This window comes from Doryrhamphus excisus, chromosome 7 (assembly GCF_030265055.1).
Source record: "Doryrhamphus excisus isolate RoL2022-K1 chromosome 7, RoL_Dexc_1.0, whole genome shotgun sequence".
NCBI lineage: Eukaryota > Metazoa > Chordata > Actinopteri > Syngnathiformes > Syngnathidae > Doryrhamphus > Doryrhamphus excisus.
This window is the reverse complement of record NC_080472.1, coordinates 22,365,727-22,508,702: the sequence shown is the minus strand read 5'-3', so window position 1 is coordinate 22,508,702 and position 142,976 is coordinate 22,365,727. Positions and strand designations below refer to the sequence as shown.

At 42.0% G+C, this 142,976-nt stretch overlaps 7 protein-coding genes across 12 annotated transcripts in view; 4 read left to right on the top strand and 3 right to left on the bottom strand.

Annotated features, from left to right (window-relative positions):
- The window catches only part of gucy2g (guanylate cyclase 2g), a 9,432-nt gene extending 2,168 nt beyond the window's left edge, over positions 1-7,264 (bottom strand). Inside the window, exons 1-17 of the mRNA XM_058078004.1 lie at positions 6,926-7,264; positions 6,511-6,859; positions 6,300-6,424; positions 3,467-3,649; positions 3,254-3,398; positions 3,050-3,185; positions 2,867-2,970; positions 2,624-2,790; positions 2,403-2,543; positions 2,138-2,221; positions 1,948-2,052; positions 1,796-1,867; positions 1,556-1,724; positions 1,317-1,472; positions 1,069-1,243; positions 243-383; positions 1-181 (exon numbers count right to left, since the gene is read on the bottom strand). The exon at positions 1-181 is cut by the window's left edge and continues 12 nt beyond it. Of these exons, the coding sequence (XP_057933987.1) occupies positions 1-181; positions 243-383; positions 1,069-1,243; positions 1,317-1,472; positions 1,556-1,724; positions 1,796-1,867; positions 1,948-2,052; positions 2,138-2,221; positions 2,403-2,543; positions 2,624-2,790; positions 2,867-2,970; positions 3,050-3,185; positions 3,254-3,398; positions 3,467-3,649; positions 6,300-6,424; positions 6,511-6,859; positions 6,926-7,264 (2,772 nt within the window). The remainder of the gene's footprint in view (positions 182-242; positions 384-1,068; positions 1,244-1,316; positions 1,473-1,555; positions 1,725-1,795; positions 1,868-1,947; positions 2,053-2,137; positions 2,222-2,402; positions 2,544-2,623; positions 2,791-2,866; positions 2,971-3,049; positions 3,186-3,253; positions 3,399-3,466; positions 3,650-6,299; positions 6,425-6,510; positions 6,860-6,925) is intronic.
- Positions 7,265-10,274: 3,010 nt separating this feature from the next.
- On the top strand, positions 10,275-20,159 carry acsl5 (acyl-CoA synthetase long chain family member 5). Its single transcript, XM_058078204.1, has 22 exons — positions 10,275-10,397; positions 10,686-10,783; positions 12,642-12,807; positions 12,883-12,994; positions 14,355-14,419; positions 14,495-14,596; positions 14,674-14,773; positions 16,943-17,121; positions 17,197-17,229; positions 17,895-17,946; positions 18,018-18,091; positions 18,173-18,250; positions 18,310-18,444; positions 18,516-18,650; positions 18,709-18,804; positions 18,940-19,012; positions 19,083-19,171; positions 19,238-19,354; positions 19,426-19,569; positions 19,634-19,735; positions 19,816-19,887; positions 19,999-20,159. Exons 3-22 carry the CDS (start codon positions 12,652-12,654, stop codon positions 20,134-20,136), a joined length of 2,052 nt encoding a protein of 683 aa, XP_057934187.1. The 5' UTR covers positions 10,275-10,397; positions 10,686-10,783; positions 12,642-12,651; the 3' UTR covers positions 20,137-20,159.
- A 15,373-nt stretch (positions 20,160-35,532) lies between these two features.
- Positions 35,533-124,172, top strand: LOC131132465 (ankyrin-3-like). Of its 6 annotated transcripts, XM_058078101.1 has the most exons (51): positions 35,533-42,726; positions 56,152-56,253; positions 56,343-56,441; positions 57,446-57,544; positions 57,728-57,826; positions 59,165-59,350; positions 59,587-59,610; positions 61,177-61,275; positions 62,861-62,959; positions 63,047-63,145; positions 63,218-63,415; positions 65,430-65,528; positions 66,718-66,816; positions 67,292-67,390; positions 68,427-68,624; positions 68,691-68,789; positions 68,916-69,014; positions 69,681-69,878; positions 69,942-70,040; positions 70,111-70,209; positions 70,299-70,397; positions 71,547-71,642; positions 72,481-72,553; positions 72,695-72,754; positions 73,518-73,553; positions 77,319-77,442; positions 80,589-80,691; positions 84,654-84,695; positions 84,915-85,021; positions 85,216-85,248; positions 89,807-90,031; positions 90,429-90,527; positions 94,448-94,602; positions 96,153-96,364; positions 96,438-96,645; positions 97,707-98,032; positions 98,103-98,228; positions 100,176-100,298; positions 100,778-100,804; positions 101,227-101,308; positions 102,313-109,356; positions 112,662-112,736; positions 115,853-115,984; positions 116,081-116,224; positions 119,211-119,793; positions 119,861-119,999; positions 120,084-120,215; positions 121,509-121,592; positions 121,668-121,829; positions 122,210-122,284; positions 123,239-124,172. In XM_058078101.1, exons 1-50 carry the CDS (start codon positions 42,607-42,609, stop codon positions 122,258-122,260), a joined length of 13,215 nt encoding a protein of 4,404 aa, XP_057934084.1. In that variant the 5' UTR covers positions 35,533-42,606; the 3' UTR covers positions 122,261-122,284; positions 123,239-124,172. The 6 variants fall into 6 exon arrangements, with proteins under 6 accessions (XP_057934084.1, XP_057934088.1, XP_057934089.1 ...); XM_058078105.1 differs by lacking the exon at positions 59,587-59,610 and having other exon boundaries at positions 35,535-42,726; positions 102,313-108,171; XM_058078106.1 differs by lacking the exons at positions 73,518-73,553; positions 90,429-90,527 and having other exon boundaries at positions 35,537-42,726; positions 102,313-108,171.
- Positions 124,173-127,024: 2,852 nt separating this feature from the next.
- On the bottom strand, positions 127,025-136,968 carry g6pc1a.2 (glucose-6-phosphatase catalytic subunit 1a, tandem duplicate 2). The gene is made up of 8 exons (XM_058078223.1): positions 136,823-136,968; positions 135,311-135,397; positions 130,119-130,173; positions 128,518-128,887; positions 128,342-128,451; positions 128,146-128,263; positions 127,811-127,926; positions 127,025-127,748 (listed from the first exon to the last, which is right to left on the bottom strand). Exons 1-8 carry the CDS (start codon positions 136,859-136,861, stop codon positions 127,246-127,248), a joined length of 1,398 nt encoding a protein of 465 aa, XP_057934206.1. The 5' UTR covers positions 136,862-136,968; the 3' UTR covers positions 127,025-127,245.
- Positions 131,262-134,191, top strand: g6pc1a.1 (glucose-6-phosphatase catalytic subunit 1a, tandem duplicate 1). The gene is made up of 5 exons (XM_058078238.1): positions 131,262-131,668; positions 131,728-131,837; positions 131,924-132,029; positions 132,104-132,219; positions 132,283-134,191. The coding sequence occupies exons 1-5, from the start codon at positions 131,424-131,426 to the stop codon at positions 132,801-132,803; spliced, it is 1,098 nt and encodes a 365-aa protein (XP_057934221.1). The 5' UTR covers positions 131,262-131,423; the 3' UTR covers positions 132,804-134,191.
- Positions 136,969-137,232: 264 nt separating the features above from the next.
- psme3 (proteasome activator subunit 3) lies at positions 137,233-139,759 on the bottom strand. Its single transcript, XM_058078253.1, has 10 exons — positions 139,604-139,759; positions 139,157-139,189; positions 139,002-139,064; positions 138,835-138,939; positions 138,702-138,750; positions 138,518-138,636; positions 138,303-138,439; positions 137,945-137,999; positions 137,793-137,879; positions 137,233-137,723 (listed from the first exon to the last, which is right to left on the bottom strand). Exons 1-10 carry the CDS (start codon positions 139,643-139,645, stop codon positions 137,643-137,645), a joined length of 771 nt encoding a protein of 256 aa, XP_057934236.1. The 5' UTR covers positions 139,646-139,759; the 3' UTR covers positions 137,233-137,642.
- Positions 139,760-139,802: 43 nt separating this feature from the next.
- The window catches only part of nbr1a (NBR1 autophagy cargo receptor a), a 13,303-nt gene continuing 10,129 nt past the window's right edge, over positions 139,803-142,976 (top strand). The window contains exons 1-5 of the mRNA XM_058078175.1: positions 139,803-140,012; positions 140,226-140,288; positions 140,355-140,373; positions 140,478-140,500; positions 140,683-140,865. Of these exons, the coding sequence (XP_057934158.1) occupies positions 139,911-140,012; positions 140,226-140,288; positions 140,355-140,373; positions 140,478-140,500; positions 140,683-140,865 (390 nt within the window). The 5' untranslated portion in view covers positions 139,803-139,910. The remainder of the gene's footprint in view (positions 140,013-140,225; positions 140,289-140,354; positions 140,374-140,477; positions 140,501-140,682; positions 140,866-142,976) is intronic.

The window sequence follows — 142,976 nt, the reverse complement described above, 5'->3', positions numbered from 1 at the left end:
GTACATCCTGATGATGTCGTCAAAGAGGCTGTAGAGGTCGTTGAGGAACATGACCACCTCCATGGCCGAGCTGACCGAGCACATGGAGGTGAAGCCCACGATGTCGGAGAAGAAGATGCTCACCAAGTCGTAGCTGCGAGGCTCCACCGACTTACCGGCCATCAGCTCGTCGGCGATGTTCCTGCAAGGCAGCGACATCACCGTCCCAGGACTAGTGGAGATTGGTTTGGGTGCTCCGTTACCTTGGCAACATGCTGGAGAGAAGCTTGTCTGCTCGGGCCTTCTCGGCTACCAGCTGATTGGTCCTGTCCTCCACCACCTCCTCCAGGTGGTTGGCATATTTCTCCAGCTTGTCCACCATGTTGTCCAGGATGTTTGCATGGCTGCAGGACACAGAAGAACACTTTGCTGAGAAGTTACCCTGCTCACCAAAAATGGGAATGACTCCTGGTAGTCCTGGTAGAACTGGAAGAGATGGTCAAGAACTGTGAAGTCTGGACTTCCTACTGAGACTGCTTCTCCAGTGACCCAGACCCGGATGACCAGAAGAAAATGGACGGATTGATATACTAGATGATTATTTGTAATTCCTAGACTTCTTGATCCAGGAGGTGACCAGGAGACATCCAGATTAGATGCTCAAGCCTCCAGCCAGCCCAACTCCCAACCCCCAACACTTCCCGGATGACCGGAATCTTCATCCTATCCAGGCTTTTGGTGGCTACGCAAAGCTTGAGTGTAGGAACATAGATCCAGAGTATGTTCTGGAGGTCTGGAGGTCGATCTTGTGCTCCAGCCTTCCTCCTCCAGTGAACAAAACACTTGATACTTGAACTTCTCCACCTGGAGAAACACCTCCTCCATCCACACAAACCCCCGCGTCCCCTTTCGCTTCTCAGACTCCAACCTCCTGGTACTCCCCTGTAAGACCAAGATCCGAACCTGGGGGGACCATGACCATGGACACAGACCCCCCCCCTCCCCATGCTAGCCTGGAAACATGGCAGCCTTGAACTGTTAGCATCGCTATCATGTTGTTCAACATATGGAGTAGAAACAATGGCGGACCTGTCTGGACTGGAGTCCTTCAGTTGCCTCAGTATGGATCGAAACGGCGGTCGGTGGTCCGGGTTTTCATTCCAGCAGACCCTCAGCAGGGAATTGATGTTGTCATCACACAGCTCGGACAGTGCGGGTCTGAGGGATTCCCCGTGGAAGGGCCCCCGCAGCCTGGTGATGATCTCTGAGGGGACAGTAACGACAATGGTTGAGGCCCCTCAAAGATGTTTTTGAGACTGAGATGTTTCATCAGCGACCTTTAGGCTGCAGGTGGACGTCGTGGTACGGTCCGTTGCTGGCGTTGTACATGAGCTCCCACAGAATGATGGCAAAGCTGTACACGTCCCCTTTTGGCGTCCCCTTGACCGGGGCGTGGCCTTGTCTCAAAAGCTCAGGCGCCTTCCAGTATAACTCTGAAACAAGTCCTCAAATGAAGAAACGAGCATCCTGTTCTTCATAAAACCAAAACTGGTCTCCACCGACTCCCAACTCTGACCTTCATATTTGGGACTTTCCGGCCGGACCAGCTTGCCCTTGTTGCCATATTTAAACTCCCACAGTCCGAATCCGGAAAGCTTAATCTGCAACCGACTGTCCACCATGCAGGTGCTGGTCTTCAGGTTGCCATGAAACTTGAGGCTGCTCTTGTGAATGAAGTCCATGCCCTGGAGGAAGAACCGGAACGGTTTTAGGTCCTAGCCTTCTGTTAATATTATTTTAAAGTAAATCGACCTACGTTGACGATGTCATAAGCAAAGGAGAGCTTGAACATCCCATCCAGCTCAACATCTGAGGCCTTCAAAACATCCTGACAAAGAAACCTTTGTTGAACCGTTTCGATGATCAGTTAGCGTTAGCGTCCCCCGTTAGCGTCCCAACACGACTGACCTTCAGGCTTCCTTTCCTGCAGTACTGCGTGACCAGACACACGTTTGGAGGCTCCACGCATGCGCCGAAGAACTGCACCAGGTTCTCGTGCTTCATCTCTTTCATCTGACTTGGCGGAGTTGGACGTGGTTAGCAACACGTGAAGACAAATGGAAAACCGGGGATGTTTTTTGAAGAGAAAGATGTTCACCATGTTGAACTCTGCCAGGACCGAGGGGCTTTGAAGGTTGTCACAAACGTGGTTCATCATGTACTTGATGGCCACCTGGTTTCCCTGTGGGTGGTCAGATGTTCTCCAGTTACAGTAACTGTAGTCATTGCAAGGTTTTGGACATTCTACAAGATTTGTTTGGGGACTTTTATGGAGCAGAACAGAGTCTATCCCAGAGTTTTCCCAGGAAGTTGGAACCGTAAAATCGCCCAAAATGGAGATACGTGTTCAAACAGAGTGGTACCTGGTAGAGACCGATGGTGGAGTAGATGTGCTCTTTGCCCATCTTGTCCCTCAGGCCGTAGCTGTTGTTGGACAAGGTGGAGTACGAGCCTCCACTCCCGCTCTGGCTCCTCGTGGTGCTGAGGGACAATCCCTGCAGACCCTGCATGGATGGAGGACACGCCAACCAGATGAACATCAGCAGGGCCAATGCACGGTTGGCCAACAGGCCGGGTTTCATACCGACACCTCTCTGATGATGGTGATGTCGCTGTAGTTGATGAGCCACCAGCGCGAGTCCTCCAGCCTCAGCTGGAGCCGAAGCTTCTGCAGGACCAGGATGCCGATGCCCAACACGAAGAGCACGCCGATGACAGGGAAGGTGACGAGGAGAGACATCAGAACGATGTCTGCGAAGAGGATGCTCATTGGAATTGGAATGAAGACGTGGATTGGATCTTCTGGACTGTATGTTGTGGACTGTACCGTTGCTCAGCCATTCACAGAGCTCGTTGTTGAAACCGCATTCTGGATTATCAGATGGAGGTCTTCCTTTGGGCCAAGTCACAGAACCGTACATGGCCGTCGGTCTGAAATCAGGTCAATCTTGGTTGAACATCTGTGAAGGAATGCTTCTCCCTGAACTTGACCGTGGAGATGGAGACTTACTGGATGCTTTTGCTTGTGCTGTCAAAATGGAGGACGGGCACAAACGCTACGGTGCCTCTTGTGGACTGCAAGTCGTAAATTGAATAGTCCAGATTTCGTTCCCCGTCTTCGTCAAAGTGGATCAGACCAGAAGCTCCTGCAAAAGAACATCGGAATCTCACTGGATGGACACGAACGTTTCCGGTTGAAGGAGCTAGCGCCCACCGTAGAATCGGATGCTGTTCTTGTTTTTTAGTCTCTGCAGAATCTGACGACCGTCACGAGGATCTTTGCCGTCCTTCAAGACCTCCTTCAAGGCCATGGCGTAAAGAAGCACGGCGTCGTGCAGGTAAGCCGAGTAGGTGCTAACCTGAAACGACCCAATCGGGAAGCACGGTGTTCCCGTCTCGTTCCTTGAATGTTCCAAAGTGACAGTACCTCTCTCTCCGACGTCAGGTTGCTCTGGAACGGAGGTCCTTTCAGTCTCTGGAAAACCTGCTCAAAGAAGTCGTAGTACTCGTAACCTTCGTACGACTTCTGGCCAATGATGAAGGTCATCTCGAAGGCTCGAATGGCCGCTTGGTGGGTGTGGCTGTCCAGGGAATATTTCCACATGTTGTCCTGCTCAATGAACAAGCAAATTAGCACAGTTAGCACGCGGACCTCACAGCTAGGAGACCGGGGTTCAATTCCACCCTCGGCCATCTCTGTGTGGAGTTTGCATGTTCTCCCCGTGCATGCGTGGGTTTTCTCCGGGTACTCCGGTTTCCTCCCACATTCCAAAAACATGCTAGGTTAATTAGCCACTCCAAATTGTCCATAGGTATGAATGTGAGTGTGAATGGTTGTTTGTCTATACGTGCCCTGTGATTGGCTGGCTCGCCCGAAGATTGTTTTTTTTGTCTGTATGTGCCCTGGGATTGGCTGGCTCGCCCGAAGATTGCTTGTTTGTCTATATGTGCCCTGGGATTGGCTGGCTCGCCCGAGAATGGTTGTTTGTCTATATGTGCCCTGTGATTGGCTGGCTCGCCCGAAGAATGGTTGTTTGTCTATATGTGCCCTGGGATTGGCTGGCTCGCCCGAAGAATGGTTGTTTGTCTATATGTGCCCTGTGATTGGCTGGCTCGCCCGAAGATTGCTTGTTTGTCTATATGTGCCCTGGGATTGGCTGGCTCGCCTGAAGAATGGTTGTTTGTCTATATGTGCCCTGTGATTGGCTGGCTCGCCTGAAGAATGGTTGTTTGTCTATATGTGCCCTGTGATTGGCTGGCTCGCCCGAAGATTGTTTTTTTTGTCTATATGTGCCCTGTGATTGGCTGGCTCGCCCGAAGATTGGTTATATATTGGAAAAGCAAAGTCAGCGAGGCCTAAGTGAAACTTTTTGCGTGTTTCTGAAAGATTTGGTATTTATTCTAATGGACTGTGAGTACCTCGACTTAGCCGACATGCTAATTGATGCCATAATAGCGAGAGTGAAAGAAAGCGAATGCTTCATGGAAGAGAAGACTGAACACTGCCGATAAGCATTGAAATTGCCCGGCAATTTGAGCTCCCAAAAATACATGAAAATTGTCCGTGAGGAAGACGAAGATGACGTCAGAAGCTCGATCATCCAGGAGAAACTCGGAGCAGATCCTTTGTATTGAAGGAGCCACATGAAATGGCTTGGGAATCTGGTCTTCATGCCTCCCGTTCAGGGCACGCCGACCGGTAGAAGGACCCCAGGACAACTTATGGGGTACAGTGGTTAGCATGCAGACCTCGCAGCTAGGAGACCCGAGTTCAATCCCACCCTCCGCCATCTTTGTGTGGAGTTTGCATGTTCTACCTGCTAGGTTAATTAGCCACTCCAAATTGTCCATAGGTATGAATGTGAGTGTGAATGGTTGTTTGTCTATATGTGCCCTGTGATTGGCTGGCTCGCCAAAGAAGAAAAGAGAAAAAGAGAAGGAAAAAAGGAAAAGAAAAAAAGGATAAAAAAGAAAAAAATATGAAAGAAAAAGAAACACAAAAAAAGAAAAAAGAAAGGGAAAAAAGAACAAAAAAGAGAAAAAAAACAAGCAAAGAAGAGAAAATAGAAAAGAGGAAAAAGAGAAAAGAAAACAAGAAAAGAAGAAAAAAAAGAGAAAAAAGCAAAAGAAAGAAAAAAGAAAAAAGAAAGGGAAAAAAATAAGGAAAGAAGAGAAAGTAGAATAGAGGAAAAAGAGAAAAGAAAACAAGAAAAAAGAGAAGAAAAAAGAAGAGAAAAAAACAAAAGCAAAAGAAAAGAAAAAAGAAAAAGGAGAAAAAATAAGGAAAGAAGAGAAAACAAAAGACGAAAAAGAGAAAAGAAAACAAGAAAAAAGAGAAGAAAAAAGGAAAGAAAAAAAGAAAAAAGAAAGGGAAAAAAGGAGAAAAAAATAAGGAAAGAAGAGAAAGTAGAAAAGAGGAAAAAGAGAAAAGAAAACAAGAAAAAAGAAGAGAAAAAAACAAAAGCAAAAGAAAAGAAAAAGGAGAAAAAAATAAGGAAAGAAGAGAAAATATAAAAGAGGAAAAAGAGAAAAGAAAACAGGAAAAAAGAGAAGAAAAAAGGAAAGAAAAAAAGAATAAAGAAAGGGAAAAAGGAGAAAAAAATAAGGAAAGAAGAGAAAGTAGAAAAGAGGAAAAAAGAGAAGAAAAAAGAAGAGAAAAAACAAAAGCAAAAGAAAAGAAAAAAGGAGGAAAAAATAAGGAAGGAAGAGAAAATATAAAAGACGAAAAAGAGAAAAGAAAACAAGAAAAAAAAGAAGAAAAAAAGGAAAAAAAAAATGAAAATGAATGAATTCAATCCCATCCATTTTTGCTGATTTTCTCGGCATACTGTATATTATTATTATATATATAATATATATATAATATATTAGTATTATATTGTGTTCTTGGGCTACGTATGTGCAGGTAGACCTGGTATATACCAAAGAAAGATCAGATTCTCATCTTTCATCATAAAAAATGTTCTAATCAGCGGTGGAACATAGTTAAGTTTCAGCGAAATATTATTATATTTTTAACACAAAAATGGAGAAATAGATTTACAAATATAACAACATGTACTAATTTTTGCTTGTGTGCATTGGTTCAAATGAACAAACATCATTTCACTTGGCGCTCCCATTTGGTCCTGGGGGGTTCTTACGTCACCAATGGTGGTGAACGTGTGTGTTGGACCTCAGAAGCGTTCTTGTGTTTATGGACCAGTTTTTGCCACATTGGACTCGAGTCCAAAAAAACGTGTGTTGTTGGTTTTACTCACCAGGCCGCCACTGACCTCAAAATGTTGCACCAGGAAGAAGACGTAGTCGCCCGCCATCAGGCCCTGGCGCTCCGCCTCCAGCAGCAGAGTCATGGAGTCGTCTTTGTTGGTCACGACGACAATCACTACACACACACACACACACACACACACACACACACGGCGGCGTCAAAAAGACGAGTGGCGTTCCCCACCGAAAGACGCCACCCACCTCTGGCAACGGTGGCGATGTACTTGACGTTGCGGTACACCAGCTGCCGATCGCTGGTGTCGAACTTGACGGCGGCCGTCAGCTTGAACCTGGACCTCAGCGGCGTCTCCACGGTCTTCCACAGCGCGTCCACTTTGTCCCACGTGTTGGAGTCCAGCCCGCCGCCGATCATGGCCACGTGGGTCCAGCCGAAGTACTCCAAGGTCTTCACCAGCACCTCGGAGCTCCTCTTGAGTGGAGGCACGATGTTGATGTAGGAGTCGTAGACGTCGGTGTTGTCCATTTTGGACGACTGTCCCACGAAGCCGAACATGGGGATGCTCCACGCCGACGCGATGAGGCCCGCCACCTTGGAAGCAACCAATCAGACGTCACATTCGGAGATCATCTGACGGCTGCGTTGAAGGCCGCCTACCTCGGCTTCTTCGGGACACGCCGGCCCAAACACGGCGGAGACGTTCTGCCTCCAGACCTGATGGATGAACCCCTCCAGGGAGACTTTGGGACTGCACCGCGTGTCTGCGTACACGAAGTCCAGGCTGTAGTTGCCCAGCAGGGACGGGTTGGCGTTGATCTTGTCCACGGCGATCTGGATGGCGGAGCCCAGCCGTAGGGCGCTGAAGGGGTAGGACATGTTCCATGGAGTCTGGAAGCCAATCAGAAGCTTCGGGGCGCCCTCGCTGGGGGTCACGGCGAGCGTCAGGTGGAGCAGCAGCACCTTGGCGACGCTGCAGGAAGCTGCGGCCGTCCTCATCGTCTTCGGGCTCTGAGTGGCTTGACGCCACGGGACTTAAAGTAGCCTCCCTCCCACCGGGGATGTTGGACAGGAGCGGAGGGGGCGGAACCAAAAGGCGGACAGTTTAATGACGCAACACTTTGATGACGCAACACTTCTGTGCATTAAAGTGTGCAATACTCAAATAATGAAATATTATTATTATTAGTACACACGGTGAAAAATGACAGGATGTTGATATTTTGCTATTAAATTATAAACATTTTAAGAAAATACTGCAGTATGGTATTATGACAATAAAGTCAAATGACTGAAGTCATAATTTTGCAAAATATATAAAAGTTAAAATATTTGGGCGGCGTTGGGGTTAGAAATAACAGTTATCATTTTACTAACTAAGTCAAAATATTGAGAGAAAAACTAAGTTACAATTTTGGGAAAATTAAAAAAATTAGGCTACAAGATTAAAGTGAAAATATTTGTGGAAATAGTTATAATTATGAGAAGGAAGTTAAAGCAAAAATAAAAAATTCAGGAAAAAAAACAATTTAAAGAGAACAAAGTCTAAATATTAAGTTGCAATTTTATGATACTTTTTAAAATACTGAATCTCAGCTTTGTGAAAAAATATTAAATTTTTTTTTGCTCTTGTTTTTTCTCTATTTTTGTTGTTGTTTTTTGTTATTTTCAAAATATTTCAACTTTCATCTTAAATAATTGAATAATCTTTGTACATTTTGTTTTTGTAATATTATGACTTCGTTCTCATAACAATTTGAATATATTCCCATCATATACATTTTCCCAAAATGACAGCTTCATAATGTTAAAAGTTTATTCTGGTAAATATGTCTTCTTAGAATTAAAAAAAATGTAATATTTAGAATTTTTTCTCATAAAATCTGTTTTTTTTACCTTTCTTCATAGTAATTTTCTTGTCATAACTTTCCATAATATTTTGACTTTTTGTTTTCCTGCAACCTAATTTTCCAAAAATGACAACTTAATTTTGTTTTATTTGTTTCTCTTAATATTCCAACTTTTCCATATGCATTCTTTTTTTAATATTTCAACTGACAATATTTTTCTTCATGATATAAGATGATATATGATTTTTTTTCTCTTGATACTTTGACTTATATTTTGATTATAATTTATTTTAGTTATATTTATAGTTAGTTAATTTTAGTTTTTGCTCTAATATTATGACTTCATTCCCATAATAATTTGAATATATTCCCATCAACTAATTTTCCCAAAATGACAACTTCATAATGTTAAAAGTTTATTCTGGTAAATATGTCTTCTTAGAATTAAAAAAAAAAAAGTAATATTTAGAATTCTTTCTCATAAAATCTGTTTTTTTTCACCTTTCTTCATAGTAATTTTCTTGTCATAACTTTCCATAATATTTTGACTTTTTGTTTTCCTGCAACCTAATTTTCCAAAAATGACAACTTAATTTTGTTTTGTTTGTTTCTCTTAATATTCCAACTTTTCCATATGCATTCTTTTTTAATATTTCAACTGACAATATTTTTCTTCATGATATAAGATGATATATGATTTTTTTTCTCTTGATACTTTGACTTATATTTTGATTATAATTTATTTTAGTTATATTTATAGTTAGTTATATTTTAGTTTTTGCTCTAATATTATGACTTCATTCCCATAATAATTTGAATATATTCCCATCATATATATTTTCCCAAAATGACAGCTTCATAATGTTAAAAGTTTATTCTGGTAAATATGTCTTCTTAGAATTAAAAAAAAAAAAAGTAATATTTAGAATTCTTTCTCATAAAATCTGTTTTTTTTTCACCTTTCTTCATAGTAATTTTCTTGTCATAACTTTCCATAATATTTTGACTTTTTGTTTTCCTGCAACCTAATTTTCCAAAAATGACAACTTAATTTTGTTTTATTTGTTTCTCTTAATATTCCAACTTTTCCATATGCATTCTTTTTTTAATATTTCAACTGACAATATTTTTCTTCATGATATAAGATGATATATGATTTTTTTTCTCTTGATACTTTGACTTATATTTTGATTATAATTTATTTTAGTTATATTTATAGTTAGTTAATTTTAGTTTTTGCTCTAATATTATGACTTCATTCCAATAATAATTTGAATATATTCCCATCAACTAATTTTCCCAAAATGACAACTTCATAATTTTAAACGTTTATTCTGGTAAATATTTCTTGTTAGAATAAAAAATTTGTTTGTAATATTTAAAATATTTTCTCATAAAATCTGTTTTTTTTCCACCTTTCTTCATAGTATTTTTTGTTGTCATAACTTGCCATAATATTTTGACTTTTTGTTTTCTACAACTTAATTTTCCAGAAATTACAACTTAATTTTGTTTTGTTTGTTTCTCTTAATATTCCAACTTTTCCATATGCATTCTTCTTTAATATTTCAACTGACAATATTTTTCTTTATGATATAAGAATAGGATTTTTTTTCTCTTAATACTTTGACATATATTTTGATTTTTTATATTATTTTTTTCCCATTTTTGAAAGCTTTCTAGACCTTCCCGAATCTGCACCTATTCCAGCTGTATTCTCATATGCTGTATGCTAATTCGGCGCTACATTAACCCCAGCTGGGGTGTACCTAATGAAGTGTCCAAATGTTCCTCACCAGACATAATTGACACGTTGCTTTAAACCCAAATTCTATTTTTTTTTTTTTCCTAAAAACCTCATTTAAACAACAAATAGCGCTTCTGCTCTGCTTTATGAAGTTTTTTTTTAAAGCCTGTCATAGATACGAGATATCATACGGACGCATTTGATGCTCCTGATGAGATTTTATCAACAAATTCCAAAGGTTAATTATCTCCGGCGTTGATAAAAGTGCCGTCAAAGGTCATCTTGTAATGCGTACAACAAACACGCTGGTGGAAAAGGACTGATTTCATTAGTTCTTTAAGACGCGGGAGATGATTGAAAACAAAAGAAGCCACACACACACACACACACACACACACACACACACATATACACACAGCTGCGTGCACTTGAGGTGTTAATGAGCACAGGTGTGTCTACCAGGGAAGGTTTTTAGCTGCTTTGCCACCAGGGATTTCTACCCGTTCTGGCCTGAACCATCTCCGCTAATAAGCAGGTAACCTTCTCATCAACGTGGACTTTTGTTTTATTTGGGCATGTCCCGGCTAGTGAAGGCCTTGTTGCATCCCATAATAATAAGCAATTACTTAAAATCAATGAAAATAGGCCAATGTTGATGATGATGATGACTTTTTAAAAATATTAATTTTATAGCTATTTCTGCATCGCTTTCATAAAACAACCTAACTCCTTAATGATTCCTTTCCCATTAATGACCTTTTTATCGACTCATTATCGTGCTGCTTTTTTTTTTTTTTTTTTTTTTTTTTTTTTATCACAACAGGCAAAGTTCAAAGGTCCCGCTTGGGAGTGCTATAACTCGTAGAGCCGAGGAAGACGTTCTGCTGCGTGTTGACGCTCTTGGGGACGGACCAGCCACCGGTAAGCGTTTTCTCTATCAGATCACTAAATACAGTAAACCTCGGATGTATCGGACTCGGATATATCGGAAATTCGCTCACAACGGACGGATAAAAAAGAAGCGATTTTTTTCTGTAATGCATTTCCAATAAAAATTAATTGCATATATCTGATTTTTTTATAACGGATTTTGCCTATTTCGGATAAAATCTCCACTCCCGTTCCAATGCATTTCCATGAAATTTCCCTGGCATATATCGGATGGCCGCATCGTGGCGCTCCGATTCGCCGAATGGTGACAGGCCGCTATACGACGTCGTTTGCAGCGTTGCCTGCGCGTCCAGGTACATTGGAAACATAGTCAAGGAAGTGCCTTTTTATACCGGATAAAATCCCATTTACGCATATACAGGATATAAATCCGATATTTTCCGGTATACGCATATAACGGATTTCGCTTATATCGGACAAAACCAGTGGGAACAATTGAATCCGATATATCCCAGGTTTACTGTATATGCACTAATTTGCTTCAAGAGTGCTTTGTGGTGTCCCGCAGGGGTCCGTGCTTGGTCCGGGGTTGTTATGCAGCATCCTTAGGGAATGGTGTAAACGTGCGTTCATATCCAAATGTAACATTTATACAGTAGGCTTTAATTATTTAACATTAGAGCCTTCTGTAAATGAAATAACACCCCTATAGTCACCTTTATGCTCCGATGGCGCAATATGGTAGCCAGCAATATGACACAATAATATAGTCAGACACGTAAGCGTTGGCGTACTTTTACTTAGCGACACCTAGCGACCAGTGTAGCATCGCAATCACGGCTTTGAATGTCTCTTCTGAATGCCTTATTTGTTTGTCATTTTTCGGCTTAAATGTTTTTTTATTTCATTTGAACATGCATCAGATTCCAATTGAGTGCATCCCATAATCAGTTCCCAGTTCCACATGTCCAAAAGGAGTAGGAAGAAGCAAAGCTTATTAAATCCTACCCCTCCATCCGGTACTTTTACAATCAGTAACTGTTACATTTGTTCACTTCCTGCTTTTTTAATTGAATTTAATTTAATTTAATTTAGTTTAATTTAATTTAGTGTAATTTAGTTTAATTTAATTTAGTGTAATTTTGTTTTTAATTTAATTTAGTGTAATTTTGTTTTTAATTTAATTTAGTGTAATTTAATTTAATTTAGTGTAGTTTTGTTTTTAATTTAATTTAGTGTAATTTAATTTAATTTAGTGTAATTTTGTTTAATTTAATTTAGTGTAATTTTGTTTAATTTTAGTTCAATTTAATTTAGTGTAATTTAATTTAGTGTAATTTAATTTAGTGTAATTTAATTTAATTTAGTGTAATTTAATGTAGTGTAGTTTAATTTAATTTAGTGTAATTTAATTTAGTATAATTTAATTTAGTGTAATTTAATTTAATTTTAGTTTAATTTAGTGTAATTTTGTTTAATTTTAGTTTAATTTAATTTAGTGTAATTTTGTTTAATTTTAGTTTAATTTAATTTAGTGTAATTTAGTTTAATTTTAGTTTAATTTAATTTAGTTTCATTTAGTTAAATTTTCTTATGTAGCAATTTTTTTTACTACTGTATTAAACCACAAAACGGTTATGAATTATGGCTGTAGTTGATCTCACTGAGGTTTTTCCATGACGATGTTCGCTATTCCATGGAAAGGTTAACTCCTTTAAGTCGCTTCATTCCGGGCCTTCCTGCACTTTTAGCATGCGAGCAACTTTAGCGTTTTGTTTCTCACGATTGAAGTCCGACTTATGCAAGACGGACTTTGACCCCAATTCCCGGAGATCACGTCAAGGAACTCCGAGCGGACTCTTTTTAGGAAACGTTTGTCTCTCTGCAGAGCGTGCGCCATGGACTTCCTCTTCCAGCTGCTCTTCTCGCCCCTCCCCTTGCCGGCCATCATCTCGCTGTTCGCCGTGGCGGCCGCCACCCTGTTCTATCTCAACACCAGGCCCACCCCCATACGCCCCCCCGCCGACCTCAACTGCCAGACCACGGGCATCAAGGTGATTGAGTGACGCCTTCAGTCCTGTTTTATTGTGACGTGGTGCTTCATCATCATCATCATCTTCATCTTTTAGGGCGGAGCCAGGAAGGTCGCCTTGCTCAAGGACAACAATAACCTGCTAGCTTACTACTACGATGACGCCAAGACCATGTATGAGGTGTTCCAGAGGGGGATGAGAGTTTCAGGTGACGTTTTTATCACGCTCGCAGAACAAGGAACAGCTTTGAGATAAAAAAAATCAATAAATAATGTTTAAAAAAAATGTTTACATGCATACAACACTTTTTATTGCAGATAAATAACAAATGAGAAAAATCAACTTGGTTAGAATATGTTTTGGTTAGAGCCCGGACCAATGATGCTAACCAAGGTTGCTGGACCTACATTGCATTGCATTGGATGTATCAATGTAAAAAAAAAAAAAAAAAAAAGAATATGAAATAAATTATTCTGTATGTGAAGAAAAAAAATTGCCACAAAAATGTATCAAAAGTTCAAAGCTGTAAAAAAAAAAAAAAAAATCTGCGCTAATTTTACCAGTCAAAATATGAAAGGAAAAAAATAAACATTTGTTAGAAATGTCAGTTTTGTGAATGAATGCAAAATAAAAAGCGAAAATAACAATAGTTAAAAATATGAAACTGCTGTAAATTGTGGATAATTTAGTTGCAAAAAATTACAGTATGTTATTATAAGAATAAAGTCAAATGACTGAAGTCATTATTTTTGCAAAATATATAAAAGTTGACATGGGTTAACAGGGGTTAGAAATAACTGTTGGAAAATATTGGAAGAAAAGCTAAGTTACAATTTCGGGAAAATTAAAAAAAAAAAAAATTATGCTACAAGATTTAAAGTGAAAATATTTGTGGAAATGGTCATAATTATGAGAAGGAAGTTAAAGCAAAAATAGCTGGAAAATTAAAACAAAATTGGGGAAAACTATTTGAAGAGAATAAAATAATAAATTATTAAGTTGCAATTTTATGAAAAGAAAATTGTAGGAAAATGTAATTTAACTAGCTTAGAATTTATATTAAAAAATGCATTAAAAGTACAAAATAATTATTATATTTTTCTTAATTGAGGTGGGAGGGATTGAGTTATAATTATTATTATTATTATTATTATAGAAAAAAATACAAGAAATTGAAATTCAAAACAAGAAATTCAGCTGCCATTTTTGGAAAATATAGTTACATGGAATAAAGTCAAAATATGTGAATAAAATGAGTTGAAATATTTGGATTTTTTTTTTTTTTAAACCTGCAGAAATTGAACAGAACACCAAAATAAGTCATAGTTAAAATATTATAGATTAGTTTTGAAAGGTTATAATTTAAAAAAAAAATGAGGTTGCAGGGGAGGAGTTTTAAAATGGTTTTGGAAAAAGAGCAAAGATAAAAATTGATGCTTTTTTTTCCTCCAAATATGCATATGACAGGCTTAGATGCATTTTTAAAAAATATTTGCATGTCCATTGTGACGCCTGAAAGTAACAAAGTGTCCACATTTCCTGATTTTGGCCCTTGTCCCACTCTTTAGGTAACGGGCCGTGTTTGGGCTCCAGGAAAGCAGGGCGGCCGTACCAGTGGCTCAGGTACAAACAGGTAAAAAAACAAAACAAACATGACATATTTTGATGCACAAATGAGAAAATGGCGACTTTTCTTGTACCCTGGAAGGTGTCCGATAGAGCCGAGCATCTGGGTTCGGGGCTCCTTCAGAGGGGCCTGAAAGCCGAGCCGAATACTTTTGTTGGCATCTTTGCTCAGAACAGACCAGAGGCAAGTCAAACATCAGCGGAATCACCAAGTGGGCACCCTTGAGGCTCATTTTTTTTATTTTTATTTTTTCCTAATAGTGGATTATTGGCGAGCTGGCCTGTTACACCTACTCCATGGTGGCGGTCCCCCTGTACGACACCCTGGGTCCTGAGGCCCTTGTCTTCATTATCGACCAAGGTAATTGGAGCCTCGCTGTGCTAGAATGCTGCTGATTACACAGCCAGTCCAGGAGCTCCACGGTCCCTGTGGGGGGGGGGTCTTGTGTGATAGTGGGTTCCCAAGGCGAACGCACTAAAGAACGGCTATGTTTATTTTTTCACTTGCATGAAGTCGTTTTCCAAATAAATGTTGGTATTTTAACTCTTGAACACAAACCCTCAATAAGGCTACCTACGCTGTTTACATTGGTGGTGAAGGCCATCATAACAGGATGTTGGGTTAAAAGTCCAGGAAGTGGACTGTTTTGGTTTGGACTCGCCATTTTAGGCTAAAATGGGGGTCTTATGATGGCAACCCCATCCAAGGAAATTTGACCAAAGGAGCCCAAATCTGACTCTCAGATACCTGATAGATGGAGGATTAGGGTTAGGCTAACCCAGGGGTGGGCAAACTTTTTGACTCGCGGGCCGCATCGATTTAACAAAACGGGGGGGGGGGGGGGGGCAGACGATATATATTTTACACGTAACAGTCCACCTGGTATTATTGTATCTGTAAAAGTGTCATGTAATCTGCTATTATTTATTTAAATATTTTTGTTTAAATATTTTATATTTAAATATTTTTGTTTAAATATTTTATATTTAAATATTTTTGTTTAATTTTTTTTAATTACATTTCTTTTATTTAAATATTTTATATTTAAATATTTTTATATTTAAACATTTTATATTTAAATATTTTTATATTTAAATTTTTTTTATTTAAATATTTATATTTAAATATTTTTTTATTTAAATATTTTTATTTAATTTTTTTTAATTACATTTCTTTTATTTAAATATTTTATATTTAAATATTTTTATATTTAAACATTTTATATTTAAATATTTTTATATTTAAATTTTTTTTATTTAAATATTTATATTTAAATATTTTTTTATTTAAATATTTTTATTTAATTTTTTTTATTTACATTTCTTTTATTTAAATATTTTATATTTAAATATTTTTATATTTAAACATTTTATATTTAAATATTTTTATATTTAAACATTTTTTTATTTAAATATTTATATTTAAACATTTTTTTATTTAAATATTTATATTTAAATATTTTTTTATTTAATTTTTTTATTTACATTTCTTTTATTTACATATTTTATATTTAAATATTTTTATATTTAAACATTTTATATTTAAATATTTTTATATTTAAACATTTTATATTTAAATATTTTTATATTTAAACATTTTATATTTAAATATTTTTATATTTAAACATTTTATATTTAAATATTTTTATATTTAAATATTTTTTATTTAAATATTTTTATTTAAATATTTTAAAATTTATTATTATTATCATCATTATGCTTGTGTCCCTTTTTTCAGGAGCACTTTGTAAATAACAGACCACATCAAATAACAAAATCGATAAAACCATCAAAAGGTCGGCTCAGGCCACGATGCCATGATGTTCGTATGTTGAGTTTAAATGAAATACTTTTGGAAAGAACGGACGGGCCGTATTCAAACACTTGGCGGGCCGGATGTGGCCCCCGGGCCGTAGTTTGCCCACCCCTGGGCTAACCCTAACCCATTTTAGGCTACGCCATAGGATGTGGGTGGGGCATGTAAACACTTCTCCAAGTCGTAATGGCGGTATCGTGTGACGGATGTCACCCTGAAGCTATCTGGTCACTTCCTGGATTTTTCACCCAGTAGCAACAGGTACGGACTTTACTTGGAACCCTGACTCATGTGAGCTGTTAGCATCTTTAATTGGGTCCAGACCGCTGATGTGCAAAGTCCGTCTTGAAACTATGATGTGGTTTTCCTCATCTTTGAGGTCCTTAACATGCAGAAACTCGCCAAAATTTAAAGTTACATTTTGGTATTCAAGGGGTCGCAAAACCCCCAAAACGTCTCTAGCGCCTGCTTACAATTTGAAGAAATTTGCCCCTGCCAACAGTTTTATGAATTATCACATTTGGAGACGTCATAATGGGACAGGATGCACGCAAAGGTTTCCGCCAGCCATTTTGGGCTCGTAAGTCAATGATCTAGCTAGCCCTCGCGCAAGACTTTGATGAAATTAGCCTGAATTAAAGTCACGGTTCAAGTCTGCTTGCGGCTTTAATTTTAATTTGCTCTGAAATTTGACTCCAAATGTCTTCTGCTCAGCTGACATCTCCACGGTGCTTTGCGACAATCAGAAAAAAGCCGAAATTTTGCTGCAGAACCGCGAGAAAGGCCACACTCCGGTTCTGAAAACGGTCGTGGTCATGGATCCCTTTGACTCGGACCTGGTCCAGCGAGGAGCCAAGTGCGGCGTGGATGTGGTGTCCATGCAGGATGTGGAGGTATCGCGGCTTTTGGTCGTATGTCGTTGGGCAGCAACCGTTGGTATTGAACCTGGTTCTCTTGGTTCTCCACAGGCTGCTGGGAAAAGTGACCTCCAGAAACCAGTGGTAAGCTCTCGGTATACTGGTCCATCCGTTCCTACTCTCACTTTTGGTCATGAGCTTTGGATGGATGGTGACCCGAAAGACAAGATCTTCGGTATAATCGGCCAGAATTGGTTTTCTGGGCTCTACGGTTTTTTAGAGTTGGTGACAAGTACTGTCATCCGAGGAACCGTTGCTCCTCAGCATTGGGAATGCAGATGAGTTGGCTCCAGGTATCTGGTCAGGATGCCCCTCGGACGCCTCCTTGGGGAGGTGTTCAGGGCACGTATGACCGGTAGAGACCAGAACAGTTTGAGAGTGTCCCAACCTGGGAACATCTTGGGGTCGACCAGGAGGATCTGGACCAAGTAACCTTGGAGAGAAGTCTGGGGTTCCATGCTTTGCTGGTCCTGAAATCTGACCTCGGATAAGCCGAAGAATATGAATGGATCTTTTTAATCGGAAAATGTTTTCCCAACTTGATGGATTCTCCGGAACATGAGGATCTGGACAAAGTAACTTTTGGAGAGAAGTCTGGGTTTCCCTGCTTTTGCTGGTCCTGAGATCTGACCTATGGATGGATCTTTTTAAGCGCTAGATGTTTCTTTACGAGTCCCTCGCGGGAAAGTCGCACACTCCTGATCTAAGGTTCTGGAATGATTGTAAGGATGTTCTGTTGTCCACCGCAGCCACCAAAGCCAGAAGACCTCAGCATTGTTTGCTTCACCAGCGGAACTACAGGTGAACTTAGAACTGGAGGAACCGGAGACGTTAGCTAAAACGAGAGTGATTCTAATTTGGCGTTTTCCAAGGGAACCCCAAGGGTGCGATGCTGACCCACGAGAACGTGGTCTCCGATGCGGCTGGCGTCGTCAAAGCCTTTGAGGTCTGCCATTTTGAAATAAAAGTCAATGAAAGTGCGTTTAGCTGCTATGCTAACTCCTGGTCTCCAATGTGTTTGAGCTAGACGTCCATCGTTCCGAACACTGAGGACGTTAGCATCTCCTTCCTGCCGTTGGCGCACATGTTCGAGAGAGTGGTGCAGGTAAGAAGTCGGTTGCGGTTCAACGCCTACGGGAGTATCGGTGTCCTGTTCCTTTGCAGACCGTCATGTATGGCGTTGGCGCTCGAGTGGGCTTCTTCCAGGGGGACATTAGGCTGCTGCCCGACGACATGAAGACCCTGCAGCCGACTATTTTCCCGGTCGTGCCTCGACTTCTCAACCGCGTCTACGACAAAGTTAGTCGGAATGACTCGTCGCCGTTTTAAACGACTCGCCTCCTGCAGTCGCTTTGTTCTCCCGTGTCCAGGTTCAGAGCGGCGCCAAGTCGCCGTTCAAAAAATGGCTCCTCAACTTCGCAGTGGAGAGGAAACTGGCGGAGGTGCGGGACGGAATCGTGAGGAACAACGGCATTTGGGACAAGCTCATCTTCCGCAAAGTGCAGGTACGACATCGGGGAAGAAACCATACAGGAAGTGAATGATGGCCGACTTGTCGATCAGGAGTCTCTCGGTGGACGGGTTCGAGTCATGGTGACGGGGGCGGCGCCCATTTCGCCTTCTGTTCTGGACTTCCTCAGGGCCTCGCTCGGTTGCCAGGTAACGCTGTCACTGATGCGGAATTCCGTGGATGTACTGTGTAACTATTCCGAATCTAAAACGAATCGTTCGAGTTGGGCGGACATTAAACGTGTCGCCATGACAACCACTGCTTCCCGTGTGACTGACTGACAGATCTTCGAGGCCTACGGTCAGACGGAGTGCACGGCCGGCTGCACCTTCACCATGCCTGGAGACGCCACTTCGGGTACAAAGTCGATCCCCACGTTGAACGTTCTTGTGGTCTTCTCATGAACTTGTGAACTGTTCTACGTCAGGACACGTTGGCGTTCCTTTGCCTTGCAACGTGGTCAAGCTGACGGACGTTGAAGAGATGAACTATTTCGCATCCAACGGCGAAGGCGAGGTGCGTTTGTGGACTGTCGGAGCTTCTCAAATCTCTGAATCACCATTGTGGTCGACGCCATTGCAGGTCTGCATCAAAGGAACCAACGTCTTTAAAGGCTACTTGAAGGACCCGGAGAAGACCGCTGAGGCTTTGGATAAAGACGGTTGGCTCCACACTGGAGACATTGGAAAATGGCTGCAGGTAACGTTCCTAATCGGTTTACGTTGCTAACTGAACTTCGCTAAGGCTAATTTTCTGGGCGCTGTGATCAGACGGGAGTTCTGAAGATCATCGACCGCAAGAAGAACATCTTCAAGCTTGCTCAGGGTGAATACATCGCGCCGGAGAAGATTGAGAACATCTACGTGCGTAGCGCACCGGTGGCCCAAGTCTTTGTGCACGGGGACAGTCTACAGGTAAAACCGGAGCGTCCATAGTTACCGCTTCTCCAACGCTGCAACTTCTTCTTGATCTCGCCAGGCCTTCCTGGTTGCGGTTGTGGTCCCCGATCCGGAGGTGTTGCCGGGTTTTGCCAAGAATCTGGGTTTCCAGGGCTCCATTGAAGAACTGTGCAAAAACAAGGTTACTGTTCGATTCCATGCACATCTATCCATACAGCTGCTGGAACAAGAACGCTTTCATGGAAGGTTTTTGTCACGCAGGAGGTCAAGAAAGCTGTTCTGTCTGACATGATCAATCTGGGAAAAGAAGCGGGACTGAAGTCCTTTGAGCAGGTAACACACCTGTAATTAGTTCGTTTGGTAATTACTGCATGTTCAGGTTGCTTTAATGAGTTTCTGTTTAGCAATAACAACCTCCAATAATAATAATGTTCTCCTGCTCAGGTGAAGGACGTGTATCTCCACCCGGAACAGTTCACCATCGAAAATGGCCTCCTGACCCCCACGCTGAAAGCCAAGAGAGCCGACCTCAAGGATTTCTTCAGGGTGCAAATCGACCAGCTTTATGCAAACTCGCAATAAAATGCTAGGAAAGTTGTCTTGACTCCAAAGTCTCATTTTTTTTTTCATTTTTACAAGATATAACTTTTAAATCATACATAAAAACATCTCACTCCTTTATAGGAGTTATTAAAATTTAACTCTTTTAACAGTGCATTGATACTAAGTCACTTGTACATGTACCATTACACCAGTGTGCGTGTTTAATTAAAAATGCCCAACAGTGCCCTCATGTGGTGACATTGGTTCATTACAGCAACTGTTGCGTTTGAGCACCAGTTATTTTATTTCCAGTGCATTTATTTATCGCTGGGAAACGTTACACTTATATTGATGTATTCATTATTTTGTTTCTTTCCCCTTGAGACAGGAAGTACTCCCCTTTTGAGAGAAAGTCGAAATTATGAGATAGAAAATCACAATAATGAGATAAAAAGTCAATAATGAGAAGAAAAGTGAGTACATTGAGGAGTACTTTAAGTGTGGCTTTACAAGTGATGAAATACTTCATTTGCTGGTGACTTGGCATGGAATTGTACTAAGCAAACGCACATTGGAAATAATTTTGAGGCATGGAAATAAATAATTTAATAAAAATAAAATAAATAAATAAATAAATAAAAAATAATAAACAAACAATACAAAAAAAATAAAAATAAGGATGTGGCTGTTCACAATTGTCCAGCTATTTTGCTAAGTGACGAAGACGACTGTGAAACAGACGGCACCTGCAGCACATGCGCAGTTGGTATCTCATAATTTCGACTTTTTATCTCGTAAATTCGATTTATCATCAGGAATTATTTTTTAATACAGAAGGGTCAGTTGCAACGACAATAAAAAGATGAAAAATATGTTTTTATAGTACCCTGCTAAGTTAGACATCAGAATAGTTAAAGTTTGTATGAATGATGACTGTTATTTTAAACGTAACTTTATTCAAACAATTCAAACAAACGACAACGATGAAGCCCGCTGTGTGTGACGTCACACGCTAGTGTTGAAGGCTCCATGTGACCCCGAGTGGGGGTGGTCAACTTTCCCAGTAGAAGTCGCTCCTCCGCCGGCCAGCCTCGGCACACTCCGGGCTGTCTCGCTTCGGTCCTCCCGGTGGTCCTGCCGAGATTCCGGCGTTGTGATACGCGTGGATTTATCTATTTATTTATTGATTTGACTGTCGGGGTTGGACTCACCCGGGATCCAACATGGCTTCTCCCGCCACAGGTGCCCGCCGTCAGCAGGTAAGAAGAGACTCCTCTGAAGCACCACTTATAGCTTGTTAACATGGAAATGGCGATATAAGACTTTAAACACATCCTCGTCAACCAAGCCGTCTTTGAATGGAATCCATGACATGAATTAGTGTTTGTACGATCCTCTCAAGCAGGCAACGGGCAGCAAATCAACGCCATTGATGTTAGACATGACTTATTTTGACTTTCGACACGATTGTTAGATGTTGTTCATGGTCTTTACCTAGCTGTCATTGAACCTAGCATGTCTTTAAGAGCCTATGGAGGGTGATGCTATGCTGCTGTAGCTAATATAGCATGAAATTATTCCATGATGTGCGCTTTTGTTTTAATTAATGTGCAAAATTACATCAGAGTGTATAAATGTGGTATAATTTGACACAAAATACTAATTTAGTTATGCTGCAAAGTGGTTGTAGTTGTGGTTAATCATCACTGTTCTTGCGTAACACTGTGTGTGTGTGTGGTCACATCCAGTCTAATGGAGTCATTGTCCATAGTTTTACATGCAATTATGACCACAGTGTGCCATTAACCTTATTTCTTGGGCAATACTAATTCTGTTGACAGACTATTATTGTCGCTATTAAAGATAAAAGCGCAGGAAAGACCTTTTTGTTTTTGTTTTGTTGCTGCCTTTAAGGTGAAAAGTTTGTTTGCGTGTGTTTTTCCTGACATTGGGTTCTAGAATCAGGCATTGTGTATGTGTCCAGAACCGATCTGTTGATACTTTTCACTTTCTCTTCCTCCTAATTAATGAAGGAGAGCTTGGACTGCAGTGGAGCCTAATGATGCTTTCAATGTTGTGGGAAACCCCATCCTGTTGTCAATGCTTGGGAAAGTTTGGCGTGAATAACATGACAAGTGCACAGGCACCGCAACGGAGGCGGGACCACGCCGCATTTTCTTCCCTTTTGAACTTCCTGTCGGTGGAATGCGTTGGGATACATTTGCATATGGCGTAAAAGTGTCATTGGTACAAAGGCAGAAGCTACGAGGGTGCCGCCCCCGTCGAGAGTCACGCACAACAACACACCAAAGCGCTGCGTTTGTCAGCGTGCCCCCATTAATGGTTGACCACAGCGCTCCAGCTAATAGCCGCCTGTTGTCACGACGGCGTGCAAGCGAGCAAACATCACCTGACGCCACCCGTGTCGCCGCCGAAGAGCAAACAGACCACACGTTGATGACATGTAAGCAGGAAGTAAGTCATTCATCGGCCCTTCATCGCCGCTCTGAAAGGTCACAAAAGCTGTGGCAGCTATTCACAAAGTCTACCCCCACCCCGCCCGTTCACCCCACCCGTTCGCCCCCGCCCCTCATTGTGATGAGAAAAGTCGGGTTGGGCTGACTCAGCGCATCGCTTTGGTGGCGAGTGCCTCTCCGTGCCGGCTATTGTCATGGAACCAGTAAACACCAGTTCAGCGCAGGCCAGCTAGTGTCACCTTGTTGGGACGGGACAACGCGCTCGATTGTGCTCTCGGATGGCGCCATAATAACGGCGTGGATGCCTGACAAAAATGGCCGACCGGTTTAGCGACAAGTGCGAAAAATAGTATCACATAAACCCACATTTGTATTTATGTCTCCGAAGTACTAATGAAAGTACTATTATAATATTTTTGTTCTTGCATCGAAATCCTGTTATGACTTTCTAAATCCATTTTGAACATTATTTAACATTATTATTATTATTATTATTATTCCTTGTTGACAACACATTGCAACTCTAATGCTGCAGGGACTCATGACAGCCGCTTGGTAGCAAGCTAACCCGTTAGCCTCAAATTTACAGTATTTCTTTGAAACTTAAAAAAAATTACCACTTCCACACAACATGGGAGGATAGCCTTTTTCACAGTGTTTTTGTCATGGCTGCTGCCCAGTGACCAGAATACTACACATCATTCATTCGTTCATTTTTTAACCGGTTATACTTATGAGGGTTGCAGGGGTGCTGGAGCCTATCCCAGCTGTCTTTTATGGGGGAGAGGCGGGGTACACTCTGGACTGGTGGCCAGCCAAGCCAATCACAGGGCACATATAGACAAACAACCATTCACACTCACATTCATACCTATGGACAATTTGGAGTGGCTAATTAACCTAGCATGTTTTTGGAATGTGGGAGGAAACCGGAGTACCCGGAGAAAACCCACGCATGCACGGGGAGAACATGCAAACTCCACACAGAGATGGCCGAGGGTGGAATTGAACACAGGTGCATGCTAACCACTCAACCGCCATGCAGCTAGTACTACACATCGTGAATCAATTAATTTCTTGATTGTCCTTGTCTGGGGAGTTTGGGAATGCCGGCGATTGGAAGTCCCGTTGTCTTGAATGAGCTGGATAGTTCGATGTTGGAATGATTTGAATTGTCTGAGAAATGTGGAACTTGGGAATATTTGCAGTTCAACTGGAATTTCCTTCCATCGATCCATCCATGTCCCAGGTCTGGGTCAACAGTCCAGCTCCGAGATACGTACTTCAACTCCTCCATCTGGGGCAAGAACTTGCGCCCAACTAAAAGGGTGCAAGCCATCCTTGGAATTGGAGTTATGTTCCTGAAAATGTGGAATTGCAGAAAAAGCGGAAATTGTTGGTATACACCAGAAGATAGCCTAGATGTCCCGAATGAGCTGAAGATTTGACATCGGAATGTTTTCAATCCATTGGGAAATATGCATGGACGGAATGACTCAAGTTCAAAGGGAATTTGTGTTTTCCTGAATGTGATCATGGAACGGTTGGAATCGATTTGAGAAATGTACTCGGATGTGTTCCTTGTGTCAGTTGGTCTTCAGTGAGAATGTGAAACTGCAGGGAAAACCTGGAATTTATGGAATGTTCTGACTGATAGTCCGGATGTTGTGTCAGTTTTTTTTTCTCCCGGTTTCTTCAAGATTCCATCAATCAACAATCAATCCCGCACAATCGGGTGTTTATGATGTCCATCCCTGAAGTGGTCTCTCTTGTTGACCCGGTGGTCCACGGACAAAGACGGCTTGTGAGTCAAAGTGACTCATGTTTTGGTGTCTGCTTTATGTCACTTGGTGTGTGTGTGTGTGTGTGTGCACGTGTGTGTGTGTGCACGTGGTATTTCTCCTGTCTAAATGAGCCTCTTTTATTCCCCATCAACAAGTGCTCCATGATTCCATGAAAGATTCCCAACAAGGACTCGTTTGCTTTCCATCCAAATCTCCACGACTGAACCCGGAGATTGTCGTCTCCATGGATATCCATCGGCTTGCATGCTGTTGCCTTGGCAACCAAACAAAAACAACATGCGGACCCAATGGTTTAGCTAACATGCTAACTTCTTTCCGTCACTTCTTTGTTGCTAGCATGATGGAGCACCTGCTGCTCGTTGAGAAGAGCAAATAACATTTTGGCCGTTTTTAACTCAATTAGAGCCCTCTAGATATAAAATAACACCCCTATAGTCACCTTTATACACTATATATCACCCAATCTAGTAGACATAAGCGAACACAAGACCTATAAGACATAATATCGACATGTTAGGAATTGGGAGTGGTCCTTGTTGATGTTCTGTACAGTACTTCCTGTCTTTGAATGTGTCTTCTGAATGCCTGATGTTTGTATTTTACTTCATCCAGCTAATTGGGAGGTTTTAGCAATTGGAAGTGAGCCCTGGAAGAAGTTTGGGATTGCTCTGAACGCTCGGTTTCAAAGAGTTTTTTTTTTGGGTAGTTGTGATTTGGAAGATTGCCGGGATTCCTTTTATGGGCGTGTGGCGTAGGTCCGATACACGCTCCGCCCTCTCCTAAGTTCTGCTTCTCTGTTTACGGTGTTTTTAATGTGTCCCCGGAAGTGTTTGTTTGGGTGTAAGGGAAAACAAAATTTCTTTATAATTCCTAACCAGGCAAACATCAGGCAGAAGTGGTTGGAGTTTGATTCCCTACCAGCAAAATAAATATATTTAAATTCATCAACGGCATTTAACACGGGACTGTTTTGCGAACATGGGCCGCTATGCAGCTGGACTAGCTCGCAAACTTGCTGAAGCCCGACGCCTTTCAAGTCATTTAACAAAAGTGCTTGTCTGTGTAGTACTGTAGCGTGTGCATACGGGGAGCGAGGCGCTAATTAGAAGCTCACATAGTTTGGAGTCGCTAATAACCATTTCCCACCACCATCAGTGGATCTACTGAGTTTTTTTAAAAACTAAATATCACATTGGATCTTAGCGATGCAGTAGAAACCCTAACACTAACATGCTAAAGGTACTTCTTGAAGTAATCTCTTTTCTTGAGAAACACAGGACTGTCCACTCTCTACTTATACTTATCTTTTTTAAAAAATTATTATTCTTATTTATTTAACAGAAAAATGGAAAAATCAATTTTTTTGAGGTGATGGTACTACATAAATACTGCAGTATAAATACTGCAGTATTTATGTATCAATTAATTTCTTGATTGTCCTTGTCTGGGGAGTTTGGGAATGCCGGCGATTGGAAGTCCCGTTGTCTTGAATGAGCTGGATAGTTCGATGTTGGAATGATTTGAATTGTCTGAGAAATGTGGAACTTGGGAATATTTGCAGTTCAACTGGAATTTCCTTCCATCGATCCATCCATGTCCCAGGTCTGGGTCAACAGTCCAGCTCCGAGATACGTACTTCAACTCCTCCATCTGGGGCAAGAACTTGCGCCCAACTAAAAGGGTGCAAGCCAACCTTGGAATTGGAGTTATGTTCCTGAAAATGTGGAATTGCAGAAAAAGCGGAAATTGTTGGTATACATCAGAAGATAGCCTAGATGTCCCGAATACTGCAGTATAAATACTGCAGTATTTATGTAGCGAGTTTTGCTTGTAGAAAAACACCAACAAAGCGCAGTCTCAGCATTCTTCTTCACCGCTTGTCATTATTTCCAAAGTCCAGCTCCTCCGACTTGGTCCAGCAAAGGTGTCCATTAGCAGGACCTGCTGGATGGGCCGGTGGTTGCTGGGCGGAGTCCATTAATCCCCACTAATGGAGGGCGATGACCTGCTCGGGCCACAGGAATGATGGAGATGTTGAATGTGCATTAGCGTGATGATGTCACATGTGAACGGGTACGACGGGGACGCTCATTAGCTCAAGTTAGCATCACCGCCGGGCGGCTTGTACGCCAATGCGTGTGACACGTTTGCAGGCGTGCGACACGAGAGGTTGTTCCTCACCCAGCGGGGTGCACGTCCAGCAGAAGTTGGAACGCTGGAAGGTTCTACAGTTTGAGCTCGGTCGTGCCTCCGGGCCGCACACATGCACGCGTTGAGGGATGCTGGCAGAGATGTGGAAGTGGTAAAGAATCACTTTTGTCCTTGGCGATCACAATCAAACCCGTTAAAGAACCCGGACTGTGTTTTGGATAAAGGAGCTTTTATTCTGTGGGACTGGATCAGTATTTGCCCTTTGCTGGTTCTGATAATGGAGTCCTGGTGTTGATGACACCGTCTCAGACAAGCGTGCTCTGTAACGGGCCGAGCGTTATGGACAACTACGTCATTATGCTGTGTCTCCCGTGCATCCATTTATTTGTGGCGGCCCGCCACGGATGCATTTGGACCGCCACAGATACTGTAGATTTTTTTTTTTCCTTTTGTGCAGCCATAGGATGGATGAATGATAAAAAGCTAACATGCTAACTTCTTTCCGTCACTTCTTTGTTGCTAGCATGATGGAGCACCTGCTGCTCGTTGAGAAGAGCAAATAACATTTTGGTCGTTATATATTTCGCCTATATTTAACTCAATTAGAGCCCTCTAGGTATAAAATAACACCCCTATAGTCACCGTTATACACTCATATCACCCAATCTAGTAGACATAAGAGAACATAAGACCTATAAGACATAATATCGACATGTTAGGAATTGGGAGTGGTCCTTGTTGATGTTCTGTACAGTACTTCCTGTCTTTGAATGTGTCTTCTGAATGCCCGATGTTTGTATTTTACTTCATCCAGCTAATTGTGAGGTTTTAGCGATTGGAAGTGAGTGAACGATAAAAAAAAAATTTTTTTTTTGTCAAATTCAGTGAAATTGCATGTTGAGTACTATAAATGTGTACAAGTTGGTAGGTCTGCATTTTGTTGCAATCACTGCAAATGCAATCTGATATCCGATTTTTTTTTTTAGGCTGATATCGGGCCGATAATTGTCTGTGACCGATATTATCGGAAATCCCTAATAATAATGAGATCATAAATATTTAAAATATTTAAAGTTACATTGATCAATAATAATAATAATAATCATATAATAATAATAATAATAATAATAATGGACAATAGGAAGATATTTCCACTTGCATAGGCTCCGCTGTCATCTGGACTTTTCAACCTTTAACCGTTTTTAACCCGTGACTCGGCTTTGGTCACATGACACGTGTTAATCAATGATTAATTTGTCTTATTATATACTATAGACATAAGTAATGGGACGCCTGCGTTGTTGAAAAGTGAATATTTATACACTTAAAGACGGCTGTATATATGTGTGTGTGTGTGTGTGTGTGTGTGTGTGTGTCTCAGAGATACTATTCTGCGTTAGCCACACGCTAGCGCTCGCTTGCTTGCCGCCCAACCAGCGCCCTCAACGGCCCGTTCAAAACCACACACTTAAAGACGGACATAAAGCCGCTCCCTTTCAGCAGGAGGCCTTTTATGGCCCACTGTAAAAAGTATTGTATTACGTGTGCTTGCTTACACACACACACACACACACACACACACACACACACACACACACACACAGAGTGATTGTCTTGGTGTGTTTGCACCAGCTGGATGTGACTGTGATTCAGTGGAGGTAAAACATGGAAAGTGTGCTTTAATGGAGGAGTGAAAAATGAATGAAACTCTGGTTTAGCATGAATATATAATGAAATCAATGCCTGTGTGTGTTTTTGCTGTATTGTTCCACAAATAGATGTCATGTCAACATGTGACCACTAGATGTCAGGCTGGCTTCTTTTGTAAGGAAGTGAGACACCTTGATGTTCAAGAGCACAATTAACAGATGAATATGATATCATTGGGAATTTCATAACCATCCTCCATCGTGTTTGGTGCTTATGTGGTTTTAATGATGTATTTTTATTGTTGTAATTTCTTTATTTCATACTTTTTATTTACATTTTTGCTCACACAAATTTATGTTAAAATGTATGTATTATTATTATTATTATTATATGCAGCAATTTTTAAATGTTCATCATTTTGTGTACAAACTGTCTTATTTTATAAATTATTTATTTTATTTTATGAAACACTACATTTTTGCTTAGTTTCTATCAAGTTATGTAAAAATAATTAATGTATTAATAATTTAAATTAATATATTAAATTTATTATTTGATTTACTTATTAATTTATTATTATTATTATTATCATCAACAATAATAATAAATATTATTATTAATATTATTAATATTATTTTATTATTATTAATTGTTGCTTTCTAACGCTTTATCACGTTCTGTACAAAAGTGCAAGGTATGTTTAAAAATTAAAAAATAATAATTTATTATTTTTTCTTTTTGGAAGCAGAAAAAAAATGGAAGCAGAGCATGCTTGTTGGCTCCACAAAGTAAACAAACAATATGGCTGCCGAAGCTTGTTGCTGCTCCACTCCCACTTGTAGAGTGTGTGTGTGTGTGTGTGTGTGTGTGTGCGCTTGGAGAGAAAGAGCGAGAAGGCGTCCCTCCTGGTTCCGCCCAGTCAGTCCGCCTGGTTGGCTCTGTGTGTGTGTGTATGTGTTCATCTAACACACACACACACACACACACACACTCACATCTCTGCTTGCCTGTACTCGTCCATGTTGGATTAGAAGCCCTGTTTTTTTTTTAATAGATTTTTTTATTTTTATATATTTTTTTATTACCAAATCTTTTTGGATGTAAACAAGGGGCCTCCGGGGACCCTTGCAGCGGTCGCGATGAGCGAGGAGGCTCGGGAAAAGGCGTCGGGGAAGTCCGCCCATCGCAAGAAGAAAGGGAAGAAGGTAAAAAGGCGAGGACTGTTGGCTGAAACGTTATTGTGGTGTCTCGTTCCGCCGTCTTTTCTTGTTTTGTTCAGGCTCGTTTAGACCCACTGTCAACTTCCGAGCTTTTTACCAAAGTGTGGGGCAGGTGTCAAACACCTGCTGCGAGACCCCTCTGCTGGGCCGCTCCTCTATTGACATTCCCGTGTGTTTGTGTGTGTGTGTGTTTGTGTGTGTGTGTGTGCGTGCTGATGAAAATGGGAGTTATAGTTGCGCGTTGGCTGGGGTGTGTTTGCGCTGATGCAGCCTGTTGATGCCAAAAATGACCCCCCCACCCACCCCCACCCCCACCCCCATCTTCGCCTCCATGGAGTCTACCAAGATGGCGTTAATGGATTGAAATTGTTTCTTCATCAATTTCAAATATATATTCGGAAAACACACCTCATTCACCCAAAGTCACTGATAATTAATAAATCTGGTGTAATACCGCTAAAATGTACCACAAAAAAAGCACATTATAAAAAATAAAATTAAATTATAATAAATAATAATGGTTAATTGCTTCCAGACCCAACCCTGATAAGTGAATTTCCGCAGATTTCTTTTTTATAAATGTAATATTTTCATAGTCAGAGCCTAGAAAACTTCTTAAACTGCTCAAGACCTTCTAAATACAGTTTTTAACACTATTAGAGCCCTCTAGATATGAAATAACACCCCTATAGTCACCTTTACAGATAGTAGATATAATATACTTTCTTTTTCTGTACAGCACTTCCTTCTGAATGTCTTATATTTGAGGTTTACTTCATTTAGCCATTTTTAGGCATGGAAATGCTCCATTATGATTTTGAATTAAGATTTTTTTTTTTACTTAGAATTATTATTTTGGTAGTTAGTTAATAGAAAACCTGTTCATGGGCGTCTAAATATTTTTTTTTTTACATTAGAGCCATCTAGACTTGGAATAGCATCCCTATAGTCACCTTTACACTTCTATTACCCAATATGGTTGACATAATAAGAGAAAATAAGACAAAAATGGAGTCACACATGTTGCGGTGTCTGTACAGTACTTCCTGTGGTGGCTTTAGTACTTCCTGTGGTGTATTACTGACACCTAGTGACCAGTGTAGCGTACTACATATCATCTTCTGAATGTCTTGTAGTTGTATTTTAGTTTATTTAGCTGTTTTTATGTTTGAAAATACTTAATTTACACCAAAAATATGAAGATTTGCTGACTTTTTACTCATTATTATTCATTAATGGAATATTTTGGTATTTTGAGCCTAGAAAACTTTACCTTTATGGCCTTCTAAATACGTTTTTTAACGTTATTGGAGCAAAATGTCAGCTGCATCTGAGGCTCAGAGCTAAATTTCCTTCATATGTAAACGCCAGATAAAGAAGGTTAAGAACTGTTTCCGATTCTTGTGGGGGGGGGTCGGGGGAGTAAACATGGCACCATTAGCTACTGATGACGCGCTAACTTCACCAACCTCGGGAACCTCGCTCCATTCACTGTGTGCTGTAGCAATGGAAGCAGTCGTGCACGCAGGAAGTCTTAAGGTACCAACAAAGGTGAAACGGTGAACGGGCCTTCGGTGGCAAAAAGTGCCGTGAGATGATTAGAAGTGACGGCCACGTCGCCATGACGACGAGAGGATGAGACAATCGGGCGTCGCCGTGAGAGCGACGACGGCGAGGGAAGCTTGGGAGAAATCACGAAGGCCGAGGCTGCTGTGCTTCCGTTGATGTAAGGAGAGGGAGAGAAAGAGGTGTGTAAGCGGCTGTAACCGTGGCAACCGCATCCCTCCAGGAAGGAGGATGCTGTGGAAGTTACTCAGCAGTTAGCCATCCACGAGCGTCTACAGCGTAGTCATCTTCATATGAAACACATTATTATGACATGAATGATAACAATGGTGAGCTGCACGGCGGTCGAATGGTTAGCGCTAGGGCCACACAGCTAGGAGACCCAAGTTCGATTCCACCCTCTGCGATCTCTGTGTGGAGTTTGCATGTTTTCTCCGGGTACTCCGGTTTCCTCCCACATTCCAAAAACATGCTAGGTTAATTAGCCACTCCAAATTGTCCATAGGTATGAATGTGAGTGTGAATGGTTGTTTGTCTATATGTGCCCTGTGATTGGCTGGCTCGCCCGAAGAATGGTTGTTTGTGGACCCTGCCTCTTGCCCGAAGACAGCTGGGATAGGCTCCAGCACCCCCGCGACCCTCTTGAGGTTAAGCGGTAGAAAATGAATCAATACATTTTTTAATTGATTTAAATTGACTTTTTTTTAATAAAACAAATTTAATTTTTTTTATGTAATAAAAAAATCAACTGAGTTGTTTAAAGCTGAATTTGTAAAAATATTTATGATTAAAATTATTTTTTTTAACTGAATGGGGGGGGGAAACCTTTTACAAATATTTTTTTAATTATTTTTTGTTCAAAAACAAATTTAAAACTGAATTTACAAAGAACAAATTTAAAACAAAATTTAAATAAACAACACTTTTTAAGCATAATTTTTTAAAACTGAATTAAAATTTGTTTTAAATATTATAATATATTTTTTATGAAGCAGAACCTGAATGTTTGTTAACACGCATTTAGCTCATGAATTTTAATTTTACTTATCAGCTCAAAATTTGAACGCAAAAAGAATTCAGTTAACAAATTCAGAGTTTCCTAAAAGTTTCGGTCGTGAAGAATTAGCTAATTTAAGCTAATTTAAGTCAAAGTGCACCGTGGGCGCCACCGTGAGACGTCTGCTCCAACCACGACGGTGGGCCCCTGCATGCGACATTTTTTTCTGTAATCGGTCCCGTGTGCTCTTATTTACAGTCCATTTCACAGAAATGGACTCCATTGGCTTATTATGTAAGACGGCTGCCCACGTGTGGTCCTTTTCCATCCCACACCATCCCATGTCAACCCTCTCATGAGGCGCCAGCATGGAGTTTAGTCACTGGGATCCGATCATGCCTACATCTGCTAGTGATCCTCATCTCCATCATCTCCATCATCTCCATCAAATCCAACACGTCCGGCTAAGATGGAGGATTCGGCTGCAGGGCCGGCTTGATTCACGAGTTGACAAGAACTTGGCTCGGCTGAAGGTAAACGGATCGATGGCCGCCACGAGCGGACCTGCTGTGGACTCCAAAGCCGAGCCGGAATCCAATTACAGGAAGTGTTGCTATTTAAACAACCGCCGAATAAACAAAATGCCAAGGCGGCATTTTGCATTGATTGATCAATTGATTGTGCAGGGGTGTCCAAAGTGTGGCACAGGGGCGATCACAGGGCACATATAGACAAACAACCATTTTTCGGGCGAGCCAGCCAATCACAGGGCACATATTGACAACCACTCTTCGGGCGAGCCAGCCAATCACAGGGCACATATTGACAACCATTCTTCGGGCGAGCCAGCCAATCACAGGGCACATATTGACAACCATTCTTCAGGCGAGCCAGCCAATCAAAGGGCACATATAGACAAACAACCATTCTTCGGGCGAGCCAGCCAATCACAGGGCACATATAGACAAACAACCATTCTTCGGGCGAGCCAGCCAATCACAGGGCACATATTGACAACCATTCTTCAGGCGAGCCAGCCAATCAAAGGGCACATGTAGACAAACAACCATTTTTCGGGCGAGCCAGCCAATCACAGGGCACATATAGACAAGCAACCATTCTTTGGGCGAGCCAGCCAATCAAAGGGCACATATAGACAAACAACCATTCTTCGGGCGAGCCAGCCAATTACAGGGGACATATAGACAAACAACCATTCTTCGGGCGAGCCAGCCAATCACAGGGCACATATAGACAAACAACCATTCTTTGGGCGAGCCAGCCAATCACAGGGCACATATAGACAAAAAAAACAATCTTCGGGCGAGCCAGCCAATCACAGGGCACATATAGACAACAACCATTCTTCGGGCGAGCCAGCCAATCACAGGGCACATATAGACAACAACCATTCTTTGGGCGAGCCAGCCAATCAAAGGGCACATATAGACAAACAACGATTTTTCGGGCGAGCCTGCCAATCGCAAGGCACATATAGACAAACAACCATTCTTCAGGCGAGCCAGCCAATCAAAGGGCACATATAGACAAACAACCATTTTTCGGGCGAGCCAGCCAATCGCAAAGTTAGCTGTCCCATAAGACGTTTTTCCTGCGTTTGATTTGATCTGTGACATTGGGCCCCCGGGTCAATCCACTCGTGGCGATGTACGTGAACGTGTAAGATGATGACTCGGCATTCCCGCACGTCTTCTCCCGCATCACGGCTTCCTCTCGCCAAGCGAGCAGCTTACGGCCGGTGCTATCCGAGTTCCCGCTAGGCGCGCTCCCCCCGAGCCAACATATTGTGTTTGTGCTGAGCAGGACGCTTGGCCGGCGTCCCTCCACACTTTCACGGGAACAGGATGAAGGCCCGCTTGGCTTTGCAGGACTCGTTCACCTCCTCCTCCTCCTCCTCCTCCTCGTCTCCTTCTTCTGCCGTTCCAAATGCAGATTGCCGTCAGCAGTTTGGAACGGCAGATTCTGCCTTTTGTGAGCGTTAATCAACCGGATGGGTTTGAGTCCTTAAAGCCGCAATGACCATCATCTCGTTACTTGGGATCATCAACTTTCTGAAGGAGGCGTTGGGGAAAGTGTACGCTTAAATGTGTTCGATCCCGCCATCTGTGTCCCTCCATCATTTTCAAAGTAGCCTGTTAGCTAACAAAACGACAACTCCGACTTAAAAAAAATAACATTACAGTAATGCCTTGCTTCTTTGGGATTGTTTTGCTTATGTGGTTGAATACAGCCTATTAGCCAAACATATGCTAATTTAAGCTAATTTGACATAGTTTTTGTCAAATACGTTCAGAAGACTGATTCAAAGATATGTAGTACTCTATACTGGTCTCCGTGTGTCAATAACGTCACATTGATTAGGCAATAGCCACCGCAGGAAGTACCGTACGGAAACAGGAAGTTAACAAGGAACAACAAGGAAGTCTCCCAATGTGAATACATGAGTCTATATTATGTCTCATTTTCTCTTATGAATACTATATTGGGGGCTGCGCGGTGGTCGTGTGGTTAGCGCGGCGACCTCACAGCTAGGAGACCTGGGTTCAATTCCGCTCTCGGCCATCTCCGTGTGGATGCGTGGGTTTTCTCCGGGTACTCCGGTTTCCTCCCACATTCCAAAAACATGCTAAGTTAATTAGCCACTCCAAATTGTCCATAGGTATGAATGTGAGTGTGAATGGTTGTTTGTCTATATGTGCCCTGTGATTCGCTTGGCTGGCCACCAGTCCCAGGGTGGACCCTGCCTCTCGCCCGAAAAACAGCTGGGATAGGCTCCAGCACCCCCCCATGACCCTGGTGAGGATAAGCGGTAGAAATGAATGAACTACTATATTGGGTAATAGGAATGTAAAGGTGACTCTAGGGGTGTTATTTCGTGTCTACAGGGCTCTAATCATGTCATTAAGCTTATTTAGAAGGTCAGAAACAAATTTTTATGATTTCTTTACAAAAATATTGCATTTATTAATAATTGACAGCAAAATTAATGCATATTTCTGTGTATTTTGTTTTGCGATGATATGTACTGTAGTATTCTACACTGGTCAGTACTAGGTGTGAGTACAAGCAGGAACTACTAAGATGTGTAAGTTTATATGATGTATAGTATATTGGCGTTGTTTAGTGTCTAGAGGGCTCTAATGATGTTAAAAAGCATATTTAGAAGTTATTAAACAGGTTTTCTATACGCTAACAGTAAAAATATTCCGTTTAAGGAATCCCGCCCGGAGGAAATCCACTCCGAGTCGGGAAGCAGGGATTAGTGTACAATGTACTGTAGTGTGCTGTACTGTAGTGTAGTGTAGTGTCATGGCGCTCCGAGGGGCAAATGCGTCTGACAGTCATGCGAGTAGGCTAATGGGACCGTGTCGCCATGGCAACGGGAGTGTGCCAAGGGTGATGTCACGGCTTTCGGGGAAACATCCATCTTTTTTTATTTTTTTATTTTTTTTTGTCTGTGCGTGCGCTCCTGTTCTTCTTCTGTTCTTCAGTCTTAATCTCATCGAGCACATCCTGCCCCCCCCCCCCTGCACCCCCCCCCCGCACCAAAAAAAAATAATGTCTGACGATGATGACACCGCTTTTATTTATAAGATCAAATATAATAAATAATGTTGTCAAATATTTCCTCCATCGCTTCCTCCTCATCCTCCTGCCGGCTGCTCCTTCCTTGTTGTGTTGCCATGACAACCTGCCAAGGTGTCATTTGCACGCCTCGACTGAGTCAGGCCGGGACATCATCCTCTGTGTGTGTGTGTGTGTGTGTGTGTGTACTAGAATGATGTGTAATTAACCTTCCTAATGTCAGGGAGGATTATAATTCCATGCGGATTAGCGACGGGCAGGGCGTCGAGTGTTTGTCACGAGTCAAAGAGATGAAAGCGTGCGGTTTACGATCCCGGCGTAATGACAGATCGCCATCGGCACGGAGGAGCCTTCTGCTGACTTGTTAAGACCGACTAAATGTCAGCCAGTCCGGATAAAGAAAGACGTCTTTCCCTCTTCATAGCCACTCCGAGATTGTTTGCTTGATTAGCATGTACGTATATGGAGGCTAGGGATCTTCCCATCAGGGTTTGATGCCGCTGATACCGATATCAATGAGTGAAATCGATCGATATCAATACCAGTATCATCACCGATATGCAGTATAAATGTTTAAATGTACTACCGGCTAATGTATGCGTCACCAAGGTCAACATTTAGCAAAATGCTTGTTTTACCAGAACACAAACAAAATTTGAACACCTTTTGCTTCTCGGTAATTGTGCGAAATATTATTGTTAATAATCAAAAAAAAAATTTTGACCGTTTTTTAATGAAATATTGTCATGAGAGGTGTAATTCACATTTCAACCACTAGCTGGTACTAAAGTATAGCGTACCTCCGTGAGCCACGGGTTTGAAATATATACCATATATGTATTGATGGGCGGCACGGTGGTCGAGTGGTTAGTGCGCAGACCTCACAGCGAGGAGACCAGGGTTTGATTCCACCCTCGGCCATCTCTGTGTGGAGTTTGCTGGCCACCAGTCCAAAGACAGCTGGGATAGGCTCCAGCACCCCCGCGACCCTCGTGAGTAAAAAGTGGTTGAAAATGAATGAATGAATGGTTATGTAAACATGGAACCTACCAAAAGAAAGAAACTACCCTTTTATGTCCATGTAGAACATAGGTAAGTTTCAGGAAAATATCAGTTCCCAACTAAAAAAAAAGTAAAAATTTCAAGCATAACTTTCACTTTGGGCTGCATGGTGCTCGAGTGGTTATCGCGCAGACCTCACAGCTAGGTGACCCGAGCTCAATTCCGCCCATCTCTGTGTGGAGTTTGCATGTTCTCCCCGTGCATGCGTGGGTCTTCTCCGGGTACTCCGGTTTCCTCCCACATTCCAAAAACATGCTAGGTTAATTAGCCACTCCAAATTGTCCATAGGTATGAATGTGAGTGTGAATGGTTGTTTGTCTATATGTGCCCTGTGATTGGCTGGCCACCAGTGGCTGACCCTTGTGAGGAAAAAGTGGTAGAAAATGAATGAATGAATGGTTATGTAAACATGGAACCTACCAAAAGAAAGAAACTACCATTTTATGTCTTTGTAGAACATAGGTAAGTTTCAGGAAAATATCAGTTCCCAACTAAAAAAAAAAAAAAAAAGGAGTAAACATTTTAAACATAACTTTCACTTTGGGCTGCACGGTGGTCGAGTGGTTAGCACACATACCTCACAGCTTGGAGACCTGAGTTCAATTCCACCCATCTCTGTGTGGAGTTTGCATGTTCTCCCCGTGCATGCGTGGGTTTTCTCCGGGTACTCTGGTTTCCTCCCACATTCCAAAAACATGCTAGACTAATTAGCAACTTGTCCGTGGGTATGAATGTGAGTGTGAATGGTTGTTTGTCTATATGTGCCCTGTGATTGGCTGGCCACCAGTCCAGGGTGTACCCCGCCCTCTCGCCCTAAGACAGCTGGGATAGGCTCCAGCACCCCCCTGTAGAAAATGAATGACTGAATAACCGTATTGAATGTTTGCATTTCTTTTGCAATGTAGCAAGCGACGCCGTCTCTGGGCACGCATCGTTTTGTTTATATTTAAATTCCCGACCAAACACCTCAGTCGGGATGAAGGCTATGTTTTTTTTTTTTCCAGTTAAGAACGAAGAAAGTCCCTGTCGCCGGTGTTCATGCGCTCACATTGAAAGCGAAACATTCCCACACACGGGCCGTCGGTTGTGGCGTTCGCCTGAAGAACCCTCGCTTCTGTGCTTTCATTCACAAAGAGCCTGAATGAGATGAAGTCTCACTCTCTCCGTTCTTTCCACAGTAGATGCAATGCGCACAGATTCAATTATATTATGCATCCATTCTGCTGTTTTTAAATAACATAAACAACAATAACAACACTGCAAAAACGCCAGTCACAGATCCTCGATAGAACAGGAGCGCTTTGCTATTCTTTACATTTGTTTTTCTCTTTTCTTCTTTTTTTCTTTTCTCTCATTTTTCTCTCTTTTGGAAAGAACCGTTGTATAAAATAACATTACTTCAGTCATTTTAGACGTTGTTTTCTACACCCTTGTATTAGCAAGTTGGTCAATACAATTTAAATACTGTATATCAGGGCTATCCAACATGCAGCCCCGGGACTATTTGGTGTACGTTGCTGTTTGTTTATTGGTCCGCGGACAGTCTAAAAATATGAATTAACAAGAAAACCAGCAAAAATAGAAAAAAAGCATTTATTTTACAAGAATAAAGTCAAAAAATATTACGAGAAAAATGTTGTAACGTGAGGAAAAATAACATCACTTTAGTTGCATGAAGCTGAAATATTAAAGCAAAAAGAGAAGAGAAGAAAAATTGAAGTCGTCTGAGAAAAAAAGGTCAAATCAAAATACAAAAAGGATGTAATTAAACAAGAATAAACTGTCACAATTTTATGACAATAAACTCATTATATTATAATATTATATATATAGTTTTTAAGCACCCACTGCCAAAATGATCATCAAAGATACTCTTATATGATTGGAGCATTTTGCTGTTTTTGAGCACCGACTGCAAAAACACCAGTCAAAGATCCTCTATGGAAATGTCGCGTTCTGATGTTTTTAGGAACCTACTGCAAGTCGCCACTCCTCCCCACCCTAGCCAGAGATTCTTTATATGACAATAACACTCTGCTGTTTTTAAGCACCAACTGCAAAAACAGTCAAAGATCCTCTATATCAAAGTAGTGATGTGTTATTTTTTAAGAATTTATCTGCAAAGAAACATCCTAGTAATAAACATCCTAGGTCTTCTTCCGGGGGATCTATCTGTTTGTGTGGAGGGCTCCAAAGTGTGAAGACGCGCGATGCGGTTCGATACGGCGAAAGGATACTGTGCCGCCAGTGCTATTTGTGGCTGTGTAAACGGTTGCCTAGGCGACAGCTGGCAGGGTGCCGAGCAGGAGAAGCCCAGACAGATAGACTGACAGAAAAAAAAAAGAAAAAAAAAGAGTAGAGATATATGAAAAACATTGAAATGGGAAATATTTGGAGGGTTCTTAGCTGTGCTTTTAGCCGTGGCGTTGTGGTTTGTGTCGGTCTGAAGGCTCCATTACTTTGAATGTGACTGCCTGCAATCGCACAATGGATAAATCGCATCCGTCCTTATCTGGTTTGGGTCCATTTGCAGTAAAGTGCTTCTAGTGCTTTGCTGTGGGCAATCTAACTATTGTTTTATCTACCCCCCCCCCCCCCCCCCCTCACCCTCCATCACTAATGGCCCGGTACCAACATACACTTTGGGGCAGAAAATGTGTCTGTCGCTAATGTTTGGATATCTGTATTGTTGGCTACAATAACAAGCTTCTGCCATTTTCCTAATTTGGATCACAAATTGTACAGCTTTATCGAGACACGCCTCCTAAATATGCAAATTAGTTCTCCATAGGATGTAAGGAAATAGTAAATAAATAAATGATGACGCCACACACATTCACATCCATAATCGACTGTCAATAATGCAATCGAAGTAGTGGTGAACATGACAGGATAAATCAGGTTTTGTGTGTGTGTATGTGTGTACAATGCTGCCCTCAAGTGTCCACAAAGCGAACCTACACCCCGGGCTCAATACGTGCTTTAAGGCCACGAGAGGGAGCCGGACACCACAGCAAAACTGCTGCTCAGCGTCGATAAAAAAAACACGATTGTTTTTTTTTTTAAACATTTAATTCCGTAACGCAAACAGAGTTGTTGTCGTGATGTTGTTTTCCCTCAACGTCAAAGAAATCCAACACGTAGAGGGTACACTTTGTCCCTCTTCGAGCCTATTCATCTTTGTGTTATTGTCAGTTCATGGGCGGGATTTTCCGTTCCAAGTAGCCAATCACTGCCCTCGGACAGTCCATACGAGCCAATAGGAACCCTTTAGCGGAGGTCACGTGCTGCCTCCATGCTGCTAGGATGTTTATATTAGGAGGGCTGCAGTTATGAGCTCATCGTGTACACACGCACCCACACGCACGCGCAAACATTTAAAAAAAAAAAATCAACAAAACATTGGCTTTCTTTCGAAGAACATCTTGTTATTAAAACCATCTTCTTTCTTGCTGGAGGCAACCAATGAGATTTATGGGAAGCCTGGAGAGCAGCTAATTGCATTGGCATCACAATAGTAGCCCCCAGCTAACCTCCACTTAATCCAGCATATATCAATTAATCATGAATAATGCATGATGACCGCATGAATAAATAATCCCGTTGATTTACAGCAGCTGCAGATTTTGCCACATTTGGCACATTTTCTTCTTAGCAACTGATATCGCTAGCCAACAATACCATGATGGGTCGTAAGGCCAATCAAAATATGACATATCCGACTGTAATATTGTATTAATAATACAAAACAGTAGTCAAACATTGTCATATTACTGTAGCATGTTAGCAACCTCTGTAAAAACAGCAGTTTTTTTACAGTGTTTTGTTGTTTTTGAGGACCAAAAATGCTACTCAAAGATCATCTTTACGGCAGGAGTGAAAAAACCTAGTCAAAGATCCTCTATATAAGAGTAGCGTTATACTTTGTTTTTTAGGACCTAGAGCAAAAATGCTACTCAAAGATCATCTTTATGGCAGGAGTGATCTGCTGTTTTTAGGGATCAACTGCAAATAAAAAACCTAGTCAAAGATCCTCTATATAAAAGTAGCATTATACTTTGTTTTTTTTAGAACCTAGAGCAAAAATGCTACCCAAAGATCATCTATATGGCAGGAGTGATCTGCTGTTTTTAGGGATCAACTGCAAATAAAAAACCTAGTCAAAGATCCTCTATATAAAAGTAGCATTATACTTTGTTTTTTTAGAACCTAGAGCAAAAATGCTACCCAAAGATCATCTACATGGCAGGAGTGATCTGCTGTTTTTAGGGATCAACTGCAAATAAAAAACCTAGTCAAAGATCCTCTATATAAAAGTAGCATTATACTTTGTTTTTTTAGAACCTAGAGCAAAAATGCTACCCAAAGATCATCTATATGGCAGTGAGTGATCTGCTGTTTTTAGGGATCAACTGCAAATAAAAAAACTAGTCAAAGATCCTCTATATAAAAGTAGAGTTATGCTTTGTTTTTTAAGACCTATATAAAATGCTACTGCAAAAAAAACCTAGTCAAAGATCCTCTATATTCAAGTAGTGTTATGTTTTGTTCTTTGGGACCTATATAAAATGCCAATCAAAGATCATCTTTATGGCAGGAGTGGTCTGCTGTTTTTAGGGATCTATGGGGAAAAAATCTAGTCAAAGATCCTCTATATAAAAGTAGAGTTATGCTTTGTTTTTTAAGACCTATATAAAATGCTCCTGCAAAAAAAACCTAGTCAAAGATCCTCTATATTGAAGCAGTGTTATGTTTTGTTCTTTAGGACCTATATAAAATGCCAATCAAAGATCATCTTTATGGCAGGAGTGGTCTGCTGTTTTTAGGGATCTATGGGGAAAAATCTAGTCAAAGATCCTCTATATAAAAGTAGAGTTATGCTTTGTTTTTTAAGACCTATATAAAATGCTACTGCAAAAAAAACCTAGTCAAAGATCCTCTATATTCAAATAGTGTTATGTTTTGTTCTTTAGGACCTATATAAAATGCCAATCAAAGATCATCTTTATGGCAGGTGTGGTCTGCTGTTTTTAGGGATCTATGGGGAAAAAATCTAGTCAAAGATTCTCTATATAAAAGTAACGTTATGCTTTGTTTTTTAGGACCTAGAGCAAAAATGCTACTCAAAGATCATCTTTATAGCACGAGTGGTGTGCTGTTTTTAGGGATCTACTGCAAAAAAATCTAGTCAAAGATCCTCTATATTAAAGTAGATTTCTACTGTTTTGAGGACCGAATGCTGGTCAAAGATCCTCCATGTAAAAGGATTTGAATTTGACCTTGGAGGAAGTGCACGGCATTCTGAAGCACAATTGCTGGGAAATGACTGGGAATTGATCCTCACAGAATTCCGTGAGGAGTCACACGGGACACTTTTTAGAGCGCCGTCCGTCCTCCGTCACCTCCAGACGCTCCTTCTTTATTTAAATGTCTGATGGTTCCATCATAAGCCATGTCCCAGCTGCTCCCTTGCTCCTCCTCCTCCTCCTCGTCCTCCTCCCCCCCGCTCCCTCCCTCAACCTCCTTTCCGCCGCCGTTCCCGTCCTCGATCATACGTCCCATGGAGTCGTGGAGGATGGGTCAGGTGCTCGTTGCGGGGCCGTGCATGGGGACCAGACCAGTCCACCGCTCCTCTTGAGCCCCTCCATGGATCTGTGGATCTCCACTAGGATGGTTTTACGCCTCTTCCCTGCAGCCTTGCTCATGGATGCTATTTGGGAATCATTCTAAAAGCGGGAACACCCACCCCCCCCCCCCCCCCCACCACCACCACCACCACCACCCCTATCTTTGCATCCAGGAAGAGCATTTTGAGCAGGAGCATCAAATTCCATTCCAGCTCCGACCTGCGAGGGGCAGCCTGGGACTAAAGTCCAGCAAGTGTCCGGGTGGGGGCGGGGGTGTTGGTGTTGGGGCAAGGAAGCTTAATTAGCGGGAGACGATCGCTCCCACCTGTGAGGATTTAAACCGGCAGCATGGCGCACGCCGCCTCGCAGCTGAAGAAGAAGGCGGACGAGAACCTGGTGGCCGCCGAGGAGGAGCGGGAGAAGGAGAGGAAGAGGGGCAAGAAGCGGCCTCGTGATGTCAAGAAAAAGGTAGAAGGGGTGGCGGGAGATGAACGGGTGGGGGGGGGGGGGGTGATTGACAGAGACTTAAAAAGACGGACAATGGAGGGGAAAAGAATGGAGGACAGGCTGGTGTGTGTGTGTGTGTGTGTGTTTGTGTGTGTGTGTGTTGTCCAATGGTCAAATGAACACACGCTAACGAGGTGTCCATCTTGACCTCCTCTTCATGGCTTTGTGTCGCTCGTCTATTAATCATAAGATCATAGAGGAACACAAACTTATGTTTCGTGATGGACTTTTGTGTTTGCAGGAGTGTGTGTGTTGTGTATTTGCTTACACACACAAACACACACACACACACACAAGATGCTGACATGCTAGGATGAGTTTCTTAGTGTGTGTGTGTTTGTGTGTGTATGTGAGTCAGTCCCGGCACCACCCTTGACGCCGCACCGCTGTCATCTCTCAGTGATGGACTTTTGATGCTGTAGATGGTGTGCGTGTGCATGTGTGTATGTGTGTATGTGTGTGTGTGCAAAGACTCTATCTGTAAGCAGTCACGCCCTGCGGTTTCTCGTGTGTGTTTGTGTGTGTGTTGTGTGTGTGTGTGTGTGTGCAAACAGGATGTCAATACACCCGGACAAAGTTAAGACTTTCCCTGAAATGTGCAAACATCCCTGATGTGGATGTCTAATAATCAATAATCATTTGTGTCAACGTAAACATTTTAGCTGGTATTGATTGATGACATTTTGTGTGTGTGTGTGTGTGTTCATGTGTGTGTGTTCATGTGTGTGTGTTCATGTGTGTGTGTTCATGTGTGTGTGTTCATGTGTGTGTGTGTCAGCCACCTGTCACCAGCAACGGATAGCAGTGACCTTATTGACTTCAAGGTCAAAATGAGACTTGACTTCCTGCCTGTCGGCGACGGTCACGTGCTGATCCAACGCTATTCTGAAATGTCACCACATTGTAGACCACCACGATGCATCCTACAGGGCATGAAGTCATCCCTGGTTTATTGTCTTGTTATTAATTGGCTGACATGAGGACAAATGATGGCGTAATGTTATGATTATGTTATGTGCCACAAAGTTGCAATATTAAATCATTCAATTCCCGCCATTTTTCAAAAGGCGGACCCCTCCAGTAGCGGACCTTTTAAGGCACACAGAATATTGTATCGTATGGCGTCGTATGTAAACATGGAACCTACCGAAAAAAAGAAACTACCCTTTTATGTCCATGTAGAACATAGGTAAGTTTCAGGAAAATATCAGTTCCCAACTAAAAAAAAAAAAGTAAACATTTCCAGCATAACTTTCACTTTGGGTTGTACAGCGGTCGAGTGGTTAGCACACAGACCTCACTGCTAGGAGATCTGAGTTCAATTCCACTCATCTCTGTGTGGAGTTTGCATGTTCTCCCCGTGCATGCGTGGGTTTTCTCCGGGTACTCCGGTTTCCTCCCACATTCCAAAAACATGCTAGGTTAATTAGCCACTCCAAGTTGTCCATAGGTGTGAATGGTTGTTTGCCTATATGTGCCCTGTGATTGGCTGGCCACCAGTCCAAAGACAACTGGGATAGGCTCCAGCATCCCCGCGACCCTCGTGAGTAAAAAGTGGTTGAAAATGAATGAATGAATGGTTATGTAAACATGGAACCTACCAAAAAAAAGAAACTACCCTTTTATGTCCATGTAGAACATAGGTAAGTTTCAGGAAAATATCAGTTCCCAACTAAAAAAAAAAAGTAAACATTTCAAGCATAACTTTCACTTTGGGCTGCATGGTGGTCGAGTGGTTATTGCGCAGACCTCACAGCTAGGTGACCCGAGTTCAATTCCACCCATCTCTGTGTGGAGTTTGCATGTTCTCCCCGTGCATGCGTGGGTTTTCTCCGGTACTCCGGTTTCCTCCCACATTCCAAAAACATGCTAGGTTAACTGGCCACTCCAAATTGTCCATAGGTATGAATTTGAGTGTGAATGGTTGTTTGTCTACATGTGCCCTGTGATTGGATGGCCACCAGTCCAAAGACAACTGGGATAGGCTCCAGCACCCCCTGCGACCCTTGTGAGGAAAAAGCGGTAGAAAATGAATGAATGAATGGTTATGTAAACATGGAACCTACCAAAAGAAAGAAACTACCATTTTATGTTCTTTGTAGAACATAGGTAAGTTTCAGGAAAATATCAGTTCCCAACTAAAAAAAAAGTAAAAATTTCAAGCATAACTTTCACTTTGGGCTGCATTGTGCTCGAGTGGTTATCGCACAGACCTCACAGCTAGGAGACCCGAGTTCGATTCCGCCCATCTCTGTGTGGAGTTTGCATGTTCTCCCCGTGCATGCGTGGGTTTTCTCCGGGTACTCCGGTTTCCTCCCACATTCCAAAAACATGCTAGGTTAATTAGCCACTCCAAATTGTCCATAGGTATGAATGTGAGTGTGAATGGTTGTTTGTCTACATGTGCCCTGTGATTGGCTGGCCACCAGTGGCTGACCCTTGTGAGGAAAAAGTGGTAGAAAATGAATGAATGAATGGTTATGTAAACATGGAACCTACCAAAAGAAAGAAACTACCATTTTATGTTCTTTGTAGAACATAGGTAAGTTTCAGGAAAATATCAGTTCCCAACTAAAAAAAAAAAAAAAAAAAAAAAGGAGTAAACATTTTAAACATAACTTTCACTTTGGGCTGCACGGTGGTCGAGTGGTTAGCACACATACCTCACAGCTTGGAGACCTGAGTTCAATTCCACCCATCTCTGTGTGGAGTTTGCATGTTCTCCCCGTGCATGCGCTGCTTTTTTCCGGGTACTCCGGTTTCCTCCCACATTCCAAAAACATGCTAGTTTTTATGTCCATAGATATGAATGTGAGTGTGAATGGTTGTGTGACATCCTTTCATTCATCGCTATGTGTACACTAGCTACTGTACAGCAAGTACTGTACTGTGTAGTACTACAGTATCGTCTCCCGTGTGTACGAGCGCTAGCAGCGAGGCGTAGCGAGCGTATCGCCTATCCTGACATCACATAAAGTAAATCTATAACGTAGTCTGCCGGCCCGGGGACACTTCTTGGCACCATGATGGAAAAATGATCCTCTCTTGACGCCTCAATTACCGTTTTTTTTTTTTTCCCGTCTATCCTTCTCTCTCTCTCTCCCTCTGTCTCTCGACCAGCTGCATGGGAGGGTCGCGGGGTTACCTTTTTTTTTTTTTAATGTAACCAACCTTCGTAAAGACAGAAAAGCAAGCTGATGTGAGCAACACTGGCGAGGAGGCAGTGTATGAATTATGAATTATGGAAGCACTCCATTGGAGAGCATGAGGGAGCGAGGAAAGGGAAGGACGGAAGGCCGGGTGGGGGCGCCGGCTAGCGGATGTGGAAATGACACCGGCGTGCACCGCGTTGATTGGCGATTGACGCCAATGTGTTCTCGCCCACCCCTGCTGTGAGATTATAAGAATGGGTTAGAAATTAATTTCGGGGTCTCAGGGACAGTTTACAATTTATTTCACTGTCCTTCCTGGTGCCTTTTTGCTATTTTTGTTATTGAATTTTTGCACTTTTTTGGCTAATTTTGCCCATCATCCAAAGTTATAATGAGAAAATGACTTAGTATGAGCTAGCTAACAATGTACATCATTGTGACGTACCTACGAAGCCCTCTAAAAATAACTCTAACAATGTATTATGGTTTGATATGTATTGAAAGCTAGGTATCCTGACGCGAGCGGTTAGCAAGGCATCGTGTTACTCCGCCAGATTAAAACATTTTTTTTTTTTTGTAGTTAGCTGCTACAATAATAATATCGCTGTAGATTGGTTAATATCAGTCAGTTATTTAAATGGAGAAAAAATTTTTTTGAGGGCTTTAGCGTCAAAATTTATTGTTCCCATGATGTTCATTGTTAGCTAGCTGATACTAACTTGTTTTCTCGCTCGAGAATGCACAGAAAAGTGAAAAAAAATATGTGTTAATGTTTCCCGTAAGGATGGGGAATGGCGCAGTTCCCCTTGTCGTGAAATTGAGAGCTAGGTATCCTGACGCGAGCGGTTAGCAAGGCATCGTGTTACTCCGCTAGAAAAAATTTTTTTTTTAGTTTTTCATGTTAGCTGCTACAATAATAATATCGCTGTAGCTTGGTTAATATCAGTCAGTTATTTAAATGGAGAAAATTTTTTGCGAGGGCTTTAGCGTCAAAATAGATTGTTCCCATGATGTTCATTGTTAGCTAGCTGATGCTAACTTGTTTTCTCGCTTGAGAATGCACAGAAAAGTGAAAAAAAAAATGTGTTCATGTTTCCCATAAGGATGGGGAATGGCGCAGTTCCCCTTGTCGCAAAATTGAGAGCTAGGTATCCTGACGCGAGCGGTTAGCAAGGCATCGTGTTACTCCGCCAGATTAAATTTTTTTTTTTTAGTTTTTCATGTTAGCTGCTACAATAATAATATCGCTATAGATTGGTTAATATCAGTCAGTTATTTAAATGGAGAATTTTTTTTTGAGGGCTTTAGCGTCAAAATAGATTGTTCCCATGATGTTCATTGTTAGCTAGCTGATGCTAACTTGTTTTCTCGCTCGAGAATGCACAGAAAAGTGAAAAAAAAATATGTGTTAATGTTTCCCATAAGGATGGGGAATGGCACAGTTCCCCTTGTCGCAAAATTGAGAGCTAGGTATCCTGACGCGAGCGGTTAGCAAGGCATCGTGTTACTCCGCTAGAAAATTTTTTTTTTTAGTTTTTCATGTTAGCTGCTACAATAATAATATCGCTGTAGATTGGTTAATATCAGTCAGTTATTTAAATGGAGAATTTTTTTTTTGTGAGGGCTTTAGCGTCAAAATTTATTGTTCCCATGATGTTCATTGTTAGCTAGCTGATACTAACTTGTTTTCTTGCTCGAGAATGCACAGAAAAGTGAACAAAAATATGTGTTAATGTTTCCCATAAGGATGGGGAATGGCACAGTTCCTCTTGTCGTGAAATTGAGAGCTAGGTATCCTGACGCGAGCGGTTAGCAAGGCATCGTGTTACTCCGCCAAATAAATTTTTTTTTTTTAGTTTTTCATGTTAGCTGCTACAATAATAATATCGCTGTAGATTGGTTAATATCAGTCAGTTATTTAAATGGAGAAAATTTTTTGCGAGGGCTTTAGCGTCAAAATAGATTGTTCCCATGATGTTCATTGTTAGCTAGCTGATGCTAACTTGTTTTCTGGCTTGAGAATGCACAGAAAAGTGAAAAAAAAATATGTGTTAATGTTTCCCATAAGGATGGGGAATGGCGCACTTCACCTTGTCGCGAAATTGAGAGCTAGGTATCCTGACGCGAACGGTTAGCAAGGCATCGTGTTACTCCGCCAGATAATTTTTTTTTTTAGTTTTTTTTGTAGTTAGCTGCTACAATAATAATATCGCTGTAGATTGGTTAATATCAGTCGGTTATATAAATGGAACAATTTTTTTGTGAGGGCTTTAGCATCAAAATAGATTGTTCCCATGATGTTCATTGTTAGCTAGCTGATACTAACTTGTTTTCTCGCTCGAGAATGCACAGGAAAGTGAAAAAAAAATATGTGTTAATGTTTCCCGTAAGGATGGGGAATGGCGCACTTCCCCTTTAATGCTCACAAGCTATCTCAGACGGTTTGGTTTTTATGCGTCCTCGTGTTTTTTCTGCGTTCACCCTGCAGAAAAATATCTGGAATGGAATTAAACCTCCCCTCTCAAAAAGCAGTGGGAGGTTTCACTCTGTCAAAAAAAAGATGAGGACGCTGCTGGTTTCATCCTCCCATCCTCCTCCTCCTCCTCCGCCTCCTCCTGCTGCAGATGAAGAAGTGGGCCAGTCCTTTCTTGTCTCCACACGTGCACATTCAGCAGGTTCGCCGCACGCCTCCTCCTCCTCCTCTTCCTCTTCATCCTCCTTGTGGAGTCCAACCATGACAGCGCCATCCATATTTTGCGAGTCACCACATATCATCATTATCATGATCATATTACCTGTGGTGTTTATACAGGCTTTATTGTGGCCGCAGTTTGACACTGGAACAGATTATTTCTATTATTCCCAATGGGATAACACTCTGTTTGCTTTTTAAGATGAAACCTGAATCTCGCTGGTAATGTGGGCGTGTTTGATATCAGATTTGCACAGACGGACCCAAATGTGCTAATATTTACTGTCGAGCGTCAGCGGGGGTGGGGGGGGGCACGGGGACGGGTGTTGATCTTGCAGGCCAGACAGTAAGTGCATGTGTGCATGTAACACGCTGATGCTGTAATGTCAGCGTGAAGCGGACATTTTGAAGGTGAACACGCGGCGGGTGGGGTCCTGCGTGGGTCACACTAGTGTGTGTCTGTGTGTGTGTGTGTGTGTGTGTATTAGACACCCTTTAACAAGTTAGCTATTGAAACTTACTGCCAAACTTAACTGATGAGTGAAAGCATAGGCGACATCACAACAATGTCATATTTGGCGTGGCGGCGGCCATGACACTAGCCTGGCACGGCGCCGCAGTTGTGCAGCACACACACACTCATGTTGTGTAGCACACACACTCCTGTTGTGTGCTTTTTGTCTTCATTTATTCATGACCGGCAGCGAGTGCTCGATCTGCCCCCGTCAGGGGAGATTAACCACTCCGGCGCCGCAGCTGCCGATGCTTACCGTCTTTATTCTTCATGCAGGGAGGGGGGTGGGGGGGTGGGGGTGTCTAAGCGAGGGCCAGGGCGGGGCTGTAAACACGCCGGATGCGCCACAGCAATGTGGAAGAGTTGTTCCGGAGAGGATGCTGAGAGTTTAGCCGCTTTTTTTATTATCCTCCTCCATCTGTATCTCAAGAGCCGGGACTGCGGTAGCCGGGCGGCCAATCAGATCGCAGCATGCTACAACCAGTCAGGAGCGGGACAACACACACGCACGCACGCACGCGCACACGCTAGCATCTCCGTTTTTGCCCACCCCTGTTGATGCCATAACATAAACAAAGCAATAACACAAGCGTTGTATTATTATGGTTATGGTTTCAGATTACAATTGAACGCATCACTTCTAGTAAGTTTTCATCACATAATTCTGACTTTATTGTCATTCTATTTTGACTTTATTGTCATAATATTATGACTTTATTCCCAAAGTAATTTGAATGAATGTGGGTGGGAATGTTTTTTTTATGTCTATATGTGATTGGCTGGCTCGCCCGAAGACAGCTGGGATAGGCTCTGGCATACTCCTGTGACCCTAGCATAGAAAAAAGATGGATGGATGTCATAACAGTATTTATTTTTTTATTTTCAGCAACCTAATTTTCCAAAAATTACAACTTCAATTGTTGTTTGTTTCTTTTAATATTAGAAATAACTAATACAAATAAAATAACTAATAATAATAAATCAGTCCTTTTTTGTGGTAAAACATTCCACTGTTCTCAAATATCTTCATTTTTATTTTTCTACACAAAATAAGATCAAGAATAAAGAAAATCAATCAATCAGTAATAAATAAATATAATAATAATAATAATAATAATAATAAAAACTTAAGAAACCACATAACTAATAGTAATAAATCAGTCCTTTTTTGTGGTAAAACATTGCACTGTTCTCAAATATCTTCATTTTTATTTTTCTACACAAAATAAGATCAAGAATAAAGAAAATCAATCAATCAGTAATAAATAAATATAATAATAATAATAAAAACTTAAGAAAGCACATATAGTTGGTGGGTAGACAAATGATTTTTTCCATATTAAAATGAACAAAGCATTATTAGAGCCCTGTAGACATGACAAAACACGACTATAGTCACATTTATACTCTTTTTATTTACAACATATTGCGCAACTGCAGGGTCTTGAGACACATGCTAACTCACAAACTAGGGAGCTAGCGACCTAAACGGTAGCCGCCAAGTTATTTTCCTTTAAACTTAAATAGCCATAAACTACCACTTCCACACGGATGGGGAGGATAACTATTAACAGTTATTTAACCTTTAACATGAAGATTCTTTCTGGGTACATGATACCATACAGCAGGGGTGGGCAAACTTTTTGACTCGCGGGCCGCATTGATATAACAAAATTTCCAGGGGGGGCAGACTATATATTTTACACGTAACAGTCCACCTGGTATTATTGTATCTGTAAAATTGTCATGCAATCTGCTATTATTATTTATTATTTTATATTTATATTTAAATATTTTAAAAATAATAAAATATTATAATAATTAAAATAAAATTAAAATAATAATTATTATATTATTATTATGTAAAATATGCAAATATAACAATATTATTATATATAATTAATATAATAATTAGCATTAATATAGTAAATATAATAATCATAATAGTTATAATAATAATATAATAATTATTATTTTAATTTTTATTATTATTATGTGCTTGTGTCTCTTTTTTCAGGAGCACTTTGTAAACAACAGACCATGTCAAACAACGAAATTGATACAACCATCAAAAGGTTGGCTCAGGCCATGATGCCAGCTTGTATGTTGAGTTTAAATTAAATACTTTTGAAAGATTGGGCGGGCCGTATTCAAACACTTGGCGGGCCGGATGTGGCCCCCGGGCCGTAGTTTGCCCACCCCTGCCATACAGCATCCATATCAAACTTTACATTAAACTTTCATATCAAGGCGGGGGGCCTCAAACTAGTGGGCCGCGTGTTTGAGACCCCTGCTGTATGTGATTAAACATACGTAACATAACGTAACGTTTTTTTGTCAAGCGCTGAGATTTTGCACTTTCTTCTGTGGTCCTGGAATGCACCATCGTGGCTTAAGACGACTTTAATTAGCAGCAGCTTAAAGTGAATATATGATGGAAGGTCGTTATTCGGTCAGTATGGATTCAGACTTCTTTCTACCCTGAGCTGATTTTTAAGATGTGTAGCAAAGCCTGGTTTTGGTGGGTGTATACGGGTGCATAGGCTCATTTAGCTAGCAGGCGGTATCATGTCCACGAGGAAGTCTTTCCTTCATGGAACGTTTGAGCGCCTCTTCTTTCAAAAATGGAGCAAACAAGGGTGGGGGGGGGGGGGGGGGGGGTGATAGATTTTTGATAGATGAGATAAAATTACTGTTCACACCTGCTAACACCTTCAAGTGTGGCGATTGGATGCTAAGCCGCCCCCTAAAAAGTGTTTTGTCTCTTTAAAATACCCGAAGGAACCTTGTAAAGCCCGCTAATCTCCTTGCCCTCAAAGCCTCGTCTGCTGCTGCCTTTGTGTTTGAGTCCGTCTGCGCTAATTTTGGAAGCAGAGTAAGGTGAGCCAAGCCCCGGACGGGAGCTTCTGGTGAACAACATGGCAGCTTTGCGTGCCTTCACTTGGCCTTTTGCGTAGCCGACAGTAATGTGGGCTTTTGTAGGGAGGATGGGGGGGGCAGTGTGTGGATACGGTGAGTCATAATGGACGTACTGTCGCTTTAAGAATACACTTTTGGAGTTTGGGATTTGGGTTAGGTTAAGGGGGTTAGGGAATGTGTTTTAGGTGGTTTGGGGTTTAAGGGTAGGGATTTCAATTATGGGTTTGGTTTAGGGATTTTGGTAATGGGGGGGTGGGTTGGGGGTTTGGGGTCAGGTTAGGGTTTGGGCTTCAGGTTTCGGGCATCGCTTTGACTCTGTTTACCTGAACTGAGTCTTGTGCCAGTTGAGAGTCAAACTCGATAGAAATGTTGCTTTACTACAAAACAATGGTGTCCATAATGGTGACAGTTGCTTGGTTGGTTAAGGTTTGATTCCCACAGCAGCGTAATTGGATATCGGAAATTGCACATACCACCTGCAGAAATTTCCAATCCATGATCCACGTTTGCGCTTTAAGGTTGTCAGCAAACATACTAGCTAGAGTACCAGCAAAGTATCCAAAAGTCTGTTACCGAACATGGCTAGAAGAATATCAAAACATAGATAAAAGAATATTAGCAAACCTAGCCAAAAGACTATCAGCCAACATAGCAGGAAGAACGTCAGCAAACCTGGCAAGGAGAATATTAAAACATAGCTAAAAGAGTATCAGCGAACATACCTGTAGCTACAAGAATATCAGCAAACATAGACAACAGAGAATCAGTGAACGTAGCCAAAAGAATATCAGTAAATGTAGCCAAAATATCAGCAAACGTAGCCAGAAGAATATCAACAAACGTAGCTAAAAAAAGTAGAATATTAAAAAGAATATTAAAACCTAGCTAAAAGAGTATCAGCGAACATACCTGTAGCTACAAGAATATCAGCAAACATAGCCAAAAGAGAATCAGTGAACACGTTCAAAAGAATATCAGAAAATGTAGCAAAAAAATATCTGCAAACGTAGCTAAAAGTATCAGCGAACATACCTGTAGCTACAAGAATATCAGCAAACAAAGACAAAAGAGAATCAGTGAACGTTGCCGGAAGAATATCATCAAATGTAGCCAAAAGAATATCAGCAAACATAGCCAAAAAATATCTGTAAATGTAGCAAAAAAAATCAGCAAATGTAGCCAGAAGAATATCCGCAAACATAGCTAAAAAAGTATCAGCGAACATACCTGTAGCTACAAGAATAATAGTGAACGAAGCTAATAGAATATCAGCAAACATAAACAAGAGAATCAGTGAACGTAGCCAGAAGAATATCAGCAAATGTAGCCAAAAAATATCAGTAAATGTAGCAAAAAAATCAGCAAATGTAGCCAGAAGAATATCCGCAAATGTAGCTAAAAAAGTATCAGCGAACATACCTGTAGCTACAAGAATAATAGCGAACGAAGCTAAAAGAATATCAGCAAACATAGACAAGAGAATCAGTGAACGTATCCAAAAGAGTATCAGCAAATGTAGCCAATAGAATATCGGCAAACATACACAAAAGAATATTAGCAAACATAAACAAAAGAATATTAGCAAACATACACAAAAGAATATTAGCAAACATAAACAAAAGAATATTAGCAAACATAAACAAAAGAATATTAGCAAACATAAACAAAAGAATATTAGCAAACATAAACAAAAGAATATTAGCAAACATAAACAAAAGAATATTAGCAAACATAAACAAAAGAATATCAGCAAACATAAACAAAAGAATATCAGCAAACATAAACAAAAGAATATCAGCAAACATAAACAAAAGAATATCAGCAAACATAAACAAAAGAATATCAGCAAACATAAACAAAAGAATATTAGCAAACATACACAAAAGAATATTAGCAAACATACACAAAAGAATATTAGCAAACATAAACAAAAGAATATTAGCAAACATACACAAAAGAATATTAGCAAACATAAACAAAAGAATATTAGCAAACATACACAAAAGAATATTAGCAAACATACACAAAAGAATATTAGCAAACATACACAAAAGAATATTAGCAAACATAAACAAAAGAATATTAGCAAACATAAACAAAAGAATATCAGCAAACATAAACAAAAGAATATCAGCAAACATAAACAAAAGAATATTAGCAAACATAAACAAAAGAATATCAGTGAGCTTAGACAAAATAATATTAGCAAACAATATCCAAACTAACCTGGCCTAAATCAATCGTCATGGAGAAAGAATCCTATCAATAGAGGAGAATGACATCACACTTCTGTTCAGGATCAAATGTGCTTATAACACACACTCACACACAAATACACACACATATATACACACACACACACACACACACACACACACATTGTCCCGTGCTGCAAGTTAAGAGATTATTAGCGAACCTCTTCTGTCTGACCCCTCACTTCCTCCCTCCCCCATGCTCTGGACTTTCTCACTGCATGCCAGGTATTTTTAGCTTGGACATAAAGCCCCCCCCACAAGCCCCCCCCGCCCTACCTCCCGTACCCCCTCCCTCCCCCCTGCCATCCTCAGTGAGGACTCCAGCGCGGCGGTGCTCGGGTTTCACACTCCTTGCTGCAGGCTGAGGCTCAACATGGCCGTGGAGGAAGCGGCCGACTGTCCCGTGGTAAGTCTTCTTGACACCCCCCACCCCCGCTCCCCCCAACCCTCACCACCACCAGCACCTCCATCCGAGACAGGACGAGGTTTTTAGGGCCTGCGGGGACTTAGTCGTACTGACTGTAGTGTGGATGCTGCAGGATGAATTGGGGTGACATTTTGGGTTCTGGGGGTGGGGGGTGGGGGGGGGGGGGTGGCAGCGTTCTGCAGTGGCGGCTGGTGCGTCCTCACTGCAGCCTTGATTGCACCTGCATACATTTCTGATGATGATGATGGTGATGATGATGAGTGTTCTTGGAGATGTGAACAGCTGACCTTGGATGCTAGCACTCGTCATAAGTAGCATCAGACTTATGAACCAGTTAGCCTGCACATGCATATGCTTATTATTTGCTTATGGTGTTGTTTTACGTTCTTGGCGTGTGCTTAGCATGACCGGCGTTTAAGGTTACACGTTAAGGTCCACCCCCGCCTCGACCATATGTGCTGTAGGCCATGTTTGTGGACGTTGACTGTCGGTTTACAGTAGGACAAAGGTCGCTGGCATCGTGTAACGTATACGTGCAGGGGTGGCGTTCTTTGCATGTCTCTGGCAGGTAAATAGTTTGCCATTTTGTGTGTATTTGTCTGCCACGACACGAATCCCTTGTTCGAATCCCTTCGCGGGGGTGCTGGAGCCTATCCCACCAGTCTTTGGGCGAGAGGCGGGGTACACCCTGGACTAGTCGCCAGCCAATCACAAGGCACATATAGACAAACAACCATTCTTCGGGCGAGCCACCCAATCACAGGGCACATATAGACAAACAACCATCCTTCAGGCAAGCCAGCCAATCACAGGGCACATATAGACAAACAACCATTCTTCGGGCGAGCCAGCCAACCACAGGGCACATATAGACAAACAAACATTCTTCAGGCGAGCCAGCCAATCACATTACGCATGTAGACAAACAACCATTCCTCGGGCGAGCCAGCCAATCACAGGGCACATATAGACAAACAACCATTCCTCGGGCGAGCCAGCCAATCACAGGGCACATATAGACAAACAAACATTCTTCGGGCGAGCCAGCCAATCACAGGGCACATATAGACAAACAACCATTCTTTGGGCGAGCCAGCCAATCACAGGGCACATATAGACAAACAACCAGTTTTTAACATTAGAGCCCTCTAAGCATGACATAACACCCCTATAGTCACCTTTACATTCCCAATACAGTAGACACAATAAGACGGGGGTGGACAGGAAGTGACGTCAGGGGTTCAGAGTTGAGTTTTAGTTATATCAACCCATGTTAAGGATTATTGCACTTGTTATTCAAACCTGCAATAAAAGCCTGTTGTTTTGGCGATCAAGTCAAAGAGTCTATTTATGTGATGCAACTTAAAAAAAAACAAAAAAAGACACACAAATATAAATATCATTATTTCCATCTTCTTTATCTTCAGACTGACGTCAACGCCTGCTACCTACGAGCAGCTCGCGCCGGCAACTTGGAGAAGGCGCTGGACTACCTGAAGAATGGTGTGGACATCAACATTTGCAATCAGGTAACGCTCACGTTCATCACCTTCACCACTGAGACCGCTCCCCCCCCGACCGTGACGACAAATAAAACGATGTGAACGTGTCGCAACAGAACGGCCTGAACGCGCTGCACCTGGCCTCCAAGGAGGGTCACGTGGAGGTGGTGGCCGAGCTCCTCCAGCAGGGCGCCAACGTGGATGCCGCCACCAAGGTGCGTCATTCTTGGTTTTGTGTGTAAATGAAAACAGAAGTCACCGGTCAAAGATCCTGTGTGTGACAGGAGCGCTGCTTAAGTCAAAATTCCTCTGCAGCAATGGCCACTTTGTCTATATTGTACCAGTCAAAAGTTTGGGGACATGTTCTCATTGATTTGGATGCAAACTTGTCTCAATACTTTTGACTGGTACTGTATATTTCCCAATGTTGCACCTTGTTTTATTATTAATTTGTTTTTCAGTCAAAAGTTTGGGGTCATGTTCTCATTCATTTGAATGCAAACTTGTCTTAATACTTTTGACTGGTACTGTATTTAGCTTTATGTTGCACCTTGTTTTTTATCAATTTGTTTTCCAGTCAAAAGTTTGGGGTCATGTTCTCATTCACTTGAATGCAAACTTGTCTCAATACTTTTGACTGGTACTGTATTTCCCTATGTTGCACCTTGTTTTTTAATCAAAGTTTGGAGACACTTTGCCATTCATTTGAATGCAAATGTGTCCCATTACTTATGACTGGCCCCTTTTTTGACCTTTGTTGGCTTGGACCAAAATACATTTCATGTTTGTGTTATGGATGCCGAAAACAATTAGTTGGATATATTTTAATAAATGTCACTAATAATGAATGTATTTTATTTTTGGAACATGCTGAGGGCTAAAAAGTTGTGAGATGTCATTCATTTGACTGCAAAAGTGTCCCGATAATTTTGACTGGTACTTTATATGAACCTATGTTGGATTCTTTTTTTTAAAAAGTTGTGATTGTCAAAAGTTTGGGGACACTTTGTAATTCAATTCAATGCATTACCGTCTCAATACTTTTGACTGACTAAAGCATTTATCGTACTATAGGTGACAAAACCAATTAGTCTAATATCTAATCATATCCATCAATCAACTGAAGGCTAACAAAAACCAACTGGCCCCAGGGCCGCTCTTAGGACACCTCTGCTCTACATTAAAATATTAACATTTTAGTTTCATTTTTCCAAAGCAGAAAGGCAACACCGCCCTGCACATCGCGTCTCTGGCCGGCCAGACGGAAGTGGTGAAGGAGCTGGTCAGTCACGGAGCCAACATCAATGCTCAGTCGCAGGTAAAGGACGCAACAACAGATACACACTTTATCTTCTCTTATCAGGTGTAAGCTATGCACACAGGTGGCAATACGTGCTTGACACAGCATTGTGGACTGTGTGTGTGTGTGAGACAGGGATGATAGGTGGCGGCAGGGTTTCACTGATGAAATCGAACCTTTTTTTTCCCTGTTTGTCTCCAGAATGGCTTCACGCCGTTGTACATGGCGGCGCAGGAGAATCACCTGGACGTGGTGCAGTTCCTGTTGGACCACGGCGCCAGTCAGAGCATCGCCACCGAGGTGAACGCCAGCAGATATGCTCCCAATTCTTTCCTCGGGCGTTGTTATTAAAGTTGCTGGTTAGCAGCTGCCTTGAGCTTAGCACATGGGGTTCCAAAGTGCAACCCGGGGGCCATTTATGGACCACAGTTGTTTTTTTGTTTTTTTTTTTTTATTGGCTTGTGGCACACTCTGAAACTATAATGCAACAAAAACAAATAATAAAAACAACAATAGCAAAAAAAATCAGCAGTTAATTTACAAAAATATGAAAATATGATATATTTTAAAAATATTTGTTTAGAATAATGTTGTAATATTATGAGGGAAAATACCATAATTTTATAACTATGTTTTTGTAAAGTTGCAAAATTAAAGATAGTTAAATTTGAAAAAAAAAAAAATAATTGGTTGTGGAAAACATTGTAATGTTATGGGAATAAATAATAGTAAATAATAATATATAATAAATAATAATAAATTAATAAATAAATAATTACAAGGAAAAAATGTCAAAAAAAAACAGAAAATGGACAGAAATGAAAAAAAAAGTTTATGAGAATAAAGTCAAAATATTAAGACAAATAAGTTGTATTTTAACCATGGGGAAAAAAGTAGTATACGAGTATACAAGAATGAACTCGTAATATTACAAGGAAAAATAATGCCATTTTATGAGTATAGAGTTGAAATATTAAAGAAAATTTTACATTTTTTAAAAGAAACAAACAGAGCAAAACATTATTGCAATAAAGTCAAAATATTACAAGAATAAATCTTAGAAGAAGAAAGTTGAAACAGTTGGTTAAAAAAAAACTGAACACAGAAATTTAACCCGAATAAATTCAAAATGTTGAGAAACTTGTGTTCTAGTCATAAGAAAAAATAAACATCTTATTTGTAGTAGCATATAGTCGGAGTATTAATATAAGATGGTATTTTGATGGTAAGTTGTAATATAATGAAAATGAAAATGATGTTGTTGAAAATGTTAATGGGACATATATAAGTACATATATTATGGGGAAAGGTCATCATAATTACTTTATAATAATTATCTGGTGGCGCCGCCCTTTTGGAGAGGAAGTGGTCCATCTAAATAGCATAACAGCATGCTAGCTAGTCACCGGAAAACATTTTCAGCACATCAGCAAAACATACGTGCATTATAGCCATCTAATGGATGTTATTTATTTATGTTATTTATTATGTATTGTCTCAAACTAAGACCGGAACAACATTCAATTAAAAGCGCTAAATGAATGGCAACCCACCATCCACCAGTACCGGTCTGGACTTTGTTTTTTCACAGAGGTCCACCACACAAATATTGACTCGCTTATCCCCCCCCCCCCGCAGGACGGCTTCACCCCCCTGGCGGTGGCGCTGCAGCAAGGCCACGACCAGGTGGTGTCGCTCCTCCTGGAGAACGACACCAAGGGCAAGGTGCGCCTCCCTGCGCTGCACATCGCCGCCAGGAAAGACGACACCAAGGCCGCCGCCCTCCTGCTGCAGAGCGACCACAACGCCGACGTGGAGTCCAAGGTGGGCCGTCGGGCGCACGCTAATTTTATTAGCATCATTTACGTAGGCCGACCGAGCGCACATTGCGAGGGGGGGGCGTGGCGTGGCGAGTGGCGGCATCCGGTTGTGCGTCCGCATTTCATGGAGTGCGTGGCCATCATGCCGCTTAGTGTCGTACTTGTGGTACACTAACCACCCCATTCTCCCCGCCCCCCTCCTCTTTCTTGCCCCGCCCCCCTCTGACTTTTTGTTTCTAGATGATGGTGAATAGAACAACAGAGGTACACGCCTTCTTTTCCTTCCTCTCCTCCTCTTCCTCCTCACCCATGGTCGCCATCGCAAAGCCTTCAGGCTGCTAGCATGAGCGCCAAATGCTAGCATGAAAGCTTTTGCTGCCTCGTGACGTCCGCATCTCATTTCAGCCTTGTTGTTTGTGCGCACACTCACTCTTACCGACTTCTATTGTAGCCACGTTAGCTTAGCTTAGCATAAAGGCTGTCAACGTGGTTTTAGCCACGCCGCGTTCTAACGCTGTGATTGGCAGCTCATTTGTGCCCGACAAAACGAAGCGACACCACTCGACAGACGGGTCTTCCCGGTGGCCTCTGGTTTTTGGTTCTGGACCTCAAAATCCGCAATTAATGGGAATAACTATGGTGTGTTCGAGGATCGCTGAAGAGCAATTGTTCGATCCCCAGCAGCCATGTCCAGTGAACCGCTCGCCTGGGAATAATCAATGACGGGAAGAAGTAGGAATTCCGTAGCTGCCTTTTGGGTGTTAAGTTGCTGTGTGATGAATTTAGTGTTCCTTGTAAAATGACACCGTGAGTCAAACTGATTTGTGAGTTTTCTCATAGTTCATGATTGGCTGGCATGGGTTTTTTTTATGACGTGGACACTGGGCCATTTTGTATTTATTATTATATTATTATTATATTATTTATTTGTATTTAAGGTTAAGGTTAACTCATGGATTTTGCAGTGTGCAACCCGCAACCCGCCTCTCCCCCGCGGGACAAAGAGACTGAACGGGGTTCATTCACTTCCTTTCATTCTGCTATAAAACCAACACGCCCAGGTGAACTCTCTTGTCATCCAGCCTGTTTCAAAGATTCATAAACACGTCTGTATATCAAGACCGGCAAAATGATTGGGTTTGTTTTTATTTCTTGTGCAGTCAATTGATTTATTTATTATTTTATTTATTATTTTATTATTTATTTTATTATTTATTTTATTATTTATTTTATTATTTATTTTATTATTTATTTTATTTATTATTTTATTTATTATTTCATTATTTATTTTTTAATATTTATTTATTATTATTATTATTTGTCAACAAATATTGCAATTTAAGCAATTTTCAAAAATTGCCTAAATGAAAAATAACTGTAATAATGTTTAAAAAAAATTTTTGAAGGCCATGAAGAGGTTTATTTTTCCCTTTAACGACGGAAATATTCCATTTCTAAATAAGGAATCCTACTGGGCGGAGGTCTGGAACCAATGAACCGCGATTAAAAAAAGGTTTTACAGTATTCTAGTAGGTAGTACTTGAGTATTTTCAGATGCACGTAGTCCTGCATGTGGACTTTTGGAAAAGGAGTGTCGTGTTCCTGCATGCTATGGATGAGACGGCGGCTAAAACGCTTCATGTCTTCAAGGCTTTTTGAATGAAACTTTCTTGTCAAGCGCACGTGTCGCTGAGCTTTGTGCCGCTTTGCCCGGTTAGCTAGCTAGCTAGCTTGATTGATGCACGGCGTCCCATCATCACGCTTGGCTTTGCTGACGAGGACCTTCTCGTCTGGTCTGTGTTTCATCATCATCTCGTCTTTGTGCCTCAGAGCGGCTTCACGCCTCTCCACATCGCCGCTCACTACGGGAACATCAACGTAGCGACGCTGCTGCTCAACAGAGGCGCCGCCGTGGATTTCAAGGCACGGGTTAGTGTGTGTGTGCGCATGTGTGCGTGTGTGTGACACGTATGTAACACGCCAGCTGTCCTTGCCATTCTATTTTGTACCTAAAATGTCCTGCATTAGGGCGCAGACCTCCCCCAGGGACAAACAATCCTAATTTAGACCACCGTTATCTTCCACCATGTGGTCTTCCTTGGCCCACCACGCCTATAAAAAGTTGATGGAATACATTTTGCATAACCTCGGGGGTGTCCAAACTTTAACAGCGAGGGCCACATTCTGAAAAATGAAAGCAATCATGGGCCACTTAAATTAAATTTTAATTTATTGAATTTTAATTTTTTTTAATTAATTAATTTTTTAATTAAGCCAATTAAATTTTTCCAAATATTATAACTTATTTTTTCTTTAACATTTGAACTCTCTGAATGACTAAAATGAATATTTTCCAAGTTATTACTCTCCTGAAATTGCAATCTTTTTTGTCTTAATATTTTGACGTTTTTGCTCAACTATTTAAACTTTCTTCTCCTAATATTATGACTTTATTCCTGTAATATTTTTAATTTTTCACCTAAAAAAAAAAATTCCCAATTGTCGTTATTTTTGTTTTTTTAAGTACATTTTTTCATTGTTTCTCATATTATGACTTTTAAGAAAAAGTATTTTTTCTTTAACAATTCAACTTTAAGCTAAACTAAAATGACATTATTTCTCCTAATATTATGAAGTTATTATTTTAATTCAATTGTTTTCTTGTTGTATTACAACTTTTTTCTCTTAATAAACTGTGCAATAAACCTGTGGCTTGATCAACATGTACACAGCTGTGGGAGTAATACTGGAGTAATAAGGAGTAATACAAATATGTAAAAAAAAAAGTACATATTTAGTTTAAATGACTACATTTCATGGTAATGTCAAAAATGCTATTTTAGTTGTATTTATTCAATATGCAATCAGCGCAATGTGTTGGACACTTTGTTAAATAAAAATAATTATAGAAAGTTATTAAAATGTAATAAGATTAATTTTAAAATATTTACAGATGTCAAAAATGAATAAAAATGTATTTTATTTATTTTATTTTGTCTGTTGACATGATGCCTGCTGAGCTCTTAAATGCTCTTCTGCCACCTTGTGGCCATTTTTATGGCTTGGAAATGCTCTCAAGTGAAATTAATTAGCGGAGGGTTTATTAAAAATGGGTTGGGTTTATAAAAAATGTTTTGGTATTGAATGAGTTAGTTTGTAAACAAACAGAGCATTTTTAGAATTTTGGTCAAACATTTTGAAATTTAGTTTGAATTATTATTTAAAATATTTGTAATAATTAAATCTATTAATTTGATTTTTTAAAATATTTTTATTGCTTTCAAATATATATATTTTTTTTGATTTGGCAAAAAGGATGAAAATTTGGTGCGTGTTTAGAAATGAATTAAAAATGTATTTTATTAATTTTATTTCCCGTTTATTTACTGTTATATGAGTTATATTGTTATATATCTTATATTACTGTTATATTACTGACAGGCCCAAAGCTAATGTGGCTAGCAGACGGCGGTGTTTGTTTCCAAAGTGATGTTTTGTTTTCATCCGCGTCCAGAACGACATCACGCCGCTGCACGTGGCCTCCAAGCGTGGGAACGGCAACATGGTGCGGCTTCTGCTGGAGAGAGGAGCCAAGATAGACGCGCGGACTAAGGTACCTGGCAGGTCCACAAGCCACACATGACATCATGACTTTGTCGGCGCGAGCACGCTCGCTAAAGTCCCGCCTTCGATTCCCCAGGACGGTCTGACGCCGCTCCACTGCGGCGCCAGGAGCGGCCACGAGCAGGTGGTGGAGATGTTGCTCAACAGGGGCGCCCCCATCCTCTCCAAGACCAAGGTACGCACCCCCCCCCCCGCCCGCTACGTTTGTCCACACGCTTCCTTAACATCTGCTAACTCCACTCGGCAGAACGGGCTGTCGCCGCTCCACATGGCAACGCAGGGCGACCACCTCAACTGCGTCCAGCTGCTGCTGCATCACGACGCGCCCGTGGACGACGTCACCAACGACTACTTGACGGCGCTGCACGTGGCCGCCCACTGCGGACACTACAAGGTGGCCAAGGTCATCGTGGATAAAAAGGCCAACCCCAACGCCAAGGCCTTGGTGAGCAGGAGCTTCCATGTCACACTGGAGGGGGGCGTTGCAATGCAGGGAGAGAAGACCTTTAAGGCTTATCGGGGGGAGGAAGTGTCAGTAATCGGAGCGCTACACTGCTTAGTTGTCACTTCCATTTCTTAGGAATCCTTTCACATGCTGGGAAGTGCTGTTTTTAATTTCGGATCATTTTACCACCAAAACTTCACTTTCACTTTCACTTTCCTTTTCTTTGACGCAATTCGATGTGAAGAGTTTAGAGGCGCTAATAAACTAAGTTTATTTAAGTTTGTTACAGCGTTTTTTTTAATTTAAAAATTTCACTTTCCTCCGATTTCAGCGTCTCAAATGGGAATATTTTCCATTAAAGCAAACCTGCTATCAATAAAATATTTATTTTATGATATATTGCAGACCAAACCACTAAATGGTCATTTTGATTTGATCAGTCTAGGGCAGGGGTGGGCAAACTTTTTGACTCGCGGGCCGCATTGATTTAACAAAATTGACAGGGGGGGGGGGGGGGGCATACTATATATTCTACACGTAACAGTCTACCTGGAATTATTGTATCTGTAAAAATGTAGTGCAATCAGCTATCTGTACTTGTACCATGGTGTACCAAGGTTGTACCATGATGCCAGGTTGTATGTTAAGTTTCAATGAAATACTTTGGGCCGTATTTAAACACTTGGCGGGCCGCATGTGGCCCCCGGGCCGTAGTTTGCCCACCCCTGGTCTAGGGCCTGTGGCGGTTTTTTTGTTTTTTATTGGCTTGCAGCACTTTAAATTAATTTAAATTAGATTTAATTAATTAATTTTAATTAAAAAAAATTTGAAAAATCTGCAGTAAAAGTCAAAATATTAAGTGGAAAAAAAAAGTATTACTAGAATAAAGTCGTAATGTTATGAGGTAAAATAATGTCATACGACATAATGTCTGAATTTTTTTTTTTTTTTTTTTTTAGAAAAGATGTAATATTAAAGCAAACAAAACAATGACTAAAGTTATTTTTGGAAAATTAGTTTGCGGAAGAAGGCATAATGTTTGGATAATAAAGTCACAATATTATGGGAATAAAGTCCGAATTACAAGAAGAATTTTTAGCTAGAATTTAGTTATTAAGTTTTAGTAATTAATAATTAATAATAATAATTTAGTAATTTAGTTTATTAAGAATAAAGTCAAAATATTCTAACAATAAAAGCATTGAATTGAAATGAACTTTAAAGAATGTCTTATGAACATTAATTTTTAAATATTTACAGATGCCAAAAATAATTTTAAAAAAGTATTTTATTTTGTAATTTATGCGGAGAATTACGTCGCGTGTGTTTATAAAAATGTTTTTGCTATTGAATGAGTTAGTTTGTAAACAAACGCAGAATTTTTAGAATTTTGGTCAAACTTTGGTCAAATTTAGCTTGAATTATTTAAAATATTTGTAATAATTATATATATTATTATTTGAAATTTTTATATTTTTTTATTGCTTTGAAATAAATTTTTTTTATTGGCGAAAAACATGCAAATTCTGTGCATGTTTCGTGATTCTGCCATGTTTATCCTAGTGGCGCCCCCAACTGGTAGCACAAATAGCAGTCCCGTCCCCACTTGAGTTTCTCCAATGTCCCCCAAAGTAGCTCGCTAGATCGACTATGCTACATGCTACAAGCTACAATAAGGGTAATAATGGAGGAGGACAAAGTGTAAGACAACCATGACGGGTGTGTAAGAGGAGACGTCTGGGTGTGGTTCCTCGAGCTTGGGAAAAGGGAAAAAAAAAGAAAAAAGTGGGATGAAGTCATGGAGCTGGATGTCTTTAGCCGAGCAGGAAGGAGAAGACGTTTGTGTTCCTGCGAGGCTAACTTTGCATTGTGAGGGAATTCTTTCCACGCATGCTCGTTCGCTGTGTGGGGGGGGGGGACAAAAGACAGGCTGGATTTTCCGCCCGTCGTTCCAAATGTGTCCCGCCTCAGGCGGCGTTCTTTGGGATCACCAGCTTGGAATTTTGTCTTCTAGAATGGTTTCACGCCGCTGCACATCGCCTGCAAGAAGAACCGGGTCAAGGTGATGGAGCTCCTCCTGAAGCACGGCGCCTCCATCCAGGCCGTCACTGAGGTGCGTTGCCGCCATCTTTGCTCGGGATTTCTAGAAGGTGCACATCACGGGATGGACAAAAGTCTTGGGACACAATGAAGGCTCAGTCTAGCTTTATCTTATGTATGGTATGCGGCATTTCCCATACGTTTACTTCCAATGCTTTTCTTCACTCATAGACACATTATAATGGGACTGTCTGTCAATGTAGCTTGTCGTTACAACTTTGTACAGTAGATGGCATCGTAACGCTCATCAGAACTTCTTATACGCACTGCTTGAAAAACGTCAAAATAAAAAATAATACATAAAATTAATCATATATAACAATTATTATAATAATAAACTAATAAACACAAAAATGTTGTATTTAAAATGTTTTTAATAAATGATAAAATATATCAAATAAATATAAAATATATTTAAAAAATATACAAAAATGCATATAATATAAAATGTAACAAGAAACGACAGAATATATTGCCAAACATTTATTTTACATTTTAACGTGTTTTGATAATATTATATACATATGCAACATGTGGGCCTGTGGATGCCCAAGTTAAAATTTAATGAATAATACATCAAATTAATAATATAATTAATAACAATCCAATGTTATTATTTACAATAAAATCTAAAAAAAAATATTAAAAAAAAAATTGAAATAATGTAAAATCAAGTGACACGAAATTTTGACACATTTATTTCAAATTTCATCATTTATTTTTTTGTTTGAAATTTTTTAGAAAATAAAATACACATAATAAAATTTTATTATTCATAATAAAATGTCAGGCTGCACAGTGGTCGAGTGGTTAGCACGCAGGCCTCACAGCTAGTAGACTCCAGTTCAATTCCACCCTCGGTGTGGAGTTCTCCCCGTGCATGCGTGGGTTTTCTCCGGGTACTCCGGTTTCCTCCCACATTCCAAAAACATGCTAGGTTAATTAGCCACTCCAAATTGTCCATAGGTATGAATGTGAGTGTGAATGGTTGTTTGTCTATATGTGTCCTGTGATTGGCTGGCTGGCCACCAGTCCAGGGTCGACCCCGCCTCTCGCCCGAAGACAGCTGGGATAGGCTCCAGCACCCCCGAGATCACTGTTACATCATCAACTGCTCACATTTGTACAATGAAAAAAATCCAGGTATTAAAAATTCCAAATTTAGGCGTTCCAGTGATGCGATCTCGTTTTTGTCCCGGCAGTCCGGCCTGACTCCCATCCACGTTGCGGCGTTCATGGGACATGAAAACATCGTCCACCAGCTCATCAACCACGGAGCTTCGCCCAACACCAGCAATGTGGTGAGTCCTGGAAATATGGGAATTTATTTACACTGTGTATTTTTCCCAACCACAACGACCACATGTGGAGACTAAGAGACACAAAAAGTACACAACATGACAAAGTCTCCCGTGTGGGATCATATTATTCCCATGTGTAGCATTCCCATGCGAGCGTTCCTGGGCCCAGGAACGCTCGCTGCTCCCTGAACCGGCTGTAAACTCCTCAAAAAAAAAAAGAGGAGGGGAAAAAGTGCTGCACAGTTAACTCATCAACCTCAAGTATTTGGCCGCCCACGCCGTGTCTGTGGCAGGGTTGCCGTGGAAACGAGCATTATGGGACGTGCAAAGCAGGAGCGCTTCATTTCCACACCTCTGTGTCTGGTTGGAAAACTACTTTTGTGGTTGGTCAGTTGTCCTTATTTCCATGCACTAACCTGTGTGTGTGTGTGTGTGTGTGTGTACCTGTGTGTGTGTGTACCTGTGTGTGTCCCAGAGAGGCGAGACTGCTCTCCACATGGCTGCAAGGGCGGGACAATCCAATGTGGTCCGGTATTTGGTCCAGAATGGCGCACGAGTCGACGCCAAGGCCAAGGTAATGTAACGTAAGGTAATGTGTGTGTGTGTGTGTGTGTGTGTGTGTGTGTGTGTGTATGTGTGTGAGACTAAGTGCATGACCACATGCCCGTGACTATTTTTAGAAACATATATTTATCTATCCATTTTGGTCTTTCAGCCAAGCTATTTTAGGTAGTCTGGAAGTAATTACTTATAGTTACCCCCCCCCCCCCCAAAAAAAAAAGTAATTGAATTAGTAGTGAATGACCTCTTCATAAATGTATTTGGGTACCATGGAAAGTAATGATTACATTATTGAACGCCGCACTTTGAACTCGTTGTTGCATGGAGCTATCCTGATGTGACGTTTAGTGAACGAGTCAGGTCTTTTGAACGACTCTTTGAATCCCCTGTATACCTATATCTGCACATTGGTTGTCATTGTTCACTGAAAAAATTCAATTCTTTTATTTAAATTTTAGTATGATATCGATATTACAGCCTTGAATATTGGCCGATACTGATATCAGTATTTTTTATTTTTATTTTTATTTTTATTTTTATTTTTATTTTTATTTTTATTTTTATTTTTATTTTTATTTTTATTTTTATTTTTATTTTTATTTTTATTTTTATTTTTATTTATTTTTTTTATTTTTATTTTTATTTTTTTTATTTATTTTTATTTTTATTTTTATTTTTTTCAATTTTATTTTTATTTTTTTCAATTTTATTTTTATTTTTTTCAATTTTATTTTTATTTTTATTTGAGTTACTCCACTACAAAAGTAACTGTTACCAGTAAAAGTAACTCGAGGGTGGGGCATGATGGCAAGCGTTTGGTGGCCCAGAATCACGGGTCCCCCCCTCACAGGTGGGGCCAAAGGTGTTGGGCGGCGGCTGAAATCCAAAATAATGATTTTTAATGCCGTTACTCCCAACGCCGGTTTTTAGGTGTGTCAAAACGGACACCAGCGTACATTAAAAAAAAAAAAAACGCAAATTCGCGGTACACACCTAATATTCCACACGTGCTCGGTGGTAAGCCACACCCCCTTGTTGACTGCGGACAGGACGACCAGACGCCGCTCCACATCTCCAGCCGTCTGGGCAAGCAAGACATCGTCCAGCAGCTTCTGACCAACGGAGCGTCGCCCGACACGACCACCAGCTCGGGTTACACGCCGCTTCATCTGGCCGCCCGTGAGGGACACCGTGAGGTGGCGGCGGTGCTCCTGGACCACGGGGCCACTTTGGGCATCACCACCAAGGTTAATTCACGACTTAGCAGCATTCATAACATAAATAAATGTTTTATTTGTTTTTTTTTATCACAGAAGGGCTTCACTCCTCTTCATGTGGCGGCAAAGTACGGCAAGATGGAGGTGGCCAACCTTCTCCTGCAGAAGAACGCCGAGCCAGACGCTGCCGGGAAGGTACTCGAACGCTAATTTACTTCCTTGACGTGTGCACTGCGTCACAGCAAGCTTTGTGTGTGTGTGGAAGCCACCTAACCGTGTGTGTGTGTGTGTGTTTGTGTGTTTGTGTGTGTTTGTGTCCAGAGTGGACTAACTCCACTGCATGTGGCCTCGCACTACGATAACCAGAAGGTGGCGCTGCTGTTGCTCAAGCAGGGAGCTTCGCCGTATGCCGCTGCCAAGGTAAGAGCCTCACGGTGTTGGATCATGTTAGCTTCAAAACGATCGCATTTCGCTGCATTCCTTGTAGCATGGCAGCGATTTTGGAATGCTCATTACTGCCACCCAGAGGACCGGAGTGGGAAAACAGACACCCGAGGTTAAACAAAAATAAGTGTCCTGTTGTTTCTGCGCATATGAGTTTTGAAAATGTGTTAGCAAGTATTCAGTTAGCATAGCATAGCGTGTTTGTTTTTTTTCCATCATGTTATTTTTTATTTCATCTTCTTTGCAAGACATTTTGGACATGCTAGATATAGCAATTTAACTATAACTTTGTATAAGAGAGCAAATAATGGATGCACAAACGTTACCAGAGAAAATAGAGTTAAAATATGTATGAGAAGCAATGACATGTTAGCAAGTATCCGGTTAGCATAGCTTAGCATGTTTTTGTTTTTTTTTTTTAACCCCAACTATTTATACGTAAGACCTCAGCAGAGATCATTTGGCTGATAAACCACACATGACAGGAAGTAGGAAGTGGGAGACGATGGCGGACAGGGTCTCAGGTGGTAGAGTGGTAGATGGTTGCCGGTTTGATCCTGAATCCTGAATGGATTTCACCACGTTCGCTCTACATTTCACACGACGGTATTTTGAAGTATCGCGTCTGTTCTTCCGGCCCAGAACGGTTACACGCCGCTCCACATCGCCTCCAAGAAGAACCAGATGGAGATCGCCACCACGCTGCTGGAGTACGGCGCCTCCACCAACAGCGTGACGCGGCAAGGCATCACGCCGCTGCACCTGGCCGCCCAGGAAGGCCACGTGGACGTGGTGACGCTGTTGCTGGCGCGAGACGCTCCGGTCAACACCGGCAATAAGGTTTTTGACCACAAGCATGTTAGCATGTTAGCACAAAGCTAGCATTTTTTTTTCTTCTTCCAGTATGGTTTGACGCCTCTCCATCTGGCCGCCCAGGAGGATAAAGTCAACGTGGCCGAAGTTCTTGTCAACCACGGGGCCACCGTAGACCCCGAGACCAAGGTAAGCTTGGGAAAGATCCTTCTTTTATTTACGTTTTAAATATATTGTCATGGTGCTTGTGTGTCATCAGTTGGGCTACACCCCCCTCCACGTGGCCTGCCACTATGGCAACGTGAAGATGGTCAACTTCCTGCTGAAAAACCAGGCCAAGGTCAACGCCAAGACCAAGGTGCTCATTTTCCAGGCCGGCCGGCCGGCCGCGTGGTGTCCGAGCGTACTCTGGCGGCATCACACTCATTTGTTTTTGTTGATCCGCAGAACGGCTACACGCCTCTTCATCAGGCCGCGCAGCAGGGACACACCCACATCATCAACCTGCTGCTGCATCACGGGGCCTCGCCCAACGAACTCACCACGGTGAGCACGCACGCCGCCGGTGGGCGGTCCTTCATTCTCAGAGGGATCTAATCGTATTTTAAAAGCCACTTTAAGGATCAGGATGTGACCTTAATTGGGAAAACATCCTAATCTCTTTTTTCTGGTCATTTTTGTAATTTTTTCACCTTCTGGTTGCAATTTTTTTCCGGTACCTTTTTATTTGTCTGCTTTTATCTGGCAACTTTTTTTTGTGCTGGTTGCCTAATTATGTCAAACTTTTTGTTGATTTTTTCTGGTAACTATTTATTTGTAAAAAAAATTCTGGTACCTTTTTTTCGTCGCGGAAAATGTTTTTTTGGCCATTTATTTGTGGTAACTATTTATTTGTACATTTTTGTCTGGGACCTTTTTATTTGTACATTTTTTTTCAATACATTTTATCTGTATTTTTTGGAAATATTTTTCTGGTTTTGTTTTTTCTGGTAACTTTTTGGTGTTTTTTTCTGCTAAATTTTTATTGTCCTGGAAAGTTTTTTTTGTTATTGTTTTTCTAGTTAGTATTTATTTGTACATTTTTTCTGGTACCTTTTTTATCGTGGAAAATGTTTTTTTTGGCCATTTATTTGTGGGTACTATTTATTTGTACATTTTTTTTTCTGGTACCTTTTTTATTTGTAAATTTTCTTCACTGCATTCTATCTGTATTTTTTGGAAATATTTTTCTGGATTTGTTTTTTTCTGGTAAAATTTTTGGTCTTTTTTTTACAGATTGTTGTGGAAAATGTTTTTTTTGGCCATTTATTTCTGGTAACTATTTATTTGTAATTTTTTTCTGGTACCTTTTTATTTGTAAATTTTCTTCTATACATTTTATCTGTATTTTTTGGAAATATTTTTCTGGATTTGTACATTTTTTCTGGTACCTTTTTGTGATTTTTGTTTTGTTTCTTTTTTGTCAATTTTTTCTGGTGACATCTTTCAGTCCTTTTTTTCCTGGTAATCACTTTCTGTCTTTTGGGGTTTTTTTTTTTCTAGGAGCTATTTTTTTGAATTTCCACTTGTATCCATATCCCAAACTGATGGCCTCCCTTCCTAAGCACCCATAAAGTTGTTTGGGAATTCCTGAAGCCGTCTGTGGTCATCCTGCTGGAGAAGAAACCCTAACGGTGGACCTTTTTGTCCTTGCAGAACGGGAACAGCGCGCTGTCCATCGCCAGGAGACTGGGCTACATCTCCGTGGTGGACACGCTCAAGGTCGTCACGGAGGAGACGCTGACCACTCAGGTGCGTCATGTTCGGCCGGCTCGGTGACAAATGTTACCAGAGAAAATAGACTCAAAATATGTATGAGAAGCAAACAGACACAAAATATGAACAAGATTTTTAAAAAATAATAATTTTTACCAGGAAAAAAACTGGAAAACTGCCTGCCTGGCAGAAAAAAAGCAGACAAAAAAAATCTTCAAATACCGTTAAATATCGTTTTTCATGATTGGGAAAACCAATATCGATATCAGCCGATATAACCGATATTTCTATGCTGATATCAGCCCAATAATTAGTAGTACCCCTAATTACCGCTAATGGCCCGAGGCATTGGGAGTTTGGCGCTGACGTGCTCTGAGCAAGTTTGTGGCGAAGCTAGGCTAACAGCTATCAGAATTAATGGACACAAAACAATAATAATAATAATAATAATAATAATAATAATAAAATAATAGACACACAAAAGGAAAAAAAAAAAAGTACCAAAAAAAATACCAGAAAAAAACTGACAAAGTTCCCAGAAAAAAGGACAAAAAAATAAGTTACCAGAATTAACAGAAAAAAACAAATAACAGAAAAAAACTGACACACGAGGTACCAGAAAAAAAACATTTAAAAAAAAATTAAGAAAAAAAATTCTCATAATTAACATGAAAAAGTTGCCAGAAAAAAATAACAAAAATATGTTATAATGAACAAAAAAAAACATGTAAAAAATGTTGCCAAAAAAAAACGGACAAATAAAGTTACCCAAAAAACCAAGTTTGTGCCGTGTCATAGCTGATTACCCAATCCCGTGGAAGTAAAATAAATAAGCGCATGTCCGCTAATTAGGAATGTTTGCATTTGTTGTCAGACGGTGACGGAGAAACACAAGATGAACGTTCCGGAGACCATGAACGAGGTGTTGGACATGTCGGACGACGACGGTGAGTTCTGCTCTTTGACCAAATTGAATCGGGTCCGAGTCGTCATCCCTTGGCTTCCACTTCTCTTTCCTGACTCGGCATCCATCATTCCTTTCATTCCGTCATTTCCTCTAACATCTTTCCTCCATCCCCATCACACAGTCTGTAAGGCCAATGTTCCCGAAAAGATCACAGAGGACTATTTGTCTGATGTTGATGAAGGTACTTGTCACCCTTTCATCCTTTTTATTCAGAATATTTGCTCTTTTCTTCTCCATCTTGTCATCATTTCGATGCTTTTTGCTTACAATTATTCTTATCTGTTTATTTGGTGCCCAAAAGCGTCCTGGTTTGTACTCTTTTACCATTTTGTTCACATCACGTATACACTATTTTGAATCGGTGTCAGTGAACGCATCTGCTAGGCGGCTGGCCACAATAAAAGGCCACTCCAATATGTGTAGTTCTGTTACACAGCACGGTGCCACTGGTGTTGAGGGAGCGTTCAATGGGAATGACGACTGCACACGTGCATTTTGGAGTGGCCTTTTATTGTAGCCAATATTTGGGAGAAACTGGTGAAGTGAAAGCCGCGACAAAAGAGTAGGGTGTCCATTTTTGTTGAGTGATACCAGATTTACCGTCATGTGTTTATCCGACTCCGCGGTGCCAAAATGTTGCCAGTCAGCCTTTTCTCTCGGTTTCCATGGCGACAGGAGTGAAGTGTGTGTGTGACCACTTTCTTTTCTGTCCGCGTTGTTTGCACACACACACTTGATCTTTTGTGAGTGTCGCTTCACACAATCGGGCCAAAGCAAACACACCATCAACAGGCGGACATGTTTCCCCCTCCAAATAGCGGCTCAGCCGGGACCCTCCGAAAAAAAAAAACAAAGTCACGTCCCGGTGGAGGGTCTTCCAGCGTTGGCCATGTGAAGTATAATCGGTGTGTTTGTGTTTTGTTTTTGTTTTTTTATCGGAACAGAGATGGATTGTGGGAATGTCTGCATCAGCTACTCCTGTAAGTCGGAAGCAGCGACCTTGGATTGTTTTCCTTGCTACTAACAAAAACGGCTTCTCGTACGTTTCTTCTCCAAGTTTGGCTCACGTAACCGTACACTGAAAAAAATGATACTTTGGATCAACTTTTAAAAAATTACTGTCATTTGTTATACCTAAAGTTATTAGTTTTTCTCAAATGATATTTATGATGTGGGTAACTGGAAATACATTTTTAATCTTAAGACAAAGAAAGAAACTGCATTCAGACAAAGTCAAAAAATTATTCATAACAAAGAGTGTTACAATTTTATCCTTTGTTACAACTTAATTTTTTATTTTGGAAAAAAAAATCATTTTTACTACTACATATAAGTATAGATTTTACTTTGTTATACACTAATTTAATTGCTGTAATTTTGTTATATGCATTTTTTTTAGTTTTCTCAAATAAAATTAAATTTTTTTCATTTCAATTTTTTTTCAATTTTTTTTCTCAAAATTTCTGATTCAGTATAAAATTTAATTTTTTTTTCATTTCAAATTTGTTTTTTTCTCAAATAAAATTTCTGATTCAGTATAAAAAAATATTTTTTTTCATTTTGAATTTCAAATTTTTTTTTTTTCTCAAAATTTCTGATTCAGTATAAAATTTTATTTTTTTTCATTTCAAATTTGTTTTTTTCTCAAATAAAATTTCTGATTCAGTATAAAAAAAATTTTTTTTCATTTTGAATTTCAAATTTCTTTTTTTCTCAAAATTTCTGATTCAGTATAAAATTTTATTTTTTAAATTTTTCATTTCAATATTTTTTTCTCAAATAAAACTTCTGATTCAATATAAAGTATAATTTTCATTATACCTTAATCCATATATTATATTTAGTCCAAAACAAAACTGATACTTAATGTAGGTCAATATTTTTTTTTGCCCTTTTCCAAGTTAAAATTTCACCACAAACAAAAATTATTTTTTGTTAGAAAAAAATATAAAACTATAATTCACTGAACTGATCTACTGCAAATAAAACTAAAAACAGAAAAAATTATTGAAAAAATTGAAAAGATCATTTATTTGTGATGATTCTGAAAATTGCATCACCTTTCAAAATAATAATAATAATAATAATAAATAAAAAAACATGAAAAACGGTGTTCTTAGCAGTACAGCAGGCCAGTGTGTGTTTTACACAATAACATTTACGGAAAAAAGAACTTTAACTGCCATTTAAGTAGAATTGTTTCATTTCATTTTGTCCAGGGGGAGTGTAAAAAAAAATAAAAAAATAAAAGGAAAAAAAAAGAAAAATCATATTTAACCTGGAAACTATTTTATTTCCAATTAGACTCATTTAAAAATTCTCTTTAAAGGAATGATGCAGTGGTTTCACTTTTTTCAGTGTAAGCACACACACACCCACACACACACACATACACACACACACACACACACACCCTCACAGCAACCCACTTCTAATTTGGGACCACCCCCGCCCCCCCTCCTTATGTAAACTGTTAGTGTCAGCCGGCCGGCCGTGTTTTCCAAAGTAGAATGGATTCCCTCGGTCGAAGTGATTGACTTTTAAAGGCGCCAAAGCGTTGCTGTGCTACGCTCGTATTATCATGCAATGGCGTTGCTCGCCGTTTTGCTACTAGCTGACGTTAGCGTCTATTTTATCACGGCTCCATTTCAAATGATCTTTTTTCCTCTTTATAGTCGGGAACGGATATTTTCCTGAAACTTACCTATGTTCTACTGCTGATTACTAAAGACCACAAAAAGGTAGAAACAAACTTTTTTTTTTTGGTGATGAAAGACGGGAGTCTAATGTTTCTTTTAGCGGGTTCCATGTTTATATATCTATGGAGGACCAAAACTGCCAAAATAATAAATAAATAAATAAATATATAAAATATAAAAGCAAAAATAAATACAAAAATAAAAAAACAAGATTCAAAAATTAAAAATAAATACAAAAATAAAAAACAAGATTCAAAAATTAAAAATAAATACAAAAATAAATGTAGAAATAAATACAAAAATAAATATATAAATAGAATTACATATCAATAAATAAATAAAAGCACTCTGCTCTCATATGTATTTATTTCATAGTGCTTTTATTTATTTATTGATATGTAATTCTATTTATAGGCGGCACAGCGGTCTAGTGGTTAGCGCACAGACCTCACAGCTAGGAGACCAGGGTTCAATTCCCACCCTCGGCCATCTCTGTGTGGAGTTTGCATGTTCTCCCCGTGCATGCATGGGTTTTCTCCGGGTACTCCGGTTTCCTCCCACATTCCAAAAACATGCTAGGTTAATTAGCCACTCCAAATTGTCCATAGGTATGAATGTGAGTGTGAATGGTTGTTTGTCTATATGTGCCCTGTGATTGGCTGGCCACCAGTCCAGGATGTACCCCGCCTTACGCCCGAAGACAGCTGGGATAGGCTCCAGCACCCCCGCGACCCTCGTGAGGGAAAAGCGGTAGAAAATGAATGAATGAATGAATTCTATTTATATATTTATTTTTGTATTTATTTTTAATTTTTGAATCTTGTTTTTTATTTTTGTATGTATTTTTGCTTTTATTTTTTTATTTATGTATATATTTTTTATTTTTGTTTTTATTTCCATTTATATTAATTTTTTTGTATTTAATTTTTTTTTTTTTTTTTTTCATTTTTGTTTTTATTTCCACTTGTATTTATTTATTTATTTATTATTTTGTCAGTTTTGGTCCTCCATATATATATCGACATAGAACACAATATTCTGTATGCCTTCGAATATTAGTCAAAATTAATAATATTTTTTATGGGCAATAATTTATTGGTTATTTATCGTGCAGCAAAACGGTGACAGGTGTGCCTAATGTTGTGTCCTTTATATGGTATAAATATACGCACGTGACTTCATTGATTAAGCGAGTGAGTTAGCGGTAGACGCTAGCTTAATCAAGTTGGACAACTTTAGTGTGAGTCACACCCTGCTCGCTATTTGTGTCACACACACACACACACACACACACACACACACACACACTGGATTATCCCAACGGAGGGAGGGTAGGCGGGAGAAAGCGGATCTGTTTGCGTGATCGAGCCCGACTGGGAGCGACAGACGTTCCAGGCAGGGGACGTTCCCCCCCCCCCAAAAAAAAGAAGAAGCGAAAAAGAATGAAGTGCTTCCGAAGCAGAGGTGAGTTTGCGCTAGGATCCCAAACGATTCCCAAATAATGGCTCGGAATGCCAGTAGATGAGGTCCGTGGAAGTTTATGGCTGGGGGGGGGGGGGGTGCAGCAGCAGTAAGGGTATGAGGTGACAGGGGGGTGGGGGGGGTGGGGGGGGTGGGAGGGATCGGGTTGGAATGCCGTCCCCTTTTCATTCTTTATTTGCCGGTCGCTTCTCCGCCTGCATGCACTTGCTCCCCTTTTTCTCCTCTTTGTGACTCCTCCTCCTCCTCCTCTGAAGTGGGAGGTCATGAGGGGGCTACAGTACACGCTACGCTAGCACAGCGCCGTGCACTAACTGCTCTTCTTCTCTAAAGTAGGTTTCCACCTCTTAACACACTCTTGCTTTTGTTAACACGCTTTTGAGCGATGCGGCGTTCCCGGTGTGGAGACCTCGGAGGTCTTCCAGGAGGAGTTTGAGCATGGGCTTCTTTAGGATGAGCATTTTAGTGGCCGTGTGTGTCCTGATGCTGGAGATCCTCACCGATCCATATTCCCGTTCCTCCGCAAGGATTCATCCACTTCTGTGTTTGTGTGTTTGTCCGGCCAAGGTGACGACGCAATGACGGGGGACACGGACAAGTACCTGGCCCCCCAGGACCTGCGGGAGCTGGGCGACGACTCGCTGCCCCAGGAGGGGTACATGGGATTCAGCGTGGGCGCTCGCTCGCAGAGGTAGGACACCACGTTTTCAGCATCCGCCCCATGTTCTCATGCGTCCTTAAATGAAAAGGGGCGGCAGTGACAGTAATACGGGGGGCGTCCCGGGACCACCCGACATGAAAATGGGAGACAAGTCTATCGTTTCCTTGACTTGGTTGGTGCGCTTTTGAGAGAGGAGGCCATCTAACAAGATCTGTTTTCTATGCCGCTTATCCTCACTTGCGTAACGGGTATGCTGGAGCCTATCCCGGTGGTTTTGGGCGAGAGGCGGGGTCCACCCTGGACTGGTGGCCAGCCAATCCCAGGGCACATATAGACAAACAACCATTCACACTCACATTCATACCTATGGACAATTTGGAGTGGCTAATTAACCTAGCATGTTTTTGGAATGTGGGAGGAACCCGGAGTACCCGGAGAAAACTCGAGGTGGATTCGAACCCGGGTCTTCCTGATCTCCTGACTGTGTAGCCTACATGCTAACCGCTTTGCTAAAAGAAAGGCTTTGCCACACATCTTAAAATCAGTTATGGGAGATATATTATATTATATTATATATTATATATTTTTTATTATATTATATATTATATTATTTATATTTATACTTTATTCTGAAATTTTCCTTGTACATTTTTATATTGTAATATTGTGACTTCATTCCCAGAATATGAGCTTTTATCAACTTAATTTTCTCAAAATTACAACTTTTTGTTTTGTTTCTCATTTTATGACTTCAAAAAAAATTTTTTTTGTTTAATATTTCAACCCTAAGATTTTCCTCATAATGTTACAAGTTCACTTTTTATAAATAATTTAATTTTATCTCATAATATCCTTAATATTTTGACTATTTTTAAATATATTTTTTTTCCATTTTTGACGTTTTTTTTATTTTCTAACTCGTTTTTCTTGCAATTTTTTCCCGTAATTCTTCAATAAAAATCTATATTTTGATATTATTCTTGTAACATAACTTTTTTTCTGCAACCTAATTTTCCTATTTTCCTAAAGTTTTACTTTATTTGTTGTTTTGTTTGTTTCTCATAATTTTACAACTTAAAAAGTAATTATTTCTCTTTAATATTTCAGCTGTATGTTACTAAAATGATATTATTTTTCCTCATTATTACATTATTATTACAAGACGTTATGCTTGCAAAATGCTGACAGTTTCTTGTTGGATTACTACTTATGTTATTATATTTTCCCATTATATTTTTTAAATATAAAAAAATAAGAGAAGCCCCCAAATGGCCCCCAGGCTGCATTTTGGACACCAATGTTGGGCGATATGTTTCATGTACTGGTAAACTAAGATAGATTCTTTCCATGATAAGAAAATAACTTTTTTAATGATAAACGTCAACAAATGTGCGTCACAATTTGGGGGGGGGGGGGGGTGTCCCTGCATGTCTGAGGAGTGACACACTTGTCCACCGAGCCACAGGAAATTAGAAACATGTTCGATTGCATGGCCCCAAGCACCGAGTGCGTGTGCTGTTTAAAAACACTTCCAGTTGAGTAAGTCCAGGAAGTGGTGTGTTTGTAACCCCGGAAAAGGGGGCTAAGGGACTAAGTGGGGTGTGTGATGCGTTCCAGGATGCTGGGAAACGGGAAACATGTCGTTTTGAAATTTTAAAACAAGTCAAAAGTAAAGAAAAAAAAATGTTTGGCGACCTCAGTGAGCCCATAGGAACTTGAAGCACGTCGGGAATTCCCAGTTTTCTTGAACGCATCATGCAGTAGGCGCGCGTGTGAGATCATACCTCCATCGTCTCCTTCTCCTCCTCGCCGTGGTCCATCCTTCTTTCTCATGATCTTTTGTTCTCTCCTCATGTGCGCTCTGTGTCTTAGTCCCAAGGTCAGGTAAGGCTGATGGCATGCTGACGCCCCTTGCCCCCCTGCCCCCCTTGCCCCCCTGCCCCCACCTTCCCAACCTGCACCCCCTCCATGCCACAGATGATGTCACAACTTCCTGGTCTGAGCTAACGTTTGTTTGATGTTACTAATGTGGTCACTTGGATCAGTCGTGTGTTGCTGTGCGTGGTTTTTGTCTTTTACTTTGCAACGTCTTTGGTTTCCTTCATCGAGCTTCCGGGGACCCGAACCCATGCTAATGGGTTCTATGTAGTATCCTGGACACTGTCGTCACGTTGTTTTGATGACACCACGCATGTATGGGTCTGTATTATGTCTACTATGTACTATAGGGGTGTTATGTCATGTCTGGAGGGCTCTAATAATGTTTGTAAACAGGTTTTCTGTGCTCTTAACCGATGAACCGCGATAATCGAGGGATTAATGGAAGGATTAGATGAGCCCGTCTCATGTATGTGACTTTCGAGAAAAGGCTTCGCTACACACCTAAAAAAAAAACCTAGCATAGAAAACCTGTTTACAAACATGATTGGAGCCCTCCAGACATGATATAACACCCCTATAGTACATAGTAGTTAGTGTTAGAAGTACTTCTGCATTCTGTACAGTACTTTGTGTGGTCTGTTGCTCTTCCTCAGTGTAGTGGACGTGTGAATACGTATTCTTCTGCTGAAATAGAAATAGAAAACCTGTTTACAAACATGATTAGAGCCCTCCAGACATGATATAACACCCCTATAGTACACAGTAGACATAATACAGACCCATACATGTTCGTGTTAGGAGTACTTCTGGATTCTGTACAGTACTTTGTGTGGTCTCTTGATGATGTTCAAGTCATGGCGGCCGTGATGTTCAGCAGGCGTGGGAATGTGCGTTGATGCGCACATTAAAGGCCGCGGCACTCATCAGACTCAACGTCTCTGTTTACACTCATGGCCGACTCAAGTCCGACTCAAATCTTCATGAACACGGCGTACGTACGGTATCAAACACGCTGTCCATCATCCGCTTCCCTTTCATTCAGGATGTTGTCATAGCAACAGTTCTACAACCACGCCTAAACTTGAAATAATACTAATGGTGTGTTGTGGTTTCTGCTGGTTCTGGTTCTGGTTCTGGTTCCTGGAAGCTGCATGCATTTTAATGTGATGATATTTTTTTTTTCTGTTCACCTCTCCTGTTCCATCGCCCCCCCCTCCCCCAACTCCCCACCCCCCCCTCATCATTGTGACTGTTGTCTTGGTAACCCCTGACCTCCGCGCCACACCCCCACCAAGCCTGCGTTCCTTCAGTTCTGATAGGTCCAACACGCTCAACCGCAGCTCCTTCACGCGGGACAGCATGATGATCGAGGAGATGCTGGCGCCCAGCAAGGACGTGGTACGTACGCCCCATGCCTCACTCGCTTACGTTTAGGGTGGGGGGGTGCTGCAGCTGTCACTCATTTACCCCCAAACTAACCAGCCAATCACCAATCAGGCCCGACTCGGCCGTTCATATAAACAGAATATTTATTCGTGGTAAAAAAAATGGCGGTTACGTTTACATCACCATCGATGTCCGAGCTGTAAAAAGAGGAATACTTTATTGTCGGAACATTCAGAGTTTTAAGTCGGAACTTAGTCACCTAAGTCACTCATACAATCCAAAGTACACACAAAGGACATAAAAAACACTAAGAAAAAGATTAACTACAAGAATTAAACAAAACCCTGGAAGGGGCGTTGCAAAGGAGGGAGAGAGAGGAGGAAGTCCTCCAAATTATGACACCACTACACTGTTATGCAACGGCGTTGCAGCGTATGTAGCTCAGCTTTTCTCCAATTTTTTAGCTTATTTCGGTGATTTTCAAATCACTTTTCACTTTCTTTTTCTTTGACGCCATCAGAAAAAGTTCACGGGACGCTTAAATATTTTTCGCAGTGTGTTCATTTTCGTTTTTGTACAATAGGAATAATGAATGGAAGTGCTTACGTAACCCTGAAAACATCGGAACACAAAACATTAGATTACTAAATGTCACAACTCATAACAGGAAAAGTCCAAATACGAAACATCGGAACACACATTGCAACGGGGAACATCGAAACAGAAAATGTCGGAAGACAAAACATTGCAACACGAAACGTCGGAATACGAAATGTATCAAAACATAACATCAGGACACGAAATCTTGCATTACAAAACTTAGCCAAAGTAGACGTAACACAAAATCTCGTAAAACAAAACGTTACAACATGAAACAAACCAAACTTAAACATCGTAACACAAAAAACGTTCAATCACGAAATGTCGGAACGCAAGAACACCGAATGTTGCAACCCAAAACATAGCAAAACAAGGTATAACGCAAAATATCGGAACACAAAATGTTGCAACATGAAACGTAGCAAAATTAAATCTAGGAACACAAAATGTTGCAACACAAAACGTCGGAATCCGAAATGTATCAAAACATAACATCAGAACACGAAATCTTGCATTGCAAAACATAGCCAAAGTAGACATAGCGCAAAAGCTCAAAATAGGAATTGTCGTAAAACAAAACGTTACAACATGAAACGAACCAAACTCAAACGTCGTAACACAAAAAATGTTGAATGACAAAATGTCGGAACGCAAGTACACGGAACGTTGCAACACAAAAACATAGCAGAACGAGGCGTAACGCAAAACATCGGAATACAAAATGTTGCAACATGAAACGTAGCAAAATTAAATCTAGGAACACGAAATCTTGCAACACAAAACATAGCAAAACGAGGCGTAACACAAAATATCGGCCGCAAAATGTTGCAACATGAAACGTTGGAATAGGAAATGTATCAAAACTTCGGAACACGAAATCTTGCATTGCAAAACATAGCCAAAATAGACATAGCACAAAATATCAAAACAGTAATTGTCGTAACACAAACATCGTAAAACAAAAAACTTTGAATCACGAACGAATCACGGAATCGTTGCAACGCAAAACGAGGCTTGGTTGCAACACGAAACGTTGGAATACGAAATGTATCAAAACTTCGGAACACGAAATCTTTCATTGCAAAGCATAGCCAAAGTAGACATAGCACAAAATGTCAAAACAGGAATTGTCGTAAAACAAAACATGACAACATGAAACGAACCAAACTTAAATATCGTAACACAAAAAAAGTTGAATCACGAAATGTCGGAACGCAAGTACACGGAACGTTGCAACACAAAACGTTGGAATACGAAATGTCTCAAAACTTCGGAACACGAAATCTTTCATTGCAAAGCATAGCCGAAGTCGACATAGCACAAAATGTCGAAACAGGAATTGTCGTAAAACAAAACATAACAACATGAAACAAAGTAAAATTAAACGTCGTAACACAAAATGGTGAAACGCGAAATGTCGGAACGCAAGTACACGGAACGTTGCAACACAAAACGTTGGAATACGAAATGTCTCAAAACTTCAGAACACGAAATCTTTCATCGCAAAGCATAGCCGAAGTCGACATAGCACAAAATGTCGAAACAGGAATTGTCGTAAAACAAAACATGACAACATGAAACGAACCAAACATCGTAACACAAAAAAAGTTGAATCACGAAATGTCGGAACGCAAGTACACGGAACGTTGCAACACAAAACGTTGGAATACGAAATGTCTCAAAACTTCAGAACACAAAATCTTTCATCGTAAAGCATAGCCAAAGTAGACATAGCACAAAATGTCAAAACAGTAATTGTCGTAACACAAACATCGTAAAACAAAAAACTTTGAATCACGAACGAATCACGGAATCGTTGCAACGCAAAACGAGGCTTGGTTACAACACGAAACGTTGGAATACGAAATGTATCAAAACTTCGGAACACTAAATCTTGCATTGTAAAGCATAGTCAAAACAGGAATTGTCGTAAAACAAAACATGACAACATGAAACGAACCAAACTTAAATATCGTAACACAAAAAAAGTTGAATCACGAAATGTCGGAACGCAAGTACACGGAACGTTGCAACACAAAACGTTGGAATACGAAATGTATCAAAACTTCGGAACACGAAATCTTTCATTGCAAAGCATAGCCGAAGTCGACATAGCACAAAATGTCGAAACAGGAATTGTCGTAAAACAAAACATAACAACATGAAACAAAGTAAAATTAAATGTCGTAACACAAAATGGTGAAACGGGAAATGTCGGAACGCAAGTACACGGAACGTTGCAACACAAAACGTTGGAATACGAAATGTCTCAAAACTTCGGAACACAAAATCTTTCATCGCAAAGCATAGCCGAAGTCGACATAGCACAAAATGTCGAAACAGTAATTGTCGTAAAACAAAACATAACAACATGAAACAAAGTAAAATTAAACGTCGTAACACAAAATGGTGAAACGCGAAATGTCGGAACGCAAGTACACGGAACGTTGCAACACAAAACGTTGGAATACGAAATGTCTCAAAACTTCGGAACAAGAAATTTTCATTGTAAAGCATAGCCGAAGTCGACATAGCACAAAATGTCGACAACAGGAATTGTCGTAAAACAAAACATAACAACATGAAACAAAGTAAAATTAAACGTCGTAACACAAAATGGTGAAACGCGAAATGTCGGAACGCAAGTACACGGAACGTTGCAACACAAAACGTTGGAATACGAAATGTCTCAAAACCTCAGAACACGAAATCTTTCATCGTAAAACATAGCCGAAGTCGACATAGCACAAAATGTCGACAACAGGAATTGTCGTAAAACAAAACATAACAACATGAAACAAAGTAAAATTAAACGTCGTAACACAAAATGGTGAAACGGGAAATGTCGGAACGCAAGTACACGGAACGTTGCAACACAAAACGTTGGAATACGAAATGTATCAAAACTTCGGAACACGAAATCTTTCATCGCAAAGCATAGCCGAAGTCGACGTAGCACAAAATGTCGAAACAGGAATTGTCGTAAAACAAAACATAACAACATGAAACAAAGTAAAATTAAACGTCGTAACACAAAATGGTGAAACGCGAAATGTCGGAACGCAAGTACACGGAACGTTGCGACACAAAACATTGGAATACGAAATGTATCAAAACTTCGGAACACAAAATCTTTCATCGTAAAGCATAGCCGAAGTCGACATAGCACAAAATGTCGAAACAGGAATTGTCGTAAAATTAAACGTCGTAACACAAAATGGTGAAACGCGAAATGTCGGAGCGCAAATACACGGAACGTTGCAACACGCAATGTAGCAAAAATCGGGACATCGGATCATCGGGACGCAAAATGTTGAAAGAGAAAATATCCGACGCCAAAAATTAACACCCTGTCTGCTTTCCCGCTGCTCCAGATGCTCTGTAAGGAAAAGTGTTTCCCTGTGGAACACCACAAGGTAGACGTTCCCGCATGATGACGCTCCTTATTTATCATTTTCCATTCTTCCTTATGAGTTCCGATCTTTTATTTTCCCATGAATGACAGCTTATCCATGGCTAAAATTAAATCATCCCATATTTACATTTTTGTTAAAAATTCCGCACATGACATTTTTGGCACTTTTTCCGGATGATGCTTCTGTGCTTCCCGATTGACCTTCCCGTCTCCTCGGCAGCGCTTGGCGATGGCCAAAGACTCTGACAACGACTCCTTGAGGAGGTACAGCTGGACGCCAGACGCCATGGACAACGTCAACCTCGTCTCCTCGCCGGTACACTCTGGGTAAGTATATACTGTACGTACTATACTAGTATTGAAGAGTTGTACTGCAGTATAGAAGTATCATTGGCTTGCATTGGCTCTCGTTATACTGTGGTGCTTTTGGAGCAGCGGTCGTCATGGTTACCGCCGCCTTTACCTGCGTCCGTGCGTGCTAACAGTCATGTGACGCAGCTTTGTTGTGGTCCGTCCCGCAGTTTTTCCTCTCCGCTCCCGCAGTACGACAGCAGGTGACCGACTGGTGTGATTGACACGACCTCGTTTGTGTCGTTTCCTGGTGATGTCACCCCCCGCACCCCCACCACCCACCCTGCCACACTTCCTCCCTTCCTCACTCCCTTTGTTCCCTCGTAACGCCAGCGTTTACTCCATGCCTTGGCGTGTGTCCATGCAGGCGTGTGCTACTTTGGGATTGTTGGCGTGTTTGAAGGACACCACCGCAGATTAACCCCTCCCTCTCTCTCTCTCTCTCTCTCACACACACACACACACACACACAGACACACACACACACACACACACACATTTGTGAAGTGACTTTTCTATTGTGTTGTTTTGTTTGACAGCTACACACTAACCTGACATGTGACCAGAGCTGAGTGGTGGACTTCTGGGTGTTAAAACTGAAAAACCGAAACTGACAAAAACATAATATGACAAAACTAAACACTACTAGTAGTAATACATCAAAACAACACTACTAGTAGTAATACATCAAAACATAATATGACAAAACTAAACACTACTAGTAGTAATACATCAAAACAACACTACTAGTAGTAATACATCAAAACATAATATGACTAAACTACACACTACTAGTAGTAATACATCAAAACAACACTACTAGTAGTAATACATCAAAACAACACTACTAGTAGTAATACATCAAAACATAATATGACAAGACTAAACACTACTAGTAGTAATACATCAAAACATAATATGACAAGACTAAACACTACTAGTAGTAATACATCAAAACATAATATGACAAAACTAAACACTACTAGTAGTAATACATCAAAACATAATATGACAAAACTAAACACTACTAGTAGTAATACATCAAAACATAATATGACAAAACTAAACACTACTAGTAGTAATACATCAAAACATAATATGACAAAACTAAACACTACTAGTAGTAATACATCAAAACATAATGACAAGACTAAACACTACTAGTAGTAATACATCAAAACATAATATGACAAGACTAAACACTACTAGTAGTAATACATCAAAACAACACTACTAGTAGTAATACATCAAGACATAATATTACAAAACTAAACACTACTAGTAGTAATACATCAAAACATAATATGACAAAACTAAACACTACTAGTAGTAATACATCAAAACATAATATGACAAAACTAAACACTACTAGTAGTAATACATCAAAACAACACTACTAGTAGTAATACATCAAAACATAATATGACAAAACTAAACACTACTAGTAGTAATACATCAAAACAACACTACTAGTAGTAATACATCAAAACATAATATGACAAGACTAAACACTACTAGTAGTAATACATCAAAACATAATATGACAAGACTAAACACTACTAGTAGTAAAACATCAAAACACAATAGGACAAAACTAAACACTACTAGTAGTAATACATCAAAACATAATATGACAAGACTAAACACTACTAGTAGTAATACATCAAAACACAATATGACTAAAGACTAAACACTACTAGTAGTAATAAATCAAAACAACACTACTAGTAGTAAAACATCAAAACAACACTACTAGTAGTAATACATCAAAACATAATATGACAAGACTAAACACTACTAGTAGTAATACATCAAAACATAATATGACAAAACTAAATACTACTAGTAGTAATAAATCAAAACAACACTACTAGTAGTAATACATCAAAACATAATATGACAAAACTAAATACTACTAGTAGTAATACATCAAAACATAATATGACAAAACTAAACACTACTAGTAATACATCAAAACATAATATGACTAAACTAAACACTACTAGTAGTAATACATCAAAACATAATATGACAAAACTAAACACTACTAGTAGTAATACATCAAAACATAATATGACAAGACTAAACACTACTAGTAGTAATACATCAAAACATAATATGACAAGACTAAACACTACTAGTAGTAATACATCAAAACATAATATGACAAAACTAAACACTACTAGTAGTAATACATCAAAACATAATATGACAAGACTAAACACTACTAGTAGTAATACATCAAAACATAATATGACAAGACTAAACACTACTAGTAGTAATACATCAAAACATAATATGACAAAACTAAACACTACTAGTAGTAATACATCAAAACATAATATGACAAGACTAAACACTACTAGTAGTAATACATCAAAACATAATATGACAAAACTAAACACTACTAGTAGTAATACATCAAAACATAATATGACAAGACTAAACACTACTAGTAGTAATACATCAAAACATAATATGACAAAACTAAACACTACTAGTAGTAATACATCAAAACAACACTACTAGTAGTAATACATCAAAACATAATATGACAAAACTAAACACTACTAGTAGTAATACATCAAAACAACACTACTAGTAGAAATACATCAAAACATAATATGACAAGACTAAACACTACTAGTAGTAATACATCAAAACATAATATGACAAAACTAAACACTACTAGTAGTAATACATCAAAACACAATAGGACAAAACTAAACACTAGTAGTAGTAATACATCAAAACCAGACTACTAGTAGTAATACATCAAAACATAATATGACTAAAGACTAAACACTACTAGTAGTAATACATCAAAACATAATATGACAAGACTAAACACTACTAGTAGTAATACATCAAAACATAATATGACAAAACTAAACACTACTAGTAGTAATACATCAAAACAACACTACTAGTAGTAATACATCAAAACATAATATGACAAGACTAAACACTACTAGTAGTAATACATCAAAACAACACTACTAGTAGTAATACATCAAAACACTATGACTAAAGACTAAACACTACTAGTAGTAATACATCAAAACACTACTAAACACTACTAGTAGTAATACATCAAAACACTACTAAACACTACTAGTAGTAATACATCAAAACATAATATGACAAGACTAAACACTACTAGTAGTAATACATCAAAACAACACTACTAGTAGTAATACATCAAAACAACACTACTAGTAGTAATACATCAAAACATAATATGACAAAACTAAATACTACTAGTAGTAATACATCAAAACATAATATGACTAGACTAAACACTACTAGTAGTAATACATCAAAACATAATATGACAAGACTAAACACTACTAGTAGTAATACATCAAAACATAATATGACAAGACTAAACACTACTAGTAGTAATACATCAAAACACAATAGGACAAAACTAAACACTACTAGTAGTAATACATCAAAACAACACTACTAGTAGTAATACATCAAAACATAATATGACAAGACTAAACACTACTAGTAGTAATACATCAAAACAACACTACTAGTAGTAATACATCAAAACAACACTACTAGTAGTAATACATCAAAACATAATATGACAAGACTAAAAACTACTAGTAGTAATACATCAAAACATAATATGACAAAACTAAACACTACTAGTAGTAATACATCAAAACATAATATGACAAAACTAAACGCTACTAGTAGTAATACATCAAAACATAATATGACAAAACTAAACGCTACAAGTAGTAATACATCAAAACAACACTACTAGTAGTAATACATCAAAACATAATATGACTAAAGGCTAAACACTACTAGTAGTAATACATCAAAACATAATATGACAAAACTAAACACTACTAGTAGTAATACATCAAAACATAATATGACAAGACTAAACACTACTAGTAGTAATACATCAAAACATTTAATTTAATTTAATTATTTTAAAAAATATTTTTTAATTTATTTTAAAATGTATTACAATTATTATTAAAAATTATTAAAAAATATAATTATTTCAAGCATTCTAAAAGGACTTTTTACTGATGTTAGTTACTTTGTTCCACAAAAATACTCTTCTGATGGTGATAAGTCAGGGACTGTAGTATACTCTATATACTTTTTTCACTGCTAATAGAATGTAAACATTTGAGCAGGATCTTGAGACATAATTAAATTTATTTTTATGTTTTTTTTGTTGTAAATTTAAAGCTGGATGTTAAAGCTTTATTTATCCAAATGCTACACTTTTTTTGTTTTTACAGAGTAATAGGTAATAAGAGTAATAAGAGTAGTTTTACAGAGTTTTTCCAGGAAATAATCTTTAACTACAAGAAAAAAAAAATAAAATATTGCCTCGTTAACAGTATCGTGATATATCGTATGGTAAATGTCAAATACCACAGATTTTTTTAAATTATAGATTTCACAAATTTTGACCTTATTCTTCTAGAAAAGACTTTGTCATAATATCATAAGTTATTCCTTTTTAACCGGGAATGGTACTAATACACACAGAAGTACACCAGCCGGTGATGTGGGTGTAGTACTAGAGGTCCTGGAGGATTCTGGGTTGGCTTTTTCTTAACCTTTGAGGACAAAACCCGCTTTGATGGCCACCCAGAATGTTCCTGACTCTGGTTTGTGATCTCCTCCCTTTTGGTGTCACTTTGTGTTTGATCTGAAGACCACAGCAATGGGATGGAATCGAACTCAAAGTCTTCCATGCTCCTCCTCATGCTTCTCCAGGTTCCTGGTCAGCTTCATGGTGGACGCCAGGGGCGGCTCCATGAGAGGAAGTCGTCACAACGGTATGCGTATCATCATCCCGCCCAGGAAGTGCACGGCACCGACGCGGATCACCTGCCGTCTGGTCAAGAGGCACAAGCTGGCCTCGCCGCCCCCCATGGTGGAGGGGGAGGGTCTGGCCAGCAGGCTGGTGGAGGTCGGCCCGGCCGGAGCTCAATTCCTGGGGTAGGATGTGACGCTTGTTCTCGCTTCGCTAAATCAGCTTGGTCCACTTTGGTTGGACGACATCTTCCCTGCGCTTCCTGCCGCCGCCATTTCCCGCCATTTGCCTTTCCACCGGAGTGTGTGTCGATTTTTTTACAGTTTAAGATTATAAAACAAATGTAAACATTTAGCCCCGCCCACTTCACTCTGATTGGTCTCCTCCTGTAAGTCTGACATTTGATGGAAATTTGACATCGGGCTTCAAAATGACGTCCACCATGTTGTCGCTTTATCAAGGTGTGTTCTGCTGGAAATGTGTCTTCATTCGTGGACGTCTGCGTCCCCTCAGCTCACCAGAGTGTGTATTGTGTGTGTATTTGTGTGTGTGTATTTGTGTGTGTTTGATTGACGGACGCAGTAAGCTACATCTTCCCAGACAGCCGCCAGCTCTTAATGAAGGCGAGAGCCTGGTTAGTCCAGTGCTCCAGCTGGGACCCAGAGGAACTAGATTTGTTGGGTAGGAACAAAGACATAGCATCGCCCCCTCTTGTCCCCCCCTCCCATGACCGCCCCTACCAACCCACACCCGCCACTGCACCCCTCGCTGCTCCTCCCCGTCACGACACGGCAGGCTGAATCATGCATTTTAAGTTCACGAAGGTCATGTATGGTTGCCGTGTAGTTTTGGGAAGAAATTGGGAATGTTATGTAACGGTGACATGTGGACGCTATACGGACAAAACTGTTGGGTGACATTCCAACCTTTCCAACCTCCAACCCTAGTAGATATCTACATCTGTTGGATGGACTGGTAACCCCACACGGCTTCCCCTCGCCCATAAACTTGGGCGCCTTGTGGCACAAAGATCATGAGGTGCGTTATCGGACATGAGGTCAATACCGAAATTTTGCCAAAAAAAAAACCCATCACCCATTGACAATAATTATCGTCCATTTGTGAGAACCGGTCCTAGTTCCACACCAAACAGAGAAGTTCTTATTCCCACAAAGTAGGAACCCTAGAACGGATTCGTGAAGAGCTGTGACTCCATACTTTGGTCCACATGTAAGAAAATGTGACTTGTAGGTTTCAGTTCTTCCTCAAACTACACCGATTACAGTAAGAGGGTTTGAAACCATCGCCTTACTTCGCATTTCATTGCCAGGGTTTTTTTTTGTCACGGACTTTGGTCTACAATGGCTGGTTTTGGACCGGACTACGCTTTTTAGGCTTCTTTTCATTCTGCTTCCTATAAACCGTAGGGTATTTTACTTTAGGTTGACTTCTTGTATTACGATGATAAGACTCATTATACTGAAGACTAGATGGTCATTGTGGTCTTGGTCTTGGTCTTGGTCTTGGTCTTGGACCAACCAACGAAAAAAAAATGCAAAAATTATCGTCTTGGGCCGACGTTCCAGAACCGAAGAGTGACAGTTTGACCATTGTCAAACTTTTGTTACGTCCTCACAACCAACCTTTGTCACTCTTAACCCTTAGAAGCACAAGTGGGGCAAAAATGACCCAATCAGGTTGTTTTCTTGAAATATCTTTGTCATGAAAAATTTTTATCATTTCATATTCCAGGTATTCCTCAAAAAACATGTTTTTCATATCATGCCGTTCATATTTTTAACTTATCTTTTATACATTTTAAGAAATTTTAGTTTTTGTGTTACTACCCCAACCTTCCATAAGTGGGTCAAAAATGACCCGGTCAGGTTGTTTTCTTGAAATATCTAAAATTGTTATAATTTCATATTCCAGGTATTCCTCAAAAAACAAGTTTTTCATATCATGCTGTTTTCATGCTGAAAAATTTTAACTTATTTTTTTATACATTTTAAGAAATTTTAGTTTTTGTCTTACTACCCCAACCTTCCATAAGTGGGGCAAAAATGACCCGGTCAGGTTGTTTTCTTGAAATATCTAAAATTGTTATAATTTCATATTCCAGGTATTCCTCAAAAAACATGTTTTGGATATCATGCAGTTCACATTTTCAACTTATCTTTTATCAATTTTAAGAAATTTTTGTTTTTGTGTTCCTACCCCAACCTTCCATAAGTGGGTCAAAAATGACCCGGTCAGGTTGTTTTCTTGAAATATCTTCATAATGAAAAATTGTTATAATTTCATATTCCAGGTATTCCTCAAAAAACATATTTTTCATATCATGCCGTTCACATTTTTAACTTATTTTTTTATACATTTTAAGAATTTTTTGTTTTTGTGTTACTACCCCAACCTTCCATAAGTGGGTCAAAAATGACCCGGTCTTGAAATATCTTTGTAATGAAATTTTTTTTATCATTTCATATTCTAGGTATTCCTCAAAAAACATGTTTTTGATATCATGCTGTTTTCATGCTGAAAAATTTGAACTTATCTATTATACATTTTAAGAAATTTCAGTTTTTGTGTTACTACCCCAGCCTTCCATAAGTGCGTCAAAAATGACCCGGTCAGGTTGTTTTCTTGAAATATCTTTGTAATGAAAAATTGTTATCATTTCATATTCCAGGTATTCCTCAAAAAACATATTTTTGATATCATGCCATTGACATTTTTAACTTCCCTTTATGCAACACACAATGGATCCTCACATTTTCTATTGTTGTACGGGGTCATTTTCTTTTTCAAAGATGTAAAAAAGTGAAAAATGAAGATGTTTCTAACATGAAATCATTCTTGTGTGGTCCTAAATATAATACCAAATATCATACGAGTGCCAATTTTGCCATTTTGGTTAGGAATAATCCTAACCAAAATGGCAAAATTGGCATAAAAAGGCATTGATGGGTCATTTATGGGTGATTTTTGACCCACTTATGGAAGAGTGTAGGGTCCAGTCACTCGTGCATCTGAGGGTTAAGATCAGTATCGTAAGTAGTAGGGTGACGTCACGCCGGCTGTGTCGACTTTGTTTATTCCGTCTTTGCGATCTCCGAACGTAAACCCACGGTTTAGTCTTGTGCTTCTACCAGTTGTCCATCAGTTGTCCATCAGTTGTGTGTGGTTTTTGCGTTTGTTTCCGCTTGGCTTGTGTTGTGATCATGCTTTCCTGCTCGGAGCAGTCGTAAGGTTTCTCTTCTTCACTCCTCGTTTCTGTGCAGCTCATGCCAAGCTTTGAACATCCTGAATGTGCCATCGATCGATTGGAAAGCCGTGTTTCTAACAAGAAATTCAGTTGGGTGTCACTCGGAGTCAGACGCACCGCTGTCTCTTCATTGATTGGTCAATCGGTTGTTGATGATGAAACAAAGAAAGACGGTGATTTAAAAAACATACATCAAAATACAACAACCATTACAATACAATACAATACAATACAATACAATGCAAACAAACAACCCAGATTATAAGACCGGGGCTGGAGCTGGTCATCGGTTTGAGCACAAATTAAATAAAATTAAAAAAAAAAAAAAATTTTATTCCAAAATGATGAAATAAAATAAATATAATGACGAAAATGGTAATATTAATAATGATTATAATGATGGTAATAATGATAAAGATTATAACAATAATGATAATAATGGGCGGCACGGTGGTCAAGTGGTTAGCGCGCAGACCTCACAGCTCGGAGACCAGGGTTCAATTCCACCCTCGGCTCATCTCTGTGTGGAGTTTGCATGTTCTCCCCGTGCATGCGTGGGTTTCTCTCCGGGTACTCCGGTTTCCTCCCACATTCCAAAAACATGCTAGGTTAATTAGCCACTCCAAATTGTCCATAGGTATGAATGTGAGTGTGAATGGTTGTTTGTCTATATGTGCCCTGGGATTGGCTGGCCACCAGTCCAGGGTGTACCCCGCCTCTCGCCCGAAGACAGTTGGGATAGGCTCCAGCACTCCCGCAACCCTTGTAAGGATAAGCGGTAGAAAATGAATGAATGAATGATGTTATGTTGTTTTGCAAATTTGGAGTGGTCACACCGGAGCACGAGGGGATAGAAAAGAAGAAAAAAGAAAACAGAGGGGGGGAGTGCATTTTTAGACAAAATGTCTAAACAACGATGCTACTCCGGTTTCCTTCGCCTCCGTGTACCCCGCCTCTTGCCCAAAGACAGCTGGGATAGGCTCCAGCATCCCCCGCGACCCTCGTGAGGAAAAGCGGTAGAAAATGAATGAATGAATGATAATAATAATAACGATAATAATATTACAATGATAATAATATGATAATAAAATGTTGCGTTGAATCAACGGGCAGCTTCCGGTGTGCCAACAACTGTAACTCTTGCTAAAAACATGGCTGACCCCCCCAGCAGAACCACAGTCCTTTCACACCTGCACCTACTTTATCTGTAGATGGTAGAGCAATGGATGGATGCTGCTTTGTTAGACCTGTTGGTAGAGTTAGTGGAACGTGTCAGTGGAAGCTGTCACTGCTAGCCACGGTAGATCATGCTAAGTGATGGCGTCTCTCCGCCCAGGCCCGTCATAGTGGAGATCCCCCACTTTGGATCCATGCGGGGGCAGGAGAGAGAACTCATCCTCCTGCGAAGTGAGAACGGAGAAACCTGGAAGGAGCATCTGTACGACTGTAAGACCGAGGACCTGCGTCAGCTCCTCAATGGGATGGATGAAGGTAAAGACCTGCGAGAAAGACGGTTAGTGTCATCGTAACGGGACTGATCCGCTCCTGCGCATGGGGCTTGAACCAGGGGCCACCGAATGGGCGTCATGCGGGCTAGGCATCGAGTTGTCAAATTTATGTTCAGGTGTCACCTATGACACCATGGTGGCGTCCATAACATGATGTCCCGTCCATCCGTTTTCCTTCGTTTATCCGGGTCTCGGGGGCAGCAGTCTCAGTAGGGAAGCCCAGACTTCCCGGTCTTGGGGTACACCAAGGCTGGACTTACTACTGGCAAAGCGAACCAGGCTCCTGCCCCGTTTGTACAAGGGCCGGATAGCACGTTGTAGTGCACCACCAATCCCGTATTCCCAGAGCACCCCCTAAAGGACGCCACGAGGGACACGGTGGAATGCCTTTTCCAGGTCCACAAAGCACCTTTGTGACCACAAAGCGCCCTTGGTCCAGTGTTCCACGACCAGGACGAAAACCGCATTAGACCTCTTGTAACAAAGGTTCGACCAACGGTCTTACCCTTCTCTCCATCCATTTTCCTTCGCTTATCCGGGTCTCGGGGGCAGCAGTCTCAGTAGGGAAGCCCAGACTTCCCGGTCTTGGGGGACACCAAGGCTGGACTTACTACTGGCAATGCGAACCATGCTCCTGCCCCGTTTGTACAAGGACCGGATAGCACGTTGTAGCGCACCACCAATCCCGTATTCCCAGAGCACCCCCTAAAGGATGCCACAAGGGGACACGGTGGAATGCCTTTTCCAGGTCCACAAAGCACCTTTGTGACCACAAAGCGCCCTTGGTCCAGTGTTCCACGACAAGGACGAAAACCGCATTAGACCTCTTGTAACAAAGGTTCGACCAACGGTCTTACCCTTCTCTCCATCCATTTTCCTTCGCTTATCCGGGTCTCGGGGGCAGCAGTCTCAGTAGGGAAGCCCAGACTTCCCGGTCCGGGGGGACACCAAGGCTGGACTTACTACTGGCAATGCGAACCAGGCTCCTGCCCCATTTGTACAAGGACCGGATAGCACGTTGTAGCGCACCACCAATCCCGTACTCCCGCAGCACCCCCTAAAGGACGCCACGAGGGACACGGTCGAAAGCCTTTTCCAGGTCCACAAAGCACATGTAGACCAGTTGGGCAAACTCCCATTCCACCCTCAAGCACCCTCGTGAGGGTATAGAACTGGTCCAGTGTTCTACGACCAGGCCGAAAACCACATTGGACCGTTTGTAGCAAAGATTCAACCAACGGTCTCCGGCACCCTGGAATAGACTTTCCCAGGGAGCCCGAGGAGTGTGATCCCCCTATAGTTGGAACACACCCTCCGGTCACCCTTCTTAAAAAGGGGGACCACCACCCCGGTCTGCCAATCCAAAGGGTCCGTTCCCGACTTCCATGCAATGTTGAAGAGATGAGCCAAGAGCCAAGACAGTCCCTCAACATCCAGAGCCTTGAGGAATTCCGTGCGGAACTCGTCCACCCCCGGAGCTTTGCCACTGAGGAGCGTCTTGTCTTACATGACGTTTTTTTTATTGACATGTAGAACTGGACAACACCGAGGAGCTGCAGAAGAAAAGGATCTGCCGCATCATCACCAAAGACTTCCCTCAGTACTTTGCCGTGGTGTCCCGGATAAGGCAGGAAACCCATCAGATGGGACCCGAGGGTGGGACGCTCTGCAGCCGGAGTGTCCCGTCAGTTCAGGCCTCCTTTCCGGAGGGGGCGTTAACCAAGAAGATCAAGGTTGGACTGCAGGTGAGTGGACTAAGAACATATGTAAACAGGAAGTAAATCACATGATGAGTGACAGTGGTTTCCACCCTATCAGGCCCAGCCTGTCCCGGACGAGACCGTGAAAAAAATCCTTGGCAACCGAGCCACCTTCAGCCCGATTGTGACGGTGGAACCCCGAAGGAGGAAGTTCCATAAGCCCATCACCATGACAATCCCGGTTCCACCTCTCTCGGGGGAGGGGCTTTCCAATGGATATAAAGGAGACTGCACTCCATGCCTCCGCCTTCTTTGCAGCATCACAGGTAATGGTCATGGTCATGGTAATGGTAATGGTAATGGTAATGGTAATGGTAATGGTTTAATTTCATTTGAACATGCATCAGATTCCAATTGAGTGCATCCCATAATCAGTTCCCAGTTCCACATGTCCAAAAGGAGTAGGAAGAAGCAAAGCTTATTAAATCCTACCCCTCCATCTGGTACTTATACAATCATTAACTGTTACATTTGTTCACTTCCTGCTTTCCTAATATAGTTTAATTTATTTTTGGGAATTTTTTACTTTTAAAAAAATTTTTTTTGTTCACTTCCTGCTCTCCTAATATAGTTAATTTTTTTTTTTACTTTTTAAAAAAATATATATATTTTTGTTCACTTCCTGCTTTCCTAATATAGTTAAATTTATTTTGGGGGATTTTTTACTTTTTTTTTTTTTTAAATGTTTTTCACTCACTTCCTGCTTCCCTAATATAGCTTAATTTTTTTGGGAGGGGGGTTCCTTTTTTAAAAAATAAATTGTTTTTCAGTCACTTCCTGCTTTCCAAATATAGTTTAATTTTTTACTTTAAAAAAATGTTTTTTCGTTCACTTCCTGCTCTCCTAATATAGTTTATTTTTTAATTTTTTACTTTAAAAAAAATTTTTTTTGTTCACTTCCTGCTTTCTTTAATGTATTTTTGGGGATTTTTTACTTTTTTTAATTGTTTTGCATTCACTTCCTGCTTCCCAAATATAGTTAATTTTTTTATTTTTTACTTTTTTTTATTTTAGTTTTATTTAATCTATTATTATCAAAGCATCTTTTTAGTGTGACCATTTCTTCTCTGACCTTTCTAATGATTTCGTCTGTACTCCCCCCAGAACAAAAAGCAGTGGTATCATCCGTAAATAATACCAGCTTTAAGTCTTCTTTAAGTCTTACTATTGTGATTGTAGATGGTGGGACTAGTAGTGATGTTGACGTGTGTCGTCCACGTACTAAGTCACTGAGATGTTGGAGCTACATCGCTTTGTCACCTGAATCTGTCACACAACCCCACCCAAGACGCCATCCTGTCGCCAATCGTATTTCACTGTCGCTCAGGTGGTACGTCGCCGGCACAGTGGGAAGACATCACGGGCACGACTCCCCTCACCTTCGTCAACGACTGCGTCTCCTTCACGACCAACGTCTCTGCCAGGTTCTGGCTCGCTGACTGCCACCAGATCCCGGAGACGGTGGGCTTGGCCTCGCAGCTGTACAGGGAACTGATCTGCGTGCCCTACATGGCCAAGTTTGTGGTCTTTGCCAAGATGAACGACCCGGTGGAGTCCAGGCTCAGGTGCTTCTGTATGACGGACGACAAGGTGGACAAGACTTTGGAACAGCAGGAGAACTTTGAGGAGGTGGCCAGGAGCAAAGACATCGAAGTGCGTGCTTGTGAAATCGAATTAGGGCGGCTCTTGATGGTTTTGGTTTTAATTTTGGTTTTAACTTCAGGTTCTGGAAGGTCGGCCCATTTACGTGGATTGTTACGGCAACTTGGCTCCTCTGACCAAAAGTGGTCAGCAGTTGGTCCTAAACTTCTACGCCTTCAAGGAGAACCGGTTGCCATTCTGCGTCAAGGTAACACTCAAGCTAGGGATGTTCAATAACATCTAACATGTCATGCTAGCGGTCGAGTGGTTAGCGCGCAGACCTCACAGCTAGGAGACCAGGGTTCAATTCCACCCTCGGCTCATCTCTGTGTGGAGTTTGCATGTTCTCCCCGTGCATGCGTGGGTTTTCCACGGGTACTCCGGTTTCCTCCCACATTCCAAAAACATGCTAGGTTAATTAGCCACTCCAAATTGTCCATAGGTATGAATGTGAGTGTGAATGGTTGTTTGTCTATATGTGCCCTGTGATTGGCTGGCCACCAGTCCAGGGTGGACCCCGCCTCTCGCCTGAAGACAGCTGGGATAGGCTCCAGCACCCCCGCAACCCTTGTAATGATAAGCAGTAGAAAATGAATGAATGAATGATGTTTTGTTGTTTTGCAAATTTGGAGTGGTCAGACCGGAGCAGGAGGGGATAGAAAAGAAGAAAAAAGAAAACAGTGGGGGGTGCATTTTTAGACAAAATGCCACCAGTCCAGGGTGGACCCTGCCTCTCGCCTGAAGACAGCTGGGATAGGCTCCAGCAGTGAGGAAAAAGCGGTAGAAAATGAATGAATGATGTTTTGTTGTTTTGCAAATTTGGAGTGGTCAGACCGGAGCAGGAGGGAATAGAAAAGAAGAAAAAAAGAAAACAGTGGGGGGGGGGGTGCATTTTTAGACAAAATGCCACCAGTCCAGGGTGGACCCTGCCTCTCGCCTGAAGACAGCTGGGATAGGCTCCAGCAGTGAGGAAAAAGCGGTAGAAAATGAATGAATGATGTTTTGTTGTTTTGCAAATTTGGAGTGGTCAGACCGGAGCAGGAGGGGATAGAAAAGAAGAAAAAAGAAAACAGTGTGGGGGGGGGGGTGCATTTTTAGACAAAATGCCACCAGTCCAGGGTGGACCCTGCCTCTCGCCCGAAGACAGCTGGGATAGGCTCCAGCAGTGAGGAAAAAGCGGTAGAAAATGAATGAATGATGTTTTGTTGTTTTGCAAATTTGGAGTGGTCAGACCGGAGCAGGAGGGGATAGAAAAGAAGAAAAAAGAAAACGGGGGGTGCATTTTTAGACAAAATGCCACCAGTCCAGGGTGGACCCCGCCTCTCGCCCGAAGACAGCTGGGATAGGCTCCAGCAGTGAGGAAAAAGCGGTAGAAAATGAATGAATGATGTTTTGTTGTTTTGCAAATTTGGAGTGGTCAGACCGGAGCAGGAGGGGATAGAAAAGAAGAAAAAAGAAAACAGTCCACCAGTCCAGGGTGGACCCGGCCTCTTGCCCGAAGACAGCTGGGATAGGCTCCAGCAGTGAGGAAAAAGCGGTAGAAAATGAATGAATGATGTTTTGTTGTTTTGCAAATTTGGAGTGCTCAGACCGGAGCAGGAGGGGATAGAAAAGAAGAAAAAAGAAAACAGTCTACCAGTCCAGGGTGGACCCCGCCTCTCGCCCGTAGACAGCTGGGATAGGCTCCAGCAGTGAGGAAAAAGCGGTAGAAAATGAATGAATGGTGTTTTGTTGTTTTGCAAATTTGGAGTGGTCAGACCGGAGCAGGAGGGGATAGAAAAGAAGAAAAAGAAAACAGTCTACCAGTCCCGCCTCTCGCCCGAAGACAGCTGGGATAGGCTCCAGCAGTGATGAAAAAGCAGTAGAAAATGAATGAATGAATGTCATGCTAGCTTTTAAAAGAATGGAGGTCATCTAACAGCCGATAATGTAGTTGCTTCGGGAATTGATCGACCCTGCAGGTTCACTGTCGATACTCGTTATGCCGCTCTGTTGCTTCTGCTTGTAGCGAACTAGAACCCGTTCATGGGAACACCGCTAATTAGGACATGTTTAATCGAGGGCCATGTCATTATAACGCTAGTACATAAGAAAATAATATAGGAATCTTATCATTACGACACGTAAAAGAAGCCATTTCCCCGCACCCCCGCAGGTTCGAGACCCCAGCCAGGAGCCGTGCGGCCGTCTCAGCTTCCTCAAAGACTCCAAGAGCACAAAAGGCCTTCCGCAAACGGCCGTGTGCAACCTGAACATCACGCTTCCCGCCGCCAGAAAGGTAAGGTGGAAGTCTCCGTGTCGTGTCGTCACTTCCATAACCATCCTCACCGTCAGGGAAGTAAGAGCTTTAGCTAGGCTAAAGACGGAGGTGGTGGTCCAAACTGTGTCTTTTATCTGTTTAAGGCTTCTCTAATCAAGTTTCGTATCAAGTGGTTTCTTGTCATTGGCTGTTTTGATTTTTTTACGAATGTTTTAATTTGAATGCTTTTTGGCTTATATGGGGCTTTTATGCGGCAATATATTTTTTGTTTGCTATCGGCTGGCTTTGATATTTGCATTCGACTTTTCATTTGCTGACTTGTGGTGATTTTTTTTTTTTTTTTTCTTTGCTGAGTTTGCCACAATGGCTTCTCATCAGCGCTGGAGCTTCTGTCAATCACTCTCCTTTTTCACACCCTGATGTTTCTCCTCCCCCCTTCCTCCCTGCTTTCCATTATGTTACTACCCTGTTTCTGCAATGCATCTTGGGGGAACCAGGAAATGGAGTCAGATGCCGAGGATGAGGTAAACCACACCCCCTTCCCCCACCATCTGCTAATTCTGTAGCAGCCCCGCTCTGCTTAGCGTAGCCTTAGCCTAGCATCTCGCCGCTTTCCGCAAGGAAAATATCGTCATTTTCCTTGATCAAAGTGCTGACTTTTGCATGATATATAAATATTTGCTTTTAGTCCATTTAATAATACTTTTTAAGATTACATACCTGTCTTTTAAGGCCTTTTTAAATTGTATCTACAAACTTTGTTGCTAATGTAAACAGCGCTATCTGGACAAAAGCTAATGATGTCACGCCACTAAATTAGCTAAACTAAATTAAGTCGATTATGTTTGCTGAAATGTGACGCAGTGAAGTCAGGATGAAGTCTGTTGGATCCGGCGTGCAGCGACGCAGCACTGATAGCCATTTTTCTTGTTTGCTATTGTTGCAGACTGAAAAGCCCGAGCGACGTCATACCTTTGCATCTCTAGCCTTACGTAAGCGCTACAGCTATCTGGCCGAGCCTGCACTGAGTGAGTTTGTCACAATTTCACTAACAAAAAAAAAAAAAAAAAAAAAAAAAACTCGTTATTACACTTATGTAATATTAAGGCGTTGTATGTAGTAAATGAGTATTTCTCTCCTGACACCACATACACTGTCCACATGCTTGTTTATGGTACATGTTTTTTATGCATGCGTTAATGGATGTTTTTTGGGGAATTTGTGTGCCGTGCTTGCTGAAGTTGTTGACATATTTGATTTTTTATTTTTTTTTTATTTTCTTTGACCGTTCGACTCCATGTTGAAGGTTTGTCAATGGGGGGCGGAGGGAGTCAAAGAAAAGAAATGGTTGATTTTTCAGTTCTCACATCTCGTTTTGGCTTTGTGATGACGTGGCAGCTTCATTTGCGGAGTGTTGAGTTTGGCTGTTTGGTTGTTTTTTTTTATTTGGTTCTGCACAATCTCATGCATGACAAAATGGGATAAAGCATTTTGTCAAGAAGGAAAAAGGGGAAACTGCGGACCTTGGCTTTTTTTTTTTTTTTTTTTTTTTTATTACTTCTGGTCTGATCTGTCTTTGGGAAGCTGAAATGGGACCAAACAGATAAAAGGCACTTTTATAAAGGGGTTTGAAATAAGAACCAGGATCCATATGTTGTTGTTTTTATAGTCATTCTGGTGCATTTGACATTTTTCTGTTGCTAATTCAGCGACATTGTTGTCATTTATTTTGCTGCTTTGTTGGGCTTTAAACCATCTTTTCTGTTGCGGTCGTTGTCGTCGTCGATGTTCGTGTCATGATACGGTTTTTAATTCCATCTTCAATCATTACTGAAATATGTGAGCACCTCATGAAATTGCTGTTTGTTCTTCCTTGAATACCAAGACTGCTTCACTGACCAACTCTCCCTCCTCTGATCTCTTCTTTTTTTTTCATTTCCCAACATCTTTTTTTTTTTTTTTTTTACTACTTCCGCTTTATTTTGATTTCTTTCTCCATGACTTCATTGTTTTTCGACAAATTACCCCGAAGAAACAGCAGCTGAGCGAAGCGCAGCAGCAAGAACACTGCCTGCTGGTCACCCTCACAAACCTGTCTTTCCAGCCAGACCTCACCCATCATGGCCGACTGCTCCTATTACCGTCCCTGGCCAAGCAAGGCTCGGCGGAGTGGGGGGTGTCGCCGCCGCTGCCGCCGATTCACCGGCAGGCTCAGCAGCTGCTTCTCCACTGAAATCCCCTTGGCCCTTTTCCCCGTCTCCTGCATGTTCTGCACCTATTAGATCCACCGCCGCCACGGGATCTCCACTTCAAGCACCTAACCAGTCGATGCCCTCGTCCCCTTTGAGGTCTTACAGGACTATGCCGTCACCTATTAAAACCGTTGTACAGCAAGGTCAGTATCCGGTCCAGGCATCTGCCAGCCTGGTGTCCTCTGGAAGTCCGTGTAAGCCTGCCACGGATCCCGCGTCCATCAAAAGTATCGCTTCTGCGTACGCTTTAAGGACCTCCCCAATTCACTCGATACCCAACGGTTATGCGGCGGATAAGTCGTCAGCCCCGGTATCACCAAAGACCTCGTATAATATTTACAGTTCTGGTGTGCCAGGAGCACCAAAGAGCATCTCCAGCCTGTCCTCTTTGAAAACCTCTTCCGATTCAATCCAACGAGGAACAAAGTCATCCCTGTCGTCTGTGTCCTCCGCTGGAAGGACGACCATCGCCTCATCGGAATTGTCCGCAATGAACGGAAACGTCTCACCCGTCAAACATCCGACATCCTCGTCCACGCCCTCTTCACCGTCTTCTCGGCTCCTGTCGGAGAGGAGCTGCAGCCTTCAGGAGAGGATCCAAGCCACCACGCAGGCGGCCACGTCCGGCATCAGCGCCGCCATAAACGAAGCCATCGACTCGTGCTCCGCGTCGGGTTACGCCACTCTTAAATCGCTGTCTTCTCCTCGTAGATCTGCCCCAGCGAGCTCTGCTTACGCTTCTCTGAGATCTGCAGCTGCCTCGCCGGGTCCGCCGGTTTCCTCGAATACGGTCACCGTCCCCGTTTATTCGTTGGTCAACGTCATGGTAGAGACCCCCGTCAAACCGGGACCGGGGTCTCTCAAAATGGCGTTTCCCGATTCCCCTCGTGCCTCGTCTTCTTCTTCCGTGTCGTCCTGCGTTACTTCCTCAAAAATCAAGTCCCAGTTGAAATCGCCTCCCTTCATCACTCCCCCCATCGTTCATCGTGCCGCAGCTTCCAACCAGGAAATACTGAAAGACGTAGCCGACATGAAGGAGGACCTCATGAGGATGACCGCCATCTTACAGACGGACACGCAGACGGCAGCTAAAACTGTCCAAACTTCTCTCACCAGCACCCCTCAGGAGACCAAGTTAGATGACGAGGAGCCATATACTCTGGTGGAGAAAGTCAAAGAAGACTTGGTGAAAGTCAGTGAGATCTTACAGAAGGACATCGTGAGTGACGGCAAGGCTAAAGGAAGAGTCGTCGAGGAGGACGGCTGGGAGGAATTTTCCACGGATGAAATCGCGGAAGCCCAAAGAAGCGTCCTCTCTCACGAGGAGGACACACATCGGCTGAACGACCTCGAACTGGCGAGAGTGGTTGACTTTTTAACGAACGACATTGGCGCTAGCTCTCTTTCCAAAATGGCGGAACTGAAAAGTCGATACGAGGAGGAGGCCAAAGGGGACAGGGAAGAGAAACAAAAACGTGTCCTGAAACCATCCATGACGATACAGGAGCATAAGTTAAAAATGCCTCCTCCCGTCTCAGGAATGCTCAGATCTCCGTCAGAGAAGGACCTAAGCAAGCTTGCTGAGTCATATCAGGGTGGAGACACCATTCTGGAATCTCCAGAGGAGCTCTCTCACGAGCAGGACAAGAGCCCTCTGTCCGACAGCGGCTTTGAGACCAGGAGTGAAAAGACTCCTTCTGCTCCCCAAAGCGCAGAAAGCACAGATCCCAAACCTTTGTTCACCGATGCCCCCATCCCACCAAGTGTCACGGAGAGCAGATCCGAGGTGGGTCAGATTCAAAGTTACGAGCAGCCTTACGATGAACCGGTTCTCAGGGACGAGTCTGCGTCTGATCTTCCTTCAACGAGCTCAACCTCAGCCGTCCACGTGAAAGTTCCCGAGGAGGACTCGATGAGCGTGTGTCTAAAAGAAGAAACTCACATCACGACCACGACTCGAATGGTCTATCACAAACCTCAGATCCCTGATGGCGCCGAGGTGATTGAGGAAGCCATGTCAGTCCGAGACATCATGAAAGCCTTCCAGTCCGGTAGAGACCCGTCCAAAGAACTTGCAGGGCTCTTTGAACACAAAGCCAGTCAGGACTCTGTCAAGGGTGATGAGCTTTCTCCTAGGTTCCTTGACAGAGACACTAAATCCAAACCCAAAGTAGAAAGAATAATCGAGGTCCACATTGAGAAGGGGCACAGCACAGCCGAGCCAACTGAGGTTTTTATCAGAGAAACTAAGAAACACCCTGAGATGTACGTCTACAAATCGGACAGGAGCATTAAGGAACTGCTCGATTACGATGAGAACCAACAGGAAGAGGAGGAGCTGATTGTCGACGAATCCTTGCCTCCTTTTTTGGAAACATCTCGTGTCAACACTCCGGTGTCGCAGGAAGACGACAGTCGACCGAGCTCTGCTCAGCTGATTGCCGACGATTCATACAAAGCCCTGAAACTGCTGAGTCAGCATTCCATAGAATACTGTGACGATGAGCTATCGGAGATCAGAGGCGAGTCTTACAGGTTTGCGGAGAAAATGCTCCTCTCGGAGAAACTTGATGTAGCATCAGCGTGTCACTCAGACTCGGAAGATTCTGCAATGATTGCTGACAAAACCCAAACATCTGACGATAAAGGTCCGCAGCATGCTAGCCCCAAGTCATCAAAAGACGGTTCTCCAAAACAGGGAACATTTTTGCACAGAGATGAACCGTCACAATTCGATAAAGTTACAGTTCTCCATTATTCCACAGAACAAGGTAGTCCCAAACATGCCGTTTGGATGAGATTTACGGAAGACAAACATGACAGAAGCAGGGACAAGCTCCTCTATGAGGACCGGGTGGACCAGTCTGTGAAGGAGGCGGAAGAAAAACTCTGTGAGGTGTCCCGGTTTTTCCGTGACAAAACAGAAAAGCTCAACGATGAGCTTCAGTCGCCCGAGAAAAAACCTGTCAGACGACAACTCAAAGAACCGAGGTCCTGGCCCACTTCGGCTTGCAGCAGTCCTCAGAAAACCAAGTCAGGCGAGGACGGAGTCTATAAAAGCAAACTCAGGGAGCCTTCCGTCGGTAGAACATTCGGCAACGTTCTACCAACAGAAAAGAAAAGCTCTAGCTTGCCAAGCAGTCCCCAGAAAAGCGATGCGCTTAAACAACAAACTAAGATCAGTGAATCCGAACCCTCTTCTCCAACTTCAACATCCAGAGTCAGCTCAGCCAGGATCAAGTTTGAATCCGAGTCTCACAGAAAGGTTCAGTCCGGTCCAACTAAAATCCCTCCTCCGGTTCAGCCAAAACCTTCAATGAAGACATTACAGGAGAGCAAACTCCCGGTTTACCAGTTTTTAGCTGACAGAAAAGCATCCAAGGTTAGTGAAACTTCACAAGACGACATCTCCAAAAGTCGGCAAGGCGATAAATCTGACAAACCTGATTTGGTATCACCTCAGTCCCCAAAACACAGTGAAGGTACGTTGAACAGAAATATCCCAAAGCTCCCCCTGCAGAGACAAAGTAGTGCGATTGAGCCTGAGACAGGGACCGGTAAAGTCAAAGATCATGCTCATGCTGTTGTCACTCAAGACGTTAGCGGTCATGGTCCCGAGAAAGAAAGCGATCATAACAAATATCGAGTCGCAGCTGAGGTTTCAAGTAAAAATGAAGAAGAAATGACGAATAAAAATGGCAGAAAAAAATCAGACTCTCACATTCCGGTAAGAACGCCAACCAGTTTCAATGATAACGACCTCCCAAAGACACCTGCAGTAACGAAACCGTCACTAATCCCCACGCTATCGAAAAGTAAAAACCTTGAGAAAACCTCAGCAAAAACCAATGAAAACGTCACTTTCGAGATTCTCGATAACGCTCCCAAAGATTCCAACTCCAATAACTTAGTCACTTCCAGAGACATTCTGGAGAAGGTCATCACCGCGCCAACCGCTGCAGCAGCCAAAGACAACTTCAAAGGCATGAAAACGTTGCCCGTTTACGTCAGCCTCCAGGTGGGGCGGCAGGCTGAGCGGGACACCAAAGGGGGGGCGCTGCAGGCCGTCAAACAGAACCCGCTTCCCATCAGCCCAGATGACGACACGCTAGAACAGATCTCGTTCATAGATAGCTCGGGGAAAAGCCCCCTTACGCCCGAGACCCCCAGTTCTGAGGAGGTCAGCTACGACCTCACGTCCAAGACCCCCGATGGCTTCATTACTTCATTACTCACGGGTCAACCCAGCCCCATCATGGAGGTCTCTGAGGAATTAGAAGATGACCAAAACAGAGACATTTTCTCTTTTAAAGTTCCCGCGAGCGAAAGCAAAACTCAAGCAGACCTCGCTAATGCTAACATGCTAGAAAATAAAATGACTGATAATTATCAGATATTTGAAAATAGTTCCATTCAGAAAGAAAACACAATCAACGGCTATGACGAAAAAGCTGGGCAAGATGTCTCCAAAGACAAAGGGGTGGCGTACATCGAGTTCCCCCCTCCCCCTCCTTTGGACCTTTCAGAAACATCCGATCCGGACAGGAAAGGTTCTTGCGCTTCATCGGAAACCGAGACCGAAATGATGGAAGTCAACTTACAGGAGGAACACGACAAGAAGTTGCTGACTGAGCCAATAATACGGATCCAGCCTCCTTCACCAGTGTCCCCCGAGGGGGGGGACGATAGTCAGTCCAACGGTGAAGACGATGACGAAGGGTCAATCTTTCACCCGATTCCCAGTAAAAAATTCCCCTTCAATGCAACCGGAGAGGAAGAAGAACAACGTAGGAGGGAGAAATTAAAGAAACATGACAAGAACGGAAACAAAGAACCAGCGGTTGGAACCAATGGCTTCAATGGTTCTAATGGTTCTAATGGTTCTAATGGCAAGGTAGAGGACTACGAATATGAACAAAATGGAAACGACCAGTCAATAACGGATTGTTCGCTCGCCACCACAGCTGAATTCTCCCATGATACCGATGCGACAGAGATAGACTCCTTAGACGGATACGATCTCCAGGACGAGGATGACGGTATGTACGAACAAGCTGACTTGAAGTCGCTCGGAACGCCGGATAGTCGCAGAGACGTCTGGGCGCCCGACACGTTTCGATCCTTGGAGCGTTCTTTTCCTCAAACAAAACTTGAAGTGATCGAAGAGGAGAAAACCCCAGAGGAGTGTCACAAGGACCATCAAGACTTTCCTTCAGATGGTGAAAAACCGAATAACTGTCTTGAACAGAAACCCTCACCCAAAGAGGGCTTTTCAGATACTTACTTTAGTTATAAATTAGAAGAGGAGTTCAATTCTCCTTTTAAGACCGTTGCTACCAAAGGTCTGGACTTTGACCCCTGGCCCAGTAAAGGCAGCGACGAAGACGTCGTCAACATAGAAGAAACGCAGGAAAGCAACGGCGAACCCAAGCCTTTTGGCCTGGCGGTCGACGACCAGTCTCAGGCCACCACGCCAGACACCACGCCGGCCCGAACGCCAACAGACGATAGCACGCCGACAAGCGAGCCCAACCCGTTCCCGTTCCACGAGGGGAAGATGTTTGAGATGACGCGCAGTGGTGCGATTGACATGAGCAAGAGGGACATGGTGGAGGAGAGGCTCCAGTTTTTTCAGATCGGTGAGCATTGCTTCTCAACGGGCAGGTACAGGGTTAGGGAACCTAAGGTAGATGCCTCCTCACGAGACAGGGGTCAGGATGCAACCTGTAGTTCTGTAGTTGTCCCTCATGTTCCTGCGCGGACGGTCTCTGTCCAGATAGAAATGTCGAAACCGGTTAGCGGCTTCTGTACAGACGCGAATGAGCCGACGTTCTCGACGTTTAGAACCGGAACAATCACATCTGATAGCGCTAGTAATTCTTTATGTAATAGCACTTTTGATAATGTCACAACTTCGGGTATAAATGTAGTAAACTATGCAAATTCTAGCGGTCCCTTGGATACACCAGGAACGATTGACCGTTTGGGTAGCACTTTCTCCCAAAACCCAAATAGCCTGACTGCACCTGCACCGACCAACCAACAATCATTGAGTATCAACCCCAACACCAACACCATTGACCCTCATTGTGTTCCTTCAGATGTTATTCAAGTGAACAGTAGTCGGTCCAACCTGATAACCAACCTTGACAATGACGGTAGCGGTCTTCCCAATGTAGCAATACCGAGCACAGGACCCAAAGACGTAAAAAAAATCATATCCAAGTCCAGGATACCAGTGAGATTCCCCCGAAATCAACTATGCAAACGCGTTGACACTGATAAGTCGCAAGGCAAAGCTAATAGATTCCTAATCGGGACACATACGTTTAGGGAAAGGCTGGACCCCCCTGAGAATTTCGTGACTAAATCTAGAATCCCAGCAGTGAAAGCCATGAAACGTTTTAGCCAAACCGATGCCCGGCCAGGCCGACGTAAAGATAAGCACTTTGCTAAACGCCATCAAAAAAGTAGCAACCGCGACACCGCAGATTGGTCGGTCAATAGCCAAGTACAGAATCCTCTGGACCCGACCATTCCCAACGAGGCCGAGCCTCCCGTTGACGACCGGCAATGCTCCACAAGCAGGGACACGTTCTCCTCAGAACCATCTAGACGTTCCTGCCCTTCACTCACCTCCACATCCACCACATCAACACCTTCTGCTAGAGCCGCGAGCGCTGAGCTTGAGCAGTCCAGCAGTCAGAGGCTGAGGAGGAGGAGCAGGAGGAAGAGTAGGCCGACACATGGAGGGGAGGAGCAGAAGGAGGAAGAGATTAAGGTTGATCAACCAATCACGAGTCCCGTCAGCGCTAACACGACTAGTTTGTAAACTCTTTCTAAGCACTTCCTGTATATCTTTATCTCTCTCTGATGCATGCAGATGTCGTGGGGTCGTTGTGGTGTCGTTGTGTAGCCGTCACCATTTTGTGTTATTGTGTTGTCTGACGAGGCCTTTGTGGCTCATCTTTTGATGGTCGATGGAGATGAGTGTGTAGATGTCAAATCCTGGACAGTCTTGCGAGAAAGGCTCCTTCGGTTTGTGCGCGGTAGGTTACGGTTCAATCCTTGTCATAGTATTCATATCTTTCCTTGAACCACTTGGCCATATTGCGGGAATTCAAAATCATTCCCAATCATCTCAAGACTGAGCAAGTGGAGCATGCTCCTCATACTACGTGAAGGAAAACCGACCGACCCCCACATTAGGAAACACTTGACGGGAGGCAAGTAAAAACTTATCTCGGAAAAAAAAACCTTAAACTGAACCCATCTACGGCTGCACGGCGGTCGAGTGGTTAGCGCGTAGACCTCACAGCTAGGAGACCGGGGTTCAATTCCACCCTCGGCCATCTCTGTGTAGAGTTTGCATGTTCTCCCCGTGCATGCCTGGGTTTTCTCCGGGTACTCCGGTTTCCTCCCACATTCCAAAAACATGCTAGGTTAATTGGCGACTCCAAATTGTCCATAGGTATGAATGTGAGTGTGAATGGTTGTTTGTCTATATGTGCCCTGTGATTGGCTGGCTCGCCCAAGGAATGGTTGTTTGTCTATATGTGCCCTGTGATTGGCTGGCTCGCCCGAAGAATGTCCAGGGTGTACCTCGCCTCTCGCCCGAAGACAGCTGGGATAGGCTCCAGCACCCCCCCCCCACGCGACCCTCATGAGGAAAAGCGGTAGAAAGTGAATGAATGAATGAATGAATGAACCCATCTACCATTGGACAGTCTGAGTGGGTAGCACTTAGCATCAACTTAGCAACGTGTGTAGAAGGCACAGCAAGTGACCGTGAGAATACTGGTACTGTACCTTAGTCTAAAGTGGTCCACTCGGGGCCTCGCGGTGGTCAATGGTTAGCATGTTGGCCCCACAGTCAGGAGATCTGGAAGACCAATCTGGTTCCCAATCTCTGTTAGCGTCTCTGTTTCGTGGGTGTTCTCCGGGTACTCTGGTTTCCACATTAGGTTAACTGGCAACCCTGGATTCCACCCACATTTGGTTAACTGGCGACCAGCCCACGATGTGCCCCACTTGTCGGCCGAAGTCAGTTGGGATAGGCTCCAGCATACTCCACGTTCCACTTGAACGTATTTTTCAGTGACCATCTGTACTCAGCAGACCAACATGGGGGCACTCATTCAGAAGCTCAGACCTCCAAAGCCGAGACCAAACAATTTCGACATTTCGTGCTAAAACTGTATGGCAGTTCTCTGGAGTCTTCTAATGAAGTGCAATGGTTTCTAGAACCCGGCCTGGTTCTCCTCTACTTGCCAGCTCGAACCGAAGGAGCCTCTCCAAGGATCAGTATTAGCTTGTCAAATCCGCTATGACAAAGAACCTCAGTGGAGACTTAGATGCTAACAAGTGTGACGTTGTGTTGGTTTTGCTCTGCTTGCCCGGTCCGTAGATGTCATGTTTGGTGGTGTTTTTGCTCTTTGGGAACGCTGGGAAAACAACTCATTGGCCGGATGTGACAATCAGACCTCATGCAGGGTTTCACGGATGTCAGCCGGGTGTACGGATTAGTGACTTCCTGTTCCGTCGTACGTGCTAACTGTTTTCCTTACACTTTAGTTACTTCTCGGGATGTCCCGATCCAGTGTACTTTGAAGATCGGGTAAAATCAGCCTCTGTCGCGAGATGGTGTCAAGTTGGTTTCCGTATAACGTTGGGCCACACTCCAACATGGTCGGCGTGGGAATGGTCCTCAAAGCCGGTTGCTACTCCACACCCGCTAACACCGTAGGCTCTGTAGCTACAGCAGTAGTTTCCCCTCACTGTGCCTAGACTGCTGTGTCATGGTGCGGGGAGCCTGCACAGGAAGGGCTGCTGCAAACGCTTTTATTATTTATTATTTTTTTATTATTATTATTTTTTTATTATATAATATAATATAATGTATATTATTGTTATTATTTATTATTATTGCAAATTTCCCCACTGAGGGACGAATAAAGGCATATCTAGTCTGCACAGGAAGGGCCGCTGCAAACGCTTTTATTATTTTTTATTATTTATTTATTATTATATAATGTATATTATTATAATAGTATATATTAGTATTTATTATTATATAATGTATATTAGTATAATAGTATAATATTATATATTATTATTATTATTTATGTATTATTATTTATTATTATATAATGTATATTATTATAATAGTATGTATTAGTATTTATTATTATATAATGTATATTAGTATAATAGTATAATATTATATATTATTATTATTTATGTATTATTATTTATTATTATATAATGTATATTATTATAATATTGTATATTATTTATTTATTATTATTTATTATTGTATAATTTATATTAGTATAATATTATAATATTATTTATTTATTATTATTGCAAATTCCCCCACTTAGGGACGAATAAAGGCATATCTTATCTTATTTTAAAAAAATTAAAAAAAGGTTCAGTACCAAATCGGATTGGAAAGATGATAAAAATAATGATAATAATAATAAATAATAATAATAATAATAATAAAATAAAAAATAATAATGGTCTCCGGCAAACAAGGCGTGTTTAAGTTGGGTTAAAAGAGGCGGAGTTACCATCCATACCGCCCCCGACTGTCCCATTGTGATGTGTTCAAGAGCGAGCGTGAACGTAGCACCAAATCATGCCTGCCCGTATCTGGTCCGGTTCTGGTTTCAAGTGTCAGCCATGAGTTGTTTTCATCAGCGGTGGGAATGTTGCCTGACGATGGATTGATTGCTTGTGACGTGAAACCAAAACTCTCCACACGTTTATCGTTTTACTAACAGTACTGGACATTTAAGACTTTTCTCTCCATTGATTGGATGTGACTTTCTTCTGTTTTGTGAGCGAATACTTCAAATACCACAAACACAACCACTGGGGGTGTTTTGTCTAGAAAAGCAGGGGGTCTCCAGTAGTCGATAATTTGAAACTACGTAAAAGTGACTCAGGTTTCATGAGTGTAAAGTAGCAAACTTAATGTTTTTATTTGTGGTCGTTTTTTCTCTAAACCCGTTTGTGGTGTTTCATTTTGACTTAGCACACCTGAACTCATCACATTTTGTTCATTTGCCCGTCTCGCTTATCTCACAATGGTTTTGTTGTGTCGGACACCGCCTGCTTTTAGGCCCCCAGAGTCCCTGTGAGAGGACGGACCTCCGCATGGCCATAGTCGCAGACCACCTCGGACTCAGCTGGACTGGTGAGCCCACACACACACACACACACACGTACGTACAATCGAGCCAAGCCAAGGACAGCCAGTCTTGTAGTCTTTGCTGCCATCTGGTGGACACTTTATGCCACTACACATACATCCTGATGACTAGTGCTGCAGTGGCGTGGTCCCATCCATCAGCATCTCATGTGCACCACATCACAGAGCAGGAGGTTGAAAGTTGAATGCCAGCACAAATGCTGAGTCGTGATGTGCGTGTCGGGTCAGAGGATGTGCACGCCGACGTCAGCGTGAAAGGGGGCGTGGTTTTGTCTGCAGCCCAGACAAAACCAGACTACACCTGCACTGCAGCACATGCCCACGCCTTTGTGGATGCATGTGTGTGTATCTGTGTGTGTGTGTATATCTGTGTGTGTATGCGCATACACACTCGCAGGGGCGTGCCCGTCTGACTGGTGGCCCGGCGAGTGCTCGCTGGAGGCTCGGATCCATTTTTAATGTGCGACGCGGCGCTGCAGTCAACAAGTGAACACAATGTTCTCTCCTCTTTCAATTTACTGCCGAGAATGGATCTCACCTGCAGAGAGTTTATAAACGCCAAAAGTATAATTATAATAAGTATAATGATAATAATCTGTTTAGAGGGTAATTAAATATGTTTATTATTAAGCTGAATACACACTGATATTGTTTTGAAAATTAGAACATAACATTTATCATTGTTGGATCTTAAGGAGGTTCGGTTTTTCCAGGTACTTCGGTTTCCTCCCACATTCCAAAAACATGCTAGGTTAATTAGCCACTCCAAATTGTCCATAGGTATGAATGTGAGTGTGAATGGTTGTTTGTCTATATGTGCCCTGTGATTGGGTGGCTCGCCCGAAGAATGGTTGTTTGTCTATATGTGCCCTGTGATTGGCTGGCTCGCCCGAAGAATGGTTGTTTGTCTATATGTGCCCTGTGATTGGCTGGCTCCCCGAAGAATGGTTGTTTGTCTATATGTGCCCTGTGATTGGCTGGCTCGCCTGAAGAATAATTGTTTGTTTTTTTGTGCCCTGTGATTGGCTGGCTCGCCCGAATAATGGTTGTTTGTCCATATGTGACCTTTGGCTGTCTCGCCTGAAGAATGGTTGTTTGTCTATATGTGCCCTGTGATTGGCTGGCTCGCCCGAAGAATGGTTGTTTGTCTATATGTGCCCTGTGATTGGCTGGCTCGCCCGAAGAATAATTGTTTGTTTTTTTTGTGCCCTGTGATTGGCTGGCTCGCCTGAATAATGGTTGTTTGTCCATATGTGACCTTTGGCTGTCTCGCCCGAAGAATGGGTGTTTGTCTACATATATGTGCCCTGGGATTGGCTGGCTCGCCCGAAGAACGGTTGTTTGTCTATATGTGCCCTGGGATTGGCTGGCTCGCCCGAAGAACGGTTGTTTTTCTCCATATATGTGCCCTGTGATTGGCTGGCTCGCCCGAAGAATGGGTGTTTGTCTATATTGTGCCCTGTGATTGGCTGGCTCGCCCGAAGAATGGTTGTTTGTCTATATGTGCCCTGTGATTGGCTGGCTCGCCCGAAAAATGGTTGTTTGTCTATATGTGACTTAGGATTGGCTGGCTCGCCCGAAGAACGGTTGTTTGTCTATATTGTGCCCTGTGATTGGCTGGCTCGCCCGAAGAACGGTTGTTTGTCTATATGTGTCCTGGGATTGGCTGGCTCGCCCGAATAATGGTTGTTTGTCCATATGTGACCTTTGGCTGTCTCGCCCGAAGAATGGGTGTTTGTCTATATTGTGCCCTGTGATTGGGTGGCTCGCCCGAAGAATGGTTGTTTGTCTATATGTGCCCTGTGATTGGGTGGCTCGCCCGAAGAATGGTTGTTTGTCCATATGTGACCTTTGGCTGTCTCGCCCGAAGAATGGGTGTTTGTCTATATTGTGCCCTGTGATTGGGTGGCTCGCCCGAAGAATGGTTGTTTGTCTATATGTGCCCTGTGATTGGGTGGCTCGCCCGAAGAATGGTTGTTTGTCTATATGTGCCCTGTGATTGGCTGGCTCGCCCGAAGAATGGTTGTTTGTCTATATGTGCCCTGTGATTGGGTGGCTCGCCCGAAGAATGGTTGTTTGTCCATATGTGCCCTGGGATTGGCTGGCTCGCCTGAAGAATGGTTGTTTGTTTTTTGTGCCCTGTGATTGGCTGGCTCGCCTGAAAAACGGTTGTTTGTCCATATGTGCCCTGTGATTGGCTGGCTCGCCCAAAAAACGGTTGTTTGTCTATATGTGCCCTGTGATTGGCTGGCTCGCCCGAAAAATGGTTGTTTGTCTATATGTGACTTAGGATTGGCTGGCTCGCCCGAAGAACGGTTGTTTGTCTATATTGTGCCCTGTGATTGGCTGGCTCGCCCGAAGAGTGGTTGTTTGTCTATATGTGCTCTGTGATTGGCTGGCTCGCCTGAAGAATGGTTGTTTGTCTATATGTGACTTAGGATTGGCTGGCCCGCCCGAAGAATGGTTGTTTGTCTATATGTGCCCTGTGATTGGGTGGCTCGCCCGAAGAATGGTTGTTTGTCTATATGTGCCCTGTGATTGGCTGGCTCGCCCGAAAAATGGTTGTTTGTCTATATGTGCCCTGGGATTGGCTGGCTCGCCTGAAGAAGGGTTGTTTGTTTTTTTGTGCCCTGTGATTGGCTGGCTCGCCCGAAGAACGGTTGTTTGTCTATATGTGCCCTGGGATTGGCTGGCTCGCCCGATATTTGTCTATATGTGCCCTGTGATTGGCTGGCTCGCCCGAAGAGCGGTTGTTTGTCTATATGTGCCCTGGGATTGGCTAACGACCAGTTCAGGTTGTACCCAGAAAATCTGAATATTTTGACCTTGGATTGGTTGAATCGGTTAAGAAATACGGGAGCGTTGGAAAGGAATCTACCACTCTGGTTGACAGATTGAACCCGATGGTTGCCGGTTCGATTCTCAATGGTAGATTTCAACACGTTAATAAACGTGTGAGGCATATCTAATTACTTGACGACTTTGGCGATTCTCCGCTTGGTCGGAAATGAAACCCCCATACAAGAAGCGCAGGGATGCGCGGTGCGCTTTGCCTCCATGGTGATTTATATATCGTGTGTGTGTGTGTGTGTGTGTTCCAGAGCTGGCCCGAGAGCTGGACTTCTCCGTGGAGGAGATCAACCTGATCAGGGTGGAGAACCCAAACTCCCTGACGGCGCAGAGCTTCATGCTGCTAAAGCGCTGGGTGCACAGGGACGGTAAAAACGCCACAAGTAAGCCGGGCGCACCACACGCTCGTCCGACTGCGTTGGGTTGAACAACACACTGATTGTGCGCCGTTTGTGTTTGTGTTTGTGTCTCCTCTCCAGCGGACACTTTAACGGCGGTGCTGAATAAGATCAATCGCTTGGATATTGTGACTTTGCTGGAAGGGCCCATATTTGACTACGGTAACATTTCAGGCACGCGCTGCTTTGCCGATGATAACGCAGTATTCCCGGATCAGTCCGATGGTAAATTGTAGTCCACCTTAGCTCCACACTCTTTTAGACTCTCTCTCTCTCTCTCGCTCGCTCTCTCGTCTTTACCTCCACTGTTCCTCACCTGCTCTCTCTCTCTCGGCCAGACACGCCCCACCTCGTTAGCGCTTACGGAATCAATCACGCTTGACCCGACACGGCCTGGTTGATAGTGTAGATATCGTACAACAACGGCACTTTCACACTCTAAAAACAAAGTGTAAGGAATCAGGGTGTAACGGTACTGTACCATATTCCCAATCACTGTTTTTCCCGCACGGAACTTTTGCTTTTCCGACGTCACGGACAGGAAGTGAGGTTGTTGTTTTTTTCATCCCCTGTCTAGAGGAAATGGTAGATCTGTTTTTGGCAGGAGCCAATCACATGGTCATTAATCATGGTGTCATCTTACCAAAAAAAAAATGTCAAAATCATCACACAGCAACTTAACACTCAAAAACTAGGTAGTAACTATACAAGGCGAGTACCAATGGAAGTTTAAAATGAACTATTGTAACTTCATCCCATCGTGCATTTTGTCCCAGCAATGCATATCATTGATTTGTCTATTCGCCAGAGGGAGGCTGAAGTAATTGCAGCGCCCCGGCAGCAGTAACCAATGAAATTTTGTGCTGGGATGAACTGCGTTTTTTTTTTTTTGTTTGTTTTTTGGACGCTGCAGACACAACTGGAGCGGAACTCACTCACGGACTTGTGCGCGCCATTTTATGACGTGGCTAAATTTAGCGGTTGTGACTTGGAAATTACGTGAATTTTATTTTTGACTGAACTGTGGTGACGGCTAACCGTTACACCCCTAGTACTAAATAGTACTAATTATTAGGTGTAGTCGGAGCATTTTTCCCATGATGCATTGCAGTTGTACTTGTGAGTGATGTGAATTGCAAGGTTTATATTTCCGTTGACTTTATGGATAAAATGTCTTTTTTTTTTTTAAATGTTTTCCATGTGTGAGCATGCTTCCGGGTCACAGCGCTGGTTGATTGCTTGCAGTCCATACCTTTGCTTTTTCTTTGGCTTTCTGACCATGACCCAGAAAGCTAACGTTAGCTTGCTTGCTCTCCTTCTGCCTTTCTCTCTTCCCTCTGGTAATAACGTCACCATGTTTGTTCTCTGACCCTGACACGCCCCTTCTCCCCCCCGCCGTGGGACATTTCAGACCACTTTGATTGGCAGGTGACGTGATGTGATGTGGAAGGGGCGGGGTCAGGGTCAGAGGTGCAGGCCGTGTTGCGTTAACGTGAGCGTGTGCGTGCATGGTCCTCAGACTAACTCCTCCTCCCGACGCTGGGAAGGCCTTTTTCCTCCTCATCCCAGCGTGTGTGAAGACGTCATCTCCTCCTCGCTTCCTCCCAGCTTCATCCTCCTTGAGGCCGGCAGATCTCCTCCTCTTCCTGCTCCTCCTCCTCCTCCTAACTAAGACTAATTGCTGCAGAGAATCGCTGAATCGGCGCTGAGCACAGCTAGCTAAGTCATCCGACATGGCTGCTAGCTCCTTTAACCCCGCCCACTTCCTTCCATGTCGCATTCGTGTCTCCTCGAAATTACGCAACTTGATCATCGTTCACTTCCTGTTTGTCATTAACGTCCTTTTCTGTTTGTTTGTTTGTGCGCTACCTGAACTAGCTCCAAACCCACTCAGATCTCCCACGCTCCCGCAGTGTCCTCAAACGCCTCACGCCGGCATCCCTCTCTCTAGCCCCGCCTCTTCTTCCTCTCCTCCTCCTCCTCCTCTCCCCGTTTGTCCCGGCGCCCCCTTCTTTTTTTCATCCCCTCCCTCTGTGTTCCGCTTCCCCTCCCCCCCGCCCACGCCCCCCGTATACCTCCTCCCCGTCGCCCCCGTCCTCCCCCACCTGTGTGACCTGCCGTACTCCCCCCCGCTTCCCTCCTCCCCCAGAAGCCCCTTCGGCTCCTCCTCCTTCTTCTTCTCCCGCCCCCCACACCTCCACCTGCTGTCGCCGCCTCCCGCTTTCTCTTCGCCGTGCTCCTCCTCCCCTCCCTCTCCTCCTCCTCCTCCTCCTCCGGTGATTTCAGCGCCCTCTCTACCTGCCTCCTCCCCACCGTCCCCCCTCCCTCCTGGCGTCCCGCCTCACTTCAGGCGGGACCCTTCTGTCCCTGAAGTGTACATCTAAACACCTCAACTAATCTGCTAACTAACCCGCATGGCTGCTAGTTAAGCTAATCACGTTAAAATGAGGTGGCTCCGCCCCTTTTAGCAAAACAACAAAAAAACAAGACTTCAGATTTCCTTTTTGGGCTTTTTTCTTTTCAATAAAAGTTCAATTGTTGACAAAAACAAGTCTGAAATTTATGCAAAAAAAATATTGTGAGAAGGGTCATTATTTTCGAGAATTAAGTTGGATTTTTTTTGACAACGTAAAAAATATTTCAGATTTTTTTTTTTTACAAGAAGTTGTTTTTTGAGAAAGAAAAGTAAATAAATAAAAATGATATTTTTGAGGACGATAAGTTATCTCATTTAGTTATCAGAAATAAAAAAATATAAAATAAAATCTATAGTAAAAATAATAATAAATGCTCTTCTGAAAGGAAAAAATAATAATAATTTGGCGAAAAAATGTGGCATTATTACGAGAATAAAGTGTCTTATTTTGAAAGGGAATATTTAAAAATTAAAAGAATTAAATTAATTAATTAAATTAAAGAATATAATAAAAATTAATAACAATTGACAATAAAGTTGCAATGAAAAGTGTGAAATAAAAAAAATTGATGACCTGCTCCCCCCCCCCCGCCCCCCCACATTGGTGGTCCCCTATTGATGTGTCTTGTGTCTTTTTGCCTTCCCTTTCTTGTCTTTGCTTGTTTCTTCATTTCATCACCTCCACCGCTTTGCCTCCGACTTTTCCTCTCTTCCACCCCCCCCCCCCCCCCCCCCCATCCCCAACCCCCCATCCTCCCTTCCCATGCTAATCCTGTCCTCCTGCCACCCACCCAGGGTACCACAATGTAGAACTGGAGCTGCAAACCCCCTCTGACCTGAAGTACACGCCCCCGACCCCGCTGCGCTCCGACCACTTTTTCAGTGAGGGCGACTCCCCCGTAGACTCCCCTAGCCAGGCCGCCCTCGCCAGGCCGAGCGACCTCCTCCTGGAGCCCCCCCTGGTGCGGGTGGAGGACACCAGCCTGACGTCCGGCGAGAGCGGCGTGTCTCGCGAGTGGCCCGACAACGACAGACGGGCGGCGAAGCAGCGAGGGGCCAAGATTGAGTTTGAGGGGGCTTACGCCGCGGATAGAGACCGGAACCCGGAGCGGGAAGCTGCCAACGGAAGGATGGAGGAGACAGAGGAGGAGGAGGAGGAGATGACCCAGGAGAGGCTGCAGAGTCTCCTGGAGGACATCAAGCTGGAGGAGGAAGGCTCGGAGGAGGACGAGGAGATGACGGAGGAGAAGGTGCACGCCATCCTTCAACAAGTGCGTCAGGCAGAAAAAGATTTGTCTTCGCTCACAGGCTGGAGGGGCGACGCCGCCATCACGGACGCCGGCGCCTCTGACCTCGGCCCCGCCTCCGAGGAGGGCAGGTAGGGTCCACACGGCTGGCCTTTGGCTTCGGAACGTATCCAACGTATCCGTTTCTCTCCTCGCCAGCCCCGAGAGTCTGGCCGACTCGCTGGAGCAACCGCCGGCTCGCGGGGGCAAGGATGGCACCGACGCCGCGGGGGAGGGGTCGGGCAAGAGGAGAGGAGCCGAGGAGGGAGGAGGCGACAGATCGGGCCACAGAGTCCAGGTGAGAGGACGCAATCGTGCGCTGGTCGATAATGTGCTTGCGATGCCCCGCCCCCTTTCAAAGACCTTCAAATGTTGCTCATAGTGGGCACAAAATATCATTCATGAGGAGGATGATGAGGAGGAGGAGGAAGTGGAGGAGGAGGAGGTGGACTCCAGCTCTGAGGAGGAGACCACCGTCACCACCAGGGTGTTTCGCAGGCGCCTCATACTCAAGGTGTGTGCGCCTGCCGTGTGCAGTGCACCGGTGTGCCGCTAGGGGAGCTCTAGTGCTTGTCTGCTTACCATGAAATGTCATGGACTTTTTTAAGCACAATATTTTTTTGAGATTTTTTTTTTATATTTTACGTATATGTTTTGAGTATAAAATGTTATTTAATAATCTTATTCTTTTTTTATTATTTAAAAATAATTTATAATCTTAAAAGTTGTAATTCCATGAAAGTAAAAATTGCAAATTGGATAAAGTTTTATATTTATTTAGATTTTAATATTTTTTTGAATTTTTCAAGAAGTAATGTTACAAGAATAAAAAATAATGTATTTTTTAATGAACGTTTTTGAGTCCAAAGTCCTAAGTCTGAAGACTGCATATTTCCAAAACAAAACTGTACACAAAAATAAGTGATTTTACCAGAATTAAGTACTTGATTTATAAAAGTTCTAAAAACTTTTTCTAAAAAAATATTTTTTTTTTATATAAAATTATTTATAACAATAAAATTCCTGTTTTTGAGAGGGAAATTTTTTTTTATTAGAAACAAATTGTATATTTTGAAGAAAAAAAATTATCCAAAATTGATAATTAAGTTGTGTACTTTTGCAGGAACAAAAACTTTTATTTCAATACAAAATAATTAATTAAAAGTATTTTATTTTTAAGATTTTTAAGTCATACATTTCTGAGAATAAAAAATTTATTTTTTATTTTGAAAAAAATAATCTTACAAGAATAAAATTGAGGAATTTCAACACTAATTAGCATCTTTTTTGAGAAAATATTCCTCATATAATTATTTAAAATATTGGAAATTAATTATTTAAATTATTAGAGATTTTAAAAAGTTATTTTTGGTAATTGTCGTAGGTTTTTTTATTAATCTGTCTTTTCATTCATGTATTGTTTAGAATGAAGTGGTATGTATTTTTTCGAAATTTTCTAGAACTCAAGTTGGTTTTTAGAACTAAAATATGACAGTGAAAATCATATTTTTAGGGGAAAAAATTACAATAATAGTTGTATAGTCACGAATTAAGTTTATTTTCTAGAGAAAATGTGCAGTGCACCAGTGTGCCACTAGGGGGAGCCATTGTGTGTGTTTTTATATCAGTGAAGTGTGTCACGTGCCGTGTTGGTCACTTGTTGTCTGCATGTGCGGCCACGTGACATTTTCTGACGGCTGTTCTCGGCGGAACCTCATTCCTTGACTCCTCCCCCCTCTCTTATACGTCCTCTATCTTGTTTGACTCCGCCCCCTGTGTACGTCTTACCTCACGGCGCCTCCATCAGGGGGAGGAGGCCCGGAACGTTCCCGGAGAGTCCGTGACGGAGGAGCAGTTCACTGACGAGGACGGGAATCTGGTCACACGAAAAGTAACCACCACCGCCATCTTTGCCTCACACACACACTCCTATCCTCACCCTTTTATTTACCCCGCCCCCTCACAGGTAATCAGAAAGGTGGTTCGTCGTGTGGTGGGCGGCTCAGAGCCGAACCAAAAAGGCGCAGGCGCAGATGCAGGCGGTGCCACCGTCGCCATAGCGACAGGTGGCGCCGCAGGAGGGTCAAAGGGCAAGAGGCGGGGAAAGCGGTCTGACAGGCCCAGAAAGGTTGGCGCCGTCGGGATAGAACCCAAACGACTTTGCCGGCATGACGTTTGGATCTTGTGTGTGACGAGTGAAGCCTTGCATTCTCTGTCTTGGCCAGCAGGCGGCGACAAGCCGCACTTAACCTAGTTTGGTGGTCTGTGGTTATGTTGAGCAAGCCTGTGCTGCAGGACAGAAGAAGAAGAAGAAGAAGAACATAGAGGAAGTTGAAGCTTGTAGATGCGTGTTATGCTAGCTCTGCTAACGGTGTCGTCGTGGTGGTGAACTAACATGGGAGTCTGGCAGCTGTTAGCCACATTAGCTCCAGCAGAACCGGATGTTGCCGAACCCCGCGACGCTAACTTGAACTCTTTTTTTTGTGTTTGTGTCTTTCCGCTGCCCAGCCGGGGAATGGCAACAACGGCAACAAACCGGGGAGGAAGAGTCACTCGTAACAGCACAACTCCCGACGCTAGCTGGTAAGTTAGCCATGGCTGGCTAGCATTCACTCGCATGATATTGTTTCCCCGGAAACCAAAATAAATCTTATTTTTTAAGATTTTTTTTTTCCATGGATAAAAATGTGATATCAGCATAAAAAATGCTGATATTGTTCTTTGGCTAAAAAGCCAATATCGGACATCCATAATAAAAATGTTATTTTTTTAGTAAATACCTGCAATCTTTGAAAAAAATACATATTTTATTTTATGCTTTCGAAAAGGCTACTTTTAAAAGAATAAAGTCATTTATGTGTTAGAGAAATTTATGAGAATAAATACCCTATATTTTTTAGAAAATACAACTAAAATAAATAAAAAAATTGCGTATTTTCAGGAAGAAAAGCTGTATATTTTGTTGCGAAAATATTATATTGAGATATTTTTCAGAGAAAAACTAATATTATACAAATAAAATGTCATATTTTTAGAAGAAAGCTTGTAAATTCTCATTTTTGGCGAAACTATTTTATAAGAATAATATTTTGAGATTTTTCGAGGAATATTTATGAGGATAAAATCCTGTATTCATAAGAAAAACATGTATCATCTGTATTGCTTTTAAAGTATTTGCTACAGTACAGAAAAACAAATCCCATAATACAGTGGTTATTTATTATTTTCTGTCTTTTCTGTTTTTTTCATTTGAAATCGACAACTTTTTGTCCAACTTTTTCCGTCCTTTAGTCACCAGCAGTAGAACATGGGTAAGTTTCAGGAAAATATAAGTTTCTGACTAAAAAAGGGACATTTCAAACCGAACCTTCACTTTGAGCCAAACTTAGCCATATATATTTCACCAAAATATGTAAACAACTACGCCACAACACAATGGGTTGTAACCTAATGTCCGTTTTTAACGCCTTATGTTACGTCATCACCTCTTTGTACCTCCAAAAAATGTTAAATGGTGCTTTTATCGACGTTCCGCAGGTCTGCTGCCGCGTGGGAAACGGCGGGCGTGACTCATCGGTGCGCATGGTTTTTACCGCAAGACAAACTTTTTCATTTGGCATGAGCATGTCCACCACCAGAAGACACTTTCAGGACGGTCGGGAACAACAACAACGGAGACCCACGGACCACACCCACTCACCTTTGATGGAAGTCATGTGACCAAACGGTCACAAACCATGACGACAGACAGATGAGCGAGACGCCTTACTTGGTCCGTTTTCTCCTGCCGAGCCCACGGAGTCGGGCTGTACCATGTGGTTCTTTTTTTTTTTTTTTTTTGGATTTAATTGTGTGAAACAATCAGGCGCTTCGTGAGGTGTTTATGCACCGACGGGAGTTGGAAGCTCTGCACTCGCCACGCTCTTCCCAAAATCAGACTGATGTTTTCAACGAGCTGCGTGTGGACTGACTGCATGCGACACCACTTTGATTTCGGCTTTCTTTTTCCCGCCAAATCCAAAGCACTGGAACTTCTGGGAGAGGATGCCACGCCCCTTCCTTCACAGTAAACTTAGCACATCTTTGCAATGATAAGAATTCTAACAACAACGCAAAGCTTCATCCGTGTGCTTCTACAACATCCTCTCATTTCCACTCACTGTTGTGTCCAAACGGGACTGTTTTTAATCATTTGGATTGTTTTTATTTCATTAACAAGAGAACAGAGAATCTCATTTTTACCTGTATACTCCAAATGGAAGACTTTTTACTGCTACTTTAACATAACACTGTTAAAAATCAGATTTTCTGTTCCTGTGTGAACCTTTTTATTTGTTTTTTTTGCATTCTTATGAAGCTACTTTAACCTTCCTTGATGGTACCAACATGTATGACACAACCAACATAGCCTACACTGGATGATCCAAGACCTTATTTAAACAGGAAAAAAATAAATGATGTTTAAACTGAACGGTACCTTTATTTATTATTGGGCTTTTACAATATTGTATTATAATACTAATATTTGGACCCTTTTTCTACCGTATTAGCTGATATTGTCAGTGAAATAGGACTAGATTGGGCTAAATGCTGACATCTGGTGGACAGACAATGAAACTACATAAACGGCACTAAAATAATAATACATTTTATTCGTATAGCGCTTTTCAAAGTACTCAAAGACGCCTTTACAGTAGAGAAAAATAAATAAAAATAGAGTTGAGTAAAAACAGAGTAAAAGATGCATTAAAATATAATATCCAAACATTCCTTCAGAGCTAAAACACGGCTAAAAGCGGGGCTATTGAGCTGCTTACCTCTTGACCACCAGGGGGCGATCCACCCTCAGATTTTCTTCACAGAAGAAGAAGTAGCAGTCGTAATTCAACGTTTTCAAGTCATATCACCACCAAACAAAACCAGACTACTTCTTACCAGAGATTCTTCTTACGTTCTGTTTCGGGGACTCACTCCCGTGGGTGTTGTCACGTCGGTAAGTTGTCTTATTTTTTCATTCATTTAACAACGCCGAGTGGCGGAGACGCTAAAATAGCTTAGCATGGCTCCATGTTGGCGTCTAACGGCATAACGTTATTACGTCATTAAACATGGCGTCATTTCATTTCAGAAACAACGGTTAAAGTGGTAACATTATTGATTTTGCAGTGTATAACGTTAGCGTTGTCACGCCCTGTGTAGGGTCCCACTTGAATTGTTTGTTTATGTTCCCTCTCTGGGCTTCAGTTTCCGTTTTGGATGCTCTTATTTTGTGTTTGACTTCCTGTTTTGTATTTGACTTCCTGTTTTGCCTTGGTTGTGCTTATCACCCACACCTGTCCCTAATTTGTCCTGTCTATTTAGTTCAGGTGGGTGCTTCTCCCGACGTGGACTCATTCTGTCAAGGTTCGACCCCAGGATGCAGAGAACAGGACCAAATGCAGGTAAAAAAACTATTTATTTCTCGTAATAATTGCAGCCGTAGACAAAACAGGAAGTCGAATACAAAATAAGAGCATCCAAACCGGAAACTAAAGCCCAGAGAGGGAATATAGACAAACTGACAAGCGTTCAATGAAGAACCAACGAGTTTTCCTTCTTTCTTTCCACGCAATGTAAAGGTAGGCCTATACCGCCACCTACCGTATGGGCGACGATGGGCCACTGAGTTGGCTCGGCAATGAATTACGAATTATATTTATTATAATTATTATAGTTATTTTATGAATTATAAAAATATATAATTACATTTTAAATAAATATGTTAATTGAAAAATAATACATTATAATGTATAATAATTATAATTTTACCTCACTAAACATTTTATATATGTTTGTGTGTGTTTATTACATTTTTTAATTACTTAAAAGCATTTAAAAATATAAATATTTTAATATATTTAAAAAATATTTAAAATATATTAAACTTAGACTTAGTAAAAGCATGTTTTAATAAAATTAAGAACTGAAATTAAAATATTTTTAAAAGGTAAAAAAAATTAAAAGAATTCAATAAAAACCTTTAAATAATACAAAATTAAAATTGCTTTAAATAAAACGTTACAAATACTACAATTATTTGTATTAGGTTTGGGTTTAGGTGTTTTGTGTCGACTCCTGAGTGGTTTGTTCATTGTTTGTTCGGACGTCTGCTAGCGTGCAGATAAACAAAAGTCATCGCGAAATGGCGTCATCGTAGTCCAACTGTTTTGCTTTTCAATCGCTAACCTTTGTTTTTCTGACGTGCTCAAACACGGCTCACATTTCCTCACGTGTCCCGTGTGCTCTGCAAAGCACAAACAAGCAAATATTGATCGTCGGGCTTGCAACGTCAGCCTCGTACGCTCTGGCCTACATTCACCGTACTATAATTACAGCTCTTAGGAGTTTTATTTTGAAATATTTTGACTAAAAGAGAAAAAAAGTTTATTTTCTTCGTAACAAAATGCAAGAAGTACTTCTGCACGGTTTTAGTGGTTCACCTACCGACCCGCGCTTAACGTGAACGCTGATGTCATGGCAGGAAGTCGGGGCAAAGGTCGTAGAGATGCATAGGTGGAGGTCATTGGCCGCCTCAAATGTGCGTACGTTTAGAAGATGAGCAAATAAAAGTCAGAAATGTCAGTTTTTCCCAAAGCTAATCTTTACTGTTAGCGCTTTTTAGCGCACTGCTAGACATTTTTGATGATTCGGATCGATCTTTCGAGACACGCAGAGTATTATTTCATGGATGTATAAACAAAAAAATTTTTCCATTCTTTAGTAATCATCAGTAGAACATACAATAGGTATGTTTCAGGAAAATATCAGTTTCCAACTAATAAAAAAAGTGTAGAAAAGCAGGTTTTTGTGAAAGGATGCCTTTCCATATCTAAACAACGATACTAAAAAGGTTTGTTTTAATAAGCATAAGCGGCATAGGCATCCAACGCACGTCTGCCCCCTGGTGGACGTTTCTACGGCTCTTAAAGAGACAGGTATACGTTTGCAATTGTTGAGGATAATAAGGTGTAAATACGTCTTTGGTATTGGAAGAGTTAACAGCCAACTGTGTCGTTTTCAGTTGAAAGGTATGAGAAGTGCTTCCTGCTTCCCAGCATGCCTTGCGGCACTTGTTTTGCAGTAAATCTGCTAAAGCTTTGTGTTCCAGAGGTAACGTAGTTGTTTATAATTACCAAAGTAGTAGTAGTTGTTGTTTACAAACTTGTTACATGTTGTGCTAACATTTTGTAGTTAGCATACCGTCTAGTGGCGCCACTTCGCTTTTGGCTAATGCTTCCCCCGTTAAAAAGATTATTTTTGTGTCTGAAAAGAAGTCGTTTCAAGTTGTTTTTAAGATTTTATGAAAAACATTCAAAATATAACAACAGTTCATAAAATAAGCGAAGTAAGAGCAGAGTTGGAAGTGCTGCTGAGGTCTTGCAGGTGCCTGAAGGCATCATGGGACCGTTCAGTCCCGTTGTTCTTGTCTTCTGTCATGAACGCGTTTAGCACCAAGTCTTTACGCCACTTCCTGGTTTTGGAGTCTGTCCAGTGCTCCGTGTGGCTCACAGCGACTTTTTGCCGTGCAGGCCCAGCGCCCTGCTGACGAGGTAGGGGATGATGCTGACGGTCGCCACGGGGACGGTGGCGCTCTTGCAGAAGGAGAGCAGGTAAAAGAGGGCGGCGGTCTGAGTGGGCGGCTTGAAGGAGTCAAAGAGGTGCAGCAGGAGCAGCGAGCCCAACACGCAGCCCGCCTTGGCCACCGCGCCGCCGGTCCTCTTGGTCTCGGCGTAGAGCGGCGAGTGCAGGCCCAGGCCCAGGCCGAACAGCGTGCCCATGTTGCGCAGGAGGCTGGCGAACGGCGTGGTGTCCAAGTGGACCCACTCGGGCTTCTCGCACCACCTCTGGGCTTTCTCCAGCGTCCACAGGAGGTCCACGCCCAGAGCCTTGAGCAGCAGGTAGAAGCCCACGGCGAAGGAGGTGAGGAAGAGTGTGGTGTAGAAGTACTTCTTCATGCTGGCGTTGTAGATCCACTGAGTTCTGTTGAAGGCCTCGGCCACCATCATGCCTGGCAGCAGAAGACGAGTCCATGACTTGATGTTCGGGGTATGCGACTTTCCAGGAACTTACCTGTGATGACACCAGCGACGACCTGGTGGGGGAAGTGGGCGGCGATGAAGACCCTGGACAGACACACGCACACTTGGACTGCCCAGAACGCGGTCCAAAGAACCGGTTTCAGGTATCTGGAAATGCACAACAGCAAAGTCGTTTCAGTAACTGAAGAACTCGTTCTTCTCCCGAGCCTGGGAAAAAGTTGGCTGGAGATACCGGGACAGGAAAACAAGTCCCGGACAGTCCACATGAGTCAATGATCAACCAAACCCAGACCAGGTAGGACGTCCAGCGTGATAAGTTCAAAGACCGTAAACAAAATGTTGTTGACGACTAAGTATTAGCTTCACCTGTTGGTGTTGGACTTCTTGCCGCCATGTTTCCTCCTTCCGGCCGTGATGGCGAGGATGGAGGTCACCAAGGTGTAGTAGACGCCCGCCGCTCCCATCGCGTGCCCAGAAGGGCTCCCTGGGTGGCAAAGATGGCGTCTTAAGTGTTGGGAAGGATTTGTTTACCCGGAGCTAGCCCGGAGCTCCCGTTTCCTACCTGGCCCGGTCTCGCAGGTCATGGGGTACTGCTCGATGTGAGGGCGAGCGCCGTCGGCGTAGTAAGGCGTGTCGTGGACCCACCAGTATGGCCGCTCACCGAACAGAATCCTGAAGACACAAAAACCCGAACTCGGTGAGTCCAAATCTTTGGAAGCGGACTCGCAGTGGACTCACCATTTGAAGACCAGGTTGAGCCAGTCTCCGATGACCGCCACCCAGATGAGTTTGATTCCCACCGAGGGCCGCAGCGGGAACCAGAGCGGGAAGAAGATGAAGAAGGTGTTCCTGAGGTCCGCCGCCCAGGACACCCAGAGGAACAAGCCCTGGGCGTCCTGGTAGTTGGTCTGCAGGTAGCGGGTGCTGCTCACCCCAAAGCCTTGCATGGCGTCCATGATGGCGTTAAGCGAGGCTACAGTGTCGCCGGCGGTGACACGGCGTTTGTTTTTATAGCCCGGGAGCCCACCGCCCAGACGCATGCTCACGCTGATCTTTGGACCTTGCACATGTGTAATAAAACACTGCGGGCCGGGACAGTTGGGCAGCTCTGGCACACAAACACGGCGTGGAAAAAACACGTCCGTCACATCTGGTAGATTCGCCGGAGAGCGGCACGGGAGCACCAAAACACTTTAGTGACAGAAATGAACACATGACGGTTATTTAAGTGTGGTTTGATGATCTGGAGGAAACATCTCCGTGGTCCGGTTCATTACATAAGATCATCAATGATTGATTGATTGATTGATGATTGTCTGATAAAAAGTGACGGCTCGGGGGGGAAGTTCTCGCACGTGAGACCGTAGTGGTTTGGCGGGTTCTCAGGAGGAGGACAGCATCAGGAGTACTGATGGGTTTGCCGTGAACGAAACGGCTCTTGGAAGCGACTCTTTTGAAGTGAACGAGCTTTTTTTCCTGTTAGTTTTGCAGTTGAATTGTGTCAGCTGCTGGGTTTCCAACCTGCGGTTGCTGGTTCAGAATCATTCCACTTATTTATACATCTTGTCTGCATTATTACTTGCCGACATTTCAAATATCTATCAAATCTATCAAGACTTTTCTGAAAATATCCACATTTTCCATAATTCATGATTTTCTGTGACATTCTTCCCATTGGAAATGAATAGACAGTGTCAATGTCGCCCCCTATTGGTGGAAATGCATGTCACATGTAACGTTGGCTTAGTGCAGGGGTGGGCAAACTACGGCCCGGGGGCCACATCCGGCCCGCCAAGTGTTTGAATATGGCCCGCCCAATCTTTCCAAAGTATTTCATTTAAGTGCTCCTGAAAAAAGGGACACAAGCACATAATAATAATAATTATTATTAGATTATTAGATTATTATAATAATTATTAGAACTATTATGATTATTATAATTATTATATTACTGCTAATTATTATATTTATATATAATATTATTGTTTGCATATTTTACATAATAATATAATTATTTTAATTTTATTGTAATTATTATATTTTATTATTTTTTAAATATAAATATAAAATAATAAATAATAATAGCAGATTGCATGACAATTTTACAGATACAATAATACCAGGTGGACTGTTACGTGTAAAATATATAGTCTGCCCCCCCCCGTAAATTTTGTCATATCAATGCGGCCCGCGAGTCAAAAAGTTAGCCCACCCCTGGCTTAGTGTGTAGTAGGGTGGTCGTCAGATGATTGCTGGTTCAATCCTCAGTTTGTGGATATTTTTCAGCACATTTCTATAATATTTCATCGTTCATTGTACAGTTCAGCATTCATACGCACCTTCAACTGAAGATGTTTCATCTGGGACAGCCTGGGGTGTCCAAACGTCTTCCAGCCACATGGTGAAAAATGAAAGGTAAAAAAGAAGTATTATTATTATTAGTAGTAGTAGTAGTATCTACTTCTTTCTCAAAATATTACTGAGAAATAAATATGAACTATTAAAAACACATTTTTCAAAAATTCCAAGTTTTTTTCTTTTCTTTGTCTTGTTTGTTTTTCATAATTTCCATTCATCCATCTATCCGTCCATTCATCCTTGTGTCCTTCCATCCATCTATCATTCTTCCATCCATCTGTCCCTCCGTCTGTCCATCCTTCCAACCATGCATTCTTCTATCCATCCATCCATCCATCCGGCGGTCCATCTTTCTGTCCTTCCATCCATCCTACATCCATTCTTCCATCCATCCATCATCGTTCTGTCCTTCCATCCATCCATCCTACCATTCATCTAGCCATTCTTCCATCAATCATCCATCTGTCCCTTCGTCTGTCCATCCTTCTATCCATCCTCCATCCATCCATCTGTCCATCCATTCATCCTCCACTCCTTACATCATACTTACATCCATCCATCCATCTTACATCAATCATCCATATTTTTTGTACTTTTTTTTTCCATTTCTGCTTTTAACTTTACTTTTTCTGCAACCAACTATTGTTTTTTGTTTCTCATAATCTTACAATTGAAAAAAATATTTTTTATATTTCTGCTCTAACTTCATGTTGCTAAAATGATTATTTTTCCTCATAATTTTACATAATGTTACTGTCATAAAATTATGACAAGTTTGTGATAAGTTTTTTCTGTCAATATTTTGCCTTAAATCTTGGTGATTTACTGCTACTGATTTATCCATTTTTGATGCTGTTGGGTTTTTTGGTGAAATGATATTTTTAGCATGTGCCGCGGGCCACATTTTGGTCACCCCTGATCTCGTGTTTGTAGTTAATATCTTTTTGTATTCATCATCATTGGATGTCATCCTATTTTGACATTAGAGATGAATGTCAATCTTTTTTTTTTTGTGAGCCGAGCAGAAAGCGTCTACTCAGAAGCCTCCACTGAAGAAGTCACATGCTTTCCGACTCATCAATGGTCAGTTTGATTTCTCTGATGGATTTTAGCAAGGGGGGGTGGGGGGGTATAAAGGTTAAGGAACCCGTCTGTACCGTCCCAAAGGCAAACAAGCCCGCTAGCCTTGAGTAAAGTCCAATGGGGATCACACGCAGACGTAACAGAGGGGACAGAGCTTGGAGGCGTTCTAACTGACCCCCCAAAAAAGACCCCAGATCCGGTGCATGCTCCTCAGGGAACAGTCCGCTATCATGGATCTCCTCCACAGCTGGGGGGTCCAGCTGGCGCAGCACTTGCAGACCAAATACAGCGGATACGAGGGCTTGTTCAGTCTGGCCTCCACAGTAGCAGACCTGCACACCACCTTCTTCTTCTTCTTCCCCGTCTGGTTCCACCTACGGAGGGACACGGGGCTCCGGCTGGTCTGGGTGGCTGTCGTCGGAGACTGGATCAACCTGGTCCTCAAATGGTAATCCCGGCAGAGAGAGAAGCGTTGGGGTTTTGACTTTGCTGGTCTTTCCGTGACAGGGTTCTTTTTGGGGAGAGACCATACTGGTGGGTTCATGAGACCCGCTTCTATAGGGCGGGGGCGGCCCCTTCGCTGCACCAGTTCCCCATCACATGTGAAACTGGACCAGGTACAGTTTGCTTCCAAAGTCCAAGTTATTGTTGTGAGCGGACGTGACGTTGGTGTCCGGTTGACCCGTGAAGTTCTGGTTGCCAGGGAGTCCCTCTGGTCACGCCATGGGCGCTGCGGGGGTCTGGTACGTGATGGTGACCGCACTGCTCGCCATTGCGGCGGAGAAACGATGCCCGCCGTCACTGTACAAGTGAGTGATGTCAAGATGGCCGCTGGCGTGCCTGTAATGCTTGGGTGTCAGATGGAGGTCTACCCACTGTGCAGGGTCCTGCAGGTGCTTCTGTGGGGGCTCATGGGCCTGCTGGTGCTGCTGGTGTGCATGTCCAGGGTCTACATGGCCGCCCACTTCCCACACCAGGTCATCGCCGGCATTGTGGCAGGTTAGTGCGGCCTGTTTGACCGTTTCTTAAAGGGCGCCCTTTTAACTGGGACCTCACTGCCAGGCGTGCTCGTGGCTGAAATCCTGTCCCGGGTGAAGTGGATCTACAGCGCTGGCTTGAGGACCTACACCTTCACCGCGGTCTTCTTGACCTCCTTCGCGGTGGGCTTCTACCTCCTGCTCAAGGCCGTGGGTGTTGACCTCCTGTGGACCCTGGAGAAGGCCCAGCGATGGTGCACGAAGGCCGAGTGGGTCCACATGGACACCACGCCCTTTGCCAGCCTCCTGCGCAACACGGGCAGCCTGCTGGGTCTCGGCCTGGGCCTGGACCTGGACCCGGACCCGGACCCGCACTCGCTCGGGAAGACGAGTCGCGCTTTCAAGACGGGCTGCATCGTGGCCTCGTTAGCGCTGCTGCGTCTCTTGGATGTTTGGACATTTTCCTCAGGGAATCTCGTGACTTTCCACTGCTTGTCGTTCGGCAAGAGCGCAGTTGCACTTTTAATCCCGACCGCCGTGGTTCCTTGGGCTCTCCGCTGCATGGGCACGGGAAACGGGGGCCGGAAGAACCAGAAGAACTTGTGACTTTTGGGAAGGATCAAGGAGACGTTTCACGTTGGAAATGTTGTGCTTGCATATGATCACAAGAAGAACCTTTAAGGCAGGGGTGTCCAAAGTGAGGCCCGGGGGCCATTTGTGGCCCGCAACTGTTTTTTTTTTTTTAAGCCTTCGTCTTATTCCAAAAATATCATTGAGCAACACAATAAAATTTGAAGTAATTTTACAGGAATAATGTAAATATATTAATAATATAATCTAACAAGAAAGCTAATATAAAGTTAATTTATTTAATTAATTAATCCTGTCCTGTCATCTATCTTTCTTTCATTAAATACAGTAAAAATGGGCATAGTTCAGACATAGTTGAATATTTGAGACTGTTGGTGATTAATCGTGATTAATTCATTAAAAAAAACTATGATTAATCTGATTTACAATTTTTTACAATTTACATTTTTAGTTTTTGTCCAAAGACACACAACAACAGATAAAGTTGAAAGTTGTCATTTTTGGAAAATTAGGTTGCTTCATAGTTTATAATGTTACAATTTTGTCAAAAGTTTATGGGAATAAAACCATAAAGTTTAAATAGTTGGAAACTTTAAAGCAGAAATGGAAATAAACAGCTTGAATTTTATAAGGATAAAGTAAAAATATCAACAGAAAAAAGTAGTATTTTAAGAAGAAAAAAAGTTTCAATTTTATGAGAATAAACTTGTAATATTAATATTTATAATGTCATTTTAGTAGTATAAAATTGAAATGTTCAAGTCATAGTATTAAGAGCACAACAAAGAATACAATTTTTGGAACATTTTTAAATATTACAAGACTAAAGTCACATTAGGAGAAAAAATAATAAACTCATAAAAATAATAATAATAATAATAATAAATGTTATTTTAGTGGCACAGAGTTGAAAAACATAATTTTTCAGTTTTTCAATTTTTTCAGTATGTGGCCCTCCTTGGAAAAGCTTTGGACATCTCTGCTTTTATGGCTACGCTCGCATGCTGTTGAGCCATTGTTTGGATTTGACTAGCTCGTGTTTCCCACAATATGTGGCGCTACCTACGCTGATAAACACATTATAACGGGACTGTCTGCGAATGCAGTCGTAGCAACACCTTACAGTAGTCCGTAGTCATTCATTCATTTTCTACCGCTTATCCTCACCAGGGTCACGTGGGGTGCTGGAGCCTATTCCAGCTGTCTTGGGGTGAGAGGCGGGGTACACCCTGGACGGGTGGCCAGCCAATCACAGGGCACATATAGACAAACAACCATTCACACTCACATTCTTACCTATGGCCAATTAACCTAGCATGTTTTTGGAACGTATATATACATATACAAATTTTGCTTTTTATATTTCTTAGCTCGCCTTTTCTCAATAAAAATGTTATGACCGATGATGCAAATGAATTGCAGGCCTGTGGGAAACACTGTTGCTGCACTCCTGGCAAAAGTTTGGAGACACTTTCCCATAGAATAACATGAGAAAGCGCTTCCTATCATTCCTTACTTACATTTCCTTCACTTTTATCATAAGCCTACATTGCAGTATTCACCGTTTTACTGTCACTAGTCTATTTTGCCACGGCAGCCATCACTGGAAAATCCAGTTTCAATTAAAACACATCATAATCATTAGCTTGTGGAGGCGCGCTTACGGTAACGCCCTATGTTTTTTTTTTCCTCTTTCCATCCAGCACTTTATACTGATTAATTCTCTGGCAGGGAAGAGAGTCAAACATTAACCCGAGCATGCTCTGTTCACTCGGCCGGCCCACATACTGTGATGACACGGCCAACAGACGCCGAGGGTCGAGGCTCAGAATACGTTAGGAACAACACGTGATCGATGAAAGGCCTGTTGAGCTTATATTCTACAGTGTATACAGTATTTATCATGCGGTATGTACGCTATATATGTCACAGTTGATAATAATCGTCATAACTACAGTAGAACCTATCAAATGTGAGCAATTTGACTGCGTACTATGACTTGTTGTTGTTATTTTACTCATTATGGACAAGGGGGGGGGCAAGGTCCGAGGCTAGCATACCGCGGCCACACGCGTATGACATAATAACCTTGTGACATTTCCCCACTAGCGAATCTCCAGCCTCCGTCTTATCTGCGAAGGCCCTCGTAATTCTTCTCACGGTTCTAGCTCCTATCAGCGCATATCATATCATGTATACATATAATGGCGGCGTGACGCTGACACCGGCCGAGTGCCGACTGCAGCGACTGTGTCAGCAAGGTTGCGTAACGGTTTTATCAGCGTTCGCACTGGCTTGTTTTCAACGCGGGGCCGTTATCTCGACGAAAACAACACACATGAATCAAACAGCAGTTGAACCACGTTACTCAACTGATACAAGCTAAATGCTACCGGAAAACAAAAGTAGTGAACTTTTTCTTGGTTTAGGTTCTGTTGGCTCCTGTTTCCAAGATACGCGATTGGCTCAAAATAGGACATGTATGCAAAATTAGGCAAAAATGGTCGTTTATCAGAACTTACTTCAGAACGTAGTTCATTCATGAATCCGCTTTGGACGCCGCTAATGATCACAAGGGTCAAAGGGTGTGCTGGAGCAATGCGGCTCTTCTGAAGACATAAAAGCATATCAGAGTTTAGTTCATGACAATATTTTCACTAGCATGCATGAATACATATTTTATTTTTATTTGCAGAAAGTTTTCTCTTGGAAGAGAAATTTCATGAACGCTAGCAGAAACTGACTTTTGCATTAAATTTTCTTGGAAACTCCAAGGCAGATCATTATAAGCAGCTGGTGGCAAACCTTCTGAAGTTCCTACAAAGCAATATGTCACTGATGATATACTTTTTTGCATTCCCAGCTACTAGATTTCTATCTTTCTAGATTCCACCAGGACTATTGCAACTACGGAGAAAAGATGTCGGATAAAGTGGAATCCATCTATGCGTGCTGACTACTGCTGGAATGTACTCAGGGATGACCCTGCTGCCGAGTGGAAGAGACAAAACAAAAAGCCTCCTTCAGATACCCACTAAAGGTAACTTTGTTGTTTTGTTGTCGTTTTCCGTAAGATTCGATCACCTGATAAAGAAGTGCAACATAATATAACACATATGTTATGTTAATGTCATTTAGATAGAGCCAATCTGATACGGATGTGGATTGATATCACGTTTTTATGCTGATATCAAGCCGATAATTACGGGACGTCCCTACTTAAGTCTTAGCTTGATCACATCACAACACATCAGCCTCTCTGTTATGACAGCAAAACGCTTCCCCACACAGTCACCTGATGCTCTTTTAGAACTTCTAGAACAGCAGCGCAATTCCAACGCCATATAAGTAACTTTTCATGCAGAAGTACAATTTGCTGCATTCAAGTATGCTCCGAAATACCAGACCTGGTGTCTCTGAAGGCAACCTCCGCATAATAACGTGTGATTCAAATACATATATTTTTTTAAATTTAATTTTCCCTTTCAAGGCCTGGCGGTGCCATCAAATAGATCAAATGTATCAAATGTATAGACAGTCACAATTTGTTTTTCATTCACCGATTATATTATTTTAAAAATGTGGAGGTCATTCTCTAAGTGCGAGTACATTGAGGAGTACCTTAAGTGTGGCTTTACAAGTGATGAAATACTTAATTTGCTGGTGAATTCACATGGTATTGTACTAAGCAAACGCACATTGGAAATAATTTTGAGGCATGGAAATAATAAAAGGGATGTGGCTGTTCACAACTGTGTAGCCATTTTGCTAAGTGACGGAGATGACTGTGAAAAAGACGGCACCTGCGGCACATGCGCAGTTGGTATCTCATCATTTCAACATTTTTATCTCAAAATGTCGACTTTTTATCTCGTAATTTCGACTTTCTATCTTGTAATTTCGACTTTCTATGTCGTAATTTCGACTTACCATTGGTATATTTTTGTTTCCGGGGCGGAAACGGGCTTCCATAGATACAGTATATAACGATGCTAAAAAAAATAGCTCATACGAGTTTAAGAGGTGATACTTACCAAAAAGGTGTACATTGTGGGAGCTGTTTTTGTTGTCATCAGATACCTTTAGTCGTCTCAGCCATTAAAATCAACAAAAAACGTAAGAAACAAGCGTCTTTGTCACGGGCTAACGATGGCAAGAGAGAAGGCGAGTCTGATAGCAGCTAGCACTAATTGGTGCACGACCAAAATCAGCCTTGCACAGTTGGTCACAGCTGATTGGTTGACAAGTTTGAGTCGTGAAAGAGTCGTTCAAAACGTGAAGGATTTTTTTAACCGAATCTGGACCCACGGGTATTTATTCACCCCTGCTGCCACTAGTAAATTAACAACCGTCCATGCTAGCATAGCGGTCGTTTCAGACGAGTGAGGGAATTGAAACACAAAAAGCTCACATTTCTTATAAAAATGTTTATTCAATAGAATCAATATTTCATGATACTGAAGTGATCTTTGACCTACAAGCCGACTGAACAATGTAAAACATTCCATGTGAAGCCTGGACGATCCTTCAGATCCAGAAGACAGTAAAAGCGTCCCGGGGTGTGGGGGGCAGCAGCAGAGGCGGCATGGGACCCTTGTGGTGAGAGCTTAAAATGAAACCATTCCACCAGCATGTGCGTACTTAACCTTCTTTAATTAAAAGGAAAAAAAAGACACCGTCGCTGAGAATGCGTCTTACACAAGTTCTTTCGTCTCTGAAAGGTTTAAAACAAGAAAAAAAGCATTGTACATTTAAAAAAAAACAGGAGTTGTGTCCGTGTTTGGGGTTTGTTTTGATTGTACTGAAATGACGGAGCCTCTAAGGTGGCGGCGGGGAGTTTGGCGGCAGCGGCGATCAGTACAAGGCGTCGGCGTTACAGCTGCGTGGCCTCTTGATCTTCTCGATGTTCTTCAGGATCATGTCGTGTAACGTCACCTGTGGAGACGAGCGAGTCGGCCGGGTTACGAGGGGAATAAAAGTGCGGCGAGCGCGATGAAAACCTACGTATTGATTTCTGAGCTCCGATACGATGATCTTCAGACTGATGTATTCCTTCTCGTCAATTTCCGATACCGTACGCCGGTAGTCCTCCTGAACGAGGACAAACACAAACATTAGCAAATGTGTCACGTGTGTAAATTGACACGTTTACTCACCACATGGGGGTATTTTGCTATTTTGGAAACCAGCTTTGCTCGAGTGATGTAATATCTGCAAACAGAGACAAACAATTATTCAAAAAGTTTGCCTCATTCCAAAACATCAGTGCTTGCACTTCCATGGCAAAATGAGACCTTCCGATTGGCTGAAGTGGCCATCCATGTAGTCGGAGTCCTTATTTATAAATGGAATGTTTTCCAAATTTGAGCATAGAAAACCTGCTTATGACTGTCTAAATACATTATTAGAGCCTTCTAGACATGAAGTAACACCCCTATAGTGTCCTTTACACTCCTATGTGTCCCGTACCGTGACACCGCTAGCGCCCGTATCCCATCTCATACTCCTACAAACCTGGATATCTGGTCCAGGAAAGCTGCCGCCTCCCCTTCCACCGTTCGGAGCTCAGCAACGGTCTCCTCCTGGATGGACACCCCAAAGTTGTTGCCGTCCTCTATCCTGGGAATGAGCAGCTGCACCCACATTTTTACCTGCACCGGGTGGAAAAAAGTAGAGCTCAGAATATGAAACCGACATTTTATATCCATCACGACGGTCACAACACTCACTGTGTTACATTTCTCTATGAGCGTTCGGATCTCCGGTTTGACCTTTTCTATAAGAAGAACAAGGTTGCCGTTGCTCTTCATCATCCCACCGGGCATGACAAACACCTTGGTGCCAGTCACTAAGTAGAAAGAAAACAATCCACGTCTCCATCTCATCTCATGTTTATCTGAGGTTAAAACTCACCCTTATCCCCGGCATCCTCGTCCTCCAGCTTTCTCTTTTTGGCGTTTTGCTGAGAGACACACAGACAAGACAAATCATAACAAGCTTGACGGTGATGACGGTGTCATAATAAAATGGCAGAGAGGAGCCTCACTCCGTCGATTCCATCGTGGAGGTTTGACAGCAGGATGGGGTCAGGCACAGTCAGGTTTATCTCAGAATGGATCTCCTTCAGCTCTGTTACATTTATAATTGGGTCCTGCGAGACAACAACGTATGTGATAACGCGCAGTAAATGAAGCGGCAACAAGTAACACTAACCTTAAGGAAGTGATCGAGTTCCAGTAACTTCTTTGGGAAAAAATTTGCAACTAGGTCCTCAGCCTGAAATAGATGGAGGAGGGTGGCATGACAGTAAAAGAAACCAAAAGTGTGATCTTACCGGTAGTAAAGACCCACACAGTGCAAATACTTACCTCTGCAGTGATACGTTCTCTAAATGCATCAACCTTCACACACACACAGAGAACAAGATGAATAGTGGTAAGGACTGTAAATTATAACTATATTGCGTGCAAATGTAATTAATGCATAATAGCTAAACCAGTCTACTACATTTAGGCTAACACGGGAGCTAAGAGCTAAGTGGCCTGACTCGGTGTCATCTACGGGTATATTTTGTTTCAACACCGGTTATGAATGTCATTAATAAAGCAGTTGATCGCTATTTTTGTGATATTACACCCACAAAATCTTTGACAGTTTCGTGCTAGCTGGCGGGAAAAAGCAAGGAAAATGGCACTTAGCCGCCGCTAGCATGGCCCGATCGCTCAATCATGCTACAAAAATGAAGCTAAAATGCTAGCAAACGAATGACAACATAAGTTGAGCTTCAACGTGAACGTCCGAAAGCCGGGTCCTACCTTAGTTTTAATTTCATTATCCACTTTGAGCAGTGAAGACATCTTATGCTGTCAGATAGGCGAGTAGCGAATGTGCTAACAGCATTAAATTCACTTGAAAACGTGTGGCTTATTGCTTGCCAGCCACACTTGAGAGCTTGCTGATGACGACATCAGCGAGCGACCAAACAGCTCGATTGTACCGCGCCTGCGCGAAAACGTCACCGTATTTTGGTCTACGCAGCTGACGATGTAAACAAGAGAAGACAGTCTAGCAGGCCGGTGACACCGACACTTTAAAGCCGTCTGCGCATCGACATCGACCAACATGGGCCTCCCTGTCATCATTAAAGTGAATTTTCGTGGGAATGTGAAGAGATTCCTGGCGGGTGAGCTGGACAAGCTGGAGTGGAGCTCCGTGGAAGCCTGGGTAAGCGGCTAGCCCAGCTTGTTGGCGCAGTTCGGGGAGAAGTAGGCCTGGTGATGGCCTACACCAGGAACACAGTATTTGTTATATTTATACATTTCTAACAACTACTACCGGGATGCCGAGTGGTTACATTTACTCCATAAGTTAACGCAGCGTATTTGAATTTTTTTTGTCGAGTTGTGATTAAGTGTTTTGTTTTGCCTTTAAATTCAGATTAAAGCCTCGTTTGGAATAAACCACTTTCAAGTGAAGTACTTTGATGAAGACAGTGAAGAGGTAACGAAGCCTTTACGAATACAATATAAATGTCCCATTATTCTAATCTCTCGCTCTTTATTTCAGATTTGTATCAACAGTCAAGGTGAGCTATCCTTGTTGTTTATGTTCAATGACATATAAACATAAGGGATGTCAATTGTCTTGATGCACATGTGCTCACCATAAGAACGTTTCTTTTGATTTCAGATGAATATGAAGAAGCCATCAAGGTATGGGTGGTTGTGTTAAATGTTGTTTTTTGTTTTATTAGGCTATTTCTGCTAGGAAAAACTAAAGGCGAGCTCATAGACAGAAAAGCAATGATGCATTAATATGGCGACGATGTCACGGCTAACCAGCGCTTATTCCTCCTGTTTGCGTCACGGTGACGGGTGCTTTGTGCTATGAGCAGAGCGCAGAGAAGCAAGGCAGCCTCCTCAAGATGAACGTGTACAAGATGAAAGGTCAAGCCTGCGGGGGTCCGCTCAAGACGGAGGTCAAAGAGCTGAAGGGGGACCTGCGACCCGCACCGCCATATCCGTCCCGGGTCAAGACGGTGGACAAGGGCACGCAGGTCACTCCAGAGCGAGAAGCTGTAAGAACCATCGCCTTTTTTTTTCTGTCGTGTGTTTGCACGTACAGTATGAGTCATGTATCGCTCTGTCATAAGTCGTTTTTCCGGAATGTATTTTTAGACAAACGTCCACCATTGTTGTACAGAGCCCAACCCGCCCACACCCGCCTGTCATATTTGAATAGATTTCATTCAGTGAATATGAAAAATAATATTTTTAAATGTTAATTTTACTATACAAATTTATATATGAGGGCGGCACGGTGGTCTAGGGGTTAGCGCGCAGACCTTGCAGCTAGGAGACCAGGGTTCAATCCCACCCTCGGCCATCTCTGTGTGGAGTTTGCATGTTCTCCCCGTGCATGCGTGGGTTTTCTCCGGGTACTCCGGTTTCCTCCCACATTCCAAAAACATGCTAGGTTAATTAGCCACTCCAAATTGTCCATAGGTATGAATGTGAGTGTGAATGGTTGTTTGTCTATATGTGCCCTGTGATTGGCTGGCTGGCCACCAGTCCAGGGTGTACCCCGCCTCTCGCCCGGAGACAGCTGGGATAGGCTCCAGCACCCCCCGCGACCCTCGTGAGGAAAAAGCGGTAGAAAATGAATGAATGAATTTATATATGAATATTGCAGATTTTGTGGTTTTTGTTTTGAAAACATTGGGTGCTAAAGAGACCATAAAGCCCTTAGAAATATGTATTTTTAATACAAAATCTTGTAGAATAGATTTGTTTCAGTGAACTTTTTATTATTATTAAGGGAGAAAAAAAATCCAAACTTACACAGTGCTGTGTGGAAAAACTGAAAACCCGAATCCTACCGAGATGCTGTGGCATGATCTAAAAAAAGAGCTTCATGCAGGAAAAGCCTCCAATGTGGCTGAATGACAACATTCATTCATTCATTTTTTACCGCTAATTGGGTCGCGGGGAGTGCTGGAGCCTATCCCAGTTGTCTTCGGGTGAGAGGCGGGGTACACCCTGGACTGGTGGCCAGCCAATCATAGTGCACATATAGACAAACAACTACTCTTCGGGCGAGCCAGCCAAAAACAGGGCACATATAGACAACCAACCACTCTTTGGGCGAGCCAGCCAATCACAGGACACATAGACAAACAACTACTCTTCGGGCGAGCCAGCCAAAAACAGGGCACATATAGACAAACACCATTCTTCAGGCGAGTCAGCCAAAAACAGGGCACATATAGACAAACGACCATTTTTCGGGCGAGCCAGCCAATCACAGGACACATATAGACAACCAACCACTCTTCGGGCGAGCCAGCCAAAAACAGGGCACATATAGACAAAAGACCATTTTTCGGGCGAGCCAGCCAATCACACGACACATATAGACAAACAACCACTCTTCGGGCGAGCCAGCCAAAAACAGGGCACATATAGACAAACGACCATTTTTCGGGCGAGCCAGCCAAAAAACAGGGCACATATAGACAAACAACCATTCTTCGGGCGAGCCAGCCAATCACAGGACACATATAGACAAACGACCACTCTTCGGGCGAGCCAGCCAAAAACAGGGCACATATAGACAAACGACCATTTTTCGGGCGAGCCAGCCAATCACAGGACACATATAGACAAACGACCATTTTTCGGGCGAGCCAGCCAATCACAGGACACATATAGACAACCAACCACTCTTCGGGCGAGCCAGCCAATCACAGGGCACATATAGACAAACAACCATTCTTTGGGCGAGCCAGCCAATCACAGGACACATATAGACAAACAACTACTCTTCGGGCGAGCCAGCCAAAAACAGGGCACATATAGACAAACAACCACTCTTCGGGCGAGCCAGCCAAACACAGGGCACATATAGACAAACGACCATTTTTCGGGCGAGCCAGCCAATCACAGGACACATATAGACAAACAACTACTCTTCGGGCGAGCCAGCCAATCACAGGACACATATAGACAAACAACTACTCTTCGGGCGAGCCAGCCAAAAACAGGGCACATATAGACAAACGACCATTTTTCGGGCGAGCCAGCCAATCACAGGGCACATATAGACAAACAACCATTCACACTCACATTCATACCTATGGATAATTTGTCATACCTATGGATAATTTGGAGTGGCCAATTAACCTAGCAT

What these genes read in the sequence shown, in the direction of transcription:
- acsl5 (XM_058078204.1), top strand. Translation starts at nt 12,652, where the DNA reads ATGGACTTCCTCTTCCAGCTGCTCTTCTCGCCCCTCCCCTTGCCGGCC. An exon ending in GTGACCTCCAGAAACCAGTG is followed by an intron (nt 17,230 to 17,894) that starts GTAAGCTCTCGG and finishes TGTCCACCGCAG; the next exon opens with CCACCAAAGCCAGAAGACCT. An exon ending in TCAACCGCGTCTACGACAAA is followed by an intron (nt 18,445 to 18,515) that starts GTTAGTCGGAAT and finishes TCCCGTGTCCAG; the next exon opens with GTTCAGAGCGGCGCCAAGTC.
- LOC131132465 (XM_058078101.1), top strand. Translation starts at nt 42,607, where the DNA reads ATGGCGCACGCCGCCTCGCAGCTGAAGAAGAAGGCGGACGAGAACCTG. An exon ending in TCCTCGCCGGTACACTCTGG is followed by an intron (nt 85,022 to 85,215) that starts GTAAGTATATAC and finishes TCCGTCCCGCAG; the next exon opens with TTTTTCCTCTCCGCTCCCGC. An exon ending in CTCCCGCAGTACGACAGCAG is followed by an intron (nt 85,249 to 89,806) that starts GTGACCGACTGG and finishes ATGCTTCTCCAG; the next exon opens with GTTCCTGGTCAGCTTCATGG.
- g6pc1a.1 (XM_058078238.1), top strand. Translation starts at nt 131,424, where the DNA reads ATGCTCCTCAGGGAACAGTCCGCTATCATGGATCTCCTCCACAGCTGG. An exon ending in CACATGTGAAACTGGACCAG is followed by an intron (nt 131,838 to 131,923) that starts GTACAGTTTGCT and finishes TCTGGTTGCCAG; the next exon opens with GGAGTCCCTCTGGTCACGCC. An exon ending in CATCGCCGGCATTGTGGCAG is followed by an intron (nt 132,220 to 132,282) that starts GTTAGTGCGGCC and finishes CCTCACTGCCAG; the next exon opens with GCGTGCTCGTGGCTGAAATC.
- g6pc1a.2 (XM_058078223.1), bottom strand. Translation starts at nt 136,861, where the DNA reads ATGACAACAAAAACAGCTCCCACAATGTACACCTTTTTG. An exon ending in CCACAATGTACACCTTTTTG is followed by an intron (nt 135,398 to 136,822) that starts GTAAGTATCACC and finishes TTATGTCTTCAG; the next exon opens with AAGAGCCGCATTGCTCCAGC. An exon ending in AAGAAGTCCAACACCAACAG is followed by an intron (nt 127,927 to 128,145) that starts GTGAAGCTAATA and finishes GTGCATTTCCAG; the next exon opens with ATACCTGAAACCGGTTCTTT.
- psme3 (XM_058078253.1), bottom strand. Translation starts at nt 139,645, where the DNA reads ATGTCTTCACTGCTCAAAGTGGATAATGAAATTAAAACTAAG. An exon ending in TCCACGATGGAATCGACGGA is followed by an intron (nt 138,751 to 138,834) that starts GTGAGGCTCCTC and finishes TGTGTCTCTCAG; the next exon opens with CAAAACGCCAAAAAGAGAAA. An exon ending in TCATAGAGAAATGTAACACA is followed by an intron (nt 138,440 to 138,517) that starts GTGAGTGTTGTG and finishes CACCCGGTGCAG; the next exon opens with GTAAAAATGTGGGTGCAGCT.